The sequence below is a fragment of the Equus przewalskii genome, chromosome 10 (genome assembly GCF_037783145.1).
Source record: "Equus przewalskii isolate Varuska chromosome 10, EquPr2, whole genome shotgun sequence".
In the NCBI taxonomy this organism is placed as follows: Eukaryota; Metazoa; Chordata; class Mammalia; order Perissodactyla; family Equidae; genus Equus; species Equus przewalskii.
This window is the reverse complement of record NC_091840.1, coordinates 29324036-29468214: the sequence shown is the minus strand read 5'-3', so window position 1 is coordinate 29468214 and position 144179 is coordinate 29324036.

Below are 144179 nucleotides of genomic sequence, written 5' to 3'. Positions count from 1 at the left end.
TGGTTTAGAACAGTATACTGAGCTAATAAGATAATCTGAGCACAATTTAACTGAGGACATAGTAGAGGTACTTAGGGCAAAAGGAGACAGGCCGGTAAAGCGCTGTATTTATATAATGCACATTATGGCATACATTTAAGCAGAACATAGGTGGGGATACAAACTACTCATAGTATCTTCCCGGATAATAAACCAATTCGGCTTTTCTACCCTGTCTTTTGTCTGCTATCCTTTTCCAGCACAGACCGGGAAAATTTGAGAACATCAACCACTCCTCTTCAAACAGTCTGATCAGTGTTTGAGTTTCAAATCAACACCATCTTGAAATTATGTGAAGACAATGAAGTGGCCCACTAGCAAATTGCTTCTCAAAATTGGGTTTGAAAAGCTTGAATTAAGTGGCTTCATTAAGAAAAGTGAGCCCTAAATACCCAATAAAAGGGAGCAGGGCTTTTTTAAGAAATGGGTAATTCCAGGACTGAGGCAGAGAAAGTACAAGGTCAACCTAGGAATGTTCTGCTGTCTGAAAGGAAGGAAGTGTTCAAAAACTACTGAGAACATGTCACATGGATGTAAGAGCCAAACTGATGAGTCTTCCACTGGCCAAATTTGGGACATTCTGAGCATGAAAAAGAAGGATGGTAGTATATAGTACAATAAGTAAAAAACAACAGCAAAAATACATGAACCCATAATGATACCAAAACCTGGGGAGAGGGATTGAAATGCTTTTCTTTGTAGAAGAAGGCCAACTAATCCATTTGGAAGAAGTAGTTGTGTTAGAATATAACCATCTTGGTACCACTAATATAATAATTAATTCAGGTAAGGATTGTTAATGGATGCTAAAATTACTTGGCAAAAGATTGGTAGAGAAGAAGATATTTTCATGGGCTCAGAATATCACCCTACTGTTTACTTATTAAATGACAAGGAAAAGGTACTTTCGTAACGAAGAGATCTGGCAGATACCACCTTAATCAAATAGCCCAACTTAGCACCCATTAATGGAACAAATTGACAACATGTGGCTTCTCATATGGTTCAGAGGAAATCACAACATCACCTATGCAGTATTCTTGCCCAAAATGTTTAATCTGAATTTAATCATGAAGAAGCAACTGGACAAATCCAGAATATGGGACAGTCCAAGAGTCAATTGACCTAAACTATTCAAAATATCAGTATCATGAAAGATTGTTCTAGGTTAAAGGAGATTCTTTCGGTTTAATGGGAGCCAGAAAGATACAACCAAATGCAATGTATGTACTTTGATTGGATTATGGACTGGGTGGGGGAAGCAGATATAAAGGACATTTAGTGAAATTTGATATGGATTTTTACATTAGATGGCATTATTGAATCCATGCTAAGTTTCTTGGCTTTGTAAAGACATTGTAGTTATGTAGGAGAATGTCCTTGCTTGTGGCGAGACATGCTGAGGTATTTAGGGGTGATAGCATCTGCTATATGCTGCAACTAGGTCAGAAAGGAGGAAAGTAGGAAAACGTAGTAAAACTGCTAACTAATATTTATTCCAAATTATTTTTACTGATTTAAATTACTATTATTTATTGTTTTATTTGTTTTGTTTTGTGATGTTGTCATTGCAAACATTTATCACACAACTACAGTGTTGAAGGAACTTTGCTGGGTACTAGGTCACAAAGAGGCATAAAACATGGGGTCCAGTTCTCAAGAAGACATCGATTTGCATGGCGAACATTTCCCAAGTAGCGTATGTTGGATGCTAAATAGATGTCTCCAGCAATAGGTATGGAAAGAGTTCAGAGGAGCAAGAGGTTTCCCCGGCTGAACTAATTAGGTAGACTATAGGTAGCAGATGAGTCCTGAAGGAATTAACTACTTTTTGTTATGCTGGAAAACTCCCATGAGAAACTCGTAGTCACCTTCATGGTAAAATCTCTAAAATCCAAATTCCGATGAACTTGTCCTTACAAGATCCCAAATATATTTTCTTATTCCTAAAATTTTCTATTGTACTTCCTCTGATCGGATTAGAAAGAATGTAAGTGAAGATGAGTCTTCTAATCAGTTGGTGTCTGGACAGACAGCCCTTACAAATGGACTCCTTTCCTATCTGGTAGGAGATATGTAGCAGATTGTTGTGGCACTTTGTTGGATCTCAGCAACATTCCCTCCCTCTGCGCTTTCCTCTTGATCACAAGAGGCTGGAAGCCTACACGCTGCATTTCTCAGATTCCCTTGCCAGTTGGCTCCTGGTTAGCTTCTTCCAGTGGGAGACACTGAAGGGATATTGGAGAGCAGGAGCAAGGAAGAAGCCAGATGCCCCTGTTTTTCGATTGCTCAGACAGCAGAAGCCCAGGCTCTTAGGGTCCCTCTCAGGGAGAGGGGTTCCATGAGGTGCAGTGGCAGCAGGTGGTCCAGTAGCCTCAACAGCACAGTGTCTGCCTGCTCTGGCTCCAGGAGGGGCCGCAGTGGCAGCAGGAGACACTTCAGCCATCTCAGCAGCATAGCTCTTGCGGGCTTGGCCCCCGACAATGTCAGTGATGGCAATAGCTGAGTGTATCTTTGGACTCACAGCAGCATCAACAGGAGGACAGCATCCTAGCTTTCTGCCAAGTAGCAGAAATGAGGTTCCAGTACCAGCAGTGGATACGCCAGTATCTTCAATGACACAGCATTGAGGGTCTTTGGGTAACACAGTTTTCCCATTTGTTCCTCCAGTCCCAGGAGAAAATAGACGCTTCCTGTCATTACTGATATCTGAACAAGCTAAACTTTTTATGTTTTTCTCCAACATTTTGGAAATGCTGTATTAAAATCTTCCTGCTTAAAATGTCCGTTTTTTGATTGAACGTTGACACACAGGTGAGTTTAAGCATTTATACAGAACTGGGCTTCAGGACTTGGGGTCCTGAGGGCAGGAGATTTTAGGTACAGTCTTATACATTTTTCTTTACGAACTGCCTCTTAGATGTGTTCAAGGAAGTAAAATTTGGTTCACTCACTTCGATAGTTTTCAGATGCAGTTTCTGCTGAGGCAGCAACAGGATGAGGTATCAGGAAAGCTTTAAGCCTGGAAGCTGCAGAGGTGGTGGTGGTGGATTTTTCTAGATGACAGCTGTATACCTGTAGGAATTACTCCTGACGACATTTATTTAGCACTTCCAAAGTGTCAATACTGAACTATGTGACTTCACATATGTTATCTCAATTGTCTTCCCCAACAACATAACACCCTGGTCCTATGGGTATTATCATTTCCTCCTTGGAGATAAGAAACTATTGATTCCTAGAGCACTGTTTCTTTAAGTGAGGGTCCCAGGCCACTTGCAGTAGACTATCTTGAGTGTCTATTAAAAACCAGGTTGTGAGGTGCTGGCCTGGTGGTGTAGTGGTTAAGTTCAGCATGCTCCACTTTGGCAGCCCAGGTTCACAGGTTCGGATCCTGGACGTGGACATACACCACTCATCAGGCCATGCTGTGGTGGCAACCCACATATAAAATAGAGGAAGATGGGCACAGATTTTAGCTCAGGGCCAGTCTTCCTCAAACAAAAATAGTAAGATTGGTAGTGGATGTTAGCTTAGGGCCAATCTTCTTCAGCAAAAAAAAAAAAAAAAAAGTTCCAAGCCAGCCCTGATGGCCCAGCACTTAAACTTTGGCGTGCTCTGCTTTGGCATCCCAGGTTCAGTTCCCAGGTGCGGAACCACACAACTCATCTGTCAGCATTCATGCTGTGGCAGCGGCTCACTTAGAAGAAGCAGAGGAACTTACAACTATGCACAACTATGTACTGGGGATTTGGGGGATGGAGAGGAAGAAGACAGGAGGAAGATTGGCAACAGATATTAGCTTAGGGTGAATCCTCCCCTTCCAAAAAGATACTAATGAAGAAACAAAAAGAAAAAAGAAAAAAAATCAAGTTCCAACAACTTACCCTATACTTACTGATTAAGTGGTGCCTGGGAATTCGCATTTTACCAAGCATCTCAGGTGATTCTTCTGCACCCCCAATTTGAGAAGCGCCTTCAGAGAGGATTCGTAACTTGCTCAAGGTCAGAGCAGCGGAGATACCATTTGAACTTGTTGGTCTGACTTGAAATCTTATGTTTCCTTCTCACCCTGCTTATCCAAGGCCCATTATGTAAGGGAAGGAGTGATTGAGCTAAAGTGAGAGGCCAAATGCTGTAAATTATTCCATTAATGTTTTATACTTGGTGAATATTTTAAAACTTCAAGGTATTTTCACCCAACTTTCACATTTAACAAAGCACAATATGGTTTGGTCAAACGATGCCTTTTTGTTCAAAATTATTCTGAGTATTGCTTCATCTTTCTGTTCACTTGGCAAGTGATGAAACAACTCAAATTATCCATCATTAAACGCATTTCCAGAGGATATCCCATGCCAGTTTACGACACTTACTAGTTCTGAAGTAGAGGGCGATTTATCTTCTGTCTTCTTTATTTCTCCAATAACCTGCTCGTCATTTGTTGCTTTGATGTTTCTGCTATTATCTCATCTAATTGTGCAATCTTGATTAATTTCAATTCGGCAGACGTTTATTAAGAGCCTATGTTTTTCCCACTGTCTTAGGCCCTCTGGGAGATTCAAACTCTGTCCCCATGAAGTATGTTCTCCAAAGCTCGTGTTGCTGTAAACCCATATCTATATCATGCTGCTTTTAGAATGAAGTTGATAAAAATCATCCTCTCATCTTTAAAAGTATCCTAATTGGCAGCTGATGGCTCAGCTTTTTCTCTATTAAGAGGTTAGCGAAAATGTCACAAAATACACTAGGAAAGGAAGTTTCCGATGTTAACTGAAATTGATGCTGAAGATGTTTCAATACAATTCTCCTCTTGTGACACATCTCCCGGGAGTGGGACTGCAGGCTGACTCATTTGTCTTTCCAAGGTTTTAAGGTAAGTCCAGTCTTTTCAGAATCACAGATATTCTACCATAAGAAAGTCTCATTTTTAAGGAAGAGATTGCCATGGTACCTCACCTCATAGAGCGGTTGGGATGGTTAAATGAGGTTGAGTATTTAAAACACTCAGGACATTTGCTAGCTCAAAGTAAGGGCTCAATAAGTGTGAACTTCTTTAAAATTGAAGGCTGCGCTATTAGGAAGCATTTGTAAAACATGAGAACAAACTTATAAAACATTTAGTAAACATTTCAACACACATTTATGGAATGTGCATGTTGGGGAGAAGAAAAATAGAAACGAGACCTGGTTTTAACTTTCTATCAAGTTGCTTACTATCTGGGTTCCTACAAATATATATGGAAACAACTATCATATAAGGCTTTATTTTTAATGATCATAAATGAGGACTCAAGCTGTGGGACACGTCCAAGAAATGATGATAAAGATGATGATGATGATAAATACAACAAAGATAGTCTATTTTCATATGGCTTTACGGTTTAAAGTGCTTTCAGAAACATCTTCTCATTTAATCCTTGCAATAATTTGGTGAGACAACTGTTCTTAGAGATCACTGAGAATTGATGTATTGATGATTTGTTCATGGTTCCAAGATCTTAGAGGTTAGTTAGGATATAAACCTAGGTTTAATAAATTTATATTTTGTGTTATTACTGCTCTATTCCAAGGTTGAATTTGGATAAATGATATGAGATATGGGTTTTAAGGGACAATTCTAAGAAAAAAATGGAGTCCATTTGTCCATAGTAAAAAGTCAGGGTTTTAGTCTACCAAGGAATGTGTATACGCAGAAGCCACCTTGTCCTCTGGGCTTTTTACATTATCTAACAAAGCTTTCTATGCTGCCTGTTAATAGACCAACATAAAATTATTAACCCATATTCAAGTGTGATTGATGATTATGTGATATTATTATGAAAATAATAAGTTAATTTCATTAATTAGTCGATAATATCTCAACTCAGTTCTACTAATTGGAAAATGAGCTTGGAAATGTTGGTCAAAAATAAATTATACCAATACAGTCATTACTGTTTTGGAGCTAGTTAAAGGAATTAAACATTTAAATCATCATATTTTCTAATTAAGCATCATCCTAGGATACCCTTAGAGAAAACACTGAAAGGAGGGAAACGTTCTGTTTGGTTTTCAAGCCAAGAGTATTTAAACTATGCTCAGAAAGGAGGAAGGAAGGGAGGGAGCATGGGAGGGAGCGGGAGAGATGATAGAGAGAGAGAGCGAGAGGGAGAGGGAAGGAGAAGGAGAGAATTTTTAGTTTTAAAACTCATAATCCATGATGCCTGCATGATATAGATGCTTAAGACTGGGTTTCTAGAGAAAAAAATAAAACTAAATAATAATGCCATTGGTTTTACTTTAAATTAGTAAAGAACTTCTGTGCAAACATTGCAGAGAATAGATGGCATTTTTTCTTCTCCCCTATTTTTAGCCTACTTAAAACAATAAAAAAAATAAAAATAAACAGTAATCTCTGTTCACAATAAAATTAATAGTTCAAATACACCAAGGATGAAGGGCGTTTGCCAACAATGGACATAGCAGCAAAAACCTGTTATGTGATTCAAATGTAAGCCCAAACCCATGTGGTCCAGCTTTGGAGTGATATCTCAGTCTAGCAGCCAGAAACAATTAAAAAGTAATTCGGTACTAAACTTTTTTCTCTCAGAAAAGTCTAGCTCCTCCATTTGTAATCTGAATTTCTTTAATCCCCTCTATCCTTTCAGAAGAGTTTAGTTCTACAGTTGACCCCTCTCTTTCCTGCATCGTTAACTCCCCTCGCTAATGAGATCAATCCAGTGAGCATATGAACGAGTTAGTGCCAACATCTTAGCAAACTCTTGATCCCACAACCCTCTCCAACTGTGCCTCATGTCTCGACCTTTTTCCTAAAAAACGGTTTTTTTTCTTTTTGGTGAGGAAGATTGGCTCTGAGCTAACCCTTGTTGCCAATCTTCTTCATTTTGTTTGAGGAAGAGTGGCCCTGAGCTAACATCTGTGCCTGTTTTCCTCTTTTGTATGTGGGATGCCACTGCGGCATGCCTTGATGAATGGTGTAGGACTGCACCCGGCATCCGAACCCACGAACCTGGGCTGCTGAAGTGGAGCACACTGAACTTAACCACTATGCCACTGGGCTGGCCCCAAAACATCTTTATTTTTCATTCTTTTTTTGCCCCAGATGTACTGATATATAATTGACATATAACATTATATAAGTTTAAGGAGTACAATGTGATAATCTAAGTCTATATATTGTGAAATGTTTACCACCATAAGGTTAGTTAACACATCCTTCAGCTTACATAATTACTATTTTGTTGTTGTTGTTGTTATGGTGACAACATTAAAGCTCTACTCTCATAGCAACTTTCAAGTACACAATATCGTTAACTATAGTCACCATGCTGCACCCGGGAGTTACTTATCTTATAACTGAAAGTTTGTACCCTTTGACCAACGTCTCCCCATTTCCCCCACCCTTCATCCCCTAGCAACCATCATTCTACTCTGTGCTTCTATGAATTCAGCTTTTTTAGATTAAGTGAGATCACACGATATTTGTCTTTGTCTGACTTGTTCCACTTAGCATAATGCCCTCAAAGCCCATCCATATTGTCACAAATTGCAAGATTTTCTTCCTTTCTTATAGCTGAATAATAGTCCATTGTATATATATGTATATACACCACCTCTTCTTTATCCATTCATCCACTAATGGACACTTAGGTTGTTTCCATGTCTTGGCTATTGTGAATAATGCTGAAATGAACATGGAGGTGCAGCAATCTCTTCAAGATAGTGATTTCATTTCCTTTGGATATATACCCAGAAGTGGGATTGTTGGATCATGTGGTAGTTCTATGTTTAATTTCTTAAAGAACCTCCATACTATTTTCCATAGTGGTTGCACCAATTTACACTCCCACCAACAGTGCATCAGGGTTCCTGTTTCTCCGCAGCCTAGCCAATGTTGTTATCTCTTGTGCTTTTGATAATAGCCATTCTAACAGGTGTGAGGTGGTATCTCATTGTGGTTTTGATTTGCATTTCCCTGATGATTAGTGATGTTGAACATCTTTTCATGCACATGTTGGCCATTTGCATGTCTTCTTTGGAAAAATGTCTGTTCAATTCCTCTGCCCATTATTCATTTGGATTGTTTATGGTTTTTCGCTATTGAGTTGTGTAAGCTCCTTATATATTTTGAGTCTTCACCCCTTATCAAGTATACGGTTAGCAAATATTTTTTCCCATTTCCTAGGCAACCTTTTCATTTTATTGATGGTTTCCTTTGCTGTTGAAGCTTTTAGTTTTATGTAGCCTCGCTTGTTTATTTTTGCTTTTGTTGCTTTTGTTTGGTGTCAAATAAAAAAAATCATTGCCAAGACCAAAGTAAAGGAGCTTACCTCCTATGTTTTCTTCTAGGAGTTTAATAGTTTCAGGTCTTAAATTTAAGATCTTAATCCATTTCCAGTTAATTTTTGTGAGTGGTGTAAGATAAGGTCCAATTTCATTATTTTGCATGTGGATATCCAGTTTTCCCAGCACAATTTATTGAAAAGGCTGTCCTTTCCTCATTGATTATTCTTGGCTCACCTGTCAAATATTAGTTGAACATATATGCATGGGTTTATTTTTGGGCTCTTGATTCTGTTCCATTGGTCTATGTGTCTTTTTTATGCAAGTATCATACTGTTTTGATTACCATAGCTTTGTAATACAGTTTAAAATCAGAAAGTGTGATGTTTCCACCTTTGTTCTTTCTCAAGATTGTTTTGGCTATTCAGGGTCTTTTTTGATTCTTTACAAATTTTAGGATGAAAAATTCTCATTTTTTCTATATCTGTGAAAAATGCCACTGGAATTTTAATAGGGATTACACTGAGTCTATAGACGGCTTTGAGTAGTATGGACATTTTAACAACATTTACTCTTGATCCAGGAACATGGATATCTTTCCATTTATTTATGTTTTCTTCAATTTCTTTCATCAGTGTTCTGTAGTAAACTTGACTGATTTTTGTACGTTGATTTTGTATCCTGAAACTTTACTGAATTAGTTTATTAGGTCTAGCAATTTTTTGGTGGAGTCTTTAGGACTTTCTGTATATAAGATCATGTCATCAGCAAACAGAGACCATTTTCATCCTTCTTTTCCAATTTGGATGCCTTTTATTTCTTTTTCTTTCCTAATTCCTCTGGCTAAGACTTCTAGTACCATGTTGAACAGGAGTGGTGAGAGTGGGTACCCTCTCCTTCTGATACTAGAGGAAAAGCTTTCAACTTTTTCCTATGGTAGCTGTGGGTTGGTCATATACAGATTTTGTCATATAGAGGTATGTTCCTTCTATATCCAGTTTTTTGAGAATTTTTATCATGAATGGATGTTGAATTTTATCAAACACTTTTTCTGCATCTATTGAGATGCTCATATGATTATCTTTCTATTAGTGTTGCATATCATATTTATTGATTCATGTATGTCGAACCATCCTTGCATCCAGGGATAAATCCCACTTGACCGTGGTGTATTATCCTTTTAATGTCCTCTTGAATTTGGTTTGCTATTATTTTGTTGAGAATTTTTACCTCTATATTCATCATGAATTTTGGTCTGTAGTTTTCTTTTCTTGTGGTATCCTTATCTGACTTTGGTATCAAGGGAATGCTGGTCTTATACAGTGAGTTTGGGAGTATTCCCTCCTCTACAATTTTTTACAACAGTTTGAGAATGATTGGCATTAATTCTTCTTTAATTTTTAGTTCAAATTCACCTGTGAATCCCCATCTGGTCCTGGGCTTTTCTTTGCTCATATGCTCACTGGATTGATCCCACTACAGATTGGGGGTATATGACACAGGAAAGAGAGGGGTTTGGTGTAGGACTAAAGTCTTCTAAGGATAGACGGGATTAGAGAAATTCAGATTACAATGGAGGAGCTAGACTTTTCTGAGGGAAAAAAGTTTAGTACTGAATCAATTTTTAATTGTTTCTGGCTGCTAGACTGAGATGCTGCTCCAAGGCTGGACCACAAGGATTTGAGGTTACACCACCTGGCTGCAGCCTTCCTCTCCTTCCTCACTTGTGCCACTTCGCCCTCACACATTATTTCCTCATCTAGCCACTCTGAGCCAGGCACTCCTCACGCCAGCTTGCTCCTCACATGAGGCAAGTTATCTTCCGTCTGAGAGTTCCTGTCCTTTGCCTGGAAAAACCCTTCCATGGGTTTTCTAAGGGAAGCTCTCTTTCATCTTTCAGGCTGCAGGGAAATGTTATATTTTCCCAGAGGACTTCATTGACTGCCTCACCTGCCCCCATCTCATTATATTCATCTCAGCATCTCATTTATTTCCTTTCTAGAATTTACCATGAGCCAAAGTTAATTGTTTGTTGATGTTTGCTTATTTATTGACTGTGTCCACCAATGAGAACTTGAGCTTGAGGAAGGAACCCTGATGGATTTATTTACTGCTCTATCCTCAGCACCTGAAGAGTGTCTCACGTACAGAAGATGCTCAATAGATAATTGATGAACAAAGAAATGGATGAACAACCCGTCCTTTGTGACGCTTTGTAAAAATCACCTCTGCTGGTTTCTCTCCGCCCAGTTTTTTCCTGTCTGGTACCACCTTTTCAGTTTGGCTGATCTCTTTTATTCTCTCAGTAGCTCATCACAGAAGTCTGGGAATTGGTCTAGCAAAAACCAGACTCTCCTCGGAGTGCAGGAAATGGGGAGAAGCTGTGCTTGGGAGGGAGTGTGAACATCTGTATGTTAGTCAATTGACCCCCTTCAGAGACTCATATTTTTCCAAATCTAAACAAGGGTAAACATTCCTAAACATTAGTGAGCTTGTCCTAAAAGCCCTAAACAAAGAGTCCCTTCCTAGGAGTGGGGGTGATCAGAGCATGAGCAGGCCTAGGCAGAAGCAGGAAGCACACCCTTAGGAACCCAGTTTCAGACTATTTGCAATGCATGCCATCTTTCCTTCTCCTGAGACAGCCTCTGATCCAAGACCCACGAGCCGGGGTGAGGCAGAGTGGAAGATGGGGGAAGCAGCAGTCAGCATTTTAAGTGCTCTTGTGATTCAGCTGAGCAGAGGCAAAGAATATTAAACCACAAAGAAGGCCTGTGAGCTCTGAATAATCTTCTTAACTCCCAAAGCGGGAATTCTGAAAACTGAGGACAGCATTCTAAGCTCACCCCTGAACCCAGCTACTATTTTAAGCAAATGATAGGACCAGATAGAAATGCCTCCATTCAGGGATGAGTAATAACGTATACATGTATTTGGGGATATATATCATTACCATAAATGGGAAGAGGGGGAAGGACTGACCAAATCCAAGAGAAAAGAGAAAGAAATGGGATATAAAAATTTGATAGGAGGAAGCAATTGTCATTGCCTTTAATGATGAGGTAGAATGAATAATTACATTCTTTCCCCAAGAAATCCATGTCTTATCCCCGAAACCTGTGACTAGGTTAGCATATATGGCAGTAGGAACTTTGCAGATGCGACTAAGTTAAGGATCATGAGATGCAAGATTATGCTGGATTACCCAGGGAGGCCCAAGTCATCACAAGGTTCCTTGTAAGAAGGAGGCAGTGCAGTTAGAGAAAAGATGGAAGGATGGAAGTAGAGGTCAGAGAGGAAGGAAGATGCTGTGCTGCTGGCTTTGAAGATGGAGGTAGGGGCCATGAGCAGAGGGGTATAGGTAGGTGGCTGCCAGAAGCTGAAACAGACAAGGAAACAAATTCTTTTCTAGAACCTTCAAGAGGAATGCAGCCCTGTGGACCCATTTTAGGCTTCTGACCTCCAGAACTGTAATATTTGTGTGCTTTAAGTCACTAAGTTTATGGCAATTTGTTGCAGGAAGATAGGAAACAAGTACAGATAATATGTTTATATATACGGAAAGGTCAAAATTCTTAATTTAACACTATCTCTTAGAAATGAAAAAATTCACAAAGGTTTCTACCTATAAATCAATGTGCAGAATTCAATAGCTTTTCTATATACCCACTGTATCCAGCCAGTTAGAAAATATAATGAAGGAACATCTGATTTACTGCATCCACAGAAAGGAAACTTCATTGGAATAAATGTAGCCTAGAAATGAGATACTTCAGTGGTTCTCAATATTGCCCACATACTATAACCATCTGGGAGAATTACAAATCCTAATGCTCAGACTGCATCCCAGACAAAGTAAATCAGAATTTCTAGGGGAGAGCCCTGACCTTAGTGTGTTCTTAAAAGCTCCCAAGGGATTTCAATGTGCAGCCAGCTTTGAGAACCATTGATAAATCGTATTTTGAGTCAGGGGTGGGGACTGCGTGGAGTTCTAACCAATTAGGATAGGATAATCAAGCCCACACTTGAGGATTAAGCCTCTGGACTGAGATGCTGATCATAGCAATAAAAGGAGATGAATTCAATAGGCACTTTGCAGGGAACAGTGAAAAGACTCGGCAATAAATTGAATGTGGAAAATGAAGAAGAGGGCTAATTCAATGATTATTCAAAGGCTTCAAAACTGGCAGAATTTGATGTCATTGACTAATTCAAACAAGTGTGTAAGGAAATAGATTAAAAGAAGAAAAGACGTTCACATGTAGAAATTGAAGTAATGATCAGGAAAACACATGCATTCTTCAAGCAATTTATGATAGGCATTGGAGAACTCAGGAAAATTGTCATAACTAGAAACAAAAATTTGGACATCACCAGCCCAGAGATAAAAGAGTGAGAGAGAAAGACAGCTTCACAGGAACGTCTGTAAGAAAAGAAAGGGAGCAGTGACCAAAGGAGAAAAATAAGCAGAAATAGTAGGAGGTACGCTACTATTAGGCAGAATTGCTATAACCAAGAGAAAATATAATTTTGGAAAGAGGTGTTCTGCAGGTTCAAAACCAAAAATTAAATAAAAAGAGCAAATGAGATTAGAGAAAAGTCCTTGGATTCACCCTAGCAAAGCTACAGGATAATTACCTATAAAACCAAGCTAAGTAACATTAAATATAGATGATGATGTAAAATCTATCTATTGAAGGTACAATGCATGTTTGGAGACACTGATGATTTTAGCCAATCAAATCTAAGTTAAGAGAAATGGATGCTGCTTCTTAATTGACCAACTAAATTCAATAAATATGTGTTGAGCACAAAGCACAGTGCTTAGTGCTATGGAAAATACTGAATTTCAAAAGCGTCATTCATATTGCCATAAAGTGTTTATAGTTTGGAACATGATGTTTCAGTTGCTTTGATGGGTATTTTGGTGGCTTTGTCGGTCACTAGTCACTTTGAATAAATGTCACTGGGAAAGTTCTGGTATATGCCAAAAGCCCAAATGTAATCAAAATTCTAAGTGTCATCTGTTGCATCCTAAATCCGCCTCAAAAGATGCAACATTTGTTTTCCTTGATATAACAACTTTTTGGCCCTACTTTAAAAATGCACTTTAAATGTTTCTGAAGATATTTTCTGTGGGCATTTCTAACAAATCTACACTCTTGGCAGATAAAATCAGGGCTAGAAAGATTAGATGACTTAGCTGGGATTAAATAGCATTTGGGAAGAAAGATCAGATTTCCAGACCTTTTAACTGGGCTAAAAATGATTCTTCCATTTTGGTCATATATAAAGGAATACATAATATTCAGAGACCCCAAATCTATAATGACTCAAACTCAGTAAAAGTTTATTTTTCCCTCATGAAATAGACCAAGTTAGGTATGCTTGGTCAGTGAGAGTCTGATCTTCTCCCTGTGATGACTCAGGGACCCAGGCTCCTTCCAAATTGTGACTCCCCCATTCTACAAGTCCTATGGCCGTGTTATCTTCTGCATTTCAGCTGATGCAAGGGAAATAGAGTGGTAAAGAGGCAAACTCATTTCCAAAAAACCTTGTCTGGAAAGCGATATACGTCACTTCTTACCACATTCCTTTGATGAGAGTTATTCCCATGGCCACACCTTGATGTAATGCATGCTGAGTAAAAGAACAGATTTTGTGAACAGAGAGTAGTCTCTCCCATGCTTTACATAGGAGATTTTTAAAGTCAATAATGTAATTCAGTATCTTAATAGTAATTCTGAGTTGACACATCTAGAAGCTAGTTGCTTAGGGAGATCATTGCATGACCACTAAGACCCTTTGATTGTTTGGTTTCATTTTGTAAAAACTTGCTGTTTTTGTAGTGGTCCTTCTAACCCAGAATCTAATTTATTGATATACACAATTTCTCAGTTCTGTTTGAATACAGTGTACAAGCATAGTAACATAAATTCTGCGTGTCACATCACTATGGCAATTATTTGTAATGTTCTCACCTTTTCCTTGGCCTGTCAATGCTTTATCATGCAAAAGAGACATTTTTCTTAAAAAATCTTTGTTTAAGCAGCTTCATAAACAATAAGAAAATACATCTCTCTGCAGATTTGTTTTGGAAAGTGGAGAACCAGCATGGATTTTCTACAGCTGGTAAAATGCCAGTCTGAAGGACAAGGGGCAGAGACCAAAGCTCAGGTTATTGAGCGATCAGCTGTATTTGTGCTGTCACTGGCCCAGGGTGCTTGGCTGTGCAGTTCTGTGTTGTGACATGGTAGATGCCAATTTTAATAAAGAAAAAGGGAGACAAGTAGTGCTAATAGGTGAATATCTGAAGCATTCTAGTGGAGCTGGGCTGGTTACATTGTTCCTTATGCTGAAGACTCAAACAGAAGAAAGAAGCAAGAATTTGTTTCCCAAAGCAGGTCTGATCCTAGACTTACACCCTCCAGGTAGAATATATATCCTGAGCGCTTTCTCAAAGGAAGAGTAGAAATTGCTGGGTTTCTTCCCTGCATGTCAGCCACTGCAGAACGAGGGTGATGGGCTCATTGGTTGCTCCCCATGGGTCAAAAATTCATTATTATTCGCCTTTTTATTACATCCATGCTGATGTATTTAATTTAGCAGAATGAAATGAGAAGAAAGGAAAATAGAAGTTGTGATAAAAATAATTTGGTATTTCGTGAGAACTTTCATTTTCAGAGAATTGCAGTCTCTCAGGAGCCCTGAAATTCACTGCTTCTCTCTCGGTCAGAGAATGTGACTGTGAAGCTGGAAAGGAAATACTTTGTACTCATCCTTTAACCTACTAGATTCCTTGTCCATAAAATGAAAATATTAGTGTGGAGAAGGCTCATGGAGGAGCATTGTAATAGAGAATTAGCATGAGCTATATTGAATTCCCAGTTTTAAGGTAGAATCTGAGATCAGCTAAACTATTTCTCTTATTTTTCCCCAAGTTTTTTTTTTTATTGCTCCTTAACATTCAGCATTTCATTGTACTTTACGACGTGTGCCAATGATCAACTTATCATTGCCTCTCCGTTGCAAATCCACCTGTCGTTGTCCTTCTAGGTAACATTAGAGCTTATAGTCTTTTCTCCTTTGCCGGCTGGAACAATGCTAGTCCTTGTCAGCAGAGGGCGCTAGAGGAACGCTGCCAGGAGAAGGGGCGTTCCTGATTCTGGGGCTTTTCTCCTTACTCCTATAGCATGGCATTACTCCTAGAGTGGTGGGCAGCTTCCCGCTGAATCTCACCACCATCGCAGTGGGTGGCTTCCAGGGACTCTTGTTGGTACCCCAACAGGCATTTCCTACTTGCCAACCCTGAGCTGTGGTACCTCAGCAATCTTCTTCTCAGTCCAGTGAGCCACAGCCACACAGTCTCCAAGGAGATGTCAATCTCAGCCTTGGCAGAGGGAGGATCTTTCCAAGTTGGCTCCTTCCTTGAGTCCTCCCTCTCAGACCTGGAGGCAGTGGCTCTTCCTTACATTTGCTATTCCTGTATTCTTTCAAGTTTTCTTTACCCTGTTTAACAGTTAATCCCTTTTTCACTAGATAATAGTTCTTTTATATGAAGTTTTTTTTTTTTTCTGTGCAAATTACTCATGTAGTATGCATGACTGGACTTTGACAGATACAGAATGATTCTAGAATTCTTGTTGATGACTGGAGTTGTCTGAGCAGGGATTTTAGGATGTGCTTAGGATATTCGGAAAAACACATACAGTTAGTTCTAAATGATATCCTTGTCACCAAGACTCCAGAAGTACCTGGGGCTAGTGGCAGGACCTTATTTGGTTTTTTTTTTTTTTTTTTTTTGGTGAGGAAGACTGGACCTGAGCTAACATCAGTTGCCAGTCCTCTTTTTGCCTTGACGAAGATTGTCCCTGAGCTAACGTCTGTGGCAATCTTCCTCTATTTTTTTTTTTTTTTGTATGTGGGGCACAGCCACAGCATGGATTGATGAGCGGTGCATAGGTCTGCACCTGGGATCCAAACTGGTGAAGGCTGGGCCGCCAAAGCAGAGTGTGCAAACTTAACTACTACACCACCAGGCCAGCTCCGAGTGGCAGGACCTTTTGAGCTAATGATGGGATATTAAGAACCTACCATGAGGAGATTAAAAAAAAACACTAGATAAGAATCCAGGGGAAATCTTTTATTTCTAGGTTTGTGCTTCTCAACTCTTGGCAAACGCCCCTGCTGCTCTGATGGGATGGTTACGTCGTGGCAGGAAGAAGGTGAGCTGGGGATTGAGAAAATTGCTGCAACAAAAATACTTTGTTCATCCTTTTGAGTTGAGCCTATTCATCCCATCATCACTTCCATTAAACTGCTGGATGCTCCTAAGGATCTGAAATACAGAGCGTTCTCTGTCTTCACTGTTTGTCCTGATGACAACTAGATGACCCAAGTCATATAACTTGTCCACAAGATTGAGCATTACAACAAATATAGTATAGTATCTGGAATGTGCATTTGAGTGCTTGTTTATAAATGGCATGACGTAAGTACATTCTCTCTTTTCAGGGTACTGCAAACAAAAACAATCAATTGCCAAAGAATGAATTTACTAGGATATGTAGAAGGTGTTTCTAAGGAAACTGTAAAGCTAGAGTACTACATTAGTTATCTATTCCTGTCTAAAAAATTGCCCCACATCTTAGCAGCTTAAATCTGTAGTGATTATTAATTATCTCACACCATTTCTGAGGCTCAGAGATTTGGGAGAAGCTCAGCTAGATGTTTCTGGCTTGGGGTTTCTTATAAGGTCGCATTTAAGATGTTGGCTAGGGTCAGAGTTATTTAAAGGCTTGACTGGGGTTGAAGGGTCTGATTCCAGGATGGCTCACTTATGTGGCTGGCAATTTGCTGTCGGCTCTTGACAGGACGCCACAGTTCCTCATTAACTGGACTTCTCCATAGGGCTGCTGGAATGTCTTCCCGATGCAGAATGAGCAATCCAAGAGAGAGCAAGGACAAAGCCTTAGAAGTTACAAACTGTCACTTCTGCCATGTTCTGAGATCACTCTGAACACCCCTGATAAAATGTGGGAGAAGATGGCACTGGGCATTTCTGCCAGGAGGTTCAGATCACGGGAGACCATCTTGGAGGCTAGCGACCACTGGCACTTAAAGAAGAGATGAACAAATTATGAAATGTACCATGTCACTAGACGGGAAAACCAATACTCTTAAACATGTCAATTCTCCCTATATTAATATGCAAATTTAATACTATTCTGTCAAATTGCTAAGGTGCTTTTTGGTCAAAGATTTTGACAAATAGACTTTATTAGTTCATCTGGAAAAATAAATGTGTTAGACACATAAGGTAGTTTTTGAATTTTGAAAAAGAAGGATAATTAAGTGGGCATTTGCCCTTTCAAGCTATTAAGTTTTTTAAGAAAAAGTTATAATAATGAAAACCGTGTAGTGATGCTGGATCTGGAATGATTTAATAACCTAAGGAAAATGAATGGTTGTAATAAAGATTTTGACTCCATTTTTGATGTTTGACGTCCCACTGCTCCCTCTTCCCCGTCTGCCCCACATCTAGGCAAGCTGATAAGAAAGCCCAGGTGTTCCCTTCTTTGGCACCAGTTGGAAGTTCAAACCACAGAAGAGTCTGCCTGTCCTTGGGAAACCCTCATCCTGACGCCATTCCTAAACACCATAGAAACCTTCATTATATGTTGAATTGTGTCCCCTCCCTCCCCAAATTTATACGTTGAGGACCTAAACCCTAGTACCTCAGAATATGACCTTATTTGGAGCTAGGTTCTTTACAGAGGTAATCAAGTTAAAATAAGATGAGAGTGGGCCCTAATCCAATATGACTGGTACTTATAAGAAGGGGAAATTTGGACAGACAGCCACACAGAAAGAATGCTGTGTGAGCATGAAGAGAGCCATCTACAGGCCAAGAAGAAAGGCCTGGCACAGGTCCTTCCCTCAAGGCTCTCAGAAGAAACCAACCCTGCTGACATCTTGACCTTGGACTTCTAACCTCCGGAATTGTGAAACAATAAATCTCTGTTGTTTAAGCCCCCCAGTTTGTGGTACTTTGTTAGAGCTGACTCAGCAAATTGATGCAAACTAAAAGCCAGCATCCTTTCCCTGTTCTCTCGAGCCATTCTTGGACCTGCGCTGGAGCCTACTGTGCTCCACTCAGAAAGCTTCCTTATGTAAATGATAAATCTTTCCTGTCCTCTTGCCAGGTTTGTGTGTGTGTGTGTGTATGAGATCATCAGTCTCAACTTCTGAATCACTGTATTATGGTGAGAGGCATAATGATATGACTTTGGGCAATTCGTTAGCATTTACAGGCTGCAGTTTTCTGGCCTTTATAAGGGAAATAGTAATACTTCATAGGATTGCTTGAGAATAAAGTAGCTTGCCTTTTTAAAGTGTTAAGAAAAGTACCTGACATATATTAGCATGTAATTGAATTTGTTAAATAAATCTATGAAATTTAATGAATAATGAATGAAACATTTCACATCAGTGAATAAAAGAAAAGATTTAAGAAATGTTTAATTTTACAGATAAATTTAACTAGATGCTTATTTCTTATTGCACATACTTCCGTATACAAAAAACAGGTTCCAGGTGGAGTCAATATGTAATGTTAAAAATAAAACCATAAGGGTAATAGAAGAGAGCAGGTAAATATTTTTATTCATGTAGTTCCGTTCTTTCATAAAGAATATATGAGTATGAAATATTTATGAAACTAAATGTATGAAAGTAAAACAATAGATATGTAGATGCTCAGGGAATGTGGTAGAAAGTGGCTAAATGCTCACCAGTCCTGCTTCCTTTCCTTGGGAATGGAGGAAGCCTGAATTTCTCAGTTTCCTTTGTATCTGGGTGGGGTCTTGTGACTGTGTGGCCAATGGGATCTGGGAAAAAGTGATACAGACCATTTGAAGGCCTGGCCATGGAATATTTGTGCAGTCTTCCATTCTCTCTCATTCTCCTGTCCATCTGCCTGCAAGCACAGGACCCTGAGATGACAAGCTACTCAAGAGTAACCACTTCAAGCGGGGCCATCCAGGAGAACTGTGTTGTTCTGTGACATAAATGAACTAAACTTTGATAGTGGTAAGCCACTGATATTTCGGGGTTGTTTGGAATAGCAAGTAGCATTACGAAACCTAACTAATGGGGGGTGGGGTGGCTCCATTCAAACAGAGTGAAAAAATGTCGCTTTATGGAATCAATCCTTGTAGAAGCAAAAGTGTAAAATAATAATTAGTTGCATAAGCACCGCGGCAAGGTTAAAGTTAGTTATGCTGTTGAAGCTGACCTTGGCTAGTAGGGAATATAGACATACAATAATTAGAGTGGAATGCTGATGACCTAATGTCACAGACATTGAATGTCTGAATGTCTAAGTTCACCATGGGCAGTATGGTTTGGGGACAGCGGTGTGATACACTGAACTCCAGCTTGTGTGAAAGTTAAACATATGCAAGTGAAGGGTTATCTGTAGTTCTCGTTGAGGAAGGCCCCATGTCAGAAACCACCAAAGAACAGATTGCAAAAATTTACTATTTTTAAAGTCTGCAGGACAAAATCATCATAGCAAGGTTAAACAATAATTGAAAAACTGGGAAAAATATTTGCGTAATATATAACTAAGGTTGCTGTCCTTAGGAGATAAAAATGCCTGCAAATCACTAAGAAAAGGACTAATGCCTTAATGGGAAACTTGGTAAGAAACAAGAACAAGTACCGTATTTCAGCACACACACACACATGCTATCAGCCAACAAACATGGGATAAAATGTTCACTCCCATTTATTATCAAAGAAATATATACTGAAACAACATTGAAATGTAATGTTTTAAAACTAAAGATTAAAAATGATGGGATGGCCTAGTGGTGTAATGGTTAAGTTCGGTTGCTCTGCTTCAGTGGCCTGGGGTCCGCTGGTTTGAATCCTGGGCAAAGACCTACACACCACTCATCAAGCTACGCTGTGGTGGTGTCCTACATACAAAACAGAGGAAGATTGGTACAGATGTTAGCTCAGCAACAATCTTCCTCAAGCAAAAAGGAAGTTTGGTGACAAATGTTAGTTCAGGGCCAATCTTCCTCACCAAAAGAATCCCCCAAACAAACCAAAACAAAACATAAAAATAAGTAAGGGTTATTAGTGCTGATGTGGATGTTAAGAAGTAAGCACTTTCATACATACTTTTTGGGGGGCTGGTGGCAACTATTAAATGTTTTTGAAGGGTAATTTGTGCATATCCTCTGATCTCTGTTTTACTTCTATCATTTAACCGTTTATTTGAAGGAACCAAGTAATTACATGTAGGATTGATTAGAATAGTGAAAACTGGAAACAGCCTAAATACCCTAAATTAAGTGATCAAATAAGTTATGGTGGATTATTCAATTGATGATTATTCAGATGTCAAGCAAAATTAGGTAGATATTTGTGACTTATATCTGTAAAAATATTCTCATGATATATTGTTTATAGGTTGGGGGGCACAAAATACTTTAGAAATATATATTTATATATTCCAAATCTTTGCCTCCCTTTCTTTCTAGAGACGCTTTCCACTAAGGTTTTACGAAGGAGATTTTGGTCTTGCGTTCACTCCTGAGGTGTCCATCCTGCTTCTACACTGTTCCCTGGCTCATGCCTGCTTCTTTCCAGTCTGTCTTGAGGTATCATTCTCATTTGGGGATCACTATATTTCTCCAATATGGTACTGCTGCCATCACATGCTGGCCTCAGTGGAGACGTAATACAAGAAAAGAACTCAATGCTCCACACCAAGAACAATACTGTTAAAAGAAACTCAAAGAAGAAAATGATGACTTCAAGTCAAAGTAGAGAAAGGAATGAATGTATACTTGTCATTCTGTGTGTTAAAGAACAAGGAAAGGGGCACTTGCTTGTTGACAGACTGGTCTGAAATATATTTCCTATGGAAGAATGAAGGAAGATGTCTGGAATGCTCTCCCAGGAAGGATTCAGTCCTTTCCCTGAGGTCTCGCCAGCTTCTCTGGCTGGTCTGGTTCCAGCATCTCCTCCCCTGGCTAAAACCTACTTTGACTCTTGGCGAGAATGTCATTAGCAGAGGGGAGACAAACTTAGTCTGACAGATTTTAGAGTTAACGGTGCCATTAGAATAGCTGTCAAAGTAAACCCTGCCAGAATTCATGGCACTCATGAAACAAAGAGAGTAATTTGTTCAAAATCTTATTATCCCAGGAGCGTGTATATTAGGAAAAGGAAGATGAGGTGCTGCTTAATGTTCCTTGTAACTAAGTATATCTCTTCCCCTAATTCTAACTCATGGCCATAAGAAAGGAGTTGACTTTCAACTGAAATGGGCAGCAGGCTGTTCTTTGATGGGGAAAATAAACAATAACATATCTTTTTTGTCTCCTCAGTCTTTCCTTATTGCACACCACATGAATTCGTTCAGAGAACACCATGACACTCTTGTGAAATTGAGCCGACTCCCAGTCTTGGTTTTGGAGTTAGACTAGATGTGACTCAGTGGTTAGGGATGTACTCAGGGTACATTGATGGAAAGGGAAATTGCACGATAGAGGATGCTGTTGGGTAATGCTTTTCAATCCCTGGAGCTGTTTTATGATAAATATTGTATTCAGCAATATGTATTATGCACGCTTTTTGCAAAATGTCTGGAAACTAATCTCTGGTAAGCACAGATGACAGGAAATACTTAATGCAGGGCATTGGCAGCTTGTAGACATGCTGATATTCAGTGCAGGCAGAAGCTCCCTTACAGACAGGGGGATGTAGGACTTCCAAATGGGATAATAAGTCTTCAGTGCCGAGTGCATTTTCATTTACCCAAGGACCTCGAAATGCTTCCCAAAGGATGTCCTATTCTTCACTGTTTAAATTAGTAAAACGGAGCAAAGAGAGGTTAAGTGATTTTCTGTGGTCTTCCAGAAAATCTAATGTACGAGAGAGTCCTGACATTATATGCACAAATTCCCTAGTAGGCATCTGGCAAGTTTTTGCGCCCTGCTACCCTACATTAAGGAAGTTACGGGGGTGCTTAAGTGCTGATTATAAATGTCAAGATGTTTGTAGGAGTGGATTTGAAATGGCCTAGATGACATAGAGGATTGTAGAAGAAGACATGCCCTGAGCAGTAAAACTGAAAACGGAAATGTATTTACTTGGGAATCAGGAGGAGGTGGGAAGGAGGCCAGGGGCGGGTGAGGCTCATCATTGGCGCAGATCTCAGAGGCCTAAAATTTGATCGGCTCTGAATCCACAGCCAAAGGGAAGCCAAAAACTGAATGGGAAGGATTCAGGGACTTCTATCTTGCAGGGCTCTGAAAATTATCAACAATATGAGAAAACTAATATTGATTCAGAAGGCTAGAAGGCACCCTAGGGATTTTTTTCCCTTAACCCCGCCCCCCTTTCATTTTACAAAAGAAGAAGTGGAGGTCTCAGAAGCCATAGGGAAATAATATGGAACAAGAAAGTGCAGGATCAGGAAAAGAAACCAATCTAGTTCTTTCTTTCTGCTTCTTGAACGCTTATAGGAATTAAGGAGACTAGATTGTTTTTCAATCAATTCTTTCCTGGAAATATAGGGAGCTATAGCAAAGCTATTATCTCTTTTAATATTCTTTCAGGTCTACTAAGCATCTCTTCTAGGATTTCAATGACACCAATATTAGATACTTTGTTACTGTCCCAAAGGTTTCTGAGGTTCTGCTAATTTTTTCCCAGCCTATTTTTCTCTGTTGTTCTCATTGCGTATATTTGATCTGTTCTCCATTTACTAATTCTCTCCTATGTCATCTCCATGTTACTATTTCATCCATCCACTGAGTTTTTTATTTATGTTATTGTACTTTTCAGTTATATAATTTCTGTTTGGTTCTTCTTTATAACTCCTACTTTTTTAAATTGAGATTGGATGTTTTTTAGTTGGCTTCAGGAAAATCTGTAATTGACTGTTGAAATATTTTTATCATGGCTGCTTTAAAATTCTGGTCACATAATTCTAACATCTGACTCATCTTGGCCTTGGTGTCAGTTGATTGTCTTTTCTCATTCAAGTTGTGATTTTCCTGGTTCTTGGTATGACAAGTGTTTATCTACTGTTTTCTGCACATTTTGCCTATTATGTTAGGATGCTCTGCATCCTATTTATTTATTTATTTTTTAAGTTTTTTGGTGAGGAAAATTGTTGCTGAGCTAACATCTGTGCCAGTCTTCCTCTGTTTTGTATGTGGGACACTGCGACTGTGTGGCCTGATGAGTGGTGCCAGAACTGAATCTATGTACCCTGGGCTGCCGAAGCAGAGTGCGCGAACTTCACCACTACGCCACCATTTAAATTTAAATCTTCTACTTGACTTTCAAGACCTTGGCTCTTTTGAAAGCCCAGGCAGGGCCGGCTTCATGGGTGTGTGACCTGTGTTCTACAGGGCCCCACACTTAGGAAGGCCCCCTACTTAGTTTAATTCTCTGATGTCACTTCTTGAAATTTTTAATGCATTTTGAACAAGGGTCTTTGCGTTTTCATCGTGTGCTGGGTTCTGCAAATCATGTAGCTAGTCCTGGTTCCAGCCCAGTTGTTTCATAAAATGTCCCTCAATTTGTCTTATATTTTCTTATGATTAGATTCAGGTTATACACCTTTGCTTGAACATAATAGACCTGATACAGTGTTCTGGCTGCCTCCTGTCAGGTGGCGCTTCATTTTAATTTGTCACATTACTGATGATATTAACTTTGATCACTTGATTAAGGTGGTGCCTGCTAGAATTCTCCACTTGTAATTAATATGTATTCTGTGGGAGGTATTTTGAGACTATGTAAATATCCCATTCCTCATCAAACTCTCAATTTATTAATTGATTTCTTAAAATATCAGTGTGAAGTTGTAGATTCCAATCTTATTCAGGGTTATAACCAGTTACTTTCACTATTTATTTTGATAGATTGTCTCAGATTTGACCAGTGGAACCCCTACAGGTTGACTTCTGTGTCGTTTTGGGAAGTTTCCATGATTTTTTAGATTATTTCCTTATTTTCTGGCAATAAGATATTCCAGACTCATTCTGGTATCTTTCCTGAAATCCAAAGAAGTCCTGCTTTTCCATCTTTCCAAGGAGTCCTAATTCCTTTAAATCGAGAATCATATTTAGAAATCATGTTCTGGATGCTGAGGATGCTTATTGATATTGAATGTCATAGTTCCCAGGTCCTCTTAGTAGATGGAGCTAGACACACACACACACACTCATATCTATATAAGTGTGTATATACATACATTTACATATATACCTACGTTTACATATCTACATATATATATTTACATATCTATTTATCCATCCATCTATGTTAAAACCATGAGTTCACACTGTTATTTGCAACTCAAATCCAACACCACTAAATGCATTCCAGTTTTGTCTCTTTCCATACTTGTAACTCCATTCTCTGACAGTGAGAAACTTTGCTACAATTATCTTTAATATCTTCACTTATTTGATCAATTCTCTAATCTCTTGTTGCTGCTGCCTGCTACCACCGCTTTCCCCTCACTGGGCTGCCACCACTCTACCCTCTGTGTGGATGCTTCTTCTCCTTATCGGGGCCCTGAAACCTTGGGCCACTGCTGCTGCATCCTCATGTGGATCCCCTCCTTACTTCACTTTGCCTTCAAACCCACACTAGGGTCTACTCCATTTCCCATCCAACAGGTTGCCTACCTGTTGAATTCCAGCTAATGGCATTTGGATTGGACTTTTCTGGAAGGAAAAGGAAGGGAAGGGGAGGGAAAGAAAAAGAAGAGGAGCCTTAAGTCCAATCTTAATTAAAATTCCATTTTTTTTTTTTTTGAGGAAGATTAGCCCTGAGCCAACATCTGCTGCTAATCCTCCTCTTTTTGCTGAGGAAACCTGGCCCTGAGGTAACATCCATGCCCATCTTCCTCTATTTTATATGAGGGCTGCCTGCCACAGCATAGCTTGACAAGCAGTGCGTAAGTCCCCACCGGGATCCGAACCGGCAAACCCTGGGCTGCTGAAGCAGAACGTGTGAACTTAACTGCTGCACCACCAGGCCGGCCCCAAAGTCCCAATTTTTAAGTTCCGATTTCACTTCAAAATGTTACTAGGAGTCAAATATAAATAGGGTTTATTATTTAAGTTTTGAAAATTTCATTTTAATGCTTGAAAAGTTAATCCTGTTTCCACTCTCTTAGATCTTTAAGAGAACTAAGGTTGTTTTTCCTCATTTTCTATTTCTAACCAGAAATTTGGCCAAAGACATTTCAGGTTGGTTTCTGCTAAGTTCTACTATTCAACAAGTTACAAAGTAGAAAGGTTCTGTCATAAAATAAAGGTCCAGTGATAAATCAGGACATTTTCAATGAATAAAAAGCAAGTAGATTCATATTTAGTCTGTATCTGAGACTAACTGGCTATCTCAAGTTTCTGATATCTATTCGGGAGTGCTAAGTTTATTGATTACACCTTGCCAGGCTCAGTACTACTCTTAGTATTGAGTAAGGGAGCCCCCTTATTTTACTCTCCTCTCCATCAGAAAATACCATCTGCCTTCTCTGCCTCACTGCTATAAATGCCTAAACCTGAGAAGGGTGTTATAATTCAATCGACTCTCTACCTTACCTTAAAAGGTCGTCAGGACTGACCTCATCATTGTCGTCCCCATCACCTCAGCAGTCCAAGACTCCCGCCTGAACCATTGCTCTGCTCATCTCCAGTCCTCAATCCTCCCTCCTTCCCTTAGTCCACACGGTCACCTGGAACCCATCAGCAAAATCCATGAGAGCCTCAGTCTCTGCTATGAATATTTCCTTGATTTCCTCGCTCTAACTGAAATCTTGTATATCTAAGGACCTCGCTTCCCTGCAACTCTGTTATTTGGTGGCCGTTGTTTTCTTCCCATGTCCTGTGTTCCATGGAACTTGGAAGAGGGGTTAGGTGTATACCTTATGTCTCATTTACATATCCAGATTATTTTCCTTTCTCATACTGCTCCCAAATCCTATCACTTTTTTCTAGTCAATTCTGTTTTCAACTTTCCTACTTTCTGAAGTGGCTATTTCACACCATACTCCTCTCAAATTTTTTGTTCTTCTCTTCCTTCCTCACTATTACCTGATAACCTTGCTGACGTCACTAATAAGATAAAAACAGTCACAAGGAACTACGTCATCTACCACGCATTTTTCCTCTCTCCTGTTAAGACGGCTATACTTTATCTGCTGCCTGCTTCTAGCTAAGATTGAGCCCTTCACTTCAGTGCTAGGTGACCTTCTTTCTCATTCAAAGATTTAAATCCTGCACTTACTCCTTTTTCTCCTGAATCCTCAGCTTCCCCCCATTCATTGACTTCATTATAAGTGGTAGCCAGCCTCTAAGATGACCCCCAATGGGTCTTGGTATTCACACCTTAGAGTGGTTCCCTTCTACCTTGCACAAGAGGTTGTCTGCCTGATCATTCCATTACTGCCGAAATTAGGTCATAAAAGACACTGAGGATTCTGTCTTGAATTCTCTGTCTCCCTCTCATCATTCACTCTGGAGGAAGCTAGCTGCCATGTCCCTCTGTGTGTCACCTGGGAAGGAACTGAAGCCTCTGGTTAACAGCAATGGCTGTAAGCTGGAAGTAGATGCTCTCCACCAGTCAAACCTTCAGTTGACTGTAATCCTGGCCAACATTGTAACTGCAACCTCATGAGCCAGAACTACCCAGCTAAGCTGCTCCCAGATTCCTGACAAACAGAAACTGTGTGAGAATAAATGCATTGTTTTAAGCTGCTAAACTTTGAGATAATTTGTTATGCAGCAGTAGATGACTAATACATCATACAATCGTGCTTGAATATCTTGTTTCTTAACCAGACCCTCCTTTATTTCTCCGTATCCCTTCAGCTCCTGCCCCATTTCCCTATTCCCCTTTAAAACACTTCCATTCCTCACTTTCCTGTATTTTCTCAGTCCACTCCAATCACACTTTTCTTCCCACCACTCCACTCAAATTGCTCATGTTAAGGCCTTGGAAGACTTCAATGTTACATGCCATGGTCAATTTATATTTCTTATCGCAATTGGCCTCTCCTTGGCGATATTTAACTTGAAGCACTTTCTTTGCTTGGTTTCCAGGACATAGCTCTCTGGCTCTCCTCCAGCATCGCTCACCACTCAAGCCCAGTTTCCATGTTCTCTCCTCTTCCTTCTCATCCTTAAGTGTTTCAGTGTCCCTAGAGCTGTGTGTTTTGATTAGTTCTCCTGATTCCCCAACTATTGATCTTTTAATTACACCATACGAATAACATTTGGAAAGTCAAACAATGAATAGGTAAAATTCCCCTGAACATGAAAAATCAGTATTAACAGATTTTTTTTTTAATTTGGGGAAGAAATTTGCCTATTTACTTATACTAAATATAATTTCTGTTTTTCTCAGAATTGCATCTGAACACAAATTATGTGTGTGCCCATCCGTAATTGCCAGGCTAACAATAATACAGATATTGGTATATATTTCGAAGTTTCCCTTTTATTGAGAGTCTGGTTTGAAAGAAGTTTCTATGCAGACTCCAGGAGGCTCATTGTGATTCTATCTGAGTGATGCTCATAAATTTGAGGCTATAGATTCATAGCGACTTCGTATGCAATAGCATTAGTTCAAACGCCTCTGATTCCACTGGGCAACATCTGCCCTCAGATATACATGTAAACACGTGGCTCACATGCTACTCTGCTTGTTAGAAAGGCAGTGTGGTGGCACACAGGAGAAGCTGGAGGTGACAAGGGAACGGGTGCCTAGGCAATATTGATTCTTTCAATGCTGGCCTAAGTTGTCTCTGATGAATTCCAGGCTGCTCTACAAAATAAGAGAATAGCTTTAGAGTAGCTGAGACTGAATACAAAATAGAGTTGAAGGTGAATCACTTATATGTTTGCTCATAAGGCTCCTTCTGTGGAAGCAAGCCTGTGTGGATTGCATGTCACAGGTGAGAACTACACGCCCTTTTGTTTTATAGCTGGCCACTCACCACTCCTCCAATCCTCCTCACACATTGGATTTCTCTTGAGGACTAGCACAGAAGCACTGATGTTCCTGGAAGAAAGACACAAAGGTATGTAAATGCAAGGTTTCACGGTATTAGCAATGCCATCTTACTGCTTGTAAGAAAGCACTGTTAGGCTGAAATATTATGCAATATGTTCATAATTAACATTTGGCATTAATTTTAATTAATGAATTGGTGTTTTAAAAACTGTTCAAAAGGCCTAGAATGAGAATACGTAAAATGCTTATTACTGCAAGATGCATAATTGTGTAATAATGCATGTCCTGAAATGTCTCAGTCGCCTCAATGCTCTATAAACTTTGCATTTTTACCCCAAGGACCCATTAAAATGAATAAAGGTTTGTCTTGATTGACTCTTTTAGGACTATTTAATTCAGAGTAAAATTAAAGTGGAACATTCCACTCTGGTGAATCTAAACATCACATGGAAAACAATCAAAATTTGCGGGCCATATTTCCCCTTGCTTAAATCATGCTCAGCCTCATCTAGAAAGGAATCAGTTAAGTATGTATCACTTTAATAGTTAGTATTTGGGTTCGTTTAAATATGATGATGTTCAATTCATTAAACTTTCTGGAGCCTCATATATTTTGTCTATGAAATGAGTGAGGTGGGTACCTGAAAATTCAGGGTGACCAGTACCTTTGCAGATCTAAAATATTCGTATTTTAACATAACATTTGTGTAAAATATGCTAGGCATAACGCAATGTGCTTGTTGCTGGTGGGGATGTGTGGCGAGGGATAAAGACATGAGTCAGCACAGCCCCTGCTTTCAAGGATCTCAGACTCTGGTTTCAGAAACAAAGAAAAAATTCATTACTATAATATTGAGTTAAGCAAACCTTTTAGAGAGATACAAGCCACAACTGTAGGGAGAATAAGGAGAAAGGGATTATGTCCTGCTTCATGGATCAGGCTGTATGTCAAGGTGATAGTGGCATTTGAGATGGGTACTGAAGGATGCCTAGGATTTTGATAGGCATAGAGAGCAGTGAGAAAAAGAAAATTTCCATCTGGAGCAGACATAATCTTGTAGAGATGGAAAAGCAAAGGATATGTTCAGGAAACCTAGAAAATATTCTTCTAGTTTCATTAGAACACAAGATACATCTAAAGAATTAAGTTAGAAATATAGCTTGAGGCCGTGTTGTGGAAAACCTTAATAGTCAAATTGGGAATTCAAACTTAATTCAGTAGGCAAAAAAAAGAGAAAAAAGCTATTAAAGGTTTTGTAATAGAAAATTCAGGTGAATGGGGAGATTATTCTGGCTAGGATTTGGAGAGATGAAATTGTGGGGTAAGGAAAGAGAATAAAGACAAATGGGAGGAACCAGGGCACCATTCATTCATTAAAAACATTTACTTAGTAGCCACCAAGTGCTAGACACTAGTGCAGACATTGCCTATTCCTTGTTGAATATAATAGAGATAAATGTATTAATTTTTTAATATCCATTTAACTCAGCTGGAAAATAGAGGACGGTTAGTATGCACTTTTTGAGGACAAGCCTTATTTCAACACTTGAAACAGAGAGAAGAAGGCTAGGCTCTGAGTGAGCAATAGTAAAATGAGATAAAGTCCATCCAAACCAAGAAGGGATGTTTTACGAAGGATTCTTAGTGGCTGATAGTTTCAATATCTTGATGAGATAAGAACATTACTGTTACTTGGTTTACGTGCCTACCTCAGGCTACAGGGAATGTACAACAATCTAGTTATGACTCTAACGCAGATTTCTCTAAATGTGGTCCATGGTGTGAACAATTTCCTAGTAGATTTCTCAAAGCAAGGTCCATGGGTTGATGAATGAGCATCTCTGGGACAAGTGGATTTCTGCTTCCAGTTACAAAAAGAGCTTTGTTCCCATGGTAACAAGAAACAAAAACAGATAATATAAAAATCATGCTTTTTATTAGGCTATGAAGTAAACAAGGAAGCTTTGATGAAGTGAATTCCTGAGAGAGAGGAGTCCCTTAGAAATGAGCAGAGTGATTCATACCCAAGGGAAAGTGTCTGATTTGGGTATATCCAAGGGGAGGAATTGATCTGACGTTACATCAGATTTTGCAGGGATGAGGAGAAACCAGCTGAAGCTTTAAATGACAGTGTGATGGGATAAATTGGAATCTGCACATAATCAGACTCAGTCTGAACGTTATATTCCTCTGCTACATCCTCTTCCCACCAAAAATTTTGCCAAGAATGTGTAGAGGAGGGGATAGAAACCAGGTAATTTTTTTGTAGAGGTTGCACGTTTTCTGAGTTTTTAGATGTCTATGACCCTTCTGGATTTAAATTAAATGATGAACCAAAAGTATCTGATACTGTGGCCCAATCTCACCCTCATTTCAAATACTGTCAGATTCAAAGGGATTGATCCATGATAACTGTTGCAGGAAGCTGAAGGTTGGGCTAATGGGGTGAACGCAAACTAATTAAAACTTCAGCCCAGCCCAAACTAATCTCAACTCTTGGTGTCATGTGAATGCTCAGCCTTCCACCCTAACCTTGGGACATAGGAAAAGACTTTCATGTTCTGAAAATAAAACAAAATATTGTATTTAGGTCTCCACTGTCTTTTTATACACAATGTCCAGAATACAATAAAAAACTACAAGATATGTGAAGAAGTAAGCCTGGCCCTGAACCCCACCTAGATCACCTAAATTGGAATCTGTGGAACTACTAGTGGGAAGGGAATGCCTAAATAGAGGAAGTTGCATGTGACAGCAAAGAAGGAATGTAATAGAGGTGAAAGAACCAAGATTGTTCTCTGTCATGAGTGCTGGGGAGATGAAATGATTTAAGGAAAGAAGTGAAAAGCAGGACACTCTGTGTAGGAGAAGAAGCAGTGTATAAACTAAGATAAAATCATATTGGTTTCTTTATTCCTTATAAAATAGTCTCCTCTCTTGTCAACCAGAGGTAGAGTTTATAAAAACTCATGACTCAATCTATAGACGTCCTAATTTGCTGTTGAAAATTTGCAAGAATAACTTGATATTTCAAAATTTACGTTTCTTAAAATGCCTTCCTTCTCTAACTGAGTTAGGCCATCTCTAAAGACAATATTAACTTCACTTATGCCTGCAAGATTAGCAATTTCTAATGACAAAAAAAATAAAAAAAAGAGAGAAAGTGCAAATTACTCCTTGTGGCTAATTGTACTTTATCAAGCTATTAATTTTAATCAGAAAGCTAATGTGGTAGGCTGCAAGCAATGGAGAATTAAGCAGATGCTCATTGATAAGTTGGAGGAGAAAATTCTATTTGAAAAAGCAATGAATATTTCCTCTATTTTCCCATTTAAACAGATGTTCTGCCTAATCTGCATTTACTGTACCTACTCTCTTATCTTTGACCTTTCCTTTGAAGGTATTCATGGAAGAGAATGCCAGTATTTACCTACCTGCTGTGCGTCCATCTGCCTAAGCAGCGCATGGATACACACAAATTATATTTCCTTTGTATGACTTTGAATGACAGAAGCATAACTAAGACTTCACAGACATAGAATGATCAGATATTATCTCTTTAGTCCCAGGATAAACTATAACATCATCTTACATCTGGATCATATATGTTAGGAACAGGTGCTTTCAAATACTTCAGACTAGAAATCCTGTTTTCCAGGTTCCTCAGAGGTTGCTCAAAATAGTTTTTTGTTGGCCTGCACATTTGACCATTTTGTTATTAATTTTCTCTGTCTGGACAGGTGGGCTGTGTCAGAAAGAGCAACAGTAATTATTTGTGATATGGGTTGGTTATTTTAACTGCCCAATCAAATAAATACTCATGTTTGCAGTCTCAGGTGTCCATTGATGATTTGGGGTTAAAAGCTCAATCTGAAAAGAGCTTGGGCTGTTTGAGATTTGTTTCATTGTTCAAATAGCTTCATAATTTTCCAAGTGGACAGGGACTTGAAACAAATAAAAGTATCTCTAATAAAATATCTTTTTGTTTCTCCTACATAAAAATGTATTGCTTGCCCATAGGGAGCTTTAGATACCAGTTTTGTAGTTGGAATATGGGAGGAGACGTAGCAGGCATAGGTCATTTAAACTAGAGATCTTAAACAGTCAAGGGCCCACCTCCTGAGTTATAGGTGATATCTAGGGACTCTGGCCAAAGAAATATATTAACGTTATGAGAATATTTCCAAGATGGTCTAATGGTATAGTTCATGGCATAAATGAATTTGAGTTCATAGCATAGGTTCTCTGACAGGTATGTTGGGGCTATAGACTTCCTCCATCAGAAAAGGGCAAAAAAACTTGGGCTAGTGTTAATTGATCAGTTTTACACAATTTGGCATAATCTTCCTGAAGACTGATCCATTTGATAAAAGTGATACAATGAAATAAATTTTTGGTGTCTTCCTATCCTCATATATCTGTCTTGGTAAAATCTAGCATAAACAGCATAAAGAGTGTATTTATTAGCTATTGATATACCATAGCTCAGTGGCTTAAAACAACAAACGTTTATTGTCTCACATATTCTGAGTCAGGAATCCAGGAATGCCTTAGACAAAGGGTTATGGCTCATGGTCTCTCATAAGTTTCACTCAAGATGTTGACTGGGACTTCTGTCATCTGAAGGCATGGCTGGGGCTGCAGAGTTCAGTTCTAAGATGGAAATTTTTGAACTGAAAAATATATTACATGAAATAAAAACTCAGTGGATGGACACAATAGCATACAGGAAAGGACAGAGATTTATAGAACTGGTTAAAAATACATGCCCCAATTATATGCTATCTTTAAGAAACTGACTTCAAATATAATGATTTGAGTAGGTTGAACATAACAGAATGGAAAAAGATTCACAATGCAAACACTAATCAAAAAGAAAGCTGAGGGGCTGGCCCCGTGGCAGAGTGATTAAGTTCGTGCGCTCCTCTGCAGGCGGCCCAGTGTTTTGTTGGTTCGAATCCTGGGCGCAGACATGGCACTGCTCATAAAACAACACTGAGGCAGCTTGCCACATGCCACAACTAGAAGGACCCACAATGAAGAATATGTAACTATGTACCGGGGGTCTTTGGGGAGAAAAAGGAAAAAAATAAAATCTTAAAAAAAAAAAAAAAAAAGAAAGCTGAAATGGCTATACTGATATATACAAAGTAGATTTCAGGGCAAAGAAAATTACTGGGACAAAGAGGGACATCATATAATGATAAAAGTTCACTTTAACAAGAGGCTATAACAATCCTAAACGTATGAGTAGCAAACAACAAAGCTTCAAAATTCGTGAAGCCAAAATGACAGAACAAAGGAAAGATAGACAAATCTACAATTATAGTTGGGGACGTCAACATCCTTCTGTCAATAACTGGGAGGACCAGTAGACAGAAGATCACCAAGGATATGGAAGAACTCGACACCACCACCAACATGATCTAATTAGCACTGATAGTGCATGGCACCCAACCACCTGAGAACACACACTCCTTTCAAGGGCACATGGAACATCTGCCAAGATAGATCATGTCCTGGGCCATAAAAAAAAAGCCTTAACAAATTTAAAAGAAGTGAAATCCTAAAAAGTATGTTCTTTTATGATAATGAAATCAAACTAGAAATATCTACTAGAAAGACAGAAAAATCTCTATACATTTGGAAAAAAGCATACTTATAAATATTTCATGGAACAGATGCAGAATTCCTCTGCCAGAGGCGTTTACATTGTGCATACGGTCCAGCTCTGCCAGCTCAAGCGCTCCTCTTTACGGAATAATGAGAGCTTATGATCATGTGTCCTCAACTCGTAAATTTTTCTCTAATAAAGCTTAATTTACTTTTACACCTCAGGACACCTGTGGGGATGTATGTCTGTGTGTGTGTCCCTTGCCTGGCATCCTAGATTCTTAACACATTTGTTACCTGCTCAGCCCCTGGAGAACTGCTTGTGGCTCCTATTTAGACAGTATAATTGAATGACAGTACCTAGAATATGTAGTATAATATTTGCCATTACTTGATATATTTGAACTGAGAAAACCAGCAAACATATGGTTTGTTTCTGTCTCAGCACCATATTCATAATTAAGATAACTTCCGTTTTAATTAGTGGTGGTACCTGGTTTGGGTGGTTCACATAGCTAGTCTTCTCAGAGATGGGTAACTGAGAGTGACGGAATATTGATTGCACAATTCCCATGCAGTTGTGCCTTTGCCTAAGCAAAAGAGAAATGAAAAGAAAAGAAAACAACAACAACCAAAACCCCTCTTTGTTAAAGCTGGAAGCAAATGTGCAGCTATTCACAAGGGTCTTAGGTACCTTTAAAATTTGATAAAAGGCTATGTATAAGACAGGGACCAATCTACAAATGGCGCAAATCAATTCAATAAATATTTGTTATGTCCCTATGTGTGTCAGACATTGCATTTAAAATGTATATTATGGTCTATGATAGTAACACTGTATTCACAAATTTCATAATCCTTTTATTTCAATTTTTTATTTTTTATTTTTTTGGTGAGGAAGATTCTCCCTGAGCTAACATCTGTGGCAATTTTCCTCTATTTTCTATGTGGGATGCCACCACAACATGACTTGATGAGCAATGTGTAGGTCTGCACCTGGAATCCAAACCTGTGAACCCCTGGGCCACCGAAGTGGAGTGCATGAACTTAACCACTGTGCCACTGGGCCGGCCCCTCAGTGTTTTGACCCAAGAAAAATAATAATTTTGTATGAGTTAGTAAATTGTGTTCTGTGGTTAGATTAAGTCAGTTATTAGCTGATGGAAAAAAGAAAACGTTTAATTTTAAAAAATATTCCATGACTTTTAAAACACCTTCAAGAGCAAAAGATATTAACAGTGATTTAAGTCCTTTTTATTAATGAATCATTAATTATAACCAATAGTAGAGCAAGATTTAAAGAAGTAAAAACCAAATGAATGTGAAATTGAGAGGAGAAATTTTTCATCCAAAACGTGCTTTTTCTTATCCCATTTCAATAGAAACCTTAAACTCTTTCTTTCTGTTAAACTCTTAGGGCCTCCAGCTTCCTTGCCCCTGACTACCTAATGCATTCAGAAAAATATAGGTTTCACCCTAGGAGTCTGAAACCTTTAAATTCCTGCTTGTACCCATGATTTGTTAAGAGCAAATATGGCTCCAGCTATGTCCAGGAGTAGAACCAGTGCTGACGGCTGCCGAAACAGGATGCTGAGAACATCCTTTTAAGTCTTGTCAATTAATTTTAATGACAATAGTATAGCAACGGATTGATTTCATTAAGTGACCCCCTCTGCTAATCTAATAATTTAATCAGCTTTGGCCAACCACTAGGTTTACTCTTTAAAAAACACAAACACACACACACACATGTTTTTTCTCTTTATGATGTGTAGTCCATTGAGTTACATGCTAAGATTAATTTCCAGCTTCATGACAGAGGATAATCTGTTCCACTTCTTAGGAATGAATTTAATTTCATTTTGTTCTGGGATTATTGGCATGATGGAGTGAAGGAATGTATTTGTTTTCCCCTGGCTAAGACTTATTAAGCACCCACACTGTTGCAGATACTGGTTTAGGCACCAGATCCCCATTACCATGTAGGCCCTTTGTTTACAAGCCGTGCGCGTTACGTCAAACTACGGGATGATGTAAGGTTACGTCGCCTTGCTCATCACCTTAGCGCCTACTGCAGAGACTTTCCAACAGTCGATTGGAATCTCTAACCTCGTGTCCAGGCTAAGATTAAATGATAAAGTTTTCCGAAATTTTGATGGCCAGAAAAGACAGGAGTTGGGACTATCATTTTAAAGTCTGAGGAAGTTTTTCTTTATCACTAAGGAAAGTGGCTTATATTTATTTAAATAAATTTTTTATTTTAGGGTAGTTTTAGAGTTACAGAAAAAGTATAATGATAGAAGGGAGTTCCCCTATAACCCACATCCAGTTCCCTTATTATTTTACATTTGTATGGTACATTTGTTACCGTTAAAGAACCAATATTGATACATTATTTTTATCTAGAGTCCATACTTTATTCAGATTTCCCCAGTTTCTACCTAATTTCCTTTTTCTGTTTCAGGATCCCATCCAGGAAACCATATTATATTTAATTGTCGTGTCTCCTCTGGCTCTTCTTGGCTGTCAGATTTTCTCAGAATTTCCCTGTTTTTGATAACTTGAGGGTTTTGAGAAGAAATGGTCAGACATTCTGTAGACTGTCCCTCATTTGGGACTTGTCTGATGTTTTTTTCACGATTAGACAGGAGTTGTGGCCTTGGGGGAGAGTAATCACAGAGGTTGAAGTGTCATTCTCATCAGGGAATATCAAGTGGACATACTGTCAGCACAACTTATCACTGTGGAGGTTACCCTTGATCAACTGTCTGAGGTCGTGTTTAACAAGTTTCTCCGCTGTAAAGTTACTCTCCCCGCCTGCCCCCTGCCCTTTTCTATACTGTACCCTTAGGAACACAGTCACTGCAAAGCCCACACTCAAGGAGTACAAAGTTATGCTCCATCTTTTTAAAAGAATGAGTATGTACCTACATCATGTGGAATTTCTCTGCATGGGAGATTTGTCCATTGTCTCCCATTTACTTATTTATTCAATCATTTGTTTACATCAGTATGGACTGTATATATGTTATTTTATATTCTATGTTAGAATCCAATCCTATTTTATTTACTTATTTACTTTGTTGCTCAAATTCTTCCGCTTTTATTGATGGAGAGCGCTTTCAGTTGCTTGTGTCCCTTTGACATAATTCTTATCATTGTGGGTGTGTACACACGTGTGTGTGGTGTGTATTTGTATATAGTTCAATGCTTTCTTAATTTTTGGCACTACAAGATGCTCCAGGCTCATCTTGTAATATTTTCTGCCGCAGTCTTAGGATCAGCCACATCTCCAGAGTCTTGGTTTCTTTTTTTGGAAAATTGTGTTAGAAATCAAGATCCTCTGAAATACTTGTTGCTACTAGGGTGTCATTGTTTCTAGGTCCTCTCAGCTGACAGAGAAAGGAAATATATATGTGTGCATACTAACTGGTGTACATGCTCATATACATAAATATCTCTATGTGAACCATCTGTATCGATATTAAGCTAAACATGAGTTCATATTGATGTCTCAATCTCTGATCCATTAGCATATGGATTATTTCTGACTTTCCCCTTGCCTATCTGTAATCCTCCACTCCAGTACTGATGAATCTCGTTCTCTCCATCTGCCATCCACTTACTTGTTTAATTCTAGCATACATGTATAATGGTGTCAGAATTACTAACTTATATCTCCATGGGAATCAACTTTATCAACTAGGGTACAGTGCTTATGTACATTTCCTTTTTTGCTTTAGTCTTACAGACTACACTCATTTCCTGCCTGATTGATCTATCAATTACTGACTGACACAACAGTGTTGAAGTTGTCAACTATAATAGTGGATTTTTCTATTTCTCCTTCAGTTCTATTAGTTTTATCTCTTGTATTTTAACACTTTATTGTTAGGAAGGTGCCCGTTTAGGATTGTATGTCTGCTTGGAGATTTGACCCCTTTATCATATTTAATGCCCATCTTTATCCCTGATAATTTTCCTGGCTCTAAAGTCTGCTTTGTCTGAAATCACCAATATTTTGATTAGTGTTTGCGCGGTATGTCTTTCTCCAACCGTTTACATTTAATGTACTTGAGTCGCTATATTAAAATGGGTTTCTTATAGACAACATATAATGTATTCCCAACTTATCTGCGGGGGTATGTTCCAAGATCCCCAGTGGATGCCTGAAACTGTGGATAGCACTAAGCCCTATATATTTTGTCCTATACATGCATACCTATGATAAACTTTAATTTATAAATTAAGCACAGTATGAAATTGATAATAGTAACTAATAATAAAACAGAACAATTATAACAATATACTGTAATCAAAGTTACGTGGATGTAGTAGTCTCTCTCTCTCTTTCAGTCCAAACCTATTCCTGAATCTATGCAACCACGCCTTACTTGCAGTAAATGGTTTGCTGTCACTCATTTCCGGGAATCCTTTGCTGAAGTCTTCATATAGGCTCAGTGCTTCCTGGCGCAACACATTGCTGTCGATCAGAACACATTTTCTGTTCACGTCTTCCACCTACAAATTTAATGCCTTTTCCATCTTAACTAAGCACTTATCATGCACTGTGGCCATAACTTTCGCAGTTTGAAGTGTGGCAGCAAAACCAGCATGAATTTCTTTTTCCTTCTTCATAATTTCACAGATAGAAGATTCATTCTTACCATAGATCTTAGAAACAACGTGATACAATTTTTTTCTTTCCTTATTAGACGAGAACTTTCACCTTTTCATTCAAAGGAATCATTTTATGACTTGTCTTTGGCATATCCAAATTGCCAGCATCACTACTCTTTCACTTTGGGGCCATTGTTAGTAAAATAAGTGTTACTTGGACATCAGCACTGTGATACTAGGACAGTCAACCTGATAACCGAGCAGGCTACTAAGTGACTATAGGTGGGCAGCATATATGGTGTGGATATGCTGCACAAAGTGATGATTCACATCCGGGGTGGGATGCAGTAGGATGGTGCAAGATTTTATCGCACTACTCAGATCAGTCTGCAACTTAAAACTTATGAATTGTTTATTTCTGGAATTTTCCACTTAATATTTTTGGACTGCAGTTGGCTGAGGGTAACTGAAGCCGTGGAAAGCGAAACCGAGGATGAGGGGGGACTACCATAGTTGATCTTTTTTTAAAATTCAGTCTGACAATCTCTGTCTTTTAATTGGTATGTTTAGACCACTTACGTTTAAAGAGGTTATTGATATAATTGGATTAATGTCCACTGTGTTTTTAACTGTTTTTTATTAATTGCATTTATTGCTTTTGTTTTACTCCTGACTCCTCTGGTTTTGGTTGAACAATTTATATGATTTCATTTTCTCTCCTCTGTTACTGTGTCAATTATACTTCCTTAAAAATTTTAGTGGTTGTTCTAAAGTTTACAATATACGTTTCTAACTAACCTAAGTCTACTTTCAAACAACACGATATTTCTCCTCTTCTTGAACATCATAAATGAAAGAGAAAGTATGACTTGATGGCCCCTTTTCCTCAGGAGGCTATCTTTCTTCCTCCTCGATCCACTCTGCCCTTCAGCTTCTTAACCTTGGAAGCCTGGATTTGGTATAACAATTAATTCAGAATTGTCTTTCAATTAGTTTCTTCACTAATTTCTGCATTCTTCAAGCATTTTCAAATTTGTGTCTGATTCTTAAAGGGAACAAGTCTTTCCTAAAACACATTTTCAAAACTACATTTAAAATGATTAAGAAAGGGGCCAGCCCCATGGCCGAGTGATTAAGTTCGCATGCTCCGCTTTGGCGGCCTGGGGTTTCACTGGTTCGGATCCTGGGCTCGGACATGGCACCGCTCATCAGGCCCATCCCACATTGAGGTGGGATCCCACAAGCCACAACTAGAAGGACCCACAACTAAAATATACAACTATGCACTGGGAGGATTTGGGGAGAAAAAGCAAGAACAAAAAGAGAGAAGATTGGCAACAGTTGTTAGCTCAGGTGCCAGTCTTTAAAAAAAAATGGTTAGCATAATTCATGAAGACAGCTATGGGTTGCCAGTCATGTTCTAGTCTTGACCTGATTAAGGATTACATTGGTGCGTTCACATTGCAATACTTCGTTTACGATTTGTGCTTTTTTCCATAGGTATGCTACATTGCAATTTAAAAAGGTTATAAAGCAAATATTCAATTGAAGAGGATGTAAGATTCTTTTAAAACAAAAATTTACGCTGTTTATTCCACACATAAGTGGATTATAATTGTGATCTAAAACAATAAAGAGAAACCTTCACAAAAGTTTCTCAGTTTTAAAAAGCCCCCAAGTCTTTAAAAAATCTCTTGTGTTGGAGTTACTAATGGACTGCCTAAAATATATGGCAAATTCAGTCTGATTCTGCAAGCTTGTTCTCCTCACAGCTGGGTTACTTGACCTTGCTTCCTGACGGCAGTCTGTCAAAATCTCTTGAACTAATTCCTAAGCAGGAGGAATTTAAGGAGCTTCAACTTAACATTTTTGGGTTCAGAATCTGGTTACTCTTGCTGTTACCCTAGCTCTGATCGTGTGCCCCAGTTCTGAAGGCTTTGCTTCTGTCTTGTTTACTGGACCTAAGTCCTGACTTTGTGACCTGGCACTTACTCTATTCTTTGTAAGATGGGAACCCTGCCTTTGCCTGCCCCATTTTTCTCTGATTTGCCACTGACTGACATTATGATCTAAATCCTGGCCTGGTGCTTGAGCTCTTGCTACCACCTAACAAACTTCTTGATCTGACAGTTAGTCTTCGTGGGTTTCAAGGTAGTATCTATCCATATTTCACCTTATGCCTTCCCTGCCAACTTTTCTACAGGTCTCCCTTGTTAGCTCTCATTGTCCCTAACACCAATTACTTTTCACTATTTCCACCTGTTGTCTCTTTCCATATGTGCCTTTTCTTGATATATCCATTTGTTAGACTTCTTCTAGGTCCTACTTGGGCATAGAATTTATGAATAGAGGATATTGGAAATGGGAGGGATCTCAGAGAAGGTGTATATAAACCTTCCTTTTATAGAGGAGGAGGCTGAGGCTCAGATGAATTAAGCATATGGCTGGGTGATATTTTCAGATATTATTATAACAAAGATAATATTTTTAAAATACTTCCAGAAATGTTTTCCCTTATGGTAGTCTGCTTTCTGATTTAAGAAGGTGTCTAGATGTGTGGAACTGAAGGCAGCCTTTTAGAGCTCTGTATTCTCTAGCAAGGTGTGAAGAAAGCAGCCAGAGTGTTGAAGCCCCAGTCTTCAAAAGGTTGTAGAAATTTCCAGAGAACTGGTGGTTTGGTAGAGGCCTGGAAGTAGAACAGAGGGGCCACATCTGGGAAGCTCAACTCCCAAGGTTTTGTCAGGGGCTGTGGACTTCAGCAGCTGGTGATCAAGTGACCAGATGGGACCAGCCACACCTAAGTGGACACTAGCACTAGATGCCCAGTGACCAGGCAGGATGTGAAACATCTCAGAGGAGGCCAGCAAGGACTCAGAGAATAGCACACAGGAGAGAGTCCCCTCCCCATTCAATGCCAGGTTATATATAGATAAGCCTCTCACTACCACCTTGAGAAGAAGAAGCGTGCAGAGGAAGGTCCTCAAGAAAATAAAAATGGCCTAGGTAAGAAATGCGAACTTTGAATGAATTAACATTTTAGTCTATAGATATAGAATGGATAAAACTGAATTACTGTTAGCGAATTTAACATTTTTTTCTTCTTTAACCAAAAGGGAAATTCAAGAGCAAGATGTGAGCAATTCCAAGAAATTAAATTTGCAATTTTTTGCATGTCAGTTTTGAAGGAGATTTTCATAGGCTGAAGAGAATGGTCTGTGAAGCCATGAGGACCTGAGGATAGTCCCCTACCCTAGGGAGAGAGGTGAGGGGGTGAGATCAAGCACCTTTGTGAAAAAAAAAGCTTTGTCTCAAGAGGGGGTCAGAAAGATCAGGAGACTTCCAGAGTTGAATGGCTCATACACACAGGGCCACTTTCTGAGAACAAGGCAAGCCTGTGTGGACAGCTGATGGAGTAACACATTTCTTGGAACTGCAATTCTAGATCTAAGAACTGCAGTGTAACTCAGGGTCCCCAAAATTGTCTGAGAGTGCTTCCCAGTGAGAGAGCAGGGTAAGGTCAAAATTAAGTTGATGTAGGGAAAATTTAAAAATGGCATTTAATGTGTCCCTGGTTGCAGGCTGAAATTCATACCTGTGAAGCTTCCCCAGCCATACACATCTCTTCCTCCAGGCTCTTTAAACCAAGATTCGAACCATATAGTCTAACTTCAGGGATAGTATTTTCCTATTACACTGCAACACGTCTATTTCAACTTCTTATTGCAGCAGTTTTTATCTTTTAATTGAGATTTCTTATAAAAGTGTATAAAATAGGAAGATAAAGGCAGACATGTTTTAGAACTATTCTAATAGAAATTTTGATACAGTCTTGGCTAATAGTGGCTTTTGTAGATGGGCATGATTGTCAGAGACATGGAAGTTTCCTTGGATATATATACTGTGTTGTCTGCAGATTGAGCCCTGCTAATACTTTTCTACCAAGTTCCAGTTGCAGTCGTTCTGAAATGGAGCTGCTGCTCAGGTCAGGGCCCCACACCATCTCTACCTACCCAAGAGATCTACATGATTTGATGAAGATTTATGAAAACAAAGGAGTCAAAATTATTACGAAGCTGCACTATATGTTATCCCACATTTGTGAAATTTGCATCGTCTGGTGTTTTGTTTACGCACGTTTTGCTGAAATCAATAGAGATCCTATAGATTTCAAAACACCTCTTCCTCTGAACCTTTAAATAAAAAAATAAAAAATGCTCATGTGTCTCCACACTTTACTTTATTTAAGTTTGAATTGCCAAGTTGCCATTCAAAAACCGATGCTTTCTTTTTAGGCCCCAAACCTGCAGGAGACTAAGCAGACACATTTGGAAAATCAAAATGTAGCCTGTGCATTACAAAAGCAGTCCAGGGAAGTGAATCAGGTAGAAGTGCATCTGGGGCTCCAGCACGGTGTGCCTGTGATTCCTCTCAGGTGTGGGAATGCACCTGGGTGGAAACGTGAGCGCTAATTGCTTATATCCTGCCAGTCTTCTTGATTCCTCTGGGCCTTTGAAGAAAATAAAAATTATACGTGCCTCTCAGGAAGAAAATCCATCTGGTGTGAGGAAAATGACATTCTCTCTCAGCAGACCTGCAAGATTTTAACTGCAAGTGCTGAAAAACTTGGGCAGCATACCTCTAACCAGACCCCAGAGGAAAGGGGCATGTTATGCAAAGAAACCTGTGTCATCATTTCTCGTTGAGCCCTGAGCTGAGAGCATCCAGGCTTATGGTGACCACACATGCTGGATTCAAGGATCTGGTCCTGCAGCAGGTAGCAGATAACTGCGCACTAGATGATCTCTAGACTGAATCATTCAAGCCCATGAAGAGAAACCCAACAGTTGTGTTTGCAATGGTTTGTAAAGAACGTCAGATGTTCAATGAAATAGATCAGCGTTGATCAGAATCAGCTGGGGAGCTTCTTCTGCATGTGAATGGCCCATCCCAACCTGCTGAGTCAGAATCTCTGGAGGTGGGGGACCAACAGGTATAGGTGGAAGACCCTCCTTGGGCAAAGGACAACAGAAACACACAAAGCAACATTATAACCACCTCATTCTCATTCAGATTGTCTGATGCTTTATAGTTTCCTCTGGCATTCACATCTACAATCTCATTTAATCCTTTCAACAATCATGTAAAGTAGGGAAAATAGATGCTCAAGAATTTTGTTAGTCTTTCTTCTGGTCTCCTTAAACCCCTCTAGTCTATCCTTCACATTTCAGTAAGAGTAATCTTTTTAACATGTACATTTCATCAACTCTCCTCCTGCTCAATTATTTTTTAAATAGTTCCCTATTACTTTTAGCATAAATCTTGCATTCTTCATAGGACATAAAATGTTAGTGATAATCTGGTCTCTGTGAACCTGCCTGGTCTAATCTCCTTTCCTCCCCTCATTATGCATGAAGCTTCAACAACACTGACTTCTCATTTGCCCTGCACATGCCGTAATCTATCTCACAAACTCAGCATACAAAGAAGTCCTCCCTCTAGCCCGTATGTCTGGTTAATCTTTACTCCCTCAGTTACGTCTTTGCTCAGCGAATATCTTGATTCCAGCAGACAGGCTTAAGGGTTTCTTTTATTTGTACTAAATATATACTTCCCGTTTTAGTACTTGACACACTTTAACATTAGTTATTTTCATGTTTGTTTCCCTACCATCATGCAATTTCTTTTAGGGCAGGAACTATGCCTTTTAATCTTTGTATCCCCAGGCTGAGAACAGAGTCTGGAATATGAATGGATGGATGAATAGAGGAATTCCTATTCGGGCTACCGAGTAGCCACAGTGACCAGCTCTGTGCAGGTTTTATCCGACTCCTGCTGAAGGCGATCAGCTTCACACAGGCAAAGCTGGACGGCACCTGTCTTTCTCCTATGAGGCTCCCTTGTTGCTGCTGAATGATGAGATGCAGAGGGACCTGCTTCCACCACATTCATGTAACCCGCAAGTGTGGGGAGGCTAATATGTATGGAGCAATCATTTGACCAGTGGCAGATGGGACTAGGTGGTTAAAAGTCTAGGAGGCCAGTCCTGAGATGCAGGATTTCTTAAGAGCATTCCACTGGGAAGATGGTCCTGCCAGAAGAGGAATCACTCGCACTTGATGACAATCATTGGTCAACTCAGTAACGCCCACTCATGTTCATTCTCTCTCCTCCCTTCAAACCTTTTCTTCTCGCTCTTGCTTCCCCAGTTCACTAGTGCATATCCCAATCAAAGAGTGGAACATAAGCTGCTGATGCAGGCTTTTCTTTCTGAGGAACCCAGTCTTAGTTATACACCTAGTGATTGGCAAAGAAAGGACTTAGGAGGTACGTGTAAATGTTTGTTAAAAGAATGAAAAAAATATAACGGGAAATTTGCAAACAAGCATTTATATTTTAACATAAGTATTGTGCTTCTTGCTCCTCATCCATATTAAAGTACAGTCGAGTTAATTTGGATATCTGATGGTAGGGAAGTTCAGGCTCCAAACAGTGCAGCGACTTCTCAGCTACAGCTACTATTCCACCCAGAAAGGAAGTCCTTCACCAACACTCACTCTTAGTGGGTAAACCGTTTTATTTGCTCCCTGATGAGCCCCCCCCAGGCTGTGCAGCTCCTCTATCAAGGACAGGCAGAACAGAGACTTAAAAGGTAGATTAAAGAAAAAGGAAAATGTTAGTAGAAGTTACGAATATAATTGATAAAAATGAGATTAAAATGGTTTCATGATTTCCATTATGCCAAAAGGATAGAAAAGCTCCGCTATTATTTTACTTCCTGCTGTGATCTGAAATAGAAAGGTTAAAAGTGACCTTAACTAAATTAGGAGAGTTTTGTTTTGCCTCTGGGAATAGTGAAAAAAATATAATTAGCCTGTTTTGATTTCATGTTGTTTGAAATATGCCAGGCACAGAAAATTAGGCAAACCACACAATCTGTAGTATTTGTAAATTGGATTATGGGCTAACATTGGCCACTGTCTACAGTGCAAAAAGCATGAGGTGGGTGTGTCATTTTCCCACAAGATCTCTGTTTAACTAGATGTCATTGTTCTCTAAACTCAGAATGATCCGTGCTCAACTCCTGGGTCTTTTCATATGTCCAGTGACTTGTTATTGACTCATTCTCAGGAGAGAGTGGTTCACTGTGATCTAGTCACAGCTGAGGTATGATCCCTTGGACACTGTGTTCGCCCCTCTTTACTTTTGTAGGCGGCATCTGTTGGCACATTTCATGAATGGCGGCAACTTTCGCTTTCTTCTCACTTTGCTCTGGTATAAATTACTTCCTGCTGAAACTTCAATTTTCAGATACATAGATACGCTCTTTCTCTAGTTTCCAGTGGCGATTTAGATTTTTCCCCGTAACACTGATTAATTTATTTCATCTGGAACTTTGAAAATGGACAAATCAAAACTGTGAGCTTTGAGACCTATTTTGGATAAGAAAGAATCCATTTTTTTAAATATTGCTCTTTTTTTATACCTGATTGCACATATTTTCTGATCAAGAAAAATCACTTGAATAAAGATTTATGTGGAATATAAAAGGAATCATTACACCATGCCAGTTAACACTATTTACAAAATTCTTTCTAAATTATTTGGCAAAAACTTTTGTTGTGAGGGAGAAAATTTTTTTTTCTTTTTCTTTTTTTATTGAGTTATTGATAGGTTACAATCTTGTGAAATTTCAGTTGTACATTAATGTTTGTCAGTCATGTTGTAGGTGCACCACTTCACCCTTTGTGCCCACCCCCCACCCCACCTTTCCCCTGGTATCCACTAAACTGTTCTTAGTCCATAGTTTTAAATTCCTCATATGAGTGGAGTCATACACAGATTATCTTTCTCTTGCTGGCTTATTTCACTGAACATAATTCTCTCAAGGTCCATCCATGTTATTGCAAATGGATTGATTTTGTTCTGTTTTGCAGCTGAGTACTATTGTGAGGGAGAAAATTTACCTACATTTCTCATTAAGCTGTTTTCTCTCTCTCCTTCCTTCTCTCTGTCTCCCTCTCTCCCTCTTCCCCTCCCTTCTTCCCTCTCCCTTTCTGTGCTCTTCAACATTACTGTTTATAAGATAAGCATCTTAATTGTCTTGATTTTTCTATATCTCATTTATGTATCATTTAAGCAGCAGTTATGTAGTTTATATGGTTACATTTTGCCAGTATAGAGCTTAATTGGATTAAGATGGAGGTTCCATGTTTGATTTTCTTGAATTCTGTTTACCAGATGCAATGGGCACTCGTTATATTCTCTCTACCTGGTGTCAATGCAAAATAACCAATAAACATTCTATAGAGAAGAGAAATAAGGCGAGTTTTACTGAGCCAGTAAGGATTGTAATCCTGGAAAGCTGTTTCCAGAAAGGAATAAAGCGTTCTGGAGAAGCATTGTTTTCAGTACAGTCTTACATCTTTTTAGAACAAAGAACGTACATTAAACACGCCCAGGATACATATTCAAAGTTTCAAAGAGGTATTCAGTTGCAAATTAGCAAGTCAACATGACCCTGATGTTGGGAAAGAGACTAATAGGCTGTTACTAATAAGGTATAGGAGGCGAGGTACGAATTCTTATCTTAAAAGAGTGAATTCTGGGGTCTGGCCCCGTGGCTGAGTGGTTAAGTTGACACGCTCTGCTTTGGCGGTCCAGAGTTTGCTGGTTTGGATCCTGGATGTGCACCTACACACTGCTCATCAAGCCATGCTGTGGCGGCATCCCACATAGAAGAACTGGAATAACTTGCAACTAGGATATACAATTGTGTACTGGGGCTTTGGGGAGAAACAAAAAGGGGAAGATTGGCAACAGATGTTAGCTCAGGCACAATCTTCCTCAAAAAAAAAAAAAAAGAAAGAAAAAATCATGCTTAAAAAAACCCCAATGCATTCTTTACTTTAATGGTTAAAGCAGATATTCAGTGCATGTTTGATAGACCATAAGTCAGGCTTTTTAGTTCAAGCTGAATCAGTTTTGAACCTGAATAGTTATCCCGTATACCTCAATGTGTGAAATTCTCTTGTTACCAGCATTCTTTAAATACCATTACTATATTTGGGGAATTTCCTGTCATATTCAACCTTTCCAGTTTCCTCAGGTTCCTTTGTATCCAGTTCGCAGGCATGTGTCCTTGGCTTCACCTGCTGGATACCCACCAGCTATGGGCTGAATTATGTCTTCCCTAATCCACATGTTGCAGCCCCAACCCCCAATGTGACTGTATTTGGAGATAGGGTCTTTAGAGGGAATCCAGGTTAAGAGGTCAGTTAAGAGGTGGGGCCCTAATCCAACAGGACTGGTGGCCTTCCAGGAAGAGGAAGAGATTCTTTCTCTCTCCGCAAGCACGCAGAGGAACGGCCAAATGAGCACAGGGAAAAGAAGCCATACGCAAGAAACCAGGAAGAGAGCTCTCACCAGAAACTGAACCTGGCAGAATCTTGATCTTTCCAGCCTCTTGAACTAGGAGAAAATAAGTTTCTGTGGTTTAAACCACACAGTCTGTGGCATTTGGCTATGGCAGATGGAGCAGACTAATATCCTGCCCTACTCGTCCATTTGGAAATGAGCAACCAGATCACCACATGGAACCAATTTTGCTGAAGTGGGAAGAGAGACACAACTTTCAGAGGTGCAGGGGATTTAAGGTCAAGTTCTTGGCACAAAAGTAGCTCTGATGCTGTTAGCAGTTGCGTTTGCAGTAAATTCTAGTTCCTACCGGCAGTGCCAAATGTAGCGTCTAGATTTTGGTGGGGGCGATGGTGGTGGAGCTGGTACTGCAGCAAGCTTTCAGCCAATCATTCCTGACAGTTTAGCCAAGATTCTCCAACCCTCCCAACCATCCTGTGAGCTACCCCCCATCCCTTTAACAACTGCTTTTCTCCCTTACCAGCCACAGTCAGTTTTGTTCCCTGTGAATCTTAGAGATGTGCTGCAAGAATATGAGAGCAATCTATGCCACTGAGAATGTAAAACTGAAGTTTCTGATTGATAAGCTGTTTCACAAAGCTGTTGACGCAGGATGCTCAACAGAGATGTATCCTGTGCAATTATTATGCACTGAAAAGATGCGTCAATGCAAACTATGTAGAAATTATTTTAGTAAAATTATAGCACACGTAAGACATTCTGAATGTGTGAACTTTTTCAGTACTTTCAATGCACTCTATCCTCTAATCCTCAAAATAGTTCTGAATTAAATAGCATAAACATTATTAAACCCATTTTTTAAATGATGAAAGAGGCAATGAAGGGTTAGAGATATTAAGTAATAAATTTGAAGAGTCACAGGATTCTACTCGGATGGGAAACAGAACTTAGGCTTCTGAACATACACGTTACGTTATATGTTCATAGATTGCCTCTCTTTACCATTATTTGGTTTTACTTTTAAAGTTTATAGAGCCTTTTAGGAATCACCATTAATTTTTATATTCAAACAGACACTGCTTTCTCTCTTTCATTTCTGTTGTTTTATACTGTTCACTGTTTCCAAAAATTGGATCGGATCACATCCATCTAAGGATTTCCCAGTTTAAATTTTTTTTTTTTTTTTAAGATTGGCCTTGCAATAATGCCTTTGCCAATCTTTTTTTTCTTCTCCCCAAAGCCCCCCAGTACCTAGTTGCATATTCTAGTTGTGGGTCCTTCTAGTTCTGTTATGTGGGAGGCCACCTCAGCATGGCCTGATGAGCGGTGCTAGGTCGGCACCCAGGATCTGAACCGGTGAAACCTTGGGCCACTGAATTGGCGCATGAGCAAACTTAGCCACTCGGCCATGGGGCCGGCCCCCTCCCAGTTTAAATCCTAACTCTGCTTATGGTTAACCTGATCATGCTTTACATTTATTAATTAACATGTTTGTGTTTAGTGTAACTCCATCCTTTGCAAGTGTTATTAATAGCTCCAGTACAATAGTAACTTTTGGAGAGCTGAATTTATTTCCATGCTTTAATTCTCTAGGTAGGTGAGCTAATACTCACAAAAATGTTGTCTCAATGACACTTTCATAACTTTTTGGGGGACCCTATTTTGTTTTTAGCTTCCAGTTTTTGAACAGTGATTGTTTTGCTAGTGTATAAGATTCTAATGATTGAAATTAGAAAAATATATATATAAATATATATAATTTTGATAATTATATCAGTAATTTGATAACTATCATATGATATAATATGATAGAAGGCCCATTTCCTTGTGAAAGTGAAGGTAAAGTGACAGATAGATGAGGTCTTTGCTTGGCTTCTCTTCCTCTCACGCTCCACATAAATCCCTCGCTAAGTCCTTTTGGCTCTATATGCTAAATATGTTTGCGTCAGCTGTGGTCCTAGCAGGAAACAGGAACTCAGATCAGAATAATTGGAGGGAGTGTTTAATAAAAGGACTTTTTTACCAAGGTGTGGGCAGGTTGTTTGAGAGATAGCATAGTACCCTGGGGTGAACACCAACTACTGAAGGGGCAAGGGAAGGAGCCGTGACCAGAAACTAGAAGGAGAGAGTAGTCGCTAGGGGCTGCTGTAGAGGAGCCTTTGGCGGATGGATGCAGCAAGTCCCAGGCAAGTCCTGAGGGAGGGAACCAGGGAGTGACCAGCTCAACATCACCTCCTCTCCCCTTTCAATCTGCTACCACAGTGAAACTAGTAGAGGCGGTCCATACAAGTCGGTCATTAAAGGGAGGTGAAGGGTGGAGGCCCGTGAGGAGAGGCAAATGGGCTATATCTGGAACAATATCCAAATCTGATTATGTTTCATGGCTTTCATGGAATTGATCTTCCTGGACTATTGCAACATTCTCCCTAACCTTCTAACTAATCTACTCTTTATCCTATCACACATTCTCTACAAGCAGCCAGGGACTCAGAACCTCTAAATCAACAAATGATACTTCTCTTCTCAAACCGCCCCAATAGCTTCCAGGTTCTCAGAGTTAATCCAAAGTCATTATCACGAATGGGTGAATATGATCTAGCTTGCCTACCACTTCTTATGTTACCTCCTACAATTCCATTTGTCTCCTTTGCCATGAATCTCCAGCCACACTGTACTGATTTCCAATTACCACTGCACTAAATTATCACAAAATTAGTGGCTTAAAACAACACAAATTTATTATTTTTCATTTCTGGAGGTCAGAAGGCTAATAACAGGGTGTTGGCAGGGCTGCTTTCCTCCTGGAAGCTTCAGGGGAGAATCTATTTCCTTGCCTTCTCAGCTTCTGGAGGCTGCCTACACTCCTTGGCTCACAGCCCCTTCCTCCATCTTCTAAGCCAGCAGCTTAGCATGTCTGTCCTCTCTGACCTCCTGTCTTCCTCTTCTAGAGAACCTTGTGATTAAATTGGGTTCACCTGGATAATCAAGGATACTCTCCCCATCTCAAAATTCTTAATCAAATCTGCAGTCCCTTTTGCTATATGAAGCAACATATTCACAGGGTCCAGGGACTAGGATGTGGACATCCTTGGGGCTCCAGTATTCAGCCTGCCACACACATCTACCAGCGCATCCCACCTTTTCAATGACTTGTGGCCGTTGCTCTTGTCCTTCCCGCTGCCTGGAATGATAGCTCCCCAGATATTTACAGGGCTTGCCCCCTTGCTACATTCAGATCTCTGCTTACAGGCTACCTTATCAGAGAACACCTGCATCATCCTGCGACTTTCCTTCCTCCCACTGCGTCTGGAACTCTCCATCCTCTTCTTCTACTAAGTTCTTCTTGGTACTCAATACCACTTGACATATTAGATGTGTGCAAGCACATGTGTGCACGTATAGTTGCATATTGCTTTTTTCTTTGCTGCTCCCAGAGAATGTAAGTTCCATTGGAGCAGGGATTATGTCAGAGTTCACTATTCTCAGTGCCTAGAATAATGTCTGGCATCCAAAAGGGCTTAAAAAATATTTCTTGAATGACTGCTCATCTTATAATCACCCTCTCTTTCTACTATCTATTTTCAAAGATGTTGGAGAAACTTGAATTTTAATATCTTGTTTTTTTTTTTAAACTATGAAAAGAAGTCATTTGGGTAGTGAAAATCTCGAAAGTGCAAAAATGTGTAAAATTAAAAGTAAAAGCCTCTTTACCTCCCAGGTCCTCTATCCCACTGCCCAGAATATACCAAGGATAAAGCAGCTCCTGAGTTTCAGTAATGCTGCCTCCTCCTTGGGTCCTTCCAACTCCAAGGGTGCTAACAGCTCCCTGCTGGTGTAGATATCTGGGTGGCTTCATGTATTCGTTTTCTATTGCTGTGTAACAATTACCACAAACTTAGCTCCTTCAAACAACACACATTTATCACCTCCGTTTCCATGGATCAGGAGTCTGGACGTGACTTAGCTGGATGCTCTGCTGAGGTAGCCACAAGGCTGTAATCATGGTCTCGGGCAGGCCATGTTTGCCTCTGGAAGCTCAACTAGAAGAGAGTCCACTCCTGAGCTCATTCAGGTTATTGGCAGAATTCATGTCCTTTTGGCTCCACGACTGAGGTCCTACCTTGTTATATTTTTCATAAGGTATACTTTTTGGTGAGGAAGATGGCCCTGAGCTAACATCTGTTGCCAATTTTCCTGTTTTTTTTTTCCTCCCCAAAGCCCCAAAGCCCCAAAGCCCCAAAGCCCCAGTACATAGTTGTATATCCTCATTGTAAGTTATTCCAGTTCTTCTATGTGGGATGCCACCACAGCATGGCTTGATGAGTGGTCTGTAGGTCTGCGCCCAGGAACTGAACGGGTGAACCCAAGGCCACTGGAGAGGAGCATGAGAACTTAACCACTATGCCACTGGGCTGGCCCCAAGGTCCCTACCTTCTTACTGGCTGTTGCTGAAGGTGGTCCTCAGGTCCTAGCAGCCACCCACAGTTCCCTGCCACATGGTCCTCTCCATAGGCGGTTCACAACAGGGGCTTGCATCTTTAAGGTCAGCAGAAGAATCTTTCTGTCTCTCTCTCTCATCGGCTTAGACAGAGTCATGTGTAACATAACGATTATAGGGGTGAGATCTCATCACTTTCACCATATTCTACTGGTTAGAAGCACATCACAGATTCCACCTGCACTCACATGGAGGAAATTATACAAGAGTGCGACTCATTGGAAGTCACCACAATCACATGTTGGGCTTCTCATCTCTTCCATTACCTGTATAATCAAGAGAAATTTCTGTTTCCCTGGTTAGACCCTACACAATAAATATATTTCTCTGCTAGTGTGTATGTATGTACGTATATAAACATATATATATATATACACACACTATCTTTATACCTAATTTTATTACACCTGAATATTTAAATGAATGGAATAATTCATTTAGATAGTCTTATATTGATTGTGATTTAGTTTGTTTCCTGATTTTAACAATTCCAAACTGTTTATTAACTTTTGTGTATATTTTTCTTTGTATACCTATGCATGTAGATTATATATATATATTATAATGTATTTCTGTGAAGGGAATTACTGAGTCAGGAAATATGCACATTTAAATTTTTGATCATGAAGAAATAACCTCACAGGATCAATTAATTCATTCCTAGGGGAGAATTCCCGTATTCCTGCATGTGTATTTTCAGTATGGCCAGTCTCTTCCTCTTTGCCATTCTGCCTAATAAAAGTGGTATCTCATTTTATCTTGGATTTCTTTAATCACTCTGATTTTGAGTGAATATTTTAAAAAGATTATTGAGCCTTTATACTTCTTTTCCTGTGACCTGATTTTGCACTTTGTTTATTTTTCTATCAGTTTTCTCATCTCGTTTTTATTGACTAGTGTGTGATTTTTGATATGTTAACAAAATTAATGTTTTGTCTGTAATAGGTATTTCAAACATTTTTTCAAGTTTATCATTTGTCTTTTGACTTTCTTTTGTGTTTATTCAGGAATTTTCTGGGTTTTTTTTTTCATTTGTTTCAGATTTTTTATTGAGGTCATAATGGTTTATAACATTGTGTAATTTTTGTGTACATTATTATTTCTCAATTTCTGTATAGACTTCATCATGTTCACCACCAGTAGTCTAATTTTTATCCATCATCATACATATGTGTCCCTTCACCCCTTTCACCCACCCTCCAGCCCCTTTCCCTTGTGGTAACCATTAATTTGTTCTCTTTATCCATGTGTTTGTTTATCTTCCACATCTGAGTGAAGTCAGGCAGTATTTGTCTTTCTCTGTCTGGCTTATTTCGCTTAACTTCATACCCTCAAGGTCCATCCATGTTGTTACAAGTGGGACGATTTTGCATTTTTTATGGCTGAGTAGCATTCTGTTGTGTGTGTGTGTGTGTATATACATATATATATACACAACATCTTCTTTATCCGTTCATCTGTAGAAGGGCACTTAGGTTGCTTCCATATCTTGGCTATTGTGAATAATGCTGCAATGAACACAGGGGTGTATAAATCTATTTGGATGTCTTCCAGCACTTTTAAATTGTTGTCTTTACATTTAAATCTTTGATTCATGATGGATTCAGAAAAAAACAAAGATGCAGGATTTTACTTTTACAAATGACTAAGTAGTGGTGCCATGGATTACATAATCCGTCTTTCTCTACCAGCTGAAATGCCATCTGTCCCTCTCAGTTCCCATTAGGGACACCTATTCTGTTGTGTTGATCTGTCCGTTTAGTCTTGTGTCTATAGCTTCTCTGATTGTTTCTCTTACCTTTTCACCCTAACAGCACCTTCCTCTCCCTCAGAACAATGCTTCCCAAAGCACTCTGGAGTGTTTTTCTCTCCCTTGCTCCTCATGCTATGGCGCTGGGAGGTGGAATAAGTGTGTTTCATGCTCCTCGTTACTCTCCCTCTCTCCTCTCTAAAAACATCAAAATTTAAGTCTCAAGTCTTCAAACTGACCGTTGAGTCACTCCCACTCAGTCTTTGAAGACCTTAACTCTCTCTCCCTACTATTCTTATCCTCATCTCGTGATTTGAAGATCTGTATAGGTGAGCTCTGTGTCTGAATCTCCTCTTCTACACTGATCTGAACTTTCACCCTACCCCACTAATTCCCACAATCAGTACTGGTCCTTTCCATTTCCACAACAGTAACATCCCTTAGTCCTCACTTGTCAGTTTCTAGATTCTTCTCCTCCAGTAACGTTCTTTGCATCGTATGTAAGTCAGTCTTTTTGATAGCCATTTGCTAGCCTTGCCGGTACCAATAATCATGATCTCTTCATTATCTCAATTTAAGCATTCCACTTTTCAACAATCACCTACAATCTTTCTAGCTCACTCCCTCTAGTCTTCCATCTCTAGCACTCTTTTAGTTCCACTTATGCCTAAAACACATTGATCATACCACCTTTTCACCATCTCACCCCCTTCTGAATCTCACATACTCACCTCATCTTCTTACCCAAACCTCGTAATCATTCTCTTGCACACCTTCTCTCTGTTTATCATATTCTCTTGCTAAACACGATTAACTCCAGCTCTCCATGTATTCTGCCCCTTCTCAGGATTGAACCCAGCTGGAGAAAGTACACAACCATTCTAACTGGTTTCCTTTTAAATTCATGATTGCGATCTCATGTGGGCCCCACTATTTCATTCGTTTTCTTCTCTCCTCAAATCCACCAACCTTTTCCCATGCTTTCTTTCCTATTTCACTGAGAAAATAGAAGCAGTCAGAAGAAGAGTTCCCAAGCTTCCACTACCATCTCACTTCACCTGCTGCACCATATCCCCTGCCTTCTTTCCTGGTTCTATGGATGTCCCTTGCATGCTCCCAATCAAAGCTAAGTCCTCTATTGTGCACACCCTTACGGCCATTCCTTCTTAGTCTCTCTTGCTAGTTTCAGTTAATCTCCTCAGTCTCTAAGTAGTATAGTGCCCAGGGCTATAATCTTTGATCTCTTCTCTCTTTTTCTATCCATACTTACCATTTGGTGATCTCACCTCATTTCTTGGCTTTTAATCTACATGTGCATGACTCCCAGATTTATATCTCCAGCTTAGAACTTTCCTCCAGACATCAGATTTGTGTATCCAACTACCCCTCTGAAGGTAGACGTTATAGACTGAGTGTGTCCCCTGCAATTCATATATTGAAGCGCTAATCCCCTCATTACCTACTCCAACTGCTGAGGAATGTCTGTAGAGTTCTACGACTTTAGAGAATCACTATTTGAAAGCCACAACTATAATCAGTAAAGAATTTTTGACTAGGTGAGGATGACAGCTTAGTCTCCCAGAACTCTCAAACCTAACAAATATTAAAATGCTTATACTTTAAAAATAAACTTAGTTTTTGTTATTTAGTGACTTTGCATGCCACTTCTAGCTGAGAGGAATACCAGAGTTTGTCAATATTATTTTACATGGACATTCTCAATTCACTTTCCTAGTATTCTGGCAGGTTTGGAAACTATTTAAGAATATTAAGCCTTTAAGCGAAGTCCACAGACATGGCCAGTGACAAAAAGTTTATATACCAACTATTTTTTAAAAAAGAATATCTAATTCTATTCTACTCTCTTTATGTCCAAAATAGAGAAAGCTTCAGGGGAAAGTGTCAAACTACAGTATAAAGCCAGCTCAAGTAGTTGCAAAGAAAAGAGTTTTCAGCATGTGTTGAAAGTTATTTTTGACATTCCTATAAATAAGCTCATCTCACATTTCTGTGCACTTCCTTCACTTAATGAGAATGAAAAAAAAGTCCATCAGCAGAGTTTGCTCTTTCATACATCATCTAGATTTCAGTTGACTTCTTTTTTTACTTTTTTGATAATAACTGGGTGGAAATACTGCTATTAAATTTCTACACTCATTAAAATAGTTTAAAGTGTAACTCCATCTTTTTGAAAAAGCTATTTGTCACTAAGGTGTCTATTTGAAAATGTGTTTGATTAATTTTATACAGCTGCCAAAGATCAACTTTCAAGGGCACATATCCCTTATAATAAGACCCCAAAGCATCTCAACCAGAAACATTCACAAGTTTGAATTATTAGAAATCATTAGAAAACATGACAGAATTATCCAGTAACGTTCCACGAGTCTACCAGATTATCTCGTAGGAAAGATGGTGCCAAGGAAAAGGAAACTTGTAATCATTGGTGCTTCTGACACCTGCGGTAATTTTCTAATTTAGAGTAAGTGTGATTATTTTCACATGTGAATAAATGGGTTCTGTGTGTTTTAGGGTAAATAACCCTTTCATCAATTTTAACATAAAAAGAGAAACAGTAGAGCAAAAAAGATAAATAAATGTGTGTACCATCTATATACTCATCTCAGTTACTTGACCTTTTTCTCTTGTAGTTAATAAGTATTTATTAAGAGCTACTGCATCCTGGAAGGTATGACAGGTGCTGGGAACATACTAATGTCCAGGACAGGGTTTCCCCTACCTTCATGGAGCTTAAAGGGTGAGAAAGATACCAAATGAATAGCTACAGATATGATGAGTGATATCTGGGAGGTGTGTGCACACAGATCGAACTTGATCTATGAAGATTTCTTTGAAAATTAAATTTTACTGAAGCTTGAAGGAATGAAGGGAAGAAGGCTGAAGAGAAAGAAAGAGAATATTCCAGCATTTTCGCTAAGGCAGAAGAGGACTTCCTTTATTCCAGATACGCATAAAAGTCCAGTGTAACTGCATAAAATAAAGGGAATGAGAGCATATGAGATAAGGCTAGAGGAGTTACCAGGAATCAGGGAGCCATGTTATTTGGTCCAAAGCCACAGAATAATTTTAAGTAGGGGAGGGAATGTGACAAGATTTGCATTTAAAAAGATCCCTTTAACTACCTGAGAAAAGAATAATGATTCTCAAAAGGGAATGGCAACAGAGAAGGAGCCAGGTGGTTGGGGTGTGAGCTGTTTAGGAGTTGTCCTCTATTAGAGTTGGTGATTAAGCAGAGGTGAGGAATGAGAGAGAAGAGGACAAGGGTGAATCTTAGGTTTCTGGTGTGGACAAGTCAGTAGGTCAATTAACATGATGGGGAAGACAGAGGGGAACAGATCTGAGGGCTGGGAAATAAAGAAGCCACATGTGTGAGTCTGGAGCACAGATGACACTTTGGATCTGGAGATACACATTTGGGGACCATAAGCATGGATGGCATGGAAAATGATGAGAGTGGATAAGATTCCCTAGGGAAGAGAAAAACGGAAGGAGGAAGAGTGTGAGGTCTCTCTGAAGTATGGTGGAGGTAAGTAGCGTGAAAGCCTGAGGTGGGAAACAGGCCTGGAAATGGGGCAAATGGGGAGGGGACTGAGACCAGGATTGGAGAACGGTCGGTGAGAGGACACTATGTTGAGGGGTTTTATTTTTGTGCTTTCCCAGGACAATGATAACCCCACTCTCTAGCATTTGTTTTTCATTTTCTCCTGTGACATGATAAATTCATTTGTTTGCTGTCAGCTGAAATAGCTGCTAAAGGTAGGTGTACCCATATATCTGTGTGTGGTAGTGTGGAGAATTGACAAAGACCAGTGTGAACTGCCTCATATTCACAATTGTTGACATTCAAAAGATAAAAACCAAATGTGTGCAAAGATAATTGGGGATTGCAGTGTCAGCCTCAGACAAGATGGAAGGCAAGGTATAGCTTTAAAGGAGACAAGCTGGGGTACTTTCTGATGAAAAAGGATGTAATCCATAGGGAACATATAAGTGTCACGAGTCTTTATATAGCCACTAAAATACCATTACACTACATAAAACAAGCAAACAAAAGAAAATAGGAAGAGAAATTGACATAAGCATCTCTGAGCCAGTGACAGATAAAACAAACACCCAGACAAAAAATTGAATATGCCTAAGGAGGATAAATACATTGATCATACATATCTATATTCCAGATTCCATGACTTGCTAACAAAGAATGCCCTTTCAGTTTAATCAATCCTAGAGCGTGCGTACGTGTGCACATACACACATATACACACGCATAGTATTTTGCTTTTTTGGGAGATATACATAATATTTTTTACATACACATATACATATAAGTGAATCCTTGTTCTCTTTAGGATATGTATTCACATCTATTTCCTAAAAAGAACAAAAATTTCGAAAAGTTGCTATTGTAAAGGTCATGTTCTCTGAGCTGAGTATATTGAAACTAGAAATTATTGAATAATAATTGAAGAAAATGTTGAAACTAATAAAAATAGAAAAAACAACACACAAAAAACCACTTAGAAACAGAAGGTGCACAAAATAACTCAAGTGACATGCAGTTAAAATATGAATTAAAGTAGCCTAAAAAATAAAAATAATAAAAGCACATATATCACAATATACATGATATTAAAATTGTACTCAGAAAAATGCATTGCTTAGACACTTCTACTATTAAATAATATAATACAAAAAGAATTAATTATTTAACTAAACCTAAGTTGGAAAACATTTTTTAAAAACTTAAAGAAAACTGGAATAGGAAATAAAAAGAAAATAGAACAAAGAAATGAATCTAAAAACTGGTTATTTGCAGGGAGAGATAAGCTCCTTTCTGACCTGTTGCAAGCTGATGTAAGACAATTTAGCTCTCTTTTTTTTGTGAGGAAGATTGGCCCTGAGCTAACATCTGTTGCCAATCTTCCTCTTTTTGCTTAAGGAAGATTGTTGCTGAGCTAACATCTGTGCCAGTCTTCCTCTGTCTTATGTGGGATGCCTCCACGACGTGGCTCGATGAGCGGTGCTAGGTCCACACCCAGGATCTGAACCTGCAAACCCTGGGCTGCCGAAGTGGAGTGTGCGACCTTAACCGCTACGGCACTGGGCTGGCCCCAATTTAGTCCTTTTTAAGACATAAAGATAGCCTCCAAAATAGTTAGAAGTGGTAGATAATAGCAGCTTCCAAACCTCATTACCAGTTATTAATGTCAAGTCTCAGACTAAAATTTGTTATGAATAGCAATACTCATTTTAAAACATTCAAAAAAATCTGACACAGAGCTTTTCGAACATTTTACACCATAAACTTGATTTCATGTTCCCTTGAGAAGAAACAGGAGTCTCCCGTTATTGGGTGGAGTGACCTACCTATGTCTGTTAGGGCTAGTTGGTTTACAGTATGTTCAAGTTCTCTATTTCCCTATTGGTCTTCAGTCCGGATATTCTCTCTCTTATAGAAGTGAGGTACTGAAATTTCCAACTATTAATGTAAGCCTGCTTATTTTCCCCTTCAATTCTGTCAATGTTTGATCCATAGATTTTGAAGCCCTGTTGTTTGGTGCTTATGTTTATAATTATTTTATCTTCTTGATGAATTGACCCTTATATCAATACATAATGTTCTTCTTTGTCTCTTTTAACAGTTTTTGACTTAAAGTCTATATTGTCTGATATTAGTATAGCCGCCTCAGCTCTCTTTTGCTTACTATTTGTGTGGAATATCTTTTTCCATCCTTTCCCTTTCAACCTATGTGTGTCATTGGATCTAAAATGAGTCTCTTATAGACAGCATATAGTTGGATGATGGTTTTAAAAAAAAAAAAAATCCACCCTGCCAATCTCTGATTTTTGACGGGAGTATTTAATCTGCTTACTTTTAAACTAATTCCTCACGACAAAAATTTACTTCTGCCATTTTTATATTTGTTTTCAGTATGTCATAGCTTTTTTATCCCTCATTTCTTCCATTACTGTACTTTCTTGTGGTTTAATTCATTCTTTGTAGTGTACCAATTTGATTCACTCATTTCCTCTTGTGTATATTTTTTAGATATTTGCTTAGTGATTGCCATGGGGATTATATTTATCATACTAAATTTATAATAGTTTATTTTGAATTGATACCATCTTTGCTTCAATAGTGTACAAAAACTCTGCTACTATAAGGCTCTGTCTCCCTCTTCATACCGTTATTGTCACAAATTACATCTTTATACATAGCGTGCTCATTAACAGAGACTAAAATTAATTGTTTTACTCATTTGCCTTTTAAATCGTGTAGGAAATAAAAGGCGGAGTTGCAAACCAAAAGTATGATGATACCGACTTGTATATTTACTTATAGAGTTGTCTTTAGTGGAATTCTTTATTTCTCCACATGGCTTTAAGTTACTGTGTAGTGTTCTTTCATTTCAGCCTGAAGGACTTCCTATAGCATGTCTTGTAGGGCAGGTCTACTAGAGATGAACTCCCTCAGCTTTTGTTTATTCAGGGATGTCTTAATTTCTCCTTCACTCTGCATGGATAATTTTGCCAACTATAGAATTCTTAGTGGATAGTTTTTTTTTCCTTTCAGTACTGTAAAAAATGTCATCCCACTCTGTTCTGGCCTATTCAAGTCTTTCTCCCATTTTTAAATTAGATTGTTTGATTTTTCATGTTGAGGTGTAGGAGTTCTTTATATATTCTGGATATTAGTCCCTTATCAGATAAAGGACTTGCAAATATTCCCTCCCATTGCATAGGTGTCCTTTTCACTCTATTTATTGTGTCCTTTGCTGCTCAGAATTTTGTAAGTTTGATGTAGTCCATTTTATCTATTTTTTGTTTTGTTGCCTGTGCTTTGGTGTCATAATCAGAAATCATTGCCAAATCCAATGTCATGAAGATTTATTCTAAGAATTTTGGTTTTAGCTCTTATATTTATGTCTTTGATGTATTTTAAGTTAATTTTTGTATACTGTGTAAGGTAAGGGTCCAACTTCATTCTTTTGCATGTAGAAATCCAGTTTTCCCAGCATCATTTGTTGAAAAGATTGTCCTTTCCCCTTGAATGACCTTAGTACTCATTTAAAAAAGCACTTGACCATATATGAGAGGTATATTTCTGGGCTTCCTACTCTTTTCCATTGGTCTATATGTCTGTCTTCATGTCAATATCAAGCTTGTTTTGATTACTGTAGCTTTGAAGTAAGTTTTGAAATCAGGTATTGTGAGACCTCCAACTTTGTTCTTCTTTTTCAAGATCTTTTTCAAGATTCCATATGAATTCTAGGATGGATTTTTCTGTTCCTGTAAATAAATCACTTTTGGGATTTTGATGGAGATTGCATTGAAGCTATAAATTGCTTTGGGTAGTTTTGAACATCTTAATAGTATTGTCTTCCAACCCATGAACATGGGATGTCTTTCAACTTATTTATGTCTTATTTAATTCCTTTCAGCAAAATTTTGTAATTTTCAGTGTACAAGTCTTTTGCATCTTTGTTTTAGCTTATTCCTAAATATTTTTTTCTTTTCGATGCTATCATAAATATAATTGGTTTCTTAATTTCCTTTTCAGATTGGTCATTGTTAGTGTATAAAAATGTAGCTGATTTTTCAGTGTTGATTTTATGCCCTGAAACTTTGCTGAATTCATTTATTTCTTCTAACAGGTTTTTTGTTGTTGTTGTTTATGCGTGTGCAATCTTTAGGACTGTCTACATATAAGATTATAGTGTCTGCAAACAGAGACAATTTAACTTCTTCCTTAGGAATTTGGATGCCTTTTATTTCTTTTTCTTCCCTAATTGTTTTGGCTAGAACTTCAAGTACTATGTTAAATACTTTCCAAAATTCTTATACCCTGTTTATGTAAACGTGGTGTTTTTTTTTTCTTTTGGTGAGGAAGATTTGCTCTGAGCTAAAACATCTGTTGCCAATCTTCCTCTTTTTCTGCTTGAGAAAGATTAGCCCTGTGCTAACATCTGTGCCAATCTTGCCCTATTTTTTATGTGGCTTGCCACCCCAGTGTGGCTGACCAGTAGTGTAGGTCAGTGCCTGGGATCCAAACCCATGAACTTGGGCTGCCGAAGTGGAGTGTGCCAAACTTAACCACTACACAACGGGGCTGGCCCCTAAACCTGGTTGTTTTTAGGATCTTTTGTTACCTAACAAACCAATACAAAATTTAATATCTCAAAACAACCATTTAATTATATTTTATATATATAGGTTGACTGGGCTCAGCTGTGTGGTTCTTCTGCTCCAAGTGATGTCAGTTGGGACTGCATTCATCTAGGGGCTTGACTAAGCTAGAATGTCTAGATATCTCCTTGATATGACTGGAAGCTGGCACTGGTTCCTGGCTGAGAACTCAGCTGGAACTATCAACCAGAATGTCTCATTTCTCGTCCATGGGGTCATTTCTGGTGGCTTGGGCTTCTCACAGCGGGGCTGCTGGGTTTCAAGAAGAAGAAAAGTTGCCAGTCCTCTTAAAGCATGGGTCCAGAATACCCAGAACATACTTATTTTTTTTAAATATTGGTACCTGAGCTAACATCTCTTGCCAATCTTCTTTTTTTTCTTCTTCTCCCCAGAGCCCCCCAGTACGTAGTTGTATATTCTAGTTGTAGGTCCTTCTGGTTCTGCTATGTGGGACACTGCCTCAGCATGGATCCTAGGTCTGTGACCAGGATCCAAACTGGCGAAACTCTGAGCCACCAAAGTGGAGTGCGCGAATCTAACCACTTGGCAATGGGGCCGGCCCCCAGAACATACTTAGTCAACACATTTATAGAGCCAGTCTAGACTTGAGGAAAGGAGAAATAACTCTATTTCTTATTGGAAGGAGCAGCCTGTGCACATAGGAAGGGAAGGAATTAATGCCGTCTATCTTTGAAGATGATCTATCATAGACAGCAATATTTTTAATATGTTCTAGCTAATCTATATGTATTGTATGTAACCCATCTCTCCAATAAGAGTCCACTATAACATTTATTATGCAGATAAACAAACCACTAATTTTATTGGTGAAAATTCATTTCTGATATTAATTATGCTAACTCACAAAGCTTCTGGTTTGACTGATATATCAGTAGCTGAAGCACTTATACTAATCACATCTGAAACATAAGCTTCCTGATTAGAATGCTAGATGCCCAATCCTGGGTCATGAATTCATACAGGCATACCTCAGCAATATTGCGGGTTCGGTTCCATACCACTGAGATGAAGCGAATATCGCAATAAAGTGAGGCACATGAATTTTGGGGTTTCCCAGTGCATACAAAATTTATGTTTGCATTATACTGTAGTCTATTAGGTGTGCAATAGCATTATGTCTAAAAAAATACATATCTTAATTAAAAAATACTTTATTGCTAAAAAATGCTAACCATCATCTTGCTGAAGGCAAGTCACAATCTTTTTTGCTGGTGGAGAGTCTTGTAAAAAACACAATATCTGCAATGCACAATAAAGTGAAGCTCAATAAAAAAAAAAATACCTGTAATTAGGTCTATGGATTTTTTTTACCTTAAGTGTAACTTAGACTAATACCTATATAATATCACACTCTCTGTGTTGACATATATTGAAAGTAAATTGCTGAAATCCTAACATAATTCTAATCAGGAAAAAATGGGAGTAGGCAGAAATACAGAATTAGGAACGAAAAGTGAACCATTCACAGATACAGAGAACATTTTAAAAAGTAGGAGAGAATACTCTTTATAACACTATGCAATTGAATTTAAAACTTGGAAAAAATAATTATTTTAAAGGAAAATATAAATAATCAAAACTGACCTTAAGTATTAAGAGAAAACAGAAAAGTAATCATGGAAATACCTGAGAAAGTTATTAAAGAACTATTTTCTAGGATGAAAAGAACAAAAATGAACAACCAGCCTTACATGTTCCACTGGTTAATTCTTTCATAACTGTAAAGAGTTCGTTAATCTGATGTGATTTGTGAGGTTCAGAGGTATGGAGAAATAAGATAGACATCAAAAGTTTTTATTTTTTGAAAGCCAATCTAATAAAGGATGCATAAAAATAAAAATACATATAATATTTAATTTATTAATCGATGAAAAAATCCTAAATTAAAAAACAAGCTTGCAGAGTCTAGCTATAAATGAAAAAGAATACAGCATGACTAAGCAGTGTTTATTACCAGAATATAAGGATGACAAAAATAATAGTCAAACTGTTAATTAAAAGCACAACAGAGAAATGTGATTATTTCAAAAGGTGTCAGTCATATTTAACATAAAACACTAGAAACATTTCTATTAAATTTACAAACAAGACAAGGATGCCCATGGTCACTTTTCACACTGTTGTGGAATAACTAGCTATTTCAATTAGACAAGAAATAAGAGATATGAATAGCAGCAAACAGGTGAAACTGGCAAAGAGTTAGCCACTGATGGTTAAGCTAGGAACGAAAGGGTTTTTTTTTCCTTTTTGCAATTACTGCTTGTAGCTTTTAGCTGTTTAACCCAGCCATCGTTAACTGTCCTGCTTAGGAAGTATGCTATCTGACTACCACTAGGTTCCTATGGAGAATATCCTGGAGCCTGGGTCACCATGGTAATAGGTGTGTGAGCTGTTTTTCAAGAATTAGAACCCCTTGTCCACTTCAGGCTGGCCGAGACCAGCAACTCATCAACTGGACTTGTGCGGAGGTCCTATAATGACCTTTTGATATCAAGAAGCTAAAAACTCCACCCTCAGATCATGTTAATGCCGCCATTTTCTGAACATGGGTCCTTTGAAGAGGCATGAAGTCTGACTACGCTTGCGCAAATCATCCATTACGTCACCTCTTTTCACCTCCAATCATCTATCTCCACACTGCAGACCACCTTCTCCCCATCCCATAAATATCCCTGAGTCCCTATTTTCGGGGAAGTGAACTTGAGGCTCGTGCTCTTGCTTCCTCGCATGGCTGCCTTGTAAGTAAACCCTCTCTCTGCTGCAAATCTCGTTGTCTCGATGTTAAGCTTTCTGGGCAGCGGGCCAAAACGAACCTGGTTCAGCAACAGAGGAAGTAAAACTCATTTGCAGCTGACAAAACCAGAGGGAATTGATTAAAAACTATTTAGAAATCATAAAAATAAGTATCCCGACTACTTTTGAAATTAATACTGTATACAAAAAAATTACTTTCCTATAAACAAATGTAGTTTACACCTGGAGAAGTGGGCCTTCAAGCTTTTAGTGGGTGAAACTGCTTTGCATCTTGTCCTGGGAAGGGGGAATTTTGAAATGTGCCTTTTCACCTCATCCCAAAACACTTGAGAGTATCCCTTTGGTTGCCCACATTAAGGCAAGCTCCCCTTACATTTGAGGAAGGCTGCGGCAGGATTCTTTATGGCCTGGTAAAGGCCTCCCTAAATGCTCCTCCATCTTGAGAACTTGTTCATGAGAAAAAGCTGGGTACATTTTCGTAGTAGTCATGTAATCCCTTGGGAGGTCCCCAACTATATTGAAACGCCAAATCTTTTCCTTTTGAAGCACAATGTTATTAGCGCTTATTGATGGAATCAGATTGTTGTAAATTCTGGCTGGAAATGACAGCCCAACCCAATGTGGGTATAACTTTTGACAAAAGAGTCTGGACCAGAAGTTAGGGTGTGATACCAAGGTCTAGACTAGAGGCTCATAAAGAGAGGCTGGTTCCAGCACAGCAAGGTGCTGAGACTGAAAACCCTAAGATGACCGAGTGGTCAGACCACAGTAGCCCTGATCTGGGAACAACTGAGGTTGTGAATGCAAATGTAAATATGGAGCCCAGTCTTGGGATTGCCACTTTGAGCCTGAGCAAGTGTGGAATTACTGGTAGATGCACACCAATAGCACCAGTTTTCAACAAAAGTGGACATTGATGAGGCAGAAGCAAGGACAGGAGGGTGCCGCTTGTACTGTCTAGTTTCCCTCCACTTGGCATCTGAAAGGAAAACAGATTTCTAAGTAAACCACTTGGATTCTTAGATATTTCAATGAGGAAACTTCAAGAGGGAGATGTGATATCTCCTGCCAAGATGGGCAATGATGGCTTAGTGATTCACTGGAAAAATAAGAACAGTGGGCTATATTTGTACCCTAAGGTTATAGACTTACCGGATACATGAACAATAACCAGTGAATCATGGCACATTCATTCAGTGGGATATTTATTACCAAGGTGAGGTAAAAAGAAGAAGGCAATTTTTTAACGTACACATTTGGAAGAGAATTGGAGGTATATATGAAGGAAACAAACAAATTTATAGGAGGATTCCATTTGGGGAAAGTCTGAACGCATCCCCTTGCATGAACATACACACATACACACACAAACACACTTTTTGCTTATTGATAGACTATGTGGATATATTCATTCTTAAAACTGTTTACCATGATTTTCTCTATGGAATGGAAATGGCAAAGCAAATAGGAATTTTACTTTTTATCCTTTATATTTCTAAGCTATTTGCATTTCTGGATAATAGCATGTATTAGTTTTATGATAAAAGCAATGGATAATTTTTAATACATGTATATTTTTAAATCTGAGAGTGGTCAGTGATGCTAAGTGCTGCTCAACTACTATGGAAACTTAGGAATGAAGGGGATTCATTAAATTTAGCAGAATGAGGGTCTTATCAAAGATTATTACCTCTTAGTAGGAAAATACACTCAGTTTAACAATTCTGACAAGGCCTAGCATAATTTAGTATTTATTAACTTAATTCAAAAAATAAAAGATTCACAAATACCAGAAATATTGGATTGCACATACGTCTAATACTGTTCTGAGGGAAAGATAACTTCATGGCATTTTTTGAAAGGAAGATTAATAGTTGCGTCCAAGATTATTTCAGTTTATGGAGGAGCATATGAAAGTGAACTTGATCGATTTTCTTGTTGATTAAGGCAGCCAACAAATAGATGCTTGAGAGGATAGACCTTTGAGGAGAAGGATGATGATGTAAATTAACAATGGTATAAATCCTTATAAATCCTATGAAATAAGTACAGCAAAAATCCTGTCCGAATAGTTGATGTACCTTGCAGTTTAAATAACATTATTAGTTGTTATTGTTGACCAAAATTTTGTGGCAATGGGAAGGATTTTAAACAAATGAAATTGTGTTTGTCTCTTTGATTTCCTTTGAGTCAGAAGTCACAGATATATTTCCCATTAGGAATTAGTCTTTAGAGGAAGACAGCTTTTACCCCAGACCTTTGGAGCAAATAGATGGTGTATGAGATGTTGATACAGTAGATTCTCATTATTCATGGTAGTTGTGTTCTCTAAAGTCACCAGGAACACTGAATTAATTAATACTGAACCATTGCTCCTATATCGAAATATAGGGTCAAGTTCCTGCAAGTGTCTACCCATTTTTGTCAATTGATCAATGTATAAATTGGTTTTGTGCGTGTTTCTGCATCAGGATGCCTTATTTAATGTATGCTGTTGATTTATAAACATTGAGCTCATGGTCCACAGCACTATGACTCACGTCTTATCTAATGGAAGTATTTTCTCCATAAGGCATATTCCAAACCTTCTTGGATATAGGAACACTACGCAGCAATTTAGCACTGCATTTGGAGGCCATTTTAAGCAAAATCACCAACAAAAAGCACAAAAATGCAAAAACCGTGGCACTGAATAGAACCCAAAAAGTATAATTGTTTACATTATGAGAGCTGAGACAAGAAGGCAGAGTGTTGCCTTGTTCAACCTCAGCTGGGAACGTGCTGGAAAGTCATGTGTTGGAAAACTCAAATTTTTGCTGCACTGAGCATGTCCCCAAATGACCACAAAAGCACTGTGGATATTGATTTGGAAGTTACGAATAAATGGTAGTGAGTAGGTAAATTTGCAAAAAAAAAAAAAAAAAAAATCTGCAAATAACAAGGATGGGCTGTATTCTTAACCAAGATCCATGGGACAAAATCCAGATAACAATTTGGAGTCCAAGTTTTAATCTGCAAGCTTTAGGTCCTTATTTTCCTATTTTCTTTCCTCTTTCATTGGTTTCAGATTAACTTTAGTTATATTATCTATAAGGCCCTTATTCTTAACATTGATTATTGCATCCTTAGTCTTTTCTGCTATCAGTACAACCCCTCACTACATTTTAATTATGTGTTGATAAAAGAATGAAATTAACCAACATGTGAGTTTGTCTACTTTTTCCTTTGGGAGCCATAGAGCTTCCTTCCCTTTGTACCACTTTCTTGGTATGAATCTCTAGATTTTCTGAATCATTGGACTTTGCCATTATGTGGCTTTTTAGATTCCACACACACCACAAAGGGCCAGACAGCCAGAAATATCACAGTAGAAAACTAGAACGTTCACACCTGGGTAAAGAGGTTCCTGTCTCTACCAGGAACATGGGGCCTGTCATGGGAGGCAGCTTTTGTAAGTGAACTTTCACAGACACAGAACTTGGAAGAGGATTATGGAATATACGGTGCCTGTTTGAAGGCTGCTCACTTCCGTATACCTCACAAGTCGGATATGCCAGTTAAATTCAACTCCAAGCTCTTTTGATTTAGAGTTACCTAACGACCTCTTTACTATAAATTTCATACAAAACTGTTTGACAGCCTTATTGTATATTTTGGTGGAAAATAGATCATTAGTTGACCTTAAATGACTGTCATTAGATTGTGGCACAAAAGTCAGCTGGCTATAGAGTTAGAATTATCTGCAAACTAGAAATGGATTTGTCACCTTAGTAAACTGAGTACCTGCTTTCGGGATAGTCCATAATATCACCCAGACTTCTTTTTGATCCATCAGTTCCCTTTGCTGAAGAAGAGAGAATTAGATTCTTAATTCAAAGCAACAAACAAACCTGAGCCTTGGTTTGAAGACTGAAACTTGACACTCAAAGAGAATTCTGGATAGGTTTCTTCTAGCCTCAAGCTTCTTTACTTCATGCTTTATAAATGGACCAGAAAGTAGGGGACTCCCACTGGCTATGGTAAGAATAGGTGAGGAGCAAGACAGTGCCACCAAGCTTATAGAGCTCCTTGCTAGAGAGGTTCATGAAATTGGACAGGTGGTAGTTTAGAGCAGAACCTCTTTGGATTAACTTGTCCTCTCATGGGGGAACATATTACATTTTAAAGGAAGAATATTATGCCTATATCTCTTCAGACCTCTGTGGGATCTCTAATATTATGAAAATAACCCATATAATGTGGCTAATAACCCCATTTCTGGCTGTGGTTTCTTCAGATTGGGGCGGGGGTATATCCTTTTGGCTTACTTTGAGCATTCATGGCTCCTGGTTGAGAACCGCACCACATACAAACTCTGATCATACTCCTTCCCTTAGTATTTGTGTGCTGTGCTCAGATCTCTGATCTCCACAGTCTTAAATGCTGTTGCAGAGCTGCTGTCCCCTAGCCACTGTGTCACCCCATGATCCAACAAGTGAGTGCAGGAAAACCTGTCACTTACCGGAAGTTGAAATGGCCATCCACTAAAATTTCATGTGCAATCATGACAACTTACACAGCGGTGTAAATAGGGCTCTTGTTTCCGTATTTAATGACATATCCTTCAATTGAGCCCAGAATAACCACAGGGGTCTGAAAACTGAAACTATCTGCAACGACAGAGCTAGCTGTGATAATGTGACTTTACTATCCCAGGAAAATCTTGCCCTGGAAGATGAAGTTCAAAATAATTTTATTGTTTGTTTCAAGAACTTACTGCAAAGCCATTTATCCAAATAATAGACTATTCGATCGGTTCTCATCAGAGTAAGTATGCCTTCTTGAGGACAGTAGATCATTCAACTAGGCTCATCAAACAAATGTTTACTCTCTAAGACTTGTTTCCAAAGCCCCCCCTTGCTGTCTCCACCAGCTCTAGACTGTTACAGATAGTTTAATGGCAAATAGTCACAGATTTCTTCGATCCCTATCAGCACCCCACAGTGAAAGACCCACCTTAAAGCAGACCCCCCTCCAAATCTTCTAAATATCTTGCTTCTTCCCTCCCTCTCCAAGACAGGACTAAGAATCCGTCTTTGCTTCCTTTGAAGGTAAGGAGCAACTCCAGCTCTGCCATGTCAGCAGGGTTTATATTGTTGGTATTTTTGGACAGTTGACAGTCAACACCTTGCAAATGAGAAACAGACATGGAGAGAAGCTTCCCTACAGAATACCACATGGTTATTAAGGGCTATTTCAGAGGCTGGAAAAGGGTAGATCCAAGCAGTAGATTAATTTTGTTTGGTTTACAATGTTAACTCATTCAATTAAAAAGATCAGATTAGTAGATGAAAAAAATTGAAGATTTTATATAAATCTTAATTTCTGGCTTTTTCTGAATATTGAATTTGATAAAGCTGGGTCTACTTTTTCCTACGACGTAATAATTGGTAAGTGCTTCAGATGGAGTGCACCCTTATTGGTTTGCCACCACATGTAAAAGTCCCTGCCATTCGCTGTTGTTTACATCTGGCCAGCGCATTCACTTCAGGGGTCAAATAGTAAATATTTTTGGCTTTGAGGACCATATGGTCACTGTTTCTAGTACACAACTCTGCTGTTGTAGCAGGAAAAGCAATTGACAATGCATAGATGAATGAGTGTGACTGTGTGCCAATAAAACTTTATTTACAAAAACAGGCCTGAAGGCATACTTTGTGACCTGTAGACACAAAGTTGTGTAGTATGCATGGCCACAGTTGGCATTTGCGTTTGCAACCACTATTATGAATAAACCAGTGCTGGCCTGGCTTCATGCAAGTGCCTATGGATTCTGAGGAGAAAAAGGCTGCAAGGTAAAGCTAACAAAAAGTGTCATAAAGGTTTGAAACAAATTTATTGTTGGACTTCTCTCTTTTAAAAAATAGCCTAGGAAGGGAAAGCTCTTGTCCTAATGGCTTGAGAGAAAGGTGAGTACAAGAGGTCAAAGTGACTTAGCTTGACTTTGTTGCTGACGTGGAAAGCCAGCTGTTTAAGGAACATTCGCATTGCATTTGTAAATGTTGTATACAAATCAGCAGCTGGTTGCTTCTAAATATGCATGAGAAAATATAGATTTGTTTAAAATTAATGTTAAATTTTGGCATAGCTAGGAAAATAGATTTGCTTTAAATAGCAAACTTTCTTAGCACATATGATTAGATTTGTGGAACTTTAGTTTGCAGTGACTCTTCTAGCAGCAAACTTAGGACCCAGAGCAATACCAAATATTACCTGAAAATATCATATCTTGAAACTTAGTTTAAAAATCAAACTTGTTCCAATCATAACCAAAAAATGTATATTATTATTATACTCTGACTCTGTGAAACGTTATGTTATACGATTCTTTGAGATTTGCCTAAATAAAATAGAAATCTGGATCGTGAACATCAAAATATAAATTTTTAAAAACTTGTTAAATAACACTTCACTAATTCACTCTTGAAAATTCTGAGAACAGCTGGGATGAAATCAATATTTGGCTATGTATGAAAATGACTTGGAAAGAAATGCTTGTGTATTTACAAGTCTAGGTACATTTGTCTTTAATCGCATTGGCAATTTTGTGGCATTTTCCCTGGTTGCACTGCCAGTCTTCTTAAACAGGAGGCACATTTATGCTCCCTTAATTTCTCTCTTAGGCTCCTGAAAAGTAATTTCTATTCCCGGCATTCTATTGAATCTCTTTTCAAGAAGGCCATTTTCTAGACTTCTTCTTGACACATTTATTAACTTTTCTCAATTCTCATTTACCTGGACCTCTCTGATGAGTCCTTGAAGTTCTTGCCATCTTAACCTTTCACAACCAACACGTGGCTCTCATTCTTTTATCATTTCAATGTCTTCTTTTGTTGGCCCTATTCTTCCTCCTACAATCTAACTAAATATTCAAGTGTCTGTCTTTGGCTGCTGTTCCTGATTCTCTCTTCCGCTTGTCCTTGGAAATATCAAAGACTTCACCTCCTCTATACTGACAGTACTATCCTCCTGTACAGACTGCATTCCTTTATTTCTGCTTCCTGGAAATTTCCATTAATATTGTTAAGGAGGACTTTTTGTTCAAGTCCCTCCATTATGCCTTATACCGGCCCTAGGACATTTTTCCTCATCTTTCTTTAAGGGAATAGTAGATATTGAAATTATGTCCACGGTTCCTAAACAAGATAGTAAAAAGATTGATACGGCCTTTTGACCACATGATGTTTGCATGTTTGCACTGCAGGGGCTAAGTATAATTTATAGATTACCAGGTTGAAATTATTTTGTTTGGAGATCTTGTTCTTCATATATTGGTTTGTCCAGGGTCTAATGAGATTAGGTTTTATCTAAAGCTGCATTTTTTGTTGCCTCTGAAAAGATTATAAAGAGAGTTATGACAACCTTTGGAGTTGATGGCTTGGAAATTTCTGCAGAGTCTCAGATGCAGACTGCAGGAGAATCCCTTCGTTAATCTGTCCTCCAGCTTGACACTCAGGTAGTTCAGGACTGTAGACGTATTCAGCCTCAGTCAGGAGGCCAAAGCGATGCAAAATATAGTTTTTATGCTATGTTTAACAGGGAATGATACAGGGGGTTTTTTTTGAGGAAGCCTGGCCCTGAGCTAACATCTGTGCCCATCTTCCTCTATTTCACATGTGAGACACCTGCCATAGCATGGTCTGATGAGCAGTGCATAGGTCTGCGCCCAGGATCTGAACCAGTGAACGTGGACCGCCAAAGTGGAGTGTGCAAACGTAAACGCTACACCATTGGGCTAGCACCGCAAATGATACAGTTTTTTGCATTGCATTTAACAGGGAATAAAAAGATATGTCAACTTAAAAGGTTAAAATCTGAAAATTTTCCTTCTCAAAGCAACGAAAAGAATAGGAATTTTGTCCAGCACACTAGAGTGGATACACCTACTTAGTTTGGTGGAAAATCTAAAATAGGTGCATTGCCAGTATAGCATCACTGTATCTGAAATCCAATTCATCTGTTTTTTCCAAAATTGTATCTCTGCGTCACTTCTCCCTACCTATAACACCACCATTCTCTTTTCCAAACAAAGCAGTGAATAATAATAACAAGAACAATGAACGCTTAATAAATGCATGCTCTTTTCTAGGCACGCACAGTTTTAAGTGATTAATTCTCGCCATAAGCCTTTGAAGTAGGGACTGTTTTTATCCCTACTTTACAAATGACATTTAAGTTAAAGTGATATGCCCCAAAGAAAATGGGTATTAAAGATGGAGCTGAGATATGAACACAGCCAGTCTTACTCCAGACACACGCTTACTGTTAACCATTCTATTGTATGAACTCTCAAAACTGCTGGTCACCTTGGAAGACCACTGAATGAACCAGAAAGATGATGTGGGTACTATCTAGGTCAACTTGAGTTAAAATCTGTCTCCATCATTTTCATAATGTGTGACTTCAGGCAAGCTAGCTAGCCTACCTAAACTTCAGGTTTGTTATTTATTAACTGCAACTAATTACTCAAGCTTTATGGATATCTTTAATATTAGAATTAAATCAGTTAATATTTTTTAAAGTACTTGGAAAAAAAGAGCTTGGAACATAGCCACTTAGCCAACGTTAGTTCCCTTCCTACTCTACAAGTCAGGTATCTAATTAGTTGCCAAGTTCTGTTAATAAATAAGTCTTTAAAAGTTCTTCCATATTCATTTATTCTCTTCAATCATGGTCTTCATCCTCAGTAAAGGAAAAACTATCTTTAAAAGATAGTCTCTATTCTGTACAATACAGACTCCTATTCTGGCGTTTGATTTTCTTCATTGTCTGGTCCTCAATTATCTCCCAACCGTACTTCCTACGGCTTCCCCAGGGAACCCTCTAATCCATTTGGACTGGTCTGTCTACCGCTGTCTAGATGTGCTTCTGCTATTTCCACCTCAATGCCTTGTTCACAGGGCGGCCCCTGTTTTCTGCATCCTAGGAACAGTGGTGCATATAGGACATTAGGGAAAAAGAAGAGTGTTTTTTCTCCTACTTTGTACTTATAAATCCTTTTTGCTGGGGACTTGGAAGTTCTTACTATACTCTCAGATTTTAGAAGAAAAGCCACATCAACCAAGGCGTTAATTAGGTTTGAGTATCTGTTAAACAAATTGGTTCTGTTTTTCACATCAGAATCTACAGATCCTCTTTAGCTTAAAGCCGTTTACACAAAGCTGTCATGGAAAGGAAGAGAAGGGCAGAGAAGAATCCCAAAGGGTATTTCGTCCCGCCTCAATGTTTAATTTCGAGGTAAACATACAGAAAAATAAGGGGGTGGGTTATACAGGAAAATGAAGTACTGTAATTGTGTTTAAAAATATATTCCAAGAGGGGCTGGCCCCGTGGCCGAGTGGTTAAGTTCGCGCGCTCCGCTGCAGGCGGCCCAGTGTTTCGTTGGTTCGAATCCTGGGCGCGGACATGGCACCGCTCATCAGACCACGCTGAGGCAGCGTCCCACATGCCACAACTAGGAGAACCCACAACGAAGAATACACAACTATGTACCGGGGGGCTTTGGGGAGAAAAAGGAAAAAATAAAATCTTAAAAAAAAAAAAATATATATATATATATTCCACGATTAGGATTCTCACAAACTGAGATTAGCCTTCCTCGCAACAAAATGGATGAACATTACTCCTGGTTTGCTGTGTTATGAATGGTGGGGGTGGGGGAGTGGATGGCCATGTCCTAGCAGAGGGAGCAGAAAGCAGTGCCGCCTAGAAATATTAGTTTTGTCCAAAATGTTAAGGCAAATTCAGACTTTAGAAAACAAAACAAAACAGGCAAAAAATACAGCTGGGGCTGCACAGGTGTGGCTTGTTTCAGCAAAATTCACAAGTTGTGGAAAATTTGGGAATAACTAAATTTTGATCAATCTAATCACGTTTTGAATTGTCTTGCAAAATGTAAGATATGAAGACATTTGAGGGGCCAGCCCCGGGGACGCAGTGGTTAAGTTCATACATTCCACTTCGATGGCCCAGGGTTTGCCGGTTTGGATCCTGGGTGTTGACATGGCACTGCTCAGCAAGCCATGCTGTGGTAGGCATTCCACATATAAAGTAGAGGAAGATGGGCACGGATGTTAGCTCAGGGCCAGTCTTCCTCAGCAAAAAGAGGAGGATTGGTGGCAGATGTTAGCTCAGGGCTAATCTTCCTCAAAAAAAAAAAGATATCAGGACATTTGAATGTACTCTTTTTCAAAGGGCAGTATTTCTGTAAAGAAAAGTCATTGTGCAGAATTTTTATGTACAAATATAGGTTTCTGTTTATTGGCTCTGCTCCAGGAAAGTTACTGTAGTTCAAGAATCTGTTGCTTTTTTCAGAGTGATGTCAAATTGGAACCTTGGCAACTTCCACAAAGAAAACATGCTTGAACCTGAGCAGGCTTCGCCCCACAAGTGGAGAGGCTGTAAACAATCAATCTAGTCAGAGTGGAAACAACACCTGTTAGTGACCCAGGGGGATGCAAACATTATCGCTTAGGCTGCTTTCTCCCTCCCGGGTCTTTCGTCCCTGTATTTCAAGGCAGAATAGTATTGCCTATAACTTCAGATTGCTGGCAATGACTGAATCCAGCAAAAGAGGAATTGAGTATTTGGTAATGATGTCAACTTCAAAGTCAAAAAGTTATAGCAAATGAGTATGAAATGAAGGCTCCTATCCAGCTCCCACTTTAAAGCCGGAATTAATATTGATGTTTCTGCAAGCACAAGTACTGAGAATATAGATTACAGAAAAGAATGTCTGAGATGAAGGTTTTATGTCTGAAGAATATGACTGCTACTAAGGATCGTGTAAATACATTTTTAAAGTCAGTCGGTTAATTTAGTGTAGACGTGGCTGCCGTGAGACTCTCTGAACTGCTCGTGTTTGAGAAGCAGAAGGGGATTCTAATCAGTGGACACAAGTCCGGGCCCTGATCCCAACACCTCTTAGCTGTAGGGGTATTGGATAAGTTATTATGCTTCTTGAAGCCTCAGGTTTCTGAGGGGTAATGGTATTGCCTGCTTTATAGGGTTATGGGGAAGGTTTAAATGTAATATATGTAGAAAGCTTTTTGTAAACTCTAGAGCCTATTATTTAGATTTTTCATAAATAAGATAGTTTAAGACTTATTTTAGGTACATCATCACCAAGTGGTGGTAAATGTCTTGATTGCATTTGTAATCTCATGCCTGGAAAAGAATCTCTTACTTGCTCCCTTGCTTCTGGTTTGCCCATTCCAATTCATCCCTTACCTGCTACCAGGGTGTTCTCTCTTCTGTCTCCTCCTTCTCATCCTTCCTTTCCCTCCCATACCATCTCATCCTCCTTCCTCTCCTTCTTTCTTCTCCTTCTAATATAAATACACAGACAGTTAAGAGAATAATATAGGGCCCGGCCCGGTGGTGCAGCAGTTAAGTTCACACGTTCTGCTTCGGTGGCCCAGGGTTCGCTGGTTTGGATCCCGGGTGCGGACATGGCACCTCTTGGCAAGCCATGCTGTGGTAGGTGTCCCACACATAAAGTAGAGGAAGATGGGCACCGATGTTAGCTCAGGGCCAGTCTTCCTCAGCAAAAAAGAAGAGGATTAGGAGCAGTTAGCTCAGGGCTAATCTTCCTTAAAAAAAAAAAAAAAGAGAGAATAATATAAATCACACAAATGTTTCCCTACTTAGTTTTATCAAATCTTCACATTTTACCATATTTTCTTCAGAATTTTAATGAAATGGAACATTCCAGTTGAAGCCCTCTGGATACCGTCGTGAATCCCATTCTCCTCAGAAGTAATTAATCTTATGTCTTGGTTAAGAGCAGGGTTAAAATTCCAGCACTGTAATTTACTAGCTCTATAATAAGGACAAATTACTTAATCTCTCTGTGCATCAGTTTTCTTATCTATAAACTTGAAATAATAATGATATATATCTTACTAGATTCTTGTAGTGATTAAATGATAGAATTAAATATCTCTAAAACATCTGCACCAGTGCATTGATGTGGATTAAGGCTGCCCCAGCTAGAGAAGCCCAAGGTGACCTGGCCTACATGCCAAACTATATGACCCAGTGGACTTTTTTTATGGTATGAATTAGGACTGCCCCAGGGAGAGAAGCCCGGGGCATCCTCACCTGCATGCCGATCTATATGGCCAGATTTGTATCTAAAGTTATATGACCGCACAATAACCAGACCCCATCTGCACTGAAATCATTTAATGACTTTTTACATCATCTTTTCTTTTTTCCAGTAAAAATAAGTCACGTACCCATGCCTTATAAAATTAGCCCTAACCCTCAACTCGGGGCAGCAGCAGGAGCTCTGACTGCCCATGGGTCCTGTCCCCATGCAGCAGCAGCAGGAGCTCTGACCGCCTGTGGGTCCTGTCCCCACGCACCAGCTCTGCCTGCCCATGGGCCCTGTCCCCATGCCAGCAGGGGCAGCAGAAGCAGCAGCAGCAGAAACTCTGACTGCCCATGGGTCCTGTCCTCATGCTATTCTACTCTCTAAATAAAAGAGCACTACTGCCAGATCGTAAGAGTCTAAGAAATCTTTCTTTCGACTCCTCGGCTCACCGACCCCACATCATGCATGACACTGATTCTACTCCCAAAAATTGTTATAAGTACTTATGGGTAGCTGAGGTGGTAGAAATATTATGAATTTTGGTATTTATTATTCCTATGCATGTTTTTGCAAATCATTATATATTTATGTATCCTAGGTAGTAATAATATGCGTATTATAAAACTACTTAATTGGTATCACATATATGTATCATTTTACAATGTACTTACTTTGTTCAGCATGAGGTTTTTAAGATTTATCCACATTGTTAAATACATTTTTCGTCCATTTGTTTTAACTGTTTTATAATGCTAAGGTGTTAAATAAATGTACCACAATTTATCTATTGTCCTGAATATTGATATTTATGTTGTTTCTAATTTTTTTGCTGATACAGATAAGGCTACAAAGAATAGCCTTTGTTGTGAAGCTTTACTCCATGTGCTGAAGTTTCTTGGAGACCGTACTCACAAGTGGAAATGCTGGGTTAGAGGGCGTACGCTTTCAGCCGCACTAGCGTGGCCAAGTTGTCCTTGATGGTGGTTATACCTACATTCACTCCCTCCAGTAACGCATGAGAATTTCTATTTCTCCACACAGAGGAGGAATGGTTAGCCTTTTAAAATTTTGTCCATTAGAATGAGTATGAAATGTATTTCATTGTGGTTTTAATTTGCATTTGCCAAATTACCGATGAAGAAAAGAGCCTTTTTAAATGTTTATTGGCTATTTCAATTTCCTTTTCTGTGAACTGCATATTCAGAGCCTTTGTCCGTGGTCTCCTGGGTTGTCTTCTTGCTGATTCAGTCCTCTTTGTAATTCTGGATTCTAGTCCTTTGTCAGGCATGGGGTATGCCCAATCTCTCTCACAGACTCCACCTGGTCTTTTAGCTTTATTTTTAGTGTTGTTGTTTGAATGGAAGTTAACATTTTAATGTAGTCAAATATATCAGTCTTTTCTCCTTTCATTTCTTAGTAAAAAATTATAACCTCCCCTAAGATCTTAAATATGTCCTCCTGTATATTTTTTGGACATTTTTTTTTTTAAAGATTTTTTTTCCTTTTTCTCCCCAAAGCCCCCCAGTACATAGTTGTATATTCTTCGTTGTGGGTCCTTCTAGTTGTGGCATGTGGGACGCTGCCTCAGCGTGGTTTGATGAGCAGTGCCATGTCCGCGCCCGGGATTCGAACCAACGAAACACTGGGCCGCTTGCAGCGGAGCACGCGAACTTAACCACTCTGCCACGGGGCCAGCCCCCTATTCTTTGGACATTTTGAGATTTTGTTTTTCATACTTAGGTCTTCAATCTACCTGAAATTTATTTTTGTTTAAGTATTAATGGCAATCCAATTTCCTTCTTTTTCCTACTTGATTAACCAATTGTTCAAACACCATCTATTAAAAAATTCACACTTTTGGGGGTCGGCCCCGTGGCCGAGTGGTTGGGTTTGCATGCTTCCCTCTGGCAGCCCAGAGTTTCGCAGGTTAGGATCCTGGGCACAGACATGGCACTGTTTGTCAGGCCACGCTGGGACAGTGTGCCACATGCCGCAACTAGAAGGACCCATAACTAAAAAAATATACAGATATGTACTGGGGGGATTTGGGGCAAGCTTTAAAAAAAAATGCACACTTTCTTACCAAATACTCTAAAGCATAATCATCATTATATAATAATTATATAAGTATATATAATCATGATTATATAATAATTATATAAGTATGTAAAGTATATATAATCATGATTGTACTGTGAAATACACATATATCTGAAATATATATAATATACTCAAATGCATATATCATATACATATAGTATGTATACATAATATATACACATATGTGCGTATATAATATATGTATACATGTGTGTAGATATATACATGAAAACTAACCATATCACCTATATACTTAAAACCTTTCACAGACTCTCTTCTTGTTTAAAAGACAAAATTAAAAATTAAGAAAAAAATTAAAATTTCTCAAGAGTGGACATAAGTTCCTCCATGATTTGTTTCCTTCTTACCTATGCTTCTTAATTTCTTGTCAGTGACACTTGTGCCTTACACTCAGCTGAAAAGAATGATCTGTAGGTCTTAAACTTGTCTCGCTGATTTACGACTCCAAACCTATTTGCATGCCATTCCCAGGCCTAGAGGGCTTGCTCCTTCAAGGTACACTTGGCATATTCCTGTCTATTCTTGGAGACTTGGTTCGAGTCCCTTTCCTCTGTGAAACCCACTCAAGCAGCCTTAATGATTTTCCCCTTTTCGCATAGCACATTGTCAATGCAATTATCTTTTTTGGACCTGCTACGCACATATACCCTATTCAGGGCCAGGTTTCATCTTAAGGCAGGAGTGCCTGGAACTCCTGTACAAGCTCCGAAAAACCTATATGCACACCAAGTATTGTAACTATTCGTTTGTCAGTCTTCCTCCTACACTGGGAGCACTTTTATTCCACAATCCCAGGACTCAGCTCAGTGCTTGATACCTAATAAGTGCTCATTAACATTTGTTGAATGAATGAACAAATGCATTTTAAGGGCTGTGCATTAAAAAACATGAAATATCCTTGAGATGATATTTCCTTAGTTAGCCACATTACAGGAGAATAAAAATTCTCATATTTGACCTTAAAACTGTAAGATTTACAACTTAGACTAGATTTTCTTGGGAATAACGTTAGATGCAAATTGGAATTTAGTTCTAAGATCGTCTTATTTGGCTACCTTAAAAAGTATCAGGTGAGGTAAAGTAATGATTAAGCCTTTCACGGTCAAACCAAAGGGAAGCTTCACAACATGGCCAGATTTCCTAAGAAATTTGGCAGATATTCTTAATCTTCACAGCCAAAGTTTATACGTACAGTCAAAGAGCTCCCAGCATTAATGAGCTCTGCTACAAAGTTTCTGGCTTGTCATCTGCTACAATGAGTTCATCAGTTTTTGTTTTTTTTGAGCAAGACAGAGCAAGGACAGAAAGCTGGAAATCCAGGAAAAGATGATCTATTGGCACCATATGAAAAGTCTTAAGTAGTATCTACATAGCACTGATGGAATTTTCCATCTCCGAACTTCAACTTCCTTGTCAAATGAAATGAAGAACCTGGATTTGTCAGTCTCTATTTTTAAAATATTCTATAGTTTTAGGATGAAAGGATTATGTTGGGTGAGTTTCCTGACCCTGGAATGTTCATGTGTAGTTTGAATGACCAAGTCAAGGTGTTCAACTGGGCATACAAGCATGTGGTGTGGATTCAAGCTTAACTGATTTGTTCAAGTCTCTTCTCTCCTTTGAAAGGGGGACAGAGAGCCCGATGGAGGGGAAGAAAGCAAACAGCAGCTCCTTTACCAAGCTGTCAGAGTAGCCCCTGGGAGTGTCAAGAGAACTCCCATCAGTTACTTAGGGCTTCAGACTACACCAAAAGTTTAATTTGGTGATGCTTTCAATTATTTGGTGTCATAAAAATTAAGAGCTCCTGGATTATAAGGAAGCCTTTTTGATAAGAGTAAGCTAGATTTTCTAAACATAAAGAGACATCATCTACTTGAGATTAAATTTAAAAGCCTGGGCCAAAAGGGCAAATTAAGTAGAAATAACTAAGTAGATTTTCTATACTGAGACACTGTGGGGAAAAAAGGACCAGGTGTATATCAGAGAAGTGAATGACTTTTCATGCACTATAGTCTAGGTATTATTTATCTTTCTAGAGGATGAAGGGGGACAATGTGGATAAAAAACATTTTTTCATCCCTGTAATTGAATTTATTGTCAGTTTGAAAGGATGCATGTAACTTAACGCTTAGCTTGGTCTGTTGGGCCACAAAAAAAGCTATTGTCTTAGGTGGGATTTCTTGGAAACAACACTTGAGATAAGAATTCCTGTACTAGGGAATTATTGAGGGAGCGCTCACAGGAGAAGGGACAGGAGGGCAGGGCAGGGCAAAAAGAGCTAAGCAAGAATGTGGTATCAGCTGGAGACAAGCGAGCTTCCGTCTGATCTCTTGAGCAAATTCTGGAGTGCAAATTGCACCCTAGAGAACATCCCATCTTGAAAGGATGGGAATAATCTTTTGCTAGTGCCAGCTGGATATTGGCCAAGATCTGGGAGTATATACAGAACATATGAAGCGTTCAGTTCCCCTTTGGAGAAAGGTAATTCTCCAGAAAAGAGGGGAGCTATAAATTGTCATCAGCCAGCACTTATGGCAGCCAGGGCTTGGGTGTACCAACCAGTAAACGGGATTTTGGTGGAGTCTCATAGCATCCACTTCTCTGACAAATCTTTCCCAGGTAATCATTCCCTTTTTTGTGCGGCAGTCCTACTCTTAGTCTAGTTCTCACCATAACATTTTCTATCTGTTTCCTTATGCATCTGTTTAGTCATGAGGAAATTTGTTCTTCAATCTTGTGTCCCAGAATTCAACACAAGTGCTATTTTTTGGTAAATAAAATTAGTTTCTTTCTAATTTACTCTCCCAGGAATTCCAAATTCCTAGAATTATGTTACTTTCCACTGCAAATTTTAAGTCATTAAAAATATGAGTCCTATAAACTCTCTGAACTTGAGTAGATAATGTTTCATATTTTATTTTTTCAACTCTCAGCCATAGTTCTTTGTATTAAAAACATATCAACTGCACCCCATGGCAACCATTAAGAAAAATATACATGCAAAAAAGTTGTTTTACATCTTATCTGTTATTGAGCACTTGGTAAAGTAACAGGGTTCTAGTAGGACTGTCACAGTCCTCTAGATTTCCACGGGCTCAGATGTCATCCAAAACTCCTTGCCTATTTGTTCACCATATGGAATTCATGTCACATTCTTCTGATATTACTGGAACGTGTAATTAAGATCTATTTGCCCTGTTGCTAATATTCTAACGGGAACTCATTCTGAAGTCAGTTAGGAGCTGGTCTTTTCTGTCTGGTGCCTCATAAACCACCCATATCAAAACTGAACCAGCTAATTGGGGCTGTAATTTATGTATGGCCAACTAAAGAGTTTTTAATGGCTTGTAACATATTTGTCAGCTCTGAGAACAATTCAGTGAAAACCAGATGGCCCATCACATTCCCCTTTTGTTGGCTCAAACTACCTGCCTTTTGCAGTTCACAGTCAAGATTAGTTCCTCTTGGTCCTAGAAAATTTTTCTAAATTATAATTTTATTTCATTTCATTTCGTATCATTTTTCAACATGACAACACAAACTATAAAGTGGGAGCCAAATAGTCAGATAACATGATTTTCCTCCTTGTCAATATGTCCGTACAGAGACTTTTTTGAAAGAAAAGTAATCAACAGGTCCCCTTTCAAATTATTTATTTTGGATGTGGTAATGTAGGAAAAAAATTCAACAACCCTAAAAATGGCCCAAGAATATGAATATTGAACGTATAGAAGGAGAAATATAAATCACTGATAGTATGTGAAAATAGTCAACTTCGCCAATGTTCGAAGATTTTTCATCCATGAAAATTGGCAGCTTTCACTAAATGCTATTTTGCAATATTTTTTCTAGGTCACTAAACAGTCTGTCACAAAAAATGGTAAACTTGTTCTCTAACAATTAACAGCATCATCTGTTTTGTCACTTTATTGTTTGTGTTTATTAAAATGAAATATTTGATGCTGGAAATACCCATCCTTATTTGGCATTAACAATAGCCATCACTTATTGATCTCTTCCTATGTGACAGGTGCTATACTTTGTGTTTATACAAACATTATTTTACATAATCCTTATAACAACTTTATTATTTTACATAGAAAAAATAAGGCTTGTTTATTTAAGCTTAATAAGGCTTACCTAAAAAAATAAAGTGAATCAGAGATTTTTCAGAAATGACATAGCTGAAAATAGCGGAGCTTGGATTTTAAACTCTGGTCTATCTGCCTTTAAAGCCCCTACTCTTTGTAAAACACTAAATTCCCTCCCTAATTTAAGAGGTGGGATTGGTTTTTGTTGAGTTCATTTGGTTGAGCCTATGTGAGGATATTGCTCTAAATTCATTCACTTTGCTGCATCCAGTGACCTATGATCTGTACAAGAAATGAAGGGAGAGATTAAGGAAGTGGAGAGCCGTGGTTGAAAGCATGGGGAGGTAAGGTCCTGAGAGAGAGAAATTAGGCCTTGACTACTCTCATCTGAGCTGGGCCATGGAGTTCTGTTGAACATAAATAACTTCACAGACCCAATATCAGACAAGGTCACTCTGTGACCATGATGGAATAAGTCAAAACAATACCATTCTGTGATCTGAGATGCAGACAAAAACAAGAACAGAGTCCAAACCACAACGATAATCAAACATCTCCCTCTCCCAGCTAAGAGGAGGGACTGCTGCTTCTTTATCTATGGTTTAGCCCAGCTCCATTCCTCCTACCTTTTAGAGAAAAGTTGTTAAAACACTGTGATGGTTAATTTTATCTGTCGACTTGACTGGCCACAGGTGCCCAGATTAAACCTTATTTCTGGTCGTGTCTGTGAGGATGCTTATGGATGAGATTAGCATTTGAATTAGTGGACACCTTAAAGCAGATGGCTCTTGCCAATACCAGCGAGCACCATCCAATCTGTTGAGGGCCTGAACAGAACAAAAGTCAGAGGAAGGAGGAATTCACCCTTTTTTTCCTGCCTCATTGGTTGAGCTGCAACATCTCATTTCATCTTCTCCTACCTTACACTTGGATTTACATCATTGGTGCCCCTGGGTCTCAGGCCTTTGGACTCGGACTGAATTGCACCACCAACTTTCCTGGATCTCCAGCTTGCGAATAGCAGATTGTGGAAGTTCTCAGCTTCCATGATTGTGTAAGCCAATTCCTTATCATAAATCTCTTTATGTTGTCTCTATCTGTTGATCGGTCAATCGATATATAGTAGCATATCTCCTAGTGGTTCTGTTTCTCTGGAGAACCCTGACTAACATAGACACCCAACCACAGAATGTTTTCTCACGTTCTGGCAGAGACCCAAGCAGAGCAAAACTACACTGTCTTAAACCCTCCCCGAGACCACCTAACACACGTCTAATACTCTGTTGGTCCCCATTGCAGGGATAGCGAAGTGAGCAGCCTGACTTAAGTGGGACCTCTGTATCAGGCTGTTACAAAATAAAGTTGAATGGTAGGGAGGATATTGGGCAATTTGATGAGCTAATAAAGGGGAAAAATACGGTATGGGGAAATGGGATCACGACCCCTTGTTTCAAGATCCAACTTTGCATCGACTGGCTGTAAGACATTCAGCAGATCCCTTATACTTTATGTGTTTGCTTCCTGATGTATAAAATTGGAGATAGCAAACAGCAATTTAACAGGACTGTTCTAAGGTCTAAAGGAAGTCATATGAGGGAAAGTACTTTATAAACTGTGATGAATTATAGAAATTCTAGAAATTATTAAGAGCAAACAGAGAGAATATTAGAGTTCCTGAGTTATGGGGTTTTCTTCTATCTTATGACCTGCCACGTGGGCTTTCTCTGAGGGCTATTTTCTCTGGGTTAGTAAAAAATTGTTTGGGTAAAGAAATAGAAAATAATAGTAAAATTTAGTTTCAGCTTATAATCTCTTTTGAGCTCTGGGAGGGAATTAATTGTGTTAAAACAATGTTAGAATCTCTCTTTACAAGACTGGTTCAACATATTATTGTCCCCTCAAAGACAAGTGAACTTCATGCTTCTCTTTTGAAGACGTATTCCATAACTGAAATGAAGTCGATAAACAAATGGCAAGCAATAGGATATATTGGAGTATATGAGGAAGCCATTTGGAGTAAAACTAATTCAGCTTGACCTTGTTTTTCCAAAAGGGCCTAGTGTGGCATGCATTGTATATCTGCTTAAGCATTTGCTGTGTCCCAAAGACAAGAACAAATGCCCTTCAGATAAAGGTGCATCCCCTCACATTGGCATTTCCTTAAGGATAAGCATCACTCCCTAGACTAGGAATTGATTGCTGTGCTCGCCTGTGACTGCCCAGCTCAAGACAGCAGACCTACTACCTACTGTGTCCATCAATCGCTGTGCTGACAGGGCAATCTTGTGACTATTGTAAAAGGGACATTTCAGTAATATGTGATACATGCTCTCTGATGGTGTATAACCACTCTGTTCACCCCCACTTCTTTGGAGTGCTCCAATCCTTTGTGGCGGACTCTCCCAGGCTATGTGGTCCTCACATCTGGCTCATAATAAACTCACCCCAATTTTGATTTATAGATTGGTTATGGATTATTTGTGTCAAAGTTCACCAAGGGTCCTTTCCCTTCTTTTGTCTGCAGCGTGCTTGTCATTGTTCTCGGCCCAAGTCAGAACCAGCACTTTGCCAAAACTCCTTGAGACAAATTTTGCAGATAAACGAAACTGTCTTCACTTCTCTATTCTCAACTTCCTTTGCATCAAAATGTAGGAAGTAAGGTTGGTGACTGTGATGACAACCCAAAAACTCTGGGCAGGGTGGAGGAGCATACTTTTCAGGCTAGGTAACTTTTCTTCATCTTTCATCCTGAAAGTGAGCCTTTCCCTCTCTTCTCTAATTAAACAGTTAGGACAGCCGTGATTATTCAAGCAAAAGAAATGCAGACCTGTCAGACTCTCCCTCCCTTTCCTTCAGCTCGCATTGTAGTGATTTCTAAGACACAGTGTCAGAAGCAGATGTTTGCTGAGCTTGGGGGTGGAGTTAGTTCTTCCAAAGTCTCCTTAGGGAGTCCTTCCATTGCCTTCAGCACTTCCACTTGTTCAGCAGCTCTGTTGGGTCCAGATTTGCGCTAAGTTATTGCCGAATCAGGAGGGTTGTATTACTAAACCTGCTGGCAAGGAGGGCAGAACTACTTTCTGTGTTAGTAAGTCAGATTAATGGAAGAAATGTCAATTTGGGTTTTATCTCTTCTCTCTGGATGCTAACAGGGGTCCAAAACTTGGGATGAAGATTATTAAGTACTCAACATTCTAAGGAGAGGGAGAGAAGAGACGAGAGAGGAGAAGAGAGAAGGAGCCGCAAGAGCTGGGGCTATACAAGCCCCTCAGGCTTTGCTAAGAACCAGCTGAACTTGCTCTCCTTCTTATAACCCTCAGGTGTTATAAGACAGAGAGGAAGAGCAGGACTGAGAAGTACGTGCGAGTAGCGATCTCATGGGTGGATGAGAGTCCTTCTCCTTAAAAAGTCAAATGATGGGAGAAAACATAAAAGAGAATCATTCATAGAGATTCCGGGGCACCTGTAAGAAGGGAAAACTGACATCACATTGCCTTGAGGGACAGTTGAAGGTGGACTTGCACATCTGCCTTCTGCCCATTTGCAGAAGGGAAGACAAGAATTAGAATGAGATAAGAGGGACAGTGGAGGAGCAGCCCATATACCTACTTATTTCCATGGCAAAGATGCCTGAGTTTCTTGCAGGCCACTACCTACGTAGAGAGTTGGACTAGATGGTCTATAATTCTGTGTTGAATTTTCTTTGTCTCTAGTTGTACATCTCTTACTTCCATTAAAAGAAAACAAAACAATGTGACAATATTATCCTCCAACTCTACTCCTGACCAAAAAAAAAAAAAAAAAGAAATAGAAAAGAGAAAAACATCACCCCACACCCGAGGACTCTTGAAGCAAGCATGCCACATTTAAGAAGGGCTTGCTGATCACCATACTCAGCACTTTCTAATCAACAGCATGTTCTTGACCTTGCCCTTTTTAGGGTGAAGAAAAATCCCTGAAGTAATTCAGGACTGTATCACTTCAGGCTTGTCATAGAACTAATTCTGATTCTGGGATCAGAATCCTGAAGTGCTCAACACCACTGGCATTAAAAGCTTTGAGACTTCGAACTCTGGGACCCTCTTGTCCTTCCCAGTCCTGGGCACGCGCTTCCTCTAATCATTCAGCTCGTTAATGATCCCCTTCCAGCAGGTGTAAATGAGTTTTCACAGTCCAACCTGGCTTTTGTCAAGGCTTTAATATAAGCAGCTAATGAGTGCTATTGCTCTGAGTTTTCTCCTGCGAAAGAAGGGTATGTCTAGTGATATAATGACAAGTGCACGCTAATGTTATTCTGTTCGGTGGTGCTGAAGAGCACTGAGAATTTAAGAAAGATGAATCCCTCAGACAAAGGCAGACTAAAAACATATTAAGCAGAGCTGTGCTGACAGCCTAATTCCGTTACTTCTACACGATCTGGAATCCACTCAAGCATAGCGAAGATATCTCCGAGGCAAGGGGGAAGGAGGCAATATCATCGTTAAAAATGCACGTAGAGCCTGGAGGCAGGCCCCACAAAGCAAACTGGCCCGACTGGTGAGGGGAGGCCAAGGAGGCGAAAATTGATCAGACCAAACATTGTGGCTCCAGCATTTCAGGGCACGGAAAAGCTCATAGATTTGATGTCCTGCCAAATAGGACTGCAAATGAATAATCTTCTCCAGGACTCTTGACGGTCTTGCTATTCACCTCTCCCTGAACAATGAGGTTTTCTTTTGATGATAAACTCCCAGGGCTTTGGAAAGTGCTAAGCCCAGCAAAACAGTTTTAGTCACTTTGCAGGTATCGTGTGCTAGCCGGGTTTCAAATGCGATGGCGTGCATTTTAAACAATACAGGTAATACTTTTGGAAAGAAACACAAAAAGAAGCTCTGTTACAATTTCCCCTGTGATTGTTATAAATGACTCACTCACAGTGCAAAATTGTTCACATCCCTCAGGGATGGGTGGCAGGGATAGGATGCTATAGTATTTCTCTTTTCTTGTTAGGAAGTAAAGCTCCCCACCTGATTGAGTTTCCCTAGTATTTGTGAAAACATCTCCAGCATTGGTTTCCTGTGTCTTCCAGATAGGACTATGTTTTGTTCATCTATGTAGCCATGGCACTCTGCACTGGCTGGCACAGAGTAGTTACTCATTGATGTTTGTTGAATAAATGGATGAATAAGTAAAGAATGAATGAATGAATGAATGAGTGAAATGATTGGTTAATCCAAAAGTTACTCATACAACTCAACAGCAAAAAAATGAACAACCTGATCAAAACATGGGCAGAAGATATGAACAGAGATTTTTCCGAAGAGGATATACAGATGGCCAACAGGCACATGAAAAGATGTTCAACACCACTAATTATCTGGGAAATACGTAGACATCTTAATTGTTTTATTTGAACCAGAAGGATATAAATTTTCATTTCTTTGCCAGTCCTGTAGTTGTAAACGTCATGGAGTTAAATGTATAGGCTTTAGGATATCTATTGTAGTGTGTGTATGTGTGTGTGTGTGTGCACATATGTATATTTATATGCCTAATATTTGGTTCTTGGTCATGTTCCAGTTAGATGAGGTTGTTCAATAATGTGAACTTCCAATAAATGAAACTTTACCGAACATATATTTTCATGACAACCTATGTTTTCATGATAATAATATATTGAGGTCATTTTTAGTATTTTAAAGATAGTTTTGAAAGTAGTAATCTGTATTTAGAATATGGTACTTAATAGTTGGACTCTGGTGCAACTAACCATGTATATAAATGTGTGTGTGTGTGTGTGTGTGTGTACGTATATATGCGGCAACTGGAACTGACTAAGACATCTCTCTTTTGAGATGGGCAGCTACTTGAGGGCAGTAGTTGGACCTCACTGCCTCCTGCATGTGTGGTGTAGTGGTTCAGAACCCCGCATGCATATCACAGAGTATTTTAAATATACCAGCATCTTGGTCCCATTCTAGATGAGTTGAATCTGATTCTCTGAGGTGAGAGCCCACATGCCTTCTACTTTAAAAATGTGATGCAATTTATTCTGATCTGCAGATAAAGATGAGAAAGACCGCTCTAGCCACTGGTCTAGTTGCCATCACATGGTAGGTGCTCAATACATGCTTTGGGATTAAACTGCTATTCAGAACAGAAACTGGAAAACAAAAGATTTAACTTTTTCAATTATAAATACTTTTCAATTTGGATACAAATGGCAAAAAATATCTTCATTTTTTCTTAAATATATTTTATATGCAATCATAAAGAATAAACGAGACATCTCTAATAAGGAAGAAGAATTAAATGCACCCTTTTTCAAATTCACTTGTGCTGCATTCTTTCCCTCAGACTTAGCTACTTCATTGTTTTTTAGGTACCACAAGAAATACTGCCATATCAAATATTAATCTAAAGTTAGGCTCTTTGAGACACAAGTCAGCCACTGAAATAATCGCAAACCATATGTAGATAATGAGCGGATCACCCAGCATGCCAAAACACTTTCAGAGGAGGCTGTCTGGGTAGGTGGAAAGATGACTTTAAATATGTTCTACGACAAGTTGTCTCTTAGCTGAAATAGGACAATTTACTGCTTACATGCAAAGCAACTTAGGAAGGAAACAGAACAGGGGCATAATCATCCATAAAGAAGAAAGACAATTTATTTCTTGAAGAATAGGCAGAGGGACAAACTGCCAGGGCGTTTTGCGATTCAGAGGATGGCTGTGGTGGGTTTATAATGAGTTTTCAGGGAAGCAGTGTAGAGTAACTCTGGAAATTTGCAATATTAGTCTAGCCCTCAACCAGCTTTAAAAATGATAAATCTTTGTCCCTGAAACAGCATCTTTTATGTTTAATTTATTTTCTTTAGCTCGAACGAAGCCTCCCTATTTATTTTCGGTGCCCCCCGGGGTTAATAATTTATTTTCTTCAGCCTCAAGAAGGTCGTCTTCATTTATTTTCCACAGATCAAGGAGGAAACTTTTTAGATGCAGATCAAATGGTAGCACTGACCGTAGAAGCTGACGGATTGAACTATGGAGGTTTATGCCTCTGTTTCTGTTATGCATTTTTCTACATTTGACAGCACACATTAGGTTTAATTGTGTGTAGTGATGTAAGTAGCTGTGGTTACAGATTCCTGTGACAGTGTAATAAATTGCCATTTGTTTTAAAGACTCCATAGTGGCGTGCTAAAGCCAGCTTGCACCAACTTGCAAAAGTTGATTATGCGAAATTCTTCCCAACTCCATGATACCATGATGTCATGTTGGTATCTTGAAAGTGGCAATGGTGGGAGCATTTAGACCCCCAAAATTGACAAATGCCATAAAGGAGGTCTTTCTTTTGTTTAGAAAGCTCCTCATTAAACATGTACCACGTATTACTCTTTCTCTCTACGTGTGTGTGCATCTGTGTATATCTAATGTAACTGAACAACTTTATTCTGATTCTGCGCGCAGCAGAGATTAAAGTCCTAACTGTCTTTAGGGAGATTTTGTTCTTTCATTCAGTCAGTTAGTTACCCGGAAGTATTGACGTGGAACTAATAATTCAGCCGTGAGCTGTTTAGACTTGACTCCTCCCTCAGGTCTTTAATTGGTCAACTTTATATTTGTTTTTAGTGCTAAGACTTAAGGAATTTTTGAAGAGTATAGTAGGCATTCAAAATTTATCATTCTATCTTAATATCCTTATTTATTTAGCACAATGTCTCCAAACATCCATTCAATAGAGAATCCCCAAATCAATCTATTTTCCTATTCTTCTATCTGCCCATCTTCTTCCCTCCTGACTTCCACTCCAACTTCCACGGCAACCTCCGACAGGAAGAGAACATCTTCAGTGGCTGATAAACAATATTTGTAAGTATGGCTAACGCATAATAGTTTAAAGCATATTTTTTAGGGAAAATCAAAAACAAATACAGAATGTCCAAACATTAATATTTACCTTGAAGATATCTAGAATAATGTAAATTTCATTTCTAATTAGCATATTCAGAGGAGAGGAACCAAGTCTGACAAATGACTTATAACCATACCACATAAGAGAAAGTTGGATGAAGGGAAGTACTTATCCCGATGACATGTAGTAGATGCCAGTCCAACATCCTTCCAACAACATGGTGGCTATGCGACACATCCAAAAGTTGTATAGACTATGTTGGGAAACAGGGACAATAGTTGGGAATGTTTATCTACATTTTCTGAATGAACAGAGATTTTGACATTATTTAATTCTTGCCAAATGTTAGCAAAGAAAAAAACTGTTCAAAAAATAAAATTGTCTTCTTAACAAGCAGTGTTAAAATTGAGAGTGGGTGGATTCTGCTATAAAAAGTCAATATTATGTACTATTGGTAAGAGTTTCAGTGAATGGATATCTTCACGTATGGGATGAGGTGGGAGATGAAACTGAGAGGTACTTTGGCAATACACACCAAAATCTTAAATGTCAGCGTACTTTTGGATTTATTCTATGGATTTTGTGCTGTGTGTGTGGGCGGGGAGGGGACTGGTGTGCATGAAGATTTAGATGTAGGAGTGTTGATTGAAGCATTTTTCAGGACATCAAAGGTTAGAATAATATGTTTCCAAAAGTAGGCATAATTTAAATAATGATGGAGTTATTAATTGGCCTGATGCCAGCTGTTTGAACTTGAGTGACTTAAATCTCTCTTTCCTATCTCCCATTTGTAAGATGAGTAACATATTAGTAGTTAACATTTATATGATGCTGGTTGTGTGCAGCCAGGATTCTAAGCATTTTATATGTATATATTAACTCATTTACTACTCACAAAACTCTATGAGGTGGCTGCTTTTATTATCTGAAGCTCTCAGAGAATGAGTAACTTGCCTACAATTACACAGCTGGTAATGGCATAGACATAAGTCTAACTCAGGTCATCTGGCTCTGCCTCTTCTTTATGCTACATAACTTTGCCCACCTACTCCACAGAATTGGAAGGAGCGTGTGAGGTATGAATATAGAGTGCCAAACATTTGGCAAATGCTCAATTATACTTTCCACTGAAAAAATAGAGCTAATAGGAATTAGTTAAACTTGGTCGGGTCTAACGAGAGAGACTGGAGGCAACACAATTACAAAGGGGATTTGAGCAAAGTGGAAAGTTCTTCCAGGAATTATGTAATTCAGACAGGTAAGCGGCCCTTGCAAAGCACTCCTAGACAGGTGTAGAATTGTCTTGAGAGTTCCTGTAAAGTCTCGCTGCAGCTCTTCTGGTCTAGAACTTTTGAGGAATAGAAAGCAGGAACAAATACTAAAATACCAGGAGGAAGAAACAATCGTAAGAAACACCGCAAGCAGTTAGAAAGTGCTGCATAGCTGAGGCAGAAAGGATTGAGCTTCTAGAAAAAGCTGACAGAGCCATTGGCTGTTGTCTGTGAAAAGGGAGGCAGCAGGCTGGAGGCTGCCCACTGGAAGGCAGGACACGGATGATTCATTCAAGGCAATACAAGAAGTTCCAGAGCAGAAGCAGGACATGACAGCCAGCATCAAGGACTGGCTTCTCTGTATCTCAGCACCACTACACTGCTTGGTACACCGTTGATATTCACTAACTGCCTATCAAAAGGGGAAAAAGTCATTATGTTGCCAGGTCATTCTGGATTGAGGTTGTACAAATTATGAGTTTCAAAGTCTTGGTGATTAATACTCAACTGATGCAAAATTTATAAATTTAAACTTCTTGTATGTAATACAAACTCTTCAAATTATTCACGTATTATGTTCCTTGGGTCCTGGATGGATATTACTCAACCTGATTTAGATTTAAGTTGAAAAATTTTCATGTGTACTCACACAAAGATACATAACACATACACATAGATTTTTCTGTGGGATAATTAAGCCTTGGCAAAATATAAGCCTGTCTTTCACAAGCTTAAATACCAGTATGTTTTTTCCTTTTTCAAAATATGTGTTCTATCAATAATATTCATCCAGTTCCACCATTCATTTAGTTTTATTCATGCCAAAATGTACTGTTATATTTTGTATGTTTTCTTTTTGCTATATATATATTTTAAAAATATATATCTTTGGCTGAGGAAGATTCACCATAAGCTAACATCTCTTGCCAGTCATCCTCTTTTTTTGTACGTGGGCCACAACAGCATGGCCACTGATGGACGAGTGATGTAGGGCTGCGCCCAGGATCCAAACTAGCAAGCCTCGCCTGCCAAAGCAGAGCGCACTGAACTGAACCACTAGGCCGCGGGGCTGGCCCTTCTTTTACCATATTTTTAAATTTAATTACATCATAAATGCATGCCTGTTAATTAAAAATTTAAACACAGAAGTTTTTTAGGTTTTATACCTGAAAAAATCTCTCTTTTGTGCCAGCTATGGTCTCGGTACTCAAAAGTGAGTCTGACTCTCACACTCATTCTCTGGGACAACGAATATATACACTTATGTTTTAACATTTATATTTTAAAATATTTACTTACTAATATGTTATCTATAAAAAACAATATATGAGCTTGTAAAACCGTACAAAATGTATGCTATTGAAAGTAAACAATGGCATGCAGTTAAAGATGGGGATTCAAATGCATGTGTTTGTCTGCTGCCTCCTGAAATTCTGTTGAAATGGCAGCTTCTAAAAAGCATCACTGCACAAGCGTGAAGAACATGACAGGAATCAATAGCAGCAAACTTTGGAAGCAGGACAGTAGGTGGACAAGTGGCGACTGAATTACTCAACTTGAGAAAACTGAAATCTAAGTTGGCATTGCTGGAAGCTCACCAGCAAGTTAATTTGCTTTGCAAAACCTCATAATAGAAATCAAAGGCACCAGGCATCTCTGAAAGGGATGGTGAAGACGAGTTAAAAAGCATCTCTAATTGAAAGATTCTTTAGAAGTAGTTAACTGACAGATTCCTTCCCAATTACGGGCCCTCGCCCATGCTGGCAAAGAACTGGGGGTTTACTCTCTGGAAAATTTCAAACCTCTGTTCTACAGATCACAGGAAGCTGAGCACAATTGACGGTGAGGATAATGTACTAAATACAGGGGATTCTCAAGACACTAGAAGCCAAAATTTTATCTGCAGGAAGGGGACTGGAAGTATTCCTTGATGAATCTCATTATCTTCAGAGCAAAATACCTGGGGATCACCCTACAGTGAAACACACAGGCCACAAGTCCCAGTTATTTTCACAAACTTCCGAAGATCTTTTTCTTCCCAGATTATTCGATATGAGCAGGCAGCCAAAGATTGCATTGTCAGACATCTGAAGAAAGGCTTTAACACGAAAGACAGAAATCAATATGAACAAAAACAGCAACAATAAAACTTGGAGATATCAGAGATTTTGCAGGGAGATAAACGCTAGAATTTAAAAAATCATTAATGTCTTCAGAAAGATAAAAAAGAAGATTCTGCTTCCATGAAGAAGGAAATCATGCTATACAAGGTATCTTTCAGAGGAAAAGGAAGAGACCATGCAAGTTTAAAGTTGGCTAGCAAAAATAAAAAAGTCAATAGAAATTTTAGTTGATAAAGTTAAGCACTCTTCCAGACAGTAAGATAAAAAGAAAGAGATATAAACTAGGAAAGGAAATATAAAGCAAAGGATCAATCTGAGGGAATCCACATCCGGGTAAGAGAATTTAAAACAGAGAAAACAATAAGAATGGCACAGAAGAAATTATAAAGAAACAATTTAAAAATAAGTTCCTAAAATTGAAGAACACGTCTCCTGATTAAAGGGGTTTTTTAAAAGACCAGACGAAAAGATGAAAAAAGATCCCTCTGAGGCACATCATCTTGAAATTTCAAAAAACTGGGCACAAAAAAAGCAAAGCAAAGCTTCCAGAAAAGAACACAGAAGATAGTAAATCAATAGCAACAAGTGAAAAGAGGACTCAAAATTGAATTGAAAGTCTCAACAGCACAGTCCTTGATATTCTGTTGGGAAATTATTTTCAATCTAGATATCTATGTACAACCAAACCATCAATCAAAACGTGAGAGCAGAACTTCTACTTCAAGTTATGGAAGAGTAGCTTATATCAGACCAATCCTCCTGCTGAGATAAGCAGAAAAACTGGATAAGATGCTTAAAAATAAATCTGTGTGAAGGTATTGGAAAACTACCAGGGTGGTGAGGACTTGAAGGTCCAAGATCCTGGTGGAGACGGAAATCCAAGGAAGTGTCTGATATCTGCATTCTCCTGACATATTTGCCAATCTGAAGCAGTGCCCTGAGAGACTGAAAATATAAATAGAAAGCCAGGGCTGAGAAAATGAGAAGCTGAGCAAGTATTAAGCAATATCATGGGGCTGGGAGAAAAAAAATGGATTTTAGGGCTCACCAAGGAGAAAGGGTCATGGTAAATACAAGGAATTTTCAGCAATGCACCTAAAAGGCAACCTCTTAAAAGTGGGAGTAAATAAGAAATAAGCCAGACATCACAATGATCAAAACCTGCTCTGAATCAATTCAATATCCCACTGGTTTAGGATGATCAGTTCCTACCCTAATTGTCTGCCAGTAGTAAAAGTAAATGCTCTCTGGAGGAAGTAGCATCATTCAGAACTTCCAATTATCTCTTTAATTTTTCATTCAGAATGTCTAGTGTTCTATTAAAAAGATGATCAAGCATGTAAAAGACAAGAATTGACTGAAAATCTAGAGGAAAAAACCAGAAAGCAGTAACCAATTCATACAAAATCCAGATATCGGTAGCATCAGACACAGATTTTAAACTAATTATAGTTAATAAATGCAAGAAATTAATGAAAAATTCACGAAACTATAGTAACAATCAAATAAAAATCCTGAAAGTAGAAAATAAAATACGTGAAACTAGTAATACAAAGATGAGTTTTAACAGCAGAATAGACACAGTTCAAGAGAGAATTAACAGTTTGGAAGAGAGGACAGAAAACAATATCCAGACTGAAGCATGGAAAAATTAAGAGATAGAAAATAAGACAACAATGTAAGAGATATGCAGAGCTTAGCTAAATGGTGTCACATGTGTGTAATTGGAGTTACAGAAGGACAGGAGAAAGAGAATGGGGCAAAACCCATCATTCTGCAGTAATCAGAGAGATCATGGTTTAGAGTTTTCCAAAATGAATATAAAAAAATTGCACCAGACATTCACTAAGCTTTGCGAATCCCAAGCGTGATAAATACAAAAAACAAAACAAAACAAAAACCAAGAAAAACCTCCGACAGGTACTCCATAGAAAACTGCTGAAAGCCTAAGACAAAGAGATGATCTTTAAAAGAGCAAGAGCAAAAAAGATTGCCTTTAGAAGAGCAACAATAAGACAGATGAAGAAGTAAATCAAGAAATAAAGACTCGGAACTTGAGAGCAAATGTGATCTAGCCCTGGCAGTTGGCGAAGGGTATCCCCAGGTTGTTGCTGAAGGGAGAATCTCAGCACCTTGGCTGTGCCCCTGACCTAGAAATTAACTTGCTCAGATTAGGGAATAAGGACAGAGGACATCCAATCTGTTGAAAAGTTCCATTATAGTTGTCTTCTGTGGGTCACAGATGACAATTTGGAGATGCTGCAATAGAATTAGGCTTTCTCATTTCAATGGAAAATAACAGTAGGTTTTCATTGCAGAGGCCAAATAAATGGTGGTGCATAACCATCAGAGACATGGTGGGAGCAATATTTACCACAATAAAACCTGGGAATGTAGTTGTTATCAGAGTGTTTCAACCTATGGGGGTCTTGGCAATGGCTCATTGATCACAGAATCCCTAGAAATGAAATAGATGGGCTTATCAAAGTGCTGTTTGACAGACTAAGTGAACTAATTTTAGCTCCAGTAAGCAGAAGCTTACACTGTAGAGAAAACTGGTAGCCTCTTAACCACTCTGAAGGTCTCTTTCCCAAGGAACTTGTCAAATGAAGGATTCTGTTTCAGTGACCTGCTGAGTTCCTTTACCAGAGGTCTCAGGAATATACTGCAATACTGCCTCAAAGCCTTCTCCAGAGGGGAGATCTGGGACACTAAGTGACTTTGTCATCCAAACTGTGAACAGGGTATTATTTAACCCAATATATCATAAAATTAGATATGCACAGCAGCATTCCATTACCAAATGGAAATAGTATATAGGCCTGAATAGGTCTAGGCAAAGAATAAGAGGGCGTGTTGGGGAGCAACAGGAGTAGACAGAAATAAATGTTCTCTACCTGCCCCTCCAGATCCTCTTTCCACCCCTATCAACTTCTTCTATGTCTAGAATGGTCTGGCTGTCACTTGGGTTTGGCCAACAGGAGGCATCAGCAAAAGATCAGAGGATGGGAGGAGACTGAGACTTCACTGTTCCTCTGGCCCCCTCCCTGCTGGCCTGCTGGTCTACAATGGCTGTCTCCCGTCTCAAGGCCACACTTCCTGCCTGAAATCCCTCCCCTACAGCTACTGGGGAAGCAGTTCAATACTCAGCTTCCAAACTCCCTTCCCTTTGACCTTCAGACCTAGGATGGTAAAGGATCTCACTGCTTCTAGCAAAATGGTGCTTCTCTATCTCCACTAAATTCCCCTTAACTCAGCTCATACCCTTGAAAATAGTCCCTTTATTAAAATGTCTTCAATTACCTCATTTCACAGTGCCATCTGTTTCCTGTCAAGACCCTGCTTGATGTAATTTCTAATTTAAAATGCAAACTTTATCATAGTCTTTAATTATCATATATATGAGTCTGTTTCTGTACTCTAGTCTCTTCATTGATCTGCTTAAATGTTCTTGTACCAATAACACATTGTTTTAATTAATCTAGCATTATAATATAGTTTTATATCTGATAAAATAGTAGTTAAACTTTTTGGCCCCAGGACACTCTTGCAGTCATAAAAATTATTGATGAATCCAAAGAGCTTTTGTTTGTGAGAGACAAATCTATCAAAATTTCCCATATTAGAATTAGAGAATTTAGTAATATTTTATAATTGATACAAAAATAACAATAGTAAAACTGTTGTATGTTAACATAACATTTTATGGAAAAATAACTATATTTTCCGAAACTTTTAATGAGAAGTGTTTCATTGTTTTAAATTGTTCCCAATATTTAAAATACCTGGCTTGCTATTTTTGATTCCCTTGTATTATCACAGCTAGATTTACATTGAATTGGTTGCAATATGTTGTTTTGCTTGAACTACATGAGGAAAATTTTGCCTCATATGTATATGTAATTGGAAAAGGAAGGAACATTTTAATAGTTTTTTTCAGATAATTGTGGATATTCTTCTTTGATACTATTCCCAAGTTTGCCAAACTGGTTTCTCAAAGATTATTTGTAATGTGAAATATGAAGCCTCATCAATGAATTTCTTCTATTTAAAATCCATTGGTCTGGGAGCTGGCCCCGTGGCCGAGTGGTTAAGTTCACACTTTCCGCTGCAGGTGGCCCAGTGTTTCGTTGGTTCGAATCCTGGGCACGGACGTGGCACTGCTCATCAAACCACGCTGAGGCAGCCTCCCACATGCCACAACTAGAAGGACCCACAACGAAGAATATACAACTATGTACTTGGGGCTTTGGGGAGAAAAAAGGGAAAAAATTAAAATCTTAAAAAAAATAAAATAAAATCCATTGGTCTGGGCCGGCCTGGTGGCGCAGAGGTTAAGTGCGCACGTTCCGCTTGGCAGCCTGGGCTTCGCCGGTTCGGATCCCGGGTGTGGACATGGTACCGCTTGGCACGCCACGCTGTGGTAGGCATCCCACATATAAAATAGAGGAAGATGGGCACGGATGTTAGCTCAGGGCCAGTCTTCCTCAGCGAAAAGAGGAGGATTGGCAGCAGTTAGCTCAGAGCTAATATTCCTCAAAAAGAAAATAATAAAATAAAATAAAATGAAATCCATTGGTCTATCTGTCACTTGGAATGGCTCTTAGACTCAAACATGATTTTGTAACATCATGCATTGGTCATTTGGAAAGTATTGATTTCCTGAGGTATACAGATCTCCCAAATGTCAAGATATTTTATTAGACATATCAGAAAAATCATATTAGTCAATATCACCAATGATATCATCAGAAAAATCCCAACTATTGGGAAGCTGTCAAGCTTAAGGTGGCAGATACAAGTTTTCCAAAAGTTTAATTTTCATTTGAAAGCTCACATTTTATCATTGGCAACAATAATGGCAATTGTTTCCTTTGAAGTGACAGTCTCACTTTATTTATTTTTGAGAAAATATCTACTAAATATCCCAACTTTGAATAATCAGAATTTGTCTGTTGGTTGCTCTTTCAAGTAAAAATGTTGGTTGGTTCAGACCACAACTCAAACCGTCTCACGAGTCCTGTTTCTCAAGAGTGTTACTATGCTTCAATATGCAGTAGAAGTGGCTTAAATGAAATTCCTATTTTGTCAAACAGAATATTAAAAATAGATGTACTCAAAGGTCAAGATTTAATAACACTAATAACATACTGCCTTACCAAGAACATTCTAAGTAAAATTGGCTCTTTTCTTTTTTTACTGTGAATGTGTGGCGGTACAAATACAGCTTCTAGTACAGTTTTGTCTCCTTCCCTCACTGGTGCGGAGGTGCCAGCAAGTTACTCACCACTTCTGCACCATTCAGTATAAAAAGCAACACAATGAAAACGGCACATTGCATCTTAGTATTGTTATGAAAAGAGTTTTGACTTTCTGGGCCCCCTGAAATGACTTTAGGAAATCCCAGGGGTCTGTAGACACGAGAAAGACCTTAATAGAGTAACTATTTTTTGCTATACTAGAAGTAATATATAGCATAATGATTAGAATTTGGGCGAGAAAAATCTTAAAGTGAGACTTTTTTGGGATCAGATTCTGACTTGACCACTTATTTTGGACATATAAATACCTCTGGCCATTCCCACTCTATGAGATACAATAACTCTGACCCCAATGAATGCATGTAAGCAGATGTCCAATAAATTTTCATTGAACTGATTGCTTTAATGAGTGAATAAGGACAAAAAGATTTTATGTCAGTGTAGTGAATCACAGACCAACAGAGCCCAATATTCTTAAGGCCTAGATAAAATGTACTATCTTACAAAAACCTTTTCTTAACTTCTTCCTCAACCTCAAGATATAATTATTTTCCAGGATTTCCAAATTATTTTGCATATGTTTCTATTAAAATAAGTTTTTGTTTTGTTTTGTTTTGATTCATAGTGTTTCTCTCACTTAAGTTTAAGCTCCTTAAAAACAGGAAAGATTTTTTTGTTTCTTTACTTTATTTCATTCTTTGTTTGTTTTACTTTTTCTGTTTTCAAACCCAGCCCTGTCAAAGAGGGGGTATTCAATAAATGGTGGTTGAATGAATGAATGAATGACAAAATCAAAGTTGACTTTGAAATCCCTTTCTGATTCATTTTACACACATTCTAGTTAGAGTCAGTTTGGGAAAAAGAAGAGGAGGTAAATTTCTTTGTTTCTTAAAGGCAAACTTTAATGAGGTGATGGAGTTAGGGTGGCATGTGTTCTCCTGTATACAGAACACCAGCAATACGTACCTAGGTGTCTAAAAGAATGTTATTTTTTTGTTATTATTTTTCTTTATCACATTTTTAAACTTTTGCCAAAAATTCGTTAGACAATGGAGGGTACACACATAGCATTTTCCTGGAGAAAGACGGTTAAATATTCCATGAGGAAATGAAGTCACTTTTTCTGGTTCTTATTTTCCATGGGAATAAAAAGTTTATTTTTTTCAAACCACATATCAGCCATTTAAAGGGAAGAATCTGAAATTCTCCTCTAAAGTCAAAAGAAAAAGAAATATTCCGTGTACTATTTTGATTCATCCTTTAGCATCAGTTGGGTCATAATAATAACAATAACAGTGAGCAAAAAGAGAAAATGTAGATCTTTAAGGGCCCATACAATAGTGTTTTTATAGGAAGTTACACTCAGAGGAGGTGCAGATGAAGAAGTACATTCTCATTGCTATTGCAATACAGGAATGTAGGATGGCTAAGATCATATGTTGTAAGGTTTTTTATGATTTTCTTTTAAGAATAAAATATGCCTTCAAGGACAGGCACATAGCTAAATAAGTAAGAAGGTAAATAAATGCCTTTTTCTTGTAGAATTAGCACATGATGAGTCCAACTGGGAAACATCCTCCCTTCAATTGTCTGTCCTCCTTGTTCTCCGGGAGGTCTGATGCTGCAAAATATAGCACACACCATCACCTCTCCAGCTCTTTTAGTTTCGTGATCTTATGGAGTAAGGCCAATGCCTATTGATACTCCTTCTTCCAATGTAGAAAAAGCAATTTTAAAACTTTAAAGTGATTTAAAGAACATATTTCTTTTTTTTTTCATGGCCCATCTCATTGAATTTGCAGGATTTAAATCAAAAGATAATCACTTCTCCAGTCTGTGTCCCCCAAGTGTTCTTGGAAATCTCATTCAATGAGGAAATAGTCTCATATTTCAATCATACACATCTACTTTTTTTTTTTGTTTTAAATGAAGGCGAGCTCTGAAATTCTGGATGAAGGGCTAGCTCATAAAGTATAAACATGAGTTAAACTTTTCAAATGTTAAAAATGGAAGGACTTCAGAGATTGTTCAGTTCAATATGACAGATGAGAAAACTTTCTTAGGAAAGTGAATGATACTAACTATTGTTATGGTCTGTGTATTGGAAGCTGAAGGTTGTATGAAGCACTGTGCATTCATTATCTCCTTCAATTTCAACAGCAACATTTACAGAGAGGTAAACGATCTCCGTTGCATGGAAGCGGAATCTAGGCTCAAAGAGACTAAATGATTTGCTTGTGTGTCTCAGCTGGTAAGAAAGAGTCAGGGTCAGAATTTGAATCCAGGTCTGTCTGCTTGACCTTCTAGCCCACGCCAGAGCTCTGAGGGGATGTGCTGAGAAACTTTGGAGGAGAAGGTCGTAAGCTTGGTGGAGTTAGTGCTTTTAAGGTTATCTCTTTGTTGCTGAGAATTGGTAGAGATTTATGATGTCGGCTAGTGAGGGGATAATTGAATTTTTAGCTCAACTCAGAATGACTTGGAGAATGTGATTTATTTTTTAGTACCTACGGGAATTTTAAAATTCTATACTGAGCAGCATATCTCTGACATAGTATGAACTGTATGAGTTGGGGAAGGCAGGAGATGTTGCTAAGGCGTCTCCCATCCTAATAGGGATATTGTTGACAACGCGTACTCCCTAGACGCATAGGTTAGTCACAACTAGTTGTACAGTTTGGGTACATCATTTCACCTCAATATCAGTTTCTTATCTGTAAATTGGTGACAGTAAGATCCTCTTTACAACTCAATGGGATTGTTGTGAAATTTAGCAAAATAAAATATATCAAGGAAATTTGTTAAGTGTGGCACGAATGTAAATATCATTGCTATCATTGCTCTAACAGTCACCAGGTGTTTGCTAAGCAGGTGTGACTGGTGAAGCCAGCTCATGCAGAAAGCTGTACTAAGTGCTAAAGATTAACACTTGTAACCTCTTCATGTGTACAGGAATCACATGGGGATCTTGTTAAAATGCAGATTCAGATTCAGTAGGTCTGGAGTGGGGCTTAAGAGTTCCCGTCTCCAAAAAGCTCCCAGGATATGTTAAAGCTGCCGGTCCACAGACCACATTTTGAATAGCAAGGGTCTGGATTACAAACAATTCCATTGTTAATACAATTTACAGGGTTTGAAAATTTTTCCTGAAGTGTCAGATATTCTTAAATAAAATTCTAAAAAGGTTGGGGCAATGGGAACTGAAACTGAAATTATTTATTGAAAGGATTCTTTTATTGAACTCCCTCATTTTGTGTAAGAGGAAATTAGACACACACACACACACACACAACACAGCTAGGATGCCTTTCTGAATGTCACCCCCTCCACAAGCTGGTGGAAGAGGCCAGGTCTCCTGGCCTGAGGACATTGCTCTCTCCACTGGGCTAGACTGCTTCTCCTAAGAGAACCTCCCCCACATACTGGATCTGATCATCATGGACCCCATGCATTTCTGCACTTTATGCAGAACTAAGAAGGCAGGGTGGGTGACCCCTCTCCATCTGGGAGGGCTCTAGGAAGTACACCACCTATCTTTGGACAGAAACTGCAAGCCCCAACTCCTAATTTTCAGTCTCAGACTTCACGCAGCATCACTAACACAGACATGTAGCGCTTTCTTAGTTTACATTCTGGTTCAGGTTGACAAGTTCTAGCAATAAGACAAGCTGCTTCTTTCAAAGGATTCCTCGAATTGTATCTCTATCCATCTATCTATATACAATTTTGAAATATTCTAAAAATACAGACAAGTTAGATGGATGATAGACCAAGCACCTGTATTTCCATTATCCCAGCTTAACAACTGTTAAAATTGTGCCATATATGTTTTTAGTCTTTTTACTCCCTTCATTCTTCTTTATTGAGTATGCAGTGCTTGGTAGGTACTGTCCTGGGTGCCCAGGATATTGCTGTGAAAAAGGTGAACAAGCCATATACTAATGGACTTTCATGTAAGTGAGGGAAATGGAAATATAAAATCAACATTAAAAAACAAAGGGAAAATATCAGAGTATAAAGTGCTGTGCAGAGAATTCAAGCAGAGACATGACAGAGACCGACTGGATGATTATTAAAAATTGGGTGGTCGACAGAAAAAGAACTCAAGAACACAATACATTCACAATCGCAACAAAAAGAATAAAATACCTTGGGGTAAATTTAACTAAGGAAGTGAAGGACCTATATAATGAAAATTACAAGGCCTTTCTGAGAGAATTGGATGACGACATAAGGAGATGGAAAGACATTCCATGTACATGGATTGGAAGAATAAACATAGTTAAAATGTCCATTCTACCTAAAGCAATCTACAGATTCAACGCCATCCCAATCAGAATCCCAATGACATTCTTTACAGAATTAGAACAAAGAATCCTAAAATTCATATGGGGCAACAAAAGACCCCGAATTGCTAAAGCAATCCTGAGAAAAAAGAACAAAACGGGAGGCATCACAATCCCTGACTTCAAAACATACTACAAAGCTACAGTAATCAAAACAGCATGGTACTGGTACAAAAACAGGTGCACAGATCAATGGAACAAAATTGAAAGCCCAGAAATAAAACCACACATCTATGGACAGCTTATCTTTGACAAAGGAGCTGAGGGCATACAATGGAGAAAAGAAAGTCTTTTCAACAAATGGTGCTGGGAAAACTGGAAAGCCACATGTAAAAGAATGAAAATTGACCATTCTTTTTCACCATTCACCAAAATAAACTCAAAATGGATTAAAGACCTAAAGGTGAGACGTGAAACCATAAGGCTTCTGGAAGAAAACGTAGGCAGTACACTCTTTGACATCAGTATTAAAAGGATCTTTTCGGACACCATGCCTTCTCAGAGAAGGGAAACAATAGAAAGAATAAACAAATGGGACTTCATCAGATTAAAGAGTTTCTTCAAGGCAAATGAAAACAGGATTGAAACAAAAAAACAACCCACTAACTGGGAAAAAATATTTGCAAGTCATATATCTGACAAAGGCTTAATATCCTTAATATATAAAGAACTCTCGCAACTCAATCACAAAACATCAAACAACCCAATCAAAAAATGGACTGGAGACATGAACAGACATTTCTCCAAAGAAGATATACTGATGGCCAATAGGCACATGAAAAGATGCTCATCATCGCTGATCATCAGGGAAATGCAAATCAAAACTATACTAAGATATCACCTTACACCCGTTAGAATGACAGAAATATCTAAAACTAATAACAACAGATGTTGGAGAGGTTGCGGAGAAAAAGGAACCCTCATACACTGCTGGTGGGAATGCAAACTGGTGCAGCCACTATGGAAAACAGTATGGAGATTCCTCAAAAAACTAAAAATAGAACTACCATACGATCCAGCCATCCCACTACTGGGTATTTATCCAAAGAGCCTGAAGTCAGCAATCCCAAAAGTCCTGTGCACCCCAATGTTTATTGCAGCACTGTTTACAGTAGCCAAGACGTGGAAGCAACCTAAGTGCCCATCAAGAGACGAATGGATAAAGAAGATGTGGTACATATATACAATGGAACACTACTCAGCTGCAAAACAGAACAAAATCATTCCATTTGCAATAACATGGATGGACCTTGAGAGAATTATGTTAAGTGAAATAAGCCAGCAAGAGAAAGATAATCTGTGTATGACTCCACTCATATGAGGAATTTAAAACTATGGACCAAGAACAGTTTAGTGGATACCAGGGGAAAGGTGGGGTGGGGGGTGGGCACAAAGGGTGAAGTGGTGCACCTACAACATGACTGACAAACATTAATGTACAATTGAAATTTCACAAGATTGTAACCTATCAATAACTCAATAAAAAAAAACTGAAAAAAAAAAATTGGGTGGTCGAGGAAGGCCTTTCTGTAGAGCTAACAGTTAAGCTGCAGTCTACATGGAGGTTCAAGGGAGTCAAGATGTGGCAAAAAAAGCATTCTGAGCAAAAGGGACAGCTCTGACAAAGGCTTAGAGGAGAGTAATCCTGGTGTGTTCAAAATAGAGAAAGGAGGCCCGGAAGGCTGGAATGTAGCAGACAATACAGAGACTGGTAGGAAAAAGGTCAAAGAGCTGGGCAGGAGCCACTTACTCTATGGTGAAGAGCTTGGTTTTTATTTTAGGTGAAGTTGGAAGCCATTGAAGGCTTTTAAGTAGGGCAGTAATATAATTCCATTTATCATCGAACATGATTACTCAGCTTGCTTTGGGTATAGAATGAATAAATTGGAAGCTGGAACAGCCAAGTTAGGAGGCTATGGATCACTCCAGGCAAGAGATGACAGTGGTCTGCAGAAAAGTGAACAGATTTGAAATACGTTTGCCTGTGGTGTTGACAGAATTTGTTTATAGATTAGATGTTAGGAAAGAGAGAAGGCAATGAGCGAATGGTGGTTCCATTTCCTGGGAGAGAAAAATACTGGAGAAGAAGCAGTTCTGGAGGAGGAAATCAAGAGGTTGGTTTTGGCCATGTTAACTTTGCAATACCTATTAGATCTATAGGTGGGTGGACTTGCCTACTGGAGTTCTAGAAAGAGGTCAAGGCTGAAGATCGGAGAATCTTTAGTGTCTGTATGGTATTTAAAACTCTAGAATAGGCAGAAGTCTCCTGGAGAGAATGTGTAGACAGAGAAGTAGGTTCCCAGACCACGTCCTGGGCACACTAACATTTCGGGAGCCAGACAGAAGAAAAGGAGCCAACAAAGAAACTGAATGGTTGTGGCCAACAATGTAGGAAGGATGTGCATTACTCAGAGATCTCCAGAGAAGCAGACACAATGGTATATACAACATTGAGAGAAATGAATGTGAAGACGGGTAAGTTCAAAATCCGTGGAGCAGGCCAGCAGGGAAGAGTTGATGTCGAAGCTGAGTCCGAAGGCAGTCTGCTGGCAGAATTCCTTCATGAGGGGACTTCAGTCTTTTTTCTCTTAAGGCTTTCAACTGATTGGATAAGGCCCGTCCACATTATGGAGGGTAATTTGCTTTACTCAAAATCTGATTTAAATGTTAATCTAACTTAAAAATACTGCCACAGCATCAACAACCAGACTTGTCTGAACAAATAAATAACAGAGTACCATGGCCTAGCCAAGCTGACATATAAAATTAACCATCACAGAATGTTACTAGGAAACCCAGAGAAGAAGGTCTTTGAAGGAGAGAGTAGTCAAACGTATGGACTACTGCTAAGAATTTAAGAAGAGTAAGAGAGCTTGCCTGGTGGATTCTGTGTCTAGGAGGTTATTATTGTCCTAGACAACAGCAGTGTCTGAGTGGTAGGTATAGATGCCAAATTGGAGTATGTTGAGAAGAAATAATATATCTAGGCATTTTTTCTCTCAATCTTTGAGAAATAATGAAAGTCAAAACCACTTTTTAAACACACCCCATTTTCTCTCTCCTCTCCATCTCCAGAATATCTTGGCTAAAGAGTCTACTAAAGTTGGAACCCTGGAGACTGTTTAGATAGATTCCAAATCTCTTTTCCTGATGACATAGCAAATAAAAATAACCTACAATAGTCTCATCTGTTTTATTTTTTTTGCTGAGGAAGATTTGCCCTGAGCTAACATCTGTTGCCAATCTTCCTCTTTTTGCTTGAGGAAGATTGGCTCTGAGCTAACATCTGTGCCCATCTTCCTATATTTTGTATGTGGGTTGCTGCCGCAGCATAGCTTGATGAGTGGTATAGGTCTGCACCCAGGAACCGAACCTGAGCCACCAGAGCGGAGTGTGCTGAACCTAACCACTAGGCCACGGGGCTGGCCCCTTTGTCTCATCTGTTTTTGAATCTTGGTATCCTACATATATATATTTTTCTGTAAACAGACAACTTCCTTTTAGAATGAATTGAGATAGAAATAAAACATAGCAAACATATGTTTTATTACAGTACGTTGATTAAGTGAAATATACAACTTTATACTAAAAACATCATGTAGCAGAATTAATGAATACAAGCTAAATACCTTTAAAGGTAAATCATAGTCTTCCCATAAAACCCCCACCAAAACCCTATTTGAGCCATTGCATATTACCTCCAGATTTTGCACATGCTCATATTTTAAAAAGAGAATCATTGGCCTTAAGCCAACGCAACTGAGTTCTAGTATGGGCCCAGACACTAACTCTTTGTGTGACCTTAGCAAGTCAGTCCCTATCTCTGGGGTTTAGTTTTTTCACGCATAAAATAAATGATGAGATTGAATTAACTAATTGCTAATATTTCCTGCAACTGTGACAAGTGATGCTTCTATGCAGCTAGAGCACTGGGAATTTAAAAAAAAAAAAAACTCAGTTGTAAGACTGCATAAGATCGAATTTTCTTTTTTCTTTGTTTCAGTGCTGTAATACATTACATAGAATCTCTCAAGAAAGCTATGCTTCTTTGTCATCAAAGGCATTAAATAATCAAACATTTAAGATTAAGAAGATAAATCATGAGTTCCTAGAAAATAAACTCGAGTAGGCTTCTCCCACTTTTTGGGGGTATAAAAATCAGCTAGAGAGCTTGTTTAAAATGGAGACGTTAGAGGTTCATTTTCAAAGATACCGTTAGACTGTGGTAGGCCTGGGCTAAAGTTTAGAGACATATTTTTAACATATTTCTTGTTCCAATTGGTTCTGATGCAAATGTGTACAAAGACAACATTTGAGAAAAAATGAGTTAGAACAAAAGAATCAAACTAAGGTTAAAAAGAAAAAAATCCATGTTCCTTTGATGTGGGGAAGATAATGGATTATATTCAGCACTGCTCATTTGAACAAGTTGAAATGCTGAGCAGTATTTTTTTCTTGTCTAATCATATTTTTTTTACGTGAAGATTATTTGGTTACCTAGGAAACTGCAAACATATAGCATTTGTTTGAGTGCGTTGACACGCTGCATCAAATGATGTGTGCCATGGACAAGCAACCAGAGCAAAGGATACACCACGTTCCATTTCCAGTGCAAAGAAAGCGTTATTAGTGTGGGCAAGAATTGTTGGCTGACTTCAGAGACTTTCTCATGTTTATTATTTTATTATTTTATTTTTTTTTGAGGAAGATTAGCCCTGAGCTAACATCTGCTGCCAATCCTCCTCTTTTTGTTGAGGAAGACTGGCCCTGAGCTAACATCTGTGCCCATCTTCCTCTACTTTATATGTGGGACACCTGCCATAGCATGGCACGCCAAGTGGTGCCATGTCTGAACCCGTGATCTGAACCAGCAAACCCTGGGCTGCTGAAGCGGAACATGTGAACTTAACCACTGAGCCACTGGGCCGGCCCCAACTTTCTCATGGTTAATGTCAATAAATGATTAATCTTGTTGTCCTACTCAATGGGAGTCTAATCTCTGTCACTCATCATTCTCCTTTGGGCAAGTCAGTTAACATCTCTGGATTCTATTTTTTCAGTTGTACTATGATGACCAAGATGGTTTCCATATTTTATTTCTGTTTGAATGACAGTTATCCTCTAATACTAACTTGAAGACATTAACTATCTCCAGCTCTTTGCTCTGAAACAATGGCCAAAATAATAGATCTGGTCAATATAATATACCACACATGTCTACTGTTTTTATTTTGAAACGTATATACAGAAATATACATAGAACACGTATATACTGGGCAAAATCTTATAAAACCTCCATGTGCTCAGAACACAACACCCTCCCTCCTCCCAGAGGTGAGCACTATCCTGCCTTTGTTACAATCATTCTCTTGTTTTTCTTGTTAGTTTTTGTCATCTACATATACATACCTTAAAAATATCACTTAGTTTGTCAGTTATCAAACTACGTAAATGGAACATTTATATATTCTTTTGATTCTTGCTTCTTTCACTCAACATTGTTTGTGAGGCTCATTCATATTATGTGAGCTGCTGTCATGCAACGTCTTTGTTGTATAAAATCCTACTGTATGAATACAACACTATTTATCTGTTAACTGTTGATGGACATTATAAACAGTAATGCTTGAATAGTTTTTACATGTATCCTCATGCAAGAGTCTCATTGAAACATATACCTAAAGAGTAGAAACGCATAATTACAAGGTAGTCACATCTTCAACTTTGCTGGATAATTCCAAATAGTTCCAAAGTGGTTATGCCAATTTGTGACCTTCTTTATACTATCTCCTTGTCAATACTTAGTTTTGTCAGATTTTTTTCTCTTTTTGCCAATCTGGTGAGTTTGTACATATAATGTGATTTACTTTGTAATTATTTGCCTGATTATTAATGCAGATGAGCATTGTTTTATATATTTACAGATTTTTTGAGTTTCTTTATTTGTGAAGTTCTCTGTACTAGTTGGTGGTACATTGTCATATTGTTTTCTTAATATTGATTTATAAGTAGTTCTTCATATGTACTGGATACTCTGTGGCTTGTCTTCTCTTTATGGTATCTTAATCAGAAGTTCTTGATTTAAGAAAAACAAAATTATCATCTCTCCCTTTATGGTTACTGCTTTTTTGTCTTGATTAATAAATCCCTTCCTACCTTGAGGTCATGAAAATGTTTTCTTAAACTCTATAACTTTGTCTTTCATTTATTAATTAATTTTTATATATGACCTGGGAGTTGAATTCTATTTTTAATTTCTGAAAATTAAACTAAAATCTACTCACAGTAAAATGCACAATTATTACTTGAACAATTTGATACATTTGAGAAATGTTGTATACCATGTGATGAACACACCACATAAGATATTATAACATTCTACCATCCTAGAAATTTTCTTCCTGTCCCCTCTAGACAAACACCACCCCCATAGGCTTCTTTTACTCAGTATAATATTTTTACTTATTATTTCCTGAACTATTCATTTCTTCCCATAGATCAGTTTTCATCTGGTATTCAGTCTCATGACTTTATTTTAGCGTTTCTTATACTGTAGGCCTACTGCAATAAATTCTTGGAGTCTTATTTTCCTTAAAATGTCTGTATTTCACCTTCATTTTTGAAAGACATTTTTACTGGATATGGAATTCTAGGTTGGCAGTTGTTTTCTTTAAGTATTGCTACTGATAACGTTGAATTTTACCTAGTCCTGTGTTCCTGGAACACAGTGATTCCAGGAATCTCCTCACTCTTTTGTGTTCAGGAAAACAGCTTACTGCAAAGAGCCATCCTTTCCCGTATGACCTGGATAAGACACATGGATGCTCTCCTTTTTTGCCTATGACAAAGTTAGACACAGATCCTCCATGATCCCATTCTCTGCCTCACAAATGATTAACTGAACTGCTTGTCCCCACTGATCAGTCATAACAAAGTGCTTGTTAACCAAACTTGGGTAAGTGTCTCTCCTTCCCGCAGGTCCCTGAACTACACAGCCTGTGCCAGCATGTAGTCCCTTCTTAAGAGCTCCAGAACATAGGCTGGCCTCAGGGTAAAACATTTTCTGATCTACTATCCCATCATGCCACTCTTCCAAACCACTTCCCAGGACCCACTTCTTTCAAGCCTTGTTTACTCTATGAACAAGAGGCTGTATAGCCTCTCTATAAAGGAAAAACTCTTTGTACCTATCCTTTCAGATGCTTGCAGATTGTATGGTAAAAGTGTTCTCTCTATGGCAATAGTCCCTTCCTCCTCTCCTTGCAATAATTCTTTTGAATAAAGTCTCTTCTTACCAAGTCCAGATTTGCTTTCTCTTTGATGCTGTGTAACAAACAACCACAAAATTTAATGCCTTCAACAAAAGAGCATTTTATTGTATTTCGTGATTCCGTGGGTTGACTGGGATCTTCTGGGTGGTTCTTCTGCCTCATATGAAATCAGCCAGAGATGCACTAATCTGGGTGCTCAAATGGGTTGAGGAGTCCAAGATAATGCCTTTGCGTGGCTGGCAGTGGATGCTTGCTCTTGGCTAGTAGCTCAGCTGGGCCTGTTGACTGGAGTGCTTACACTTGACCTCCCTATCAGCATGGGCTTCTCACTGCATGGCACCTAGGTTCTGAAGGGTAGCAAATGCTCCAGGAAAGAGGAAGCACAAGCTACCAATCCCCTTAAAGGTTAGACTCAGGACTGGCACAGTGTTACCTCAGCTATATCCTATTGGTTAAGCAGGCACAGAGCCATCACAGATTCAAGGGGAATTGAAATAAACTTCACCTCCCCTTGAATGGGATGCTAAGGAGTGTATGGCCATGTTTAGCCTACCACAACATCCTTTCAACTACTTTAAAGGTATCTTTTCCCTGTTTTCTGACTTCCACTGTTTCTGATGAGAAGTCTGACATCATGATTATTCTTGTTCCTCCATATATAATTTTTGTCTGGTCCCCCTCCCTGCTCTGTTCTAGTTTAAGACTTTATCTTTATCTTTCATTTTCAGCAATCTGACTATAATGTGCCTAGATGTGGTTTTCTTTATATTCAACCTGCTCGAGCCTCACTGAGCTTCTTGGATTTGTAGGTTGCTGTTTTTCGCCAATTTGGGACATTTTCAGTCATTATTTGTAATCTTTTCCCTTTTACTTCCCCTATCCTCACAGACTACTTGATTTTGATGGAGAAGGAAAATCCTCAGACGCTGTTCATGCATTTAGCAGGATAGGTTTGGTATGGGTTGGAAATGCACTGCAGTCTGACCAAGAGGTAGTGCTGAAAGATGATGGTGAGGGAAATCCTCCCAGTGGGCAGAGCTTCCAGAAATAGACTTGGACATCAACTTAATGTAGAGGGGAAAGTGGACAGAAGTAAGTATATGTGTGGACTCCTTGGCAATGGTAAGTGGCTTGATTGATTAGTTAGGGTCTTAGATGGATCATGATTGGAAGATCAGGAATAGAGAAGTCGGGGGAAGAAGCATGTGTATGAACCTATGGAAATGGGCCTAAATTGCATCTGTGTGTCTCACATAAATATCTATCAGAGAAGATGCACCTCTGGTATGGCATTGCACAGCCACATGGATAGACAGTTGATCATCCATGTGATTGCACAGAGTCCATGAATGGAGTAGCTATGTTTTCAAGGATAAAGCTTATTCATGGACCCAGCAGCTTGGGCTCCCTCTCACAGAGACTGATTGAGCTGATTTGACTCTGCATTCACAGTATTATGCCATCCATTGAAGAGAGACCAAACAGCCATTTGGTTTCAATTAGATTGTAATGAAATGCTTCCAAACTGGAGGTGACAGCCATTTATCCTTACTGAAACTGATACACATTCTGGGGATAAATTTTCCATTTGTCTCTGCAGTGCTTCAACCCACTGTTTGAGGACACAGAGAATCTGTTTTACTGACATGGGATCTCACATAATATCTGCACGGACAATTGACCTACTTTATAGCAAGGAAGGCACAGTTGTGGGCATGTGGCCACAGAATCCACTAGTCCTGCTGTATACTGTAGCATCCTGAAGCTTTCAGCCTGATGGAAAATTGGAAAGAAGTCTTAAATGCACATCTATGTGCTTAAACGCAACACCTTGTGGGGCTAGTGTGCTGTCCTTCAAGATGTGGTATTTACTTTGAATCAATAGCCAGTATGTGCCCTGAGAGGTTGAGTCCTCAAATGTTGAAAGTAGGAGAGGCCCCTCTCATTATCACTTTCAGGGACCCTCTTGCACAAATTGTGCATCCTCTCCTCACTACTGTAGGTTCATTAGAGGCCATGGCTCCTGGAGTGACATTCTATTAGTGCCACAATAAGGATTTCACTAGACCTAACGCTTTAACTGCCACCTGGTCATTTGGGGTTCTTTAGTCCAGTACATTAGCAGTAAAATATTGGCGTTACTATATCAGTAGGCGTAATTGACCTGATTATAAGGAGCAGGTAAGGTTGATGCCTCACAGTAGCTGCATGGAGGAGTATAGCTAAAAAACAGGAGATTTATTTGGCTGCCTCTTAATGTTTCAATGCCCATTGACAACCATGAACAGGAAGTTGAAGTAAACATAGCCTAACAATTGCTCAGTAAGCGAAGACTCAGACCCATCAGGAGTGAAAATCTGTGTTACTCCATTGGGCAAGTAACTAGACCAGCACATGGGCTGGCCAAGGGAGCAGGAAACCTATAATGGGCAGGAGAGGAGAGAGGCAATAAATATCAATGCTGCCTCAAGACCAACCACAGCAGAGGGGACTGTCGCTCATCCATTCTCCTTTTGCAAGCCTTCCTTTTTAGAAATTTTAAGCAGCCACCACCTTAAAGAATGGGTCACAGGACAGAGTAAACCTCATGTGGGGCATGTGTGGATCTGAGCAGTGCAAGGTGGTATCTGTAGCAGAAGTTGTTGTGCCCTGCTTGTGCCCTACCATTCCCAACCCTGACCATTTTAGGATACACTAGTCCAACTTCTAAATGCTGGCACCTGCGTGTCTTCTCCTGAGGGCCTTCTCTGGCTACCAGGTTCTGGTTTATTGATGCACACAGTAGGCCAGGGTGGCATGGAATTAACATCCTTCAAGAGAATCTGTTAGCCAATGACAGGCAGGAGTTGGTACATAAAAATCCCAGTTCCCTCATCCTTTGGGTAAGGTAACTCTGAAGGGCATGTTTTACCCTGTATCCCAGAGTTCACCAGTTGGATTAAGTGCCAATTACTCATAGTAGTGAATTGCTTGAAAAATGTGTCATTTTTTATTGCCTGCTCCCATCCTTCCCTTTTTCTTTTCCACTCTGCCAGTGTTTCCTGAGATCATCTCCCAAATAAACTACTTTCACACTCAAAACCTTGTCTCAAGGTCTGCTTTTAGGGGAAACCCAAACAAACTTAGTCTACCATTTTGTGGAGCTTCAGGATTCTACAGATTTCTTGAGAAAAACACTGTGTGTTAGGTTCAGTTCTGTCTCTCCTTCTCATTTGAAGGGATCTTAGCTCCTCAAGCCTCGTGTTTATGTCTTCAACCCAGTGAAATTGCCAATATACCCTGTTGGTTTTTCTGCCGATAGCCACCATCCCCTCCTCCAACTCTTTGCTTCCTCCTCCCCATCCACATCAGCAAATGGCACCAGTAGAAAAGCAGCTGTCAAATGTTAACTCTTTTCTCTGCCATTCCCCACTCTCTGGAATCTTGTCCCCTCTTATCCTGGTAACATCAGCAACTCCTTAATGCCTTTATACAGATGTTCATATTTTATGCGGATGTGTCTATTCGTTCTTAATTGAAGCATTGTTCTATCACAAGCTATTTCATAGCTGGAAGCCTATTCATCAAATAATTATATTTTCATGTTCTAGAAATTCCATTTGGTTCTTTTTCAAATCTGCTTGGTAACCATTTCTAGTTTGCTGTTTCCTGCAGCTTTTTCCAGCTTGTTTTTAATTTGCTTTGAACATACAAAACAAGACTATTTAGTAGTCTTTATCTATGAATTCTAGTATCTAAATTCTCAGTATACATGCTTCAGAATTTTTAATTCTGATTCTTGCACATGGTGTTTTGTTTCCTTGTGTGCTCAGTGATTCTTTTAAAAAAAATCTGAATGGCTCATCTTCCTCGGAAAATTATCTATCTGAATGTTTTTTGAAATCTCACTTTAAGGTGCATTCTTTGAAAGGATTTGCTTCTGCTTTAGCCCAGTGCTTGGAACATTACCAGCATGAAGAGCTCTTTACCATGTTCATGGGTTGAAGTTTTTTGGACCCATGCGTAAAATGAGTTTGGCTGGAAATCTCCACGAGGGCTGACTTGCGCTTACAATTTCCTAAGGATAATGCCCTTTGCCAGATACCAAGGCACTTTCTCCTGGCTTCACTGAGGAGTAGTGCTTTGGAGTCTCGTTTTTATCGGGGAAGATTCTCCTTTGAGACTTGTTTTGTCTTCTGCTGCCCGCTCCCTGTTAGCCTTCACAGTCACGATCACGTTCCTCAGACTTGACAAATGTCTTTAGCATGAAAGTGGCTTATGGGCTCTCTCAGTTTTCACTTCCACATATATTTTGGTGTGATAAGTTATTTCTTTACAACTAGTTCCTATATGCTTTCAAGAATATTTTTAAAAAATATAATTTATTCAGCATTTTAAATTGTTTTCTTGAGGAAGATAGGATCAGATTTCTAACCAGCCCTAAAAACCTAATAAACACGTACTCACTTTTAAAGAACCTTTGGAAACGTGTGGGATAACCTCCACTTGGTGAACCCTGATAAAAAGAAAAAATAAAACTTAGGTCTGTAATTAGCCTGAGACAAATTCTCTTAACATTTACCACTTTATCTACATCCATCTAGCTAGCTATCCATTCTTTGGCCCCACTCGTGTTTCCCCCAAATTTTTTCAATGCAACACATTCTATGAAGTTGAGAGAATTTGGACATTATTGTTTTAGTCATATATCATTCACCTAAATTGACTTGGGTTTCCAGTCTTGATCCACCTAGCCTGGGCAATTAGCATCGAGTCTTTTGAGCCCAAGTTTCTTCCTTTAGACGAAGATGAAACTACCTTGTGGAACTATTCTGAAGAATAAATGGGGAAACTCACTAATTTATAAATATTTATTGGGCAGTGACAACATTTTAAGCCCTGTGATGGTTAAATTAACTGAAACATTGGCTTTTCTTGGGTTTCAAGCCTGCTAGCCTTTGGGCAGGCACTACATCCTGGCTCTCCTAGTTCTCAGGCCTTCTGACTCAGACTGGAACTAAACCATTGGCTCTTCTTGCCAGCTCACCCTGCAGATATGAGGACTCACTCATGTCCATATTGCATGAGCCAACTCCTTATAATTAGTCTGTCTCTATGTAACGTACCTCCTTTTGGTTCTGTTTCTCTGGAGAACTTTGACTAATAGAGGCCCTAAGCTAAGCACCAGGGATATGCAGATACGAAAGACAGTGGCTGCTGCTGAGTAACTTGTCATTTAATGGGTTTATGAGAAAGAGTCACTGAGTGAATGGCCATAATTGTCCATTTTCTTTCTTAAGCATGCTAATTAAAAATGGATATGGAGGGCCACTAAAATATTAAAAATGCAGGAAGAATTAACATTGTTTCTCTTAGCAGATATACAACATGAGTCTTTAAACACCTAAATATTATATAGAGAGGAAATGAAGGAAGATCATCAAAGAATTGAGAAAGAATGTGGCCTCATGAGCCAAATACCAGTGGACTGAGGAAGATGAAATGGAAAGACACTGAGTTCAACACAGATGAAATAACGCATAGCTAAGGAAAGTGAGAAGGGGAAATCACAGTTTTTAAATGCAATAATAACAACAGCAACAAGATACTCTATCCCCGAACTTGATTTACTAGAATGTTGCAAAAACAAACCTCTATTCGTGAATCCCATTAATCTGAATAATGCTGATCATTAGAAAAGGTTATCTGAGAAAACTGAGGATCTTTAATATCCACATCCATAATTTTGAAAGTGTGAAAGAGATTTACTCCTCAGATCCTTGTTTGTACTCTTCCCTAAAAGCTACTATAAAAATGCAGTGTTTTCAACTGTGTTATTAATTCTCATACATTTTATCTACATTTTGCAACTGAATGGCCTTCACTTCAATTGTGTCTTCTATCTTCTTTGTCCTGATGAGACATTATTAAGGATGTTTTGCTCTCTTCTATAAAAACAATTAGGGAAAAATTATTTCCAAATAGTAACAAACACCAAGTTTGTGTTTCATTCAATCCAACGTTTAGTAGCATCTCCCAGCTGACTTCCTATGCAAGGAAAGAAAGCAAATGCTGTAGTAAAGAGAAACAGCTGTTTCTTCCAACATTATGAGGTTTATAAATCCCTTCTTGTGAACAAAATGTAATCATCTCCTTGATTTCCAAAGGTAGAGGAGATCAGCTGTGAATAATGACAATCAGAAACAAAGGTGACTAACAATCTCCTTCAAACAATGGGAATATATATATGACCCGCAGTTCCCCATTTCTCAGTTCTCCTTTGGAAGAGAATAAGGGGAAGGTGGTTATAATAGTGGTAATATTCTTTCAAACAAGGATCTCAGATTTTGAAAAAATTCTTCCTTAGGATGTCAGCATTGAAGAATACGTTCAAATTGTCAAAGCTATTTGCAATTGATATTGCAAGTTTTAACAATAGGGAAATCAGTTTGTGTCAAAGCAACCAAGGCCATTAGTGAGCACCATTTTCTTCATCTGTCAAACAAAATAGCACTGAACCTCTTTTGAACAGCTGTTCAAATTAGCATGAGCTCACAGGCCCGAGGCTTAAGCATGTAATGTGGCTGACCTTAATAGTAATTGCGCCTTACCAAGTGAATGTTCATGAAAATACATTTTGTCACTGCTTCTGGCCTTCTTTTGCACATTTATGCCATTTGTCGACTTTTGCAACTTGTGTGGTATTCTCATTCTTTTATTTATACATTTTTCTCCTTTATTTATTATCAGCTTTGACTTAGACCTTAAACCCCTACTCATAATGACCTAGGCTAACCCACAAGTTAGGTTTTTAAAAAATTCCTTTTTTCTATAACAGGGACAAACTCAAGTTGCCTGAAGCAAAAGACAACATATTGGCTTCTTGGGAATGTCTACTCAAGGTCCACACCCTCTACTACTGACTTTTATACAGAAAACCAAAGGAGAAATATCTCAAGGGCAAGAATCAGAAAAGAAGCCTATGATGTCAGGCCCAAGCTACCACTGGGGTGGGGAGCTCTCTCTCTCTCTCCCTGCCCCCTGATCCTTGTATGGGGACAACATATGCAGACCATGAATCTGAAAAGATAACAAGAGCCTATGAGAGTGAAGACAGAAAAAGAGGCAAGGTAGAGAAGGAAGAAGTGGTGGGGGCGGATTCTAAGAGAGCTTGAAGATGCAAAGCTTTTAGATACCCCATCAACACATCAATCAAATTTCCACGCCCTAGATCCTTGAGAAGGGTCTTGAGTCCTCTAGTCTTACAGTGAAGTTGGAAGTATAACATACAATGACTGGGTTCCAGGGACAAGGAAAAAGTCTTCAGAATATGAGGCAGTTCATGTTGGCTATCTTTAGTCATCACAGTGTCACAATTGCTTTGGAATGGGAAGACCTGTGTTCAAACCCCAACTCTGCAAAGGATTGACTGAGTCACTTGAGGCAAGTCCTTTAGCTTGCCTGACTCTCAGTTTCTACATCTAAAAAACAACAACAAAAACTAGTTTATATTTGTATTGCAAAGATCAAGTGAGATAGCACATTTGGAAATTTGGAAGGGCAATAACACATGGTTTGATGCAACTTATCCCATGACTTCTGAGAAAAAGGGTAAAGAAAGTGCGTTTTAAGTTTTTTTACAAGCTCCAAATAAAAAGGCAAGTGAAAAAATAGCTGTAGGGAGAGAGGGTATTTTATTATTTATGATGGCAATCTTTGCTTTTTTGGACGTAGAGTTTTCTCTTTGAAGGAATTTATGCACACAGTACAAAAAAAGTATACAGTGAGTGAAAAGAAAATTCTTTCACCTCTGACCTCTGGTTCCTCAGTTTCAATTCCAATTTGGAGACAACATCTGTTGTGGATTCTTATGTTTTTTTCTCTCCATATAAAAATATATACTTCCCCCTCTTCACACACGCCTACTTAAAAAAACGTGATCCTACTATGTATATACTGTTTTCTACTTTGATCTTATTTTTTCCAGCTTTTATGAGATATAATCGACACGTAACATTGTATAAGTTTAAGATGTATAATGTGATGATTTGATACAGGTATATAGTGTGAAATGTTTATCACCATAAGATTCTTTAACACATTCTTCACTTCACATAGTTACCATTTTGTTGTTATTGTTATGGTGAAAACATTTAAAATCTACTCTCATGGCAACCTCAAGGATTTAATACAATATTAACTATTGTCACCATGCTGTATATAGATGCCCAGAAATTATTCCTCTTATAACTGTAAGTTTGTACCCTTTGACCAATATTTCCTCATTCCCTGCATAGTCCCAGCCCTTGGCAACCACTGTTCTACTCTCTGCTTCTATGAGTTCAGCTTTTTTAGATTTCACATATAAGTGAGATCATACAGTGTTTATCTTTCTCTGACTTATTTCACTTAGCATAATGCCTTCAAGGTCCATCCGTGTTGTTGCAAATGGCAGGATTTCCTTCCTTTCTTAAGGCTGAATAATATTCCATGGTGTCTATATATACATATATATATATATATATATATATATATATATATATGTATGGATATATATGTATATATCACATTTTCTTTCATCCACCAATAGACATTTAGGTTGTTTCCTTGTCTTGGCTGTTGTGAATAATAGTGCAATGAATATGCACGTGCAGCTATGTCTTCAAGATCCTGATTCTATTTCCTTTGGATATATACCCAGAAGTGGGATTGTTGTATCATATGGTAGCCACATTTTTAATTTTTTGAGGATCTTCCATTCTGCAGGGAAGAGAAACAATCAACAAAATGAAAAGGCAACCTACAGAATGGGAGAAAATATTTATAAAGCATATATCTGACAAGGGGTTAATATCCAAAATATAAAGGGAACTCATACAACTCAAAAGCAAAAAATGAAGTAATCTGATTGAAAAATCAACAAAGGACCTGAACGGACATTTTTCCAAAGAAGACATACAAATGACCAACAAAACATAAAAAAGGTGCTCAGCATCATCAATCATCAGGGAAGTGCAAATCAAAACCACAATGAGATATCACCTCACACCTACTAGAATGGCTACTATCAAAAAGACAAGAGATAACAAATGCTGGCAAGGATATGGAAAAATGGACACCCTTGTGTGCTGTTAGCGGAAGTATAAATTGATACAGCCAATATGGAAAAGAGTATGGAGGTTCTATCTTGATCTTTTCCTTCTACGTTGTATTTTGGAAATTACATCAAGTGCTGTCTGTTGCCCTCTTTATCACATGCGGCTTGAAGCCTGAAACTACACTCCACACATCCCTGCTCAGTTGGTCTCTAGGTACAGTTTTCTAGGTATAGGGAAGGCACTGCAGGAGATTAGGAGGCTGGAGCAAAAGAGAAAGAATTTTTCCTCATAGGATTCTGGTAGTGGCAGTGGTAGTGACTGGCTATGGCAAGCGGCTGCAGGTATCTGTGGGCTCAAGCAAAATCAATGATTCCAAAGTGGCAGTGATGGTGACAATGGCAATGGTTCCAGCAGCCTCAGTAACAATGATTCTAGTAAGCTTGGTACCAACAGTAACAAGGGCAACTTCTGCTCGGCTGGACTGAAAGGCCCCCCCACAGCTCAGTGGCCAGCGAAGGTTCATGGGGTCCTGCCCAAAGGCAGCAGCAGACTTCTGATCACTGGGTAACACAACACTCCCTTGTCCCTTTTGTTACTCCAGCCCTTCCAACACCTAGCAGCTTCCTAATTTCTGGGAAACATCTCCTTCTTCTGTCCACCCCCTTCAACCCTATCCAAACCCTCTCTGGCCGAACTCTCTAGAGAGGTTTATGTCTTCCTGATTAGACATTCATTACAATAGCAATTGTTTTATATCTATACCTATCTAATCTAGGTTTCTGTATATGTTGTTTTTAATGGTTGTGTGGCATTCCGTTGTATTGGTGCACTGTTATTAATAATGAATTCCTTTGCATTACATATTTAGAGTGTTTCCAGTCCTTTGCTATTGTAGGTATTGCTTATCCATGTCGAAGGTATCTGCAGGGTGAATTCCTAGAGAGGAATTGCTTTGTCAAAGGCTTTGTGAATTTTAAATGATGATACATATTGTCAAATTACCCTCAAAAGAGGGTATACTATTTTATAGTCTCCCAAACAGTCAAAGAAAATGACTATTTATCCATAGCTTGGCCAACAAAACGTATTTTCAAAATTTTCATTTTTGACAATCTGATTAAGACGGTATTGGATTAATATTTAAATATATATTTCTTTAGTTAAAATAAATTTGAACATCTTTTCAAATATCTAAAAGCCATTTGTATTTCCTTCTCTGTATACGACTTACTTACGTCTTTTAAATTCTATTGTTATTCCCTTTTGACTTATAAGATTTTTTTATATACTGAGAGTATTAGTCCTTTGTCTGTTGTATATATTGCATATTTTCCCGCAGTTTGCCATTTTCTTTTGAATTTCTTCTTTACAGAAATTTCTAATATTTATGTAATCAATCTTTATATAATGAATATTTTATTTTATAATGCTAGGTTTTATGTTTGCTCTGACATTCTAAAATACATTTTTTGTGGTTTTTACTAGGATTTTTAAATGATTTTTTAAATTCAAATCTTTGATCAATTTGGGACTCATTTGGTTTTAGGGAAAGAAGTATTGATCTGGCTTTTTTTCCAAATGCTTAGCAATTTGTTCCAACGTAACACTGAGTAAACGATATATTTGAGTACATATTCTATTCCATGGAGTTGCTGTCTATTGGTGTGCCAGTACCAAGCTATTTACACTATAATTTATACCATGTTTTAACATCTGATAGGGTTTTACCCCCTTTTACTCTTCTGTCTAAAATTTTCCTTTTATTCTTGATTATTTGTTTTTCATATAAAACTTAGAATCACTTTGATTAGTTAAAAACCTGTTTTTAAAAAAATTGATATGTCCTTCAATTTATAATCAGTTTGGGGAGAATAGAACAATCTTTTATATATTTCAAAATAGAGAAAAGAAGATTTCTGATCACAAAGTCACTGGTTATTTCTTCATAATGAAGGTAAATCAAATGTAACAAATGGAGTACTCAACTGGCACTGGGCTCAACATTTTGTAGATACTTGGTTCAACCTTTTACAGGCATCATCTTGTTCAATACAACAGCCACAGTTCAGTATTACTCTTGTCTTTATAGATGAGGAGCCAGAAACTTACGAACTTCAAGTCTCCTTGCTGGGATCCCATATGTGGAAATTGGCGTAATGGCAGTGTGATGGTTAATTTCACATCTGGGCTAAGGGGTGCCCACATAGCTGGTAAAACATGATTTCCGGGTGTGTCTCTGCAGGTGTTTCAGGAAGTGATTAGTGTTTGAATCTATAGACTTAGCAAAGAAGACCGTCTTCATCAATGCTGCTGGGCATCATCTAATCCATTAAGGATCTGAACAGAACAAAAAGGTGGAGGAGGGCTGAATTTGCTCTTTGCTTGAGCTGGGACATCTATCTTCTCCCTCACTCAGACATCAGTGCACTGGGTTCAGATTGGACTAGGAATTAATGCCATCACCTCCCCTGGTTCTCAGGCCTTAGGGTTTGGACTGGAACTATGCCACTGCCTTTCTTGGGCCTCTAGCTACAGACAGCAGATTGTGGGACTTCTCAGCCCCCATAATTGTGTGAGCCAATCCCTCACAAAAAAATCTGTTTCTATATATCCATGTACGTCCTATTGGTTCTGTTTCTCTGGAGAACCCTGACTAATACAAGCAGCTTTGATCTGAACCATAATCCTAACTATTATTCAGTGCTAAAAGCAATGTTGATGAGCAGCTGAACACCCATTTTGTTAAAAATTCAAAAAAAAAATACAGTGGTGAAGGAATTGACACGGCCATCTTGACTCTTCTTAACATCCTAATTAGGAAGCAAGAGACTTTTCACTTATGTTGTGTGTTTATGGACCTTTTTCCTTGAAAGGAAAAACTTTAATCATAAGGGAGATAAACATGAAAGAGTGAAGTGAATTCCATAAAATCTTAGAGCTGGGAGGGATTGTAGAGGTTGTCGAATTCTACTCTTCCGTTTTACAGATGGAGGCAGTGAGACTAGGAGAAAGGAACAGACTCGTCCAAGGTGACATAGTGAATTTGTGGCAGAACTGAGTCTAAAGTCCACTTTCGCTGGCCCTTAATTCACTGCCTTTACTATAGAGTCACACTGCCTCTCTCTAGCATTCACCAGTTTCATGCCTGAATTTCATGGTCAAGAAGATAATTCTGCTCAGAGAATGGGATGTATCTGTAAACTGAGTTTGTGGTCCTTGGGGAAATTTGAGGTTTCATTGATTTGTCACAGTAGAAAAAAGGCCATCATTAGGGAAGCCCTTTAAATTATGGAATGTTCAAGAATCTCATTTTAAGATACAAATGCTCCTGGAAAGTTAGCATTTGGGTACCTCTCGTATAAGTAAGAGGAGAGGGCAACTGACCTTTAGGCATTTGGTCCCATGGATTCACTTAGTCTATATGACAGCTCATCTGATGCTGGCTCTAAGGGAAAAGGAAGCAGGAACACTCGGCAGTGTTTTAAAGGTCCTGAAACAAAGGTTGATCACGCCCTGCATGGACTGCTATATTCATAAGATTGGGGATAGAGGTCTGAATATACGGGATGTCCTTGTTTCTAGGTAGCTAGGACTTAACACTGGGACCCTTGCTTCAAACAGGGAGTTAGACAGAGAGTTATCAGGGTCTCAGACAGAAGCTTCAAGATGTTTTAAACTTGACTTCAGCCTATATCCATTGGTTTTTTAGAGGCATCTCTGGGCTTCTTGTTAAAACATACAGAGTTAGACTGCTAAGTATATTTTTGCTTGGGTATTACTGTGAGGATTCTTTTGATGTTTCTATGCACTTGCTATTCAGAGTTACAGACACTGTGAATATTTCATAAGATAGCCACACATATTAATAGAATTGGGGATGCTTACATAATACGGCATTTTAGCAAAAAGTGTTATTTTCTATGTGGCACTATTGTTTGCAGATTTCCTTATTTTTTGTATTTAGGAAAAAAATGAATGGCATCCAACAGAAACCATCTTACCTGGAGAGTACTGAGACTTTTGTACTTATTTTCTCTTCCTCTTAAGGGTAGGCCTTGAAGTATGAAAGGCCATAGAACCTAAAGCACGAAGGAGTGCTGTCAGTAACTAAGGCTGGATAGTGGCTTGCTAGAACCAGCCCACGACTCCTCATGCTTCCTTAAATTGGCAAACACTAAGTGGAAAGTTCTGGAACTTTACTGGGCATTAGAATTGCCTGGAACTTGTTTAAATGCTGATCCCAACGTTCCTCCTCAAGAGAGTGAGTAGCACCCTTGGATTGAGCTCAAAAATCTGCATTTTAAATAATTGTTTAAGATGACTCTGATGGTGACCTAAATCATGCTCCAGCTAACATGAGTGCCCCTAATTCTTTCTCTCCATCAAGAATTTTCACAGAATCTCAAAAATAGACAGTGTTATATGGATCATCTCACTAGTCCAACTGTTCTCTCTTTTAAGATCTGTCCAGAACAGCCCCATTGGACAGCTGCTGTGTTTTACAAAGTGCCCCCTTGTGCTGACTCTTTCTCCCTGTGCCTTCTACTCACTGTCACTGTCTTCTGCTTGCAGGACTGTGTGTAAAAGTCCAGTTCCTGTTTCGTGTATTAGAAGATAATCTTCTAGACCCCTTTAGCATTCTATTCCCTGTGCAAAACACTCTCAGTTGCAAAGCATTCAGAGTTTTTACTATGATATCAAATTTCAAGGCATGAAAAATAGTTTAGCAGGTATTTCCTCTGGCTACTGCAGGCCTGTGGTATCCATTTGGGATGCAAGATAATTTTTTAAATGGATGAGTTAATTCAGTTTCTATGCCCATACTTGTTGAATTGCCATTAACTACCCTAGTCCAAGCCTTTCCCTATAGTTCAAGTTGGGCAGTGCAATTATGAGGGACATTTTGCCCACTTTCATTTCACCTATTTTCCTAAAGATCTATTTCCAAGTGCTGACTAGATACTCGTGTCTGGCTATGATGTGCCAGACACTGTGTTCGGTATCACTGATGTGCTATCAACTGCAGTAATAGGACAATTAAGATGGCTCACTCCCTCATTCCCCTTTAGAGGGGCCTTTTCACTGCTTCCCTTTCCATTTCTTGTAAGTCAGAGGGAGGAGTAGCAAGGACATGGAGCATCTTTATTTGCACTACTTCTTCTAAGAAGTACTTCATTCTCCTACCTTTATTCCAGAGAACTAGCTCCCCCAGATTTCAGGAAACTCAGGATGGGGTTGTTAGGAGACTCTTCTCAAAAGGAGTAGGCATGATAAATCTAGCCAGATGAACAGATAGAAGACAGATGGGGGAGAGAAGATGGGAGGACATTTCAGATAAAGCATATAACGAGAAGAATTACGGGGCCAGCCTATGAGATTGTGTGAGGGGAAGTATATGCATGTGTGTGCGTGTGTGTGTGTGTGTGTGTATGTATTGGGGGAAAGGGTCACAGTTCAAGAATCTTGAACTAGCATATGGAGCTTACTTTAGGGAGATACAGAAGGTAATATTAAGTGTGCATAGCGGAGATAGGCAACTGTTCTCAAATGCCTGGAAAAAATGATTAAGTTTCATGCTGAGGCAAAATGGACTCTGTATGCTGATGCCTCAACTTTCCTACCCCTCCTCATCTAAAGTCCTGAGAATGAGCTCATCACATGACTGCCAACAGTTTAGGAAAATAACCCAGCTGGAAGTTGATTTGGCATCATTCGGTTAATTAGCTTGGTATTATCTTCTGTTGAAGGAAAGTTAGGGGTCAGCTTCTTTAATAGAGTTCCATGGAGATATTGACAAGAGGACAAACATGACTGGTTTCTCACCTAAATTCAACCATACTATTTGGAAGATAGGCACAGGAAAAAATAAGCTCTGAGACACTGACATTTATGTTAGTAGAGCCATATATAAAAGTACCACAAAAATGATTGTATGTCTGGCAATTTTGGTCAAACTAAACTCGGACTGGATATCTGTTATTCAGTCTTTACTGGTAGCAAAAGTTCCTATGACTTACGTATAAATGAGCATATGTGTAAAAAAACCTGTAATATATGTGTATATTGCTTTAAACAGTATATTTGCTCCTAGAAAGCAGTAGTATATTTTTATAGATTGGTGTAATAAATAATATTTAAAGCAATAAGGGAACTTTAATAATACTCTCAGCCAGCAAGATTAATGGTAAAAGCAAAAAATAAAAATTTTAAAATTTTAAAAATGCTATCAAAAACTGCATTAATTCGAGTAGAGTTTCCAGATCAAGAGAAGTGGTAGATCCAGTGAATTCTGCACTTGTTTGATCCCATACATTGTATTTTGTTAACTTCTAATCACAACCTTTTAAAAAGGAAATAGACAAGCATGAGTTCAAGTATAAGAGTTATTATGTCTTAAAAAAGGTCTGAAAATAACTTCATCTCAGGATATTTAGTCCAAGAAAGTTTGGATAGGAAGGATAATTGTTTTAAAATATTTAGATAGCTGTAACTTGAAAGGGAAACTTCATTTTCATGTTTTCTTGTGGCTACATTTACGGCTGAGTGACAGTAACAGAAAAGGAGCTTTTAGCTCAATATACAATTTTCTAAAAATCAAAGCTTTCTAACAATAATCTAAAATAATGGCTGGATGATTATATACCTACAATATTACAGAAGGATTCCTATGCAAAATTTGATGGGAGACAGAATTAGAAATCTATGTCCTTTTCTACTATATTTTGTTATTATTCTATAATATTTATAAACATAGCTTGAAAATTTTTTTAAATCTTTATTTTTATTTATTTATTTATTTATTTTTGAGGAAGATTAGCCCTGAGCTAACATCCACTGCCAATCCTCCTTTTTTTGCTGAGGAAGACTGGCCCTGAGCTAACATCTGTGGCCATCTTCCTCTACTTTATATGTGGGACACCTGCCACAGCATGGCTTGAGCAGAGGTACCTAGGTCTGCTCCCAGGACCCAAACAGTCGAACCCCAGGAGACCGAAGTGGAGAATGCGAACTTAATCACTGTACCACCAGGGCCAGCCCCTGAATCTTTTAACAAAAGAATAAATTTTGTGGGAGCAAAATAAATAAAATGTATTTCCATTTTTACCCCTACTTAAAGCTGTATGTAAACTTAATATTTACTTGTTCTTACATGTGTGACATATAACCATAGAGAGATATATTTCTAAATTATGGTAATCACATTTTAATAGAGTTCAATACCTGAGCAATGGCATTGTGAAAACAATATAATATCATATTGCAAGATCAAACTTACCCAGGCAGTATCTATCTACTTATTTGTGTGATTCAGCACCAATGTCTTCTGAGCTCCAAACAAACAAAAAGTTGAAGAGTTAGAACAAACCTTAAATCTTTAAAAGGTACAGTAGGTTTTTTAGTACAATTAATCATAGGAGTTACAAGACAATTTTGGTTGGTTGAGCAAGAGCCAGGCAAAAATCTCCTCCCTACTTTTCCTAGTATCTGTTCATATCAGTTAATAACATGCAAACTTTGGGGCTGTGAGGAGATCCAGGGGACAGGCATGATGTCTGTCCTCCAACCAGCTTCTTGGGCTGCATTTAAAACTGGAGAATGTTAAATATGTGGGCCCTGGAGCCAGAATGTCTGACTCAAAATCTGAGTTTTGTTTCTTCAAAGCTAAGGGAACTTGGGCAAGTAATTCAAACTTTTATTATCTGTTTCCTCATTTATAAAATATAAAAAAAATTAAAAATATATCTTATAGGATTGTTCTGACAGAAACCATTATAGTAATAGCTAATATTTATTGAGTGATTGCTGTGTACCTGGCACAATTCTAAGTCCGCTGAATGCGTTAACTCTTTTAACTCTCATCACATGCTATCAAGTTGATCATCCCCTCCCCTCCACCTGTTTTCCAGTTGGGAAATGAGACACAAAAAAATTCAGCAAGTTACTCGAAGTTATAGTATTAGCCCAAGTTATCCAGATCAAGATCGAGTTCTTCAGAGACCAAGTTCTGAAATATTACTCTCTCACCATGTCAAGCAGGTCCTAGCACACAGTAAATAATTCAATAAATTATAGTTATAATTATCATTAGGGTGAAGACTTATGTTTAACATCATCAGATAGTGAACTCTATTAATATTTGCCAACCATATTTTAGGAATAAAGATGAGATCTGGACAAAGAGATGATGCTGGAAGTCGGCAAAACAGATTTAATGAGATCCTTTGTGAGACTCTAGACACAAATGAAGCTCCTTTAGATTGCAGGTAAAAAGCTATAAAAGACCATCTCTCTGCCTCTGTTCAGAACTTGTTTAGGGGCAACATGACAGGCAGTGGCAATGGTGAGGCTTCACCAGAAGACTTTGCAGTCAGTGAACACACACAAAGGGGAAACGGGTGAAAATCTGGAATATATATATATGCATATATAAAACAACTACCTGAAGGCACTGGAAAGTGACAAAAAGCAGACAGATTTTTTTGGGGGGAGGGTAGTCAGTACTGAGAAGGAGGGAATGGCTCTGAACAAGTTTCCCACTTTAATTGTTTCCAGCCTGAGGACAAGCTTGACTCTGCACATGTGGGGTTGTAAAACTTTGAAAGAAAATCTGTCATTTTGGCTTGAAGAAACAGAAGATGGAGATGAGGGCAACCATAGTCACAGGAAAACGGGGGGATCTTGGGGAGACAGCTGCAGAGGGAAAGTCCAATAATTAGTGTACAGACTTTTTCCCAAATTTACTCCTGAACCACCCCTGTGTATGATAAACTTCAAGTAGCACAGCAAGGCTAAGAAGACGGAATTCAGTTGAGAACTTCTGCCCAAGAGACAGAGTGTGCAGTGTGAATTTAACCAAAGCAATCTGCTAAGTGAAGCAAATGAACGCTGTATGGAGCAATGTAAGAGAATCCAGAGTCTCTGTAGCATTAAATGCATTTGTCTGGGATACAGTCCAAAATTACTCAACATAAGAAGAAAGAAGAAGTTGCAAATCATCCTTTTAGGAGAAAGAAACAGAAGGAAAAACTGATTCTGAGGTGACCCAGATGATGGAATTATCAGACAAAAATTTTAATGCAGTTGTTATAATTATGCTCAATGATGTAAGAGAAAATATGCTTGCAATGAATGAAAATGTAGAATGTTTCAGTTGACAAATGGAAAATATTTAAAATGGAATTTTTAGAAGTGGGAAATACAATAGCTGAGATAAAATCTAAGGATAGGCTTACCAGCAAAATGTAAATGACAAAGAAAAAGGTTAGTAAATTTGCTAATAGAACAGGAGAGGGTATTCAATCTGGAGATGAAGAGAAGAAAAAGACTGAAAAAAATAAACAGAGCCTCAAAGACATAAAATTTGTTTTAACATATATGAAATTTGAGTTCAAGGAGGAAGATAGAAAAAACGAGGCAGAAAAATATTTGAAGACATAATGTCCCCCAAATTCCCAAATAGGACAAAGATATAAATTCATAGATTTAAAAGAGCTAGAAAACTCCAAGCAGGATAAACATAAACAAACTATGCATAGGCACATTATAATCAAACTTCTGAAAACCAAAGATAAAAAGAAAATCTTTAATGTGGCCAGAAAAAAATGATACATACATACGGGGGAACAAAATAGTATGCTGAGTGAAAGAATCCAGATATAAAAGGGGACATGCTGTGTGACTTTATATGTGAAATTCAAGAAGGAATGAAACTAATCTACAGTGACAGAGAGCAGACAAGTGGCTGTCTGAGACTGAGGTAGGGATGACCTCAAAGGGACACAAGGAAGCTTTTTGAAGTGTTGGGCATATTTTATATCTTGATTGTAGTAGTGTTTATGTAGTTGCATCTATTTGTTACAATTTGTTGAATTGTATACTTAAAGTGGGTGCATTTATGTTATAGTTCAATAAAGTTGATTTAAATAAATGAAAGCAGTGCCTGGAAAATATTCTCCTAAAATGTAGCCGCATATCAATAATCCCAATGGTCAGCCTATGCTATTGCTTTCTCAAGGGAAGTTTAGGATAGGAGAAGAAAATTTGCCTATTAGCCTATATAGATTTAGAGAATAATAATTCAAATGAAATGTCCACAGGTGACAGAAACAGTTTCAGAGAGTTTAGCAGAGCAGCAAATTTTCTCGTTTGGTTTCTATCAGCTTGTTCAGATATTTAAAATTTTTTTTCTTTTCAACAAATTTGCTTATCATTTCTATCAATTAAAACTTCCTGGGGCTGGTCCCATGGCTGAGTGGTTAAAGTTTCGCATGCTCTGCCTCAGAGACCTGGGTTCATGGGTTCAGATCCCAGTCGTGGACCTACTATGCTCATCAGCCATGCTGTGGAGGCATCCCACATATAAAGTGGAGGAGGTTTGGCACACATGTTGGCTCAGGGCTAATCTTCCTCAAGCAAAACAAAGAGGAAGATTGGCAACAGATGTTAGCTCAGGGCAAATCTTCCTCACCAAAAACAAAAACAAACTTCCTGAAATCATGCAGTATTGAAATCTGGCATAATTTCTATCCCAGAATCCTCCTAAAAATATAAAATTCGGAGATTTTATGTGCCAAAATACCCAGTGTAAAATTTGTAGTTTTTCAGTATCTTGCAGAATTACTGTTCTAGGAACTATGAACACTTTGAATTCAATATCATGTTCACTGCTTCAGTCATATGAAATACGAATCTATATGGTAATTTTCCTGCTCACAATATCTTTAAATTCTCCGCATTAGAATTAGAATATATGGGGATTTTCAGAACCACCCATCTTCATTGAATTTTCACAAGGCTCATAATGTAATGTCTTTCTATAAAGTATTGTCTTATTTTGTGCTATTAACAAAATCTCAATTTTGAGAAAAAATGACAATTGTTAGGGTTTGTGTAAAATTTACACTGTACAGAAACCCATCCTTAATATCTGTGGGCAAAAAAGGCATATAGCATACAGATACTGTAGTGAGTAAGAGGGCATCTCTGATCTCAGGAAGTGGATAGTTTTATGAAGAGAATAAAGGAAGTAGCATAGTGCCAAGTAGGGTTTGATAAATGCCACAGAGATGCTTCCACATCACTCAATACACTGCCCAATGCTTGCTTAACAAGGTACTTACAAAACATGGTACCAGTGACTAGAACTTTGATTTCTCGTATAACCTTCTCTCTTTCTTACAGATATTGTCAACCCTCCATTATCTCCTAACCTTTCAGATTTGTCTTGGTGCCTTTTGTCTAAAACATATACAAAAGGAGAAAAAAGAAAACAGCTGACAGTTTTCCATTAAAATTTTGAGTCAGGGAAAGAGGTGTGCTTTGAATGGGTGGCTCTCTAACACGGACTTGACCTAGTTCAAATTAGCGACTCATCTAGAAATGCTTTATTGCTATTGCTGCTGTTTAAGTTCCGTGGAGCCAGCTTTTATAAATTATCCCTCAATATGTTCTGGACAGTTCGGTTTGGGGAGGATGATCACTTTCCCCAAGGAGCTAATGAAGATTCAATGTTGGCCTATTCCCTGTACCTCATTGCAGAAACCAATGCCTGAAATACACTCGCTGCGTAGTGATGATCTGTGGATGTGGTGCCTTCACAGAGCTGAAAATTATAGCTCAAAAGGCAATCTTTCCTCCTCTCCACTGAAAACTTTAGATTCACATGTCTGCTGCCTTCTTGACCCTGAGCTTTCTATCTTCTTACCAGACAGAATGTTTTCTTCTTTCTTTTGTGGGAAATTCTGACTCTTCCTGGAAGCCAGGCCCAGGGGGTAGCTGCTTACCCCCCACCTATAGCTAGATTTGATATCTCCACAGTATGCCAGACCAAAGAATGGTGCAAATTGAAAATTACGGAGTAGCTTTCTGACTTCTTAGCAGTAAATTTTATTTGCTGGTGTGAAAACACAACAGCAGCACTGTTTGCTAGGTCAACAAAACTAAGGGGCTCATTTCCTTTATTGGAGTTTGTGGAGTTAGGATGTTGGCTGAGGAAGAATGGAAAATGATATTGTGGGAAAGAGGATAGAATTTGGGCCCCATTCCTTTAATTCCTTTAAAATACAAGTTTTAAATGAGGTCCAGGTAGGTTTGTTGAGTATCTGAGACCAAGGATGGAGTTTAAGTGGTGTTTAAGTGCAGGGATATTAACTTTGGGGAAGACATTGATGTCATCAAATTTCAAAGGGATACTGCCTCAAGGCATATGATTACAGTCCAATTTTGTTGAAAAAGATAGCAGTAATTGTGTGATCTTGAGTAATCCACTTACCTGAGATGCAGCGTTTTTTTAAAGAGTAGCACCTGAGTTAATATCTGTTGCCAATTTTCTTTTCTTCTTCTTCTTCTTCTTCTCCCCAAAGCCCCCAAGTAAATACTCGTATATTCTAGTTGTAGTGCTTCTGGTTGTGGCATGTGGGATGCCGCCTCAGTGTTGCCTGATGAGCAGTGCTAGGTCAGCACCCAGGATCCAAACTGGTGAAACCCTGGGCCGCTGAACCGGATCATGTGAACTTAACCACTCGGCCACGGGGTCAGCCCCTGAGATGCAGTTTTAATAAAGACACAAAAGGAATAATAGAAATATCCCACGTAGTTCTGAAAAAATGCTTGTAATGCATGAGGTCACCACTCATATCAGTGCTTAGTGGTTGTTTTTACTTTGTGCAGGATAGTCTAAGGACAACTAATAATAACCAGCCTGGTGAAGGGAGGATGAAAAAGGAACCCAATATCTGTCTTCCAATATTTTAAGAACTACGTGGTTGAAAGATGAAACTTATTTTAAATATCCCCAACAGGGAGAAATTGAACTAATGAATGTAATTATATCAAGATGGCTCTATAAAGAACATCCTAGCATGCCAGTGTACAAAGATGGGATAGCCTGTTTATGTTAAAAATGGGTTTCCTGTCACTGGAGGTGCAAAAACAATCATTGAGTAACTCAGAAAGGCTGGGAAACTTGCCCAAGTTTACATAGTTAATAAAGCCAGAGTTAGGATTAAAACTTTAATCTGATCTGAAAGCCCTTGCTAAACTTTTGAGTAGTGAGGATTCTCTCCTGACACGCTTCCCCTCCTTCCTTTAAAGGAACATATGTTTGCCTACAGGTTGCTCTGTTGAACAATTTGTTAAATGACTTAATTGCTAAAGTAAATAAATATGTGTATTCTCTCAACGTCATTAAATTTGTCTTAGATTCTAAAAACCCTAAATGTAATTTATTTGAACCTGTTCAGGATAATGTATAAATATTCTTTAAAGGTAGGCACCAAAAACTGTTCTAATTCCTATCATGGTGGTTATTTGATTGACTGGTTCAACCCTCATGCTCTAGCAACTGGAAGCACAAATGAGCTACTTCCAATCCTCTTATTAACCAGTGAAGAAATGCTACAGGGTCTCCTTGATGAAGGACATTGTTCCTTCATCACATTCTTCTGTTTCTCCCTGTGGTGTTTGAGAACAGATAGCAGCATATCTAATCAACCATTGCTTTGACCAAATTACCCTAATGTCCTGGTTCCCTGCTTATCAGCCAGCTCAAGGGGACTCTTTTGTTGTCATGCAGAGGTGGGTGGATTGCTTTCTTCCGTTTCTCAGGAAACCATTCACATTTGGGATGCTAAGCAATTACAGCATCTAATTCTGATGTATCTGTTTCACCTCGGCAAAAGCTCATCATGTCTTGTAAGCATGCTACATGTTGAATTTGCACTTTCGGTAATTAGTACAGCTCCTCTGCTAGCCCTCCTTCCTGCCTTTGCCAACATGTTCAGTGTTAGCAAACAAGCATCATCACTAACCCAATAAGCAACTCAATGCACAGACTGGACTGAAATTCCAGGTTTAAGAACTCGTCTTTGCCAATATTGCAACAACATAACAAAAATAACAATAGCCAACATAAGAATAATGGCTAACTTTTATTGAGTACCTACTATATGCCAGGTACTGTGCTAAATGCTTTAAAAGGATTATTTCACATAATCCTAACAAGAAGCTTAAGAATTGCCCATTTTATAAATAAAAAATTGAGGCTCAGAAAAGATAAATTATATGTCCAAGGCCATAGAGCTATAAAGTGTTGGAGATGACAAGCAACTTCTGCCAGTTCAATGTGGGAAAGTTCATTTTAACCCTTGGAATAATGTCTCAGATTCTCTGACCCAAGACTACCCTAGTCACCTCTGAAACAGACATTAGTCACTCAGAGAAAGAGTATAGTTATCACATTTGTTAGATAAGCCTAAATGGGACCGGTATTGGGAGTCAAGAAGGTATAGGACATTTCCCAGTGGCTCGGAGACATTCCGAAAGGGGTTCAGATGAATAAGGAGGCACGGGGGAGTTAGAGAAAAGAAATAGAGACTTTTATTTATTTATTATTTTACAGTTGATGTCATTTAAATTGATCTCTATACTGGGATGAATTTCTCTTTAGTGTGTGTGCGTGTGCTATTCTTGCATCATTGTCATGGGGTAGGGTGGGGATAGAGTAAAACTTAAGGAGGTTAAGAGAACGTTTACCAGTCAATGTCGAATGAGCTTTACCACAGAACAAATCTCTGACCTGCAGCTCTACTTTTAGTCACTGGGTTTCTTTTCATTCCCAGGACCAAGTGTGACTGATGTCCTAGTTCTAGTCACTTCAGTGCTTGTTTTGTCCTTTTCTGCCAGATTTACTATTCTAAACCATAGCAACCTTTTCACTGGTTGTTGGAAGAAGAACAGCAATTAGAGAAGTTTTGCTAAGACTAATTTCATTAACTTTAAAAGGTGGACCTTCATTTTGAAATTGTGTTCTCTTATTTTTGGGTTTCCCTGATGCTAAGTTCTGACTTTCCTACTGACCCACTTGCTGAATGTTGCAGATTTTTAGATCCCCAATAGTTATGTTTCACATGCTTTTTTTTTTTTTAATTTGAGAAATGGTTTTCCTTGTTACTGAAGCACTCTAATGCCAGTGAGAACTATAATCGCTGACATTTTCTAAGCAATCATTAAAATAGGCTGCAAAACCTAATACCTAGCAAGACTGTATTTACTGTGTGTGGTTAAAACACTATGGTTGGGCCATTGGGATTAAAGCGTGTGACCCCAAACATGCTAACTCGGGAAACTTGGGCAATATCCTTAATTTCTCTAAACTTCAACTTTAACATCTGTAAAATGGGAATGCTAGTGCCTATGTCATAAGGTTATCATGAGTATTAACTCAGATAAACCATAATTAAGTTAGTACAACACAGGATCATAGTAGGCACTCTTAACTGAAAGCATGAGTATTATTTTAAGATAAGTCACAGTGAAGTCCTTGGGTCCAAATGAGTTAAAGTTTGAATGGCACTGGTCACCATTCTTTGCATGCACATTTAAAAATCAGTGTGATATCTATTAATAAGGAAACAAAATTGTTCTTGAATTCAGCTAGTCAGTGCATCTGTGACAATACAGCATGTGACATTATTGGCATGTTTTGGAAGCCATACTCTATGTTGTGGTGCTTCCTAAACTAATTTTAAAGTGAAACATTAAGACAAAAGCATATTCACTGCATAAACAATTTAAAAAAATCATTTAACAAAGTTGAACAGGTTTCTTTGTTGGAACTATTCAGGGTCTCTAAAATGCAAATGTGCCTAGTGAATAGCCAACAGGGGGATTTGCGTATGCAACACTGCACATGTGTTTTTGACCAGACCCTTGTGTGTTCAAAGTAGCCATGGAAGCCACTTGGGAATGCAGCTTAATTCTAATAAGACCTAGTTAGTGTGTCTATTTCCAAGTCTAGCCTCTCGTAGCTTGGGCTAAACTACAACACAAATCTTTTGTTCTAGGTTATTTCCCAAAACATGAATATATGGATTACATTAAGATCTGAGCATTATTTAATTCAGTTCAGAAACCAAATGTAGAAAAGATAATTCTTTGATAATTTGTGGGCCACTAGGTAATAATATGGGCTAGTGAATGCACCCATGTGCTGACAGAATTTAAAATAATCCAAGAACAATCCTTATTTGGAGGGGTACTAGCAGACCACAGACCATCAGAGCTGAAGGATACCATTCCCTGTCCTCTTCCTTCCCTCTAAAATTTCACAAAAAGCATCCAAAGCCTTCAAGTTGCTTTGTCCATCCCCAGAACCAATTCTACCCAGAAGGTCAGGTAGCAGTACCTCTTGACTCAATAGCTTGTCTTCCTGTTTGGCCCCCATCTACCTGGGTATCTTCAGAAGCTGGGCTTCTGCTGTTCTGGGGAATGTCCTATCCTGAACTCAAGTTTACCTCAACTTTCCTGCTTTGCTCTGTGCTATAGAACCAGGGTTAGGTCTTAACAATGTTAAAACTAATGCTTTAAAGTCTTCGAACTGAGAATCCATTATGGGCCAAAATCTTATGCAAAGTTGCCTAACATCACCAGTTAGCAGAGAAAAGAAAATCAAAACACCAGTTTGGCAAAAATTAAAATGATTGATCGCATCCAGTGCTGATCAATTTGTAGTGAAAGGGGCACCCATATATATTATGATAGGAATGTAAATTGCTGCAAAAGTGATCTGGGGTATAAGTTTTATACATGTATATCTTTTGACCAATGAGTCAAGAAGCCTGAGTACATAAGAAAATTTGTATTAGGATTTTTCTGGCAGTGTTATCTGTACGTGCTGTCCTCCTAGCCTGGAAAGGTCTTACTCCAGATAGACGCATGTCTCGCTTGCTCCCTTTCTCAGTTCTTGGTTTACACACCTTGCCTGACCTCTTATGAAAAACAACACGCCTCCCCCCCAACTCCCTTTCTCTGGAGCCCCTTGCTTTTTGTTCTCCGCAACACTCAATAACATGTGACAGGTCATTATTTTACTTCTTTCTGCCTTTCTTGTCTGTCTCCCACATCAAAATGCAAATCCCGTGAAAGCAAGAATTTTGTCTAAAGCAGATATCTGCAGACAGTCACAATAAATATACGATGAATGAATGAATACAGAAATTTTAAAGAATGAGTTATATCTATCTGTAATGACCCAGAGGGAAGAATAGAATATATTGTTGACAGAAAGCAAGTTTTGTGGAAATATATATATATTTCATGTTTTTCTAAAATATATTTTATATATGTATATGTATGTATGTGTGTGTTTCCATTTTTTCTATCTATCTATCTATCTATCTATCTATCTATCTATCTACCTACCTATCCTTCTAAGAGCACAGAAAAAGGTACAGAGGATATATGCCAAATTGCAAATTAACATAGGTTGCCTTGGGATATTGGAGTTAGACTGAAGCGTTAAGGAAGAGCTGGTTAATTTTTCTTATATCTTCATATTATTTGCCTTGTGACAGCAAGCATTGTATTACTTTTCTAATAAAAAACACCCAATAAAATAAATGCAATCACACATACATAAAATGACTCCGGGCTGTTTCTTTAAATGTAATATAGCAAATAATATTACTTTATTCTTGCACAGTTGGGCTTCTGCTCATCTTTTGATACCTACGTCTGCAGGCTTGTAGCAGATAGGTGATTAGCTTCATTGTGGTTTACCGAAGTCTCAGGTTCCTCTGCACATGTAATTGGTTGCCAAGGCTTAGCCAAGAGGACTCCTCTACCTTGAGCCTTAGTTCATAATGTCTGAGGCTTTGATAGCAGAGGACCATAGTCACACATCAGAATTCTTGCACTTCTCATAAATAGTGGTATACCTATGGCAAGACAGAGAGAGTGGGCAGCCTGGAGGGCAGGTGCCCAGAGAGTGCATTGTCTGTAGACAATTAAAAATCAATAATATTGGGGCTGGTCCCATGACGCAGTTTTTAATTTTGTGCACTCTGCTTTGGCGGCTGGGCTTCGCAGGTCCGGATCCTGGGCGTGGACCTAGCACTGCTCGTCCAACCACGCTGTGGTGGCATCCCATATAAAATAGAGGAAGATTGGCACAGATATTAGCACAGCGACAATCTTCCCCAAGCAAAAAGAGGAAGATTGGCAACAAATGTTAGCTCAGGGCTAATCTTTGTCACACACACACACACACACACACAGAATCAATAGTAAACTTGAACAAGAGTCCATCTGCTTTTTATTATGACCGTATACCAGCAACTCTAAATAATGCCTGTGTTAAAATTCTCCTCCAAGAATATTGGGTCTAATTTTTAAATAATTGCTGAGGTTACAGACGAGCCAGGACAGACTGCACCATCCATGGTGTGCCACGACTCATAAATTTCTGCTTGTAATAATGAAAGGTAATATCTTAGTGTTATTAAGCACCTATCATATGTTTAATGCAATGCTAGGGAATAGACATAGAAAGATGAATAAGACATAGCTTCCACACTCAAGTAGCTCCCAGTCTAGAGAGAAAATCGCCACAGATGCAACTGGATAAAATATGTGACGTGTACTTTAACAGAGTAAGCTCTAAAGTGCTTGGAGATAAGAAGAGAAAGTGATTAGTTCCACCTGGGGAATTCACTCACTATTTGTTCACAAATGTTTACTGAATGAGTTGTCTACACTGGGCCAGGAATAGTGACTGAGACACCTGTGTCATTGGAGCTTATTTTTGCGTAGGACAGTGCAGGTCACAGTATGGATAAGCAAGGTAAATTCAAGCAGAGAAAAGTGCTTCAGGGTGCTAACAGAGAGGACCTGGGAAGGCGCTGAGAGACGGGCTCCTGAGGAGGCGATGTTTGGCTGAGACTGAATGATGACGTGGAGACAGCAATGCAAAGCTCAGGGAGAACAAGTGCTAGGAAACCCAGGGGTGGCACAGGCCAGATCACACAGAATGGAGGTTTGCAAACCTGGCTGCATTGAGAATGATGAGGCAAATGGGACGTCCTACATAATTGGCCTGGTGTGGGTCCCAGGCTTTGCCATTTTGTAAAAGTCCTATGGGAGATTCTCACATGCAGCCAGGGCTGAGATGCAACACAGCGTGATGGGAGGGCTTTTAGAAGGGGTTTGGCATGATTTAATTTGCACTAAAAAAATATTGGGGCCAGCCCAGTGACGTAATCGTTAAGTTCACATGCTCTGCTTTGGCGGCCTGGGGTTTGCAGTTTCCGATTCTTGGTGCACACCTACACACTGCTCATCAGGCCATGCTGTGGTGGTATCCCACATGCAAAATAGAGGAAGATTGGCATAGATGTTAGTTCAGTGACAATCTTCCTCAAGTAAAAATTGAAAGATTGGCAACAGATGTTAACTCAGGGACAATCATCCTCACCAAAAAAAAAAAAAAAAAAATTCATTGCTATGTGCAGGAGTGATCCCATGGAGGGCAAGCATTAATGCAGAGGAGAAAATCAGAAAGTTCTTGCAGTTGTTAAGTGGAGAGATATTGACAGCTTGGACCAAGGTAGACACAGTGGAGGTAGCGGAGATGGAAAGAAATGGAATCAGAAAAGGCTTCATGGTTTCCTGCTGGGCCTTGAAGAAAGAGAGTAAGATTTTTAATTTTGATGGAAGAGTAGGAACAAAGTTAAGCCATGACAGAGAAGTTAACTTTGCCTTAGGTGTTGTTAAGCAGCAACGGTGATCTTTGATTCTTTCTGGTCCTTCCCTTTGGGTGGTCTTTATCGCCTTTCAGAGTCTCTCTCACTCATTGTCCATGTTTGGATGTTTCCTCTCTTGGGGTGCTATTTTCTTTGGTAGGCTTGGGGTCTGTTGAGATTTTTTTCTGTCGCTGTTGTAGTAATTTGGATGATTGCTCCTGTTTTCTGCCTAAAGTATCCAGTGCTGCAGAGTAGCAGGGATTAAACACAAAATGAGTCATGGAGCTTCCTAAGTGAGCTTTCACCTAAGTCTCAACATGTTAATACATGATAGAAGCCATTCTCGGTAAGAGGCTCCCAGAGTATCACCTGACGCTGAGGTTCTCAATTTCCAGGTCAAGAGCCTTATTAAGTACCTTCCTTGGGCTCTCCTGCTTTGTGACTTTATGTCATTGGAGACCGTGCTGTGTTGGCACCAGATGGTGATCCCACGTGTCACGAAATCTCTCTTTTATTGTCTATCATCAGTGGGGCAATGGTGGGAAGCTAAGAAAACTTTCAGTGTTCCGTAAGGCTGAAATTGTCTAACGTGAAGGTTTCTGAGCTTCAGACACATACTCCCCCAAATGAGTGATAGCTGATGTGTCTATTCTTTCCTAGTTTAGCAACCCATTGTTCTCATGCTAACATCCTTCTTCTCAGACTATCCTGTCTGTGCCCATTTCTAGGGGGGATTATTGGCTGAGAACACAGGCTGTGGAGTCTGACAGACTTGCCTTCCACTCGTGGATTTAGCACTCACTAAGCATGCTCCTGTGCAAGTAACTTAAGCAGTCTGAGAGTTGATGTCATCATCTGGAAACTCGCTATTCAGGAGGTTATCCTTGACAAGCAGCATCAGCATTACCTGGGGATTTGCTGGAAATGCAGAATCTCAACCCCATCCCAGACATACAGAATCAGAAGCTGAACTTTAACAAGCTCCTCAAGTGATCATATGAACATTAGGGTTTGAGAAGCAATGATCTAGAAAAATCCTTGCTGTGTATTTAACTTTATCCATGGGTAAAAATATCTATTCCTGAAGAACGTCAACAGAGGAAAGCCCCTTGATAGTTGCAATTTTCAGTGTAGAGCAGGTTTTTATTTTTATTTATTTATTTATTTTTTTGGTGAGGAAGATTGGCCTTGAGCTAACACCTGTTGCCAATCTTCCCCATTTTGCTTGAGGAAGATTTCCCTGAGCTAACATCTGTGCCAATTTTTCCCTGTTTTGTGTATGGAACACCAGCACAGCATGGCTTAATGAGCGGTGTGTAGGTCTGTACCCAGATCCAAACCCACAAACCTGGGGCTGCTGAAGCAGAGTGCGCAAACTTAACCACTATGCCACCAGGCCGGCCCTAGAGTGGGTTTTTAAGAAGCTTATTTGCGAAAGCGAGAAACAATGGAGAGAAGAGTACAAACCATTTTATCTTTGGAAAGGCAGACAGGCCTTTAGTTACTCCCTCAAATTATGATAAACAAGTGGCCACTCAATTTGTCTGTGCCCTGAGTTAGCAGTGGAAAACATGGTGAAGACAAATTCCAGCATGAGGCCTTAAATCATAGTTTTGAGGCATCTTACTTCACTTAGAATCGCCACCACCCACTTCATCTTGGAACACTCACTATTCTTGATAGAACTCATAGGAAAACAGTTTATAACCAGTACTGAATCTGCACGTGAATATAACAAGGTTAGACATTTCACAAACTGCCAATTTTATTGGCTTTGTAACTGTCTCTGTTTTTACCTAGTATGGAGAAGAGGCAAGGAAAAAAGAAGACTGAAGTTTCTAGAGTCATCCTTAATCATACCCACACTTGTCCTGTCATCATCCTTTGTCTTCTACTTATGGGTGTCTTATTAAGCTGTCAACAGTTGCTGTTTCATTCCCAGCACAGCTTGGACCACTAGAGAAAATGCCTTTCTATTTCTTCAACCACCATTATTAATCCTTTTCTCTCTTTTTAATTTTTCTACATTAACATCACTTTTTTCACTCTTCTCTTGCTCCTTGCTACGTTCACCACCCAGGAAGTAGCCTGCGGATGCTTTGGCACAAATTTTGGATACAGCACTCCATAGCGATGATTCAGGGATGACCTTCAGTTGCTTTGTGTTACATTTTATTTCCCCTTGGCAGGCAGTGGACAGTAAAAGTTCTTGCTCTTTTGTGTTAGGAAAGAATTAATTACTATAAGCAAAGAGGGCTATAATTCTCTTTATTAGCCAGAGCTACCAGTAATAGCCAATGTAACAGCAACAAGATACTAGACTCAGTGATTCAGATCTATTTTCCAATTGACATTCAACTATTTCATCATACTGTGGGAAGAGTTTGAAGGAGAAGACGGAAAGAGTAGAAGTCAAAAGTATATAACTCAGGATAGTCTTGGTTATTCTCTGGTGACAAGCAACTCCCAAATCACAGCGGCTTAACCTCAAATAATTTCACAAAATTCTAAATTACATGTCAACTGTGAGTTGATATTGATGCCCTTCTCATTATAGAGTCTCAGGGATGAGACTAAGAAGGGCTCCATTTAGACACGTTTCCTCCATAACCATGGAAGATGGCAAAGAATGAAGAGAATCCATGCTAGCTGTCAAAGTTTCTCCCTACAAGTGATATCATTTTTACCCATGTGGTACTGGCCAAAGCATAGCACACAGCCTATCTTCAAATGGGGTGGGGAAGGACAAGCCTACTGTATCCAGAAGGAGGAAAGCCAGAAATACTTGGTGACCAGCATTATTGACTAGCCGAGACTGTCACACCCACAGATATCATGGGTTTGAGCTTTCCTACCTTACCACACACTGGTTTTGTAACTTTAGTAAACCTCAACTTTCTCAACAGTAATACAGACATAATATTACCTGCTTTACTTATCTCTCTGGGTTATTTTGAAGACCGAATTCCCTAATGTGTTTAAAAGCACTCTGAATGTCTGAAGGATTCTCACCAGCAAAGACTTCAGTTCCTGATACCTGACTTTATTTCCATGTTCTGCTGGCTAAGCAATGGATGGTTTGTTATTATGCATTCTGAATGTTCTTGTATAAAAATCTCAGTATAAGTTAACTAAAGTATCAAGAGGATTGCTTATATATTATCAAAAAGCAGGCATAAAATCTGAAGATGCAATTAGTGTTGCTCTCAATAGCAGTGTAAGAATGCAGAACATTATTCTGTTTCTTGGAAAGCCAACTCCAGCACCATTGCCATCCCCGTGACTCCACATCCCCCAATAGATTTGTTCTGCAAATCAATAATTCACTTTGGAGGAAAGCCTCCGGGAGAACAAAGTCTCCAGGATCATATTGCATAACCCTAAACTCCTTTCTAAGAAGTTTCTGGGCAGTAGCCTGGATTTGAAAGGCTGTGGGGAGAAGAGAAAAGGGAAAGAAGAGAAATTGAATAGATGGTTGGCCACCAGAGAGGAACTCTGGGGAATGAGTAAGTGTATTTAATCAGAAATTATAAGTTTTTTGTGTGTGACTTATCATTTCAATCTTCTTCCACTTCACCCCAAATTTCTTACGGAATACCTATAACACTCAGTAAAGTGTTATGGAAGTGAAGCTTTATTATGTTTTATTGACTTTTTTTTTTCTGAGAGGATGGCTCCCAAAATGCTGAGTATCACCTCAAGGTGGAGACAGGATGAGAACCCGGGCTGATTTATCAGAAATCTACTAAAATGGTGACGCCAAGAATGATAAGAATGGGAGTCTCCCAGGCAAGCCTCAAAACCAACTAGCCAAGTGATTATTTGCATCTTCCGAAAGAGAATTCAGTAGTT